At 38.2% G+C, this 101,103-nt stretch overlaps 3 protein-coding genes across 3 annotated transcripts; all 3 read right to left on the bottom strand.

Moving 5' to 3' along the window:
- Positions 1 to 17,082: 17,082 nt before the first annotated feature.
- On the bottom strand, positions 17,083 to 43,213 carry LOC139721836 (uncharacterized). The gene is made up of 16 exons (XM_071633157.1): positions 43,141 to 43,213; positions 41,835 to 42,047; positions 33,162 to 33,277; positions 32,385 to 32,607; positions 31,561 to 31,692; positions 28,074 to 28,190; positions 27,339 to 27,510; positions 26,686 to 26,757; positions 25,564 to 25,635; positions 24,839 to 24,910; positions 23,870 to 23,941; positions 22,860 to 22,934; positions 21,255 to 21,329; positions 20,101 to 20,172; positions 19,647 to 19,724; positions 17,083 to 18,193 (listed from the first exon to the last, which is right to left on the bottom strand). The coding sequence occupies exons 1-16, from the start codon at positions 43,211 to 43,213 to the stop codon at positions 17,083 to 17,085; spliced, it is 2,745 nt and encodes a 914-aa protein (XP_071489258.1).
- Positions 43,214 to 43,774: 561 nt separating this feature from the next.
- Positions 43,775 to 67,546, bottom strand: LOC139721825 (acid ceramidase-like). The gene is made up of 8 exons (XM_071633148.1): positions 67,466 to 67,546; positions 66,386 to 66,492; positions 57,527 to 57,671; positions 53,611 to 53,747; positions 51,833 to 51,967; positions 49,762 to 49,885; positions 48,269 to 48,325; positions 43,775 to 47,237 (listed from the first exon to the last, which is right to left on the bottom strand). Exons 1-8 carry the CDS (start codon positions 67,544 to 67,546, stop codon positions 47,148 to 47,150), a joined length of 876 nt encoding a protein of 291 aa, XP_071489249.1. The 3' UTR covers positions 43,775 to 47,147.
- A 57-nt stretch (positions 67,547 to 67,603) lies between these two features.
- Positions 67,604 to 81,685, bottom strand: LOC139721813 (cleavage and polyadenylation specificity factor subunit 3-like). The gene is made up of 10 exons (XM_071633139.1): positions 81,587 to 81,685; positions 77,651 to 77,714; positions 76,939 to 77,036; positions 75,684 to 75,812; positions 74,116 to 74,293; positions 73,070 to 73,159; positions 72,284 to 72,434; positions 71,541 to 71,668; positions 68,658 to 68,864; positions 67,604 to 67,816 (listed from the first exon to the last, which is right to left on the bottom strand). The coding sequence occupies exons 1-10, from the start codon at positions 81,655 to 81,657 to the stop codon at positions 67,604 to 67,606; spliced, it is 1,329 nt and encodes a 442-aa protein (XP_071489240.1). The 5' UTR covers positions 81,658 to 81,685.
- Between the last annotated feature and the right edge of the window lie 19,418 nt (positions 81,686 to 101,103).

Genomic DNA, 101,103 nt, shown 5'->3' with positions numbered 1-101,103 from the left:
TAAATGTATGACGTGCGTATATATCCGACCACGAAACAACTGCAAATTAAAATGACCACTGTCAAAACTTCAACAGTAAAGCAATTCAAGGATTTCGTGAATTAAGTAGAAAAAAAAAGATAAGACATGTAAAATTGGTCTGAGTAAACATTTGATATACTACTGTATATCAAACTTCAGCTTTTATTTTAAGCTTAGGTCCTTTTAGTGTCAACGTCCATCGAAACAACTAAAACGACAGCTTCTGTTGCTAACTTTCCATTTTTATTTGATTCATCTAAAGCTAGAAGAGATCTCCTTTACGTACACGAAGAAGTAACATGGAAATAAGCTATAGATACAATGTCATTAACATCGAGGTCATAATTAATTAATAAATCATTAGCGTAAGTGAGTGTACTGCCTACGTTACCTTTACATGCTAGAATGATTTTGACGTGCCGCTACCTTGATATCCACATTATATTTTCATGACAATTACTGGAACAGTGAGCACACAAACTATCGTATGCTTTCTAGTAGCCCCCCCCCCCCTCTCTCTCTCTCTCTCTCTCTCTCTCTCTCTCTCTCTCTCTCTCCCTCTCTCTCTCTCCCGGAGGAGGAGGAGGAGGAGGTGGAATGAGGTACAATGTATATAGGTTCTTGATATTCTTTCCAGTTTATATTTCTGAATATTTTCTGTTGCATTTTCCCTTTACACCTTGTGGTAAAGGAAAACGAATATTTTTTTTTCTCTCTTTCTCTGCATTTTCAAACATTTTCGGTCTCACAATCTCGTGTCGCTACTCATATGTCTCGTAGGGATGGCGCTGTGTTGCTAAGTGTACTTACTTCAAAACTCGATAGACCAGTGTCGATTTTTGTATCCACTTCTCCTTCGCCATGGTTGACATGGCAATGTATTCTCAGTCTTATTCTATAAATTCGCCTCACCCATTCACAAGCAATGTGTCCAAAACGAATTCTTATTTCTACAAACATACTAGATGTAACAGAAACCCCTTTCCCCTTGTTAGATGCGATTGTAAAAGATTAAGAAATATCAAAACCTTAAAGAACTTGGAAGATTTTACGCAAAGAGTAAAAAAAAAAAATTGACACACAATTCTAAAGATTAAAATGCTTTCATAACACAATGGTATTGATCACAATAACACGCTATCGGCATCACCTCACAAGCCTGTTTTTGACTAGCGCAGAGCTTACAAAATTAGCATTCTTAAAAGATACATAATAAAGATCTACAAAGATAATTTACACAGAATTATATTATTCAAAGTGAATTTAGCTGAGAGGTAATTCCCATCAAATTATTTGCTAAAGTATAGGTAATTTCAATTAATAATGTAAGGATTACCGTTCTGTATATTGACACATAGAGACCGGTGATTTATTGATCTCATGACAAAGCAAATATTACTTTTAAATAGGGGCATATTCTTAATAAACTGTTTAATTTTAGCTTTATAGAAAACTAACTGCTTGTGTTTAAAAAGTGTGTATTATCAAGATTCGTGTCAAGATGACATTGTTTCGTGTAGATTACATGACTCATTATTGTGACTTTTTGTAGCTCAGTGTTTCCTGAAACAGAGTGGAACTTTAAATCTTTTAACTATCCTATCTTTGCTCAAAATCATTTAGATATACGTGAACTAATATAATGTTCTCCTTTACCTTCGCTATACACTAAAAGGACACGAGTTACTGCGCGTGTCATATATTATTCAATGAACCATTAATCTGAATGGGTGATCGATTTTTTTGCTGCATCCCTCATAATATTATATTCTTCAACGCCGTCCCAATTGCCTCTATGAAAGCAAAATGTCACGTGTGCATCCCACGTGAGTACTTCATTATGTCTGTGTATGTTTTGATCATTTTCGAGATGGCGATTACGAAAGCAGTTTTGCTGACAGTCTTAAAAAAAAAAAAAAAAAAAACGCGCACTCGAGGTTCCATGCTATCATAAAGCCCACTTCCTGGCTCAACCACTCACACCAAACGCACCGCGTGTTCATCACATGATAACGGCATTAGGATATTCTTGTTTTCATCTATAAATTTTGTACCTGGATGCTTAGTGTCCTTGATCTAAACGGTCTTTTAGCAACGAACGATTTTCTCTACCCTGGTGTATGCATGGGTACGGTGTACTTGGTTCATGACTGTCCTCTCGGTTGCTTGACTCTGAGGGAATGGAATGGAAACTATAGAATGAGAGCACAGTATCCGGAGTTGCATTAGGTTGAGCGTCACTGTGATGAAAGTTATGGGGCACTCTATTTCAAATAATTTGAAGTGATTAAGGGGCTGATGATGATGATGATGATAATGATAATGATAATAGTAATAATAATGATGATAATAATTATCATTGTTGTTGTTATTATCAACATCATTATTATTATTACTATTATTATCGTTATAATCATTATCAAGACTATTATTATGACAAAATGCTTATATTGATTATCATTGTTTCCATTATTCATACCTATAATCTTTTTGAATTGTTATTGTCATTATCAACAAAATCGTCAACATTTTCATATTTCTTGCGCGACAATTGTCTATGAGTGGACTGATCGTAAAGAAAATGAGACAAAACATAATATACAGAGCATACAGTTAAAGATGAATATATGTTATAAAATGGGTTTGAGGATCTCTGCAATCTGATTGGTCAATAATGTCACGCATTGATTTTTACTGATCCATAAATCACTGAGCCAGGCGTCCGGTAAAATACGAACGTATTGCTCAAGTCTTGTATGGTGTTGTAGGTGTACCGGACGCATAATGGGGAAAATAGTTGTATTTCATGAATTTACCGGCCCATTTTATAATACAAATGATGCACGGGCCTATTTCGTGGATCAGTGAGAAACGGATGCTCTCGTTTAACTTAGGAACATCCTAAAATCCACTCGCTGCTCTCGTTGGTTTGAACAGTTCCAAAGTTAAACTGGCGCATCCATATTCTCACCGATCCCCTCTGTCATGTGCATCATTTTGTATACTGTCTCGAAAAGGTTCAGTAATACATGTATCAACAATCGATTTCAATGTATTTTACCGGAAAGGTCAGTGATCATCACCAGTAGAGCGTGGATTTTCTCATCAGCCCTAATGGGTTACGTCTGTGCGGTTTCGTCCATCTTCAAACGGTCAAGCAAATGTATAGGCCTGTTATACTGAACAGCCGAACTCCTCATCCCGTCGCTCCATCCTCTGTTATTTGCAAATTCATGTCACGTCACTCGTCACGTCAAACACTCTAATGGTACACGGTCTTGTCAACAAGACAGGCAATATGAAACTCTGTCCACCAGCAGGACAAACTATGAAAACTTTACTGAATAACGGCAACTAGAAATTCGTTCATCATCAAAGTACTGGGGGACAAACAAAACAAACAAACAAAAAACGTGTCTATGATACGTGGAAACAACAGGTACAATGACATCATCAACCAAGATGACTTCAGGAAGTATGGTCTGCAGTCGCTTTGCGTTTGGAGTAAAGGCAGTGCTTGATGATGCTTGAAAACAAACGAACAAACAAACAAACAAACAAACAAAGGTACTATTTAAATGCATAACCAGTGGAGTAGCGCATTGCGGTGGTTAAAATAATGACGTCACGACATGGATCAGTCCAACCTTGAGAGGAGATCGTGTTTTTCACGTGATGGCTTCCGAAAGTCTAAATGTTAATCACTCGGCTTCAAATCTGTGCAGGATCATGTGATATGAATATGACCGATGATCGATTGCTTTATCGATTAACAGCTGGAAAGGTAGATATGATATGTAGGTAAGAAGATAAATGAGCAACATATAGACATAGATAGAAAACACGTACCTTTATGAATTCTTACATATACAGCATCAGAGATATGCGTATATGATTTTGAATATTGGTAGGTAGATAGATGTTTGAGTGTATTCTCCTTTGTAAGTATTGAGTAATATTACGTCACGTAATATAACTCCCATTTTCATGGACACACGAGAACTATTTTTCAATTGGTCATTCTTTACTTTTGATAAATTCAAATCTGAAAATAGATGAAGCGTACACAGTAACTGGCACCTTTTTTCTATACACAGATCTACCGAAGATGTGGAACAACAACGTTTTTTCCCTGCTTGTCGTAGAGGGCAGTATGGTGTGTGAATGTAGGTGCGGGTGGGATGGAAGAAAAAAGTAAGAAAGTGCATTGAATATAGTGCCGTGTGTAAGAGCAAGAACGAGCTTAGTTTCCTCCGCTCTGTGACGAGAGTCAATCCTCTCACGCCAATGAACTGTCACTATAATTGTGGGCGGAGCTTCACCGACTGGGGGCTGCTTCCCTGATGACGATTCGCTGGCAAGACTTCACTTCTTTCGCGACAAAGGGATAGACCCTACACCGCAGAAGCAGAACGAAACATTTGGCGAGCATTTATAGCAAGAAGAGACGATTGACTGTATTTGTGGTGTAATCCCTGAGGATTCCGAGGTAGGTAGAAAACACTGGCACAATCCCAATCCAAAGCTTGAAATTTTCGTGAAACTTTGTGTAGTAATGGCAGATTAATATTCACTTACGTCGCTTTTCCACATGAAAGCACTCCGTTATCAGACGATGATAACCATTGTTTATCCACTTTCCCCTCGATATGTCGTTATATTCTCCAGCAAGTCAGCTTAGAGATTGTAAATGTCTTCCTAAAAGAGATAAGGCATTAAAAAGTATAGGACATTTGCTGTCATTTGAGATCTAATTTTACTATTTCTTTTTTCTCATTATGATTATTTAACCATCTTTATCAATTTTCGAACTCATAAATAAACTAATAAATGTAAAGTTAATCTGTAAATAGGAACAGAGATGTAAATTCTGTCACATAAGTTATGTTATGATACGGTGTATATATATATATATATATATATATATATGAACTTCATCAATGTCTTAAAAGTGAGGAAAGGGATTATTGTTACAATGATACTTCCAATTTCTTCTCTTTCATTAATCTACAGAGCTTTTCGGCATATAGAGCATACTCAAAAGTTGTAAAACGAAAACATACAATAGTTCGTAGAAAGTCTCAAAATCAAGTAATAAAGTATATTAGTGTATTCGTTTTTATTAAAAGATTTGACGCATTGCATAAGAATATTGCTTTATTGCTTAGATAGGCTGACTATTGTTGTTGTTTTTATTTCCGTCTTCAGATAAAGAATACACACATTACAAGTTGCATATACATTGCATAATGCGTACAGAAGAAACGGGGGATTAACTGTTCAGTCATATTTACAAAATATGGCTGTTCTTCCACAGGGTCCCGAATTTACAATACAATACAATACAAAAATGATACACTGTATACACAAAACATATTAAGAAAAATAATGAAAATCATATACCGAACTGACAGTCAATAATGATAAGAGATAGGTAGAGAAAAGCAAAGCAAGGAAAAGAAAAGAAGAGGAGAACAAACCTACAAAAGAAAAACCAAGACTCAACTATGATAGTATGTTTCAATTTTGAATTTGTATAAATTGGAAGTTGAAAAAGAAATGAATTGTGTCCCAAAGCGTTGAGAAATGACGAAAATTCAATTTGAACTATTGGTATTAATTTTGATTGCTTAAGGCATTCTGTTGTAATGTGGCGTATGTTTAGAGAGAAGAACTGTCGCTTGCTTGCGTTTAAATCGCATATTTCTGTTTTAATAGCCAACCCGGATAACCAACCAGAATAGTATACCGTGTAAGTCCCTTCAAAAGTCCGCCAGATTTTAGATATATCTACGACTTTAATCTTGGCAATGCAGCATTACAATGGGGAGACTTGACTGCATCATCTTCTGTACGTGTCATTGATTTGGTTGTGACTTTGTCATTCTTTCTTACTCTCTTACTTCTGCACTCTGATGACGTCAATCGCAATCCTTTGTTCTCCCCTCCTGTTGCCTAGAAACGAACATTGCGAGCGAAGATGTATGTCGGGTCATCTTTACCATTTACTGCGACGGAGGGATATCATTTTTTGATGATTCTCGGAGCATTGTTCTTGATATCAGGTATTCATGGCATCATCTATACATCTTTCATAACTTACTAATGAAGTCATATTCTATGCTTTGTGTGTGTGTGTGTGTGTGTGTGTGTGTGTGTGTTTTTGTGTGTGTGGTTGTATGTGGGTATGTGTGTGCGCTCGCGCGTGTGTGTAAATGTTTACTTATCACACCGCTGATTGACGATCCTGTTTCTTTCATTTGAAAACTAATTTCAAATGCATGACATATTGAGATCACAGGTTTCAATACGCTTGCGTTCCGTACAACGCGATCAATACAAAAACTATTCATTGTTGTAAGCTGCAACATAGACTGAGTTTACAACAACTCTCTATGATAACTCTCTTTATAATACTCTATCATGTCTCCTAGCTGGATATTATGTATTATTTCATATTGTAATAATATGTCTTCCACCTGGATATCATATATATTTTCTTTTTCATCCAGAGATCCAGAGAAAATGAATTGAAATTGAAATGGAAATTGATATAATACCGCTCAGGTTCACAACGACATGTAGCCTATATGATCAATGTTCAGTTGTATAAAATCTGGGAGCAAAGCAAAGTCAAGCAAGTATTTCCAGTTTTTGTTCCACATTTCTTTTTTTTTCTCTCCATGATTCATCGTTTCAGATTTTTTTTTTCAAATTTGCACATGCTTTATTTTCTATTTCCATTTTCCCTCTTGACAAAGCACATCATTGTTTTCGGTTGCCATAGCAAAGAATGTATAACGAGAGTGCCAAACCATTTCTGTATTCTCTTTAGTAACATTTATTTGATCGGTTTATTGTTTTGTTGACCCCATCATATTTCTCCCATTACGACCATAGCTCAACTCTCATGTATATAGACCTCGTGTTTTACCAAGACAAACTGTTGTACATTCCGGTGAAGTTTTGTCTAATTAATATTTTGTATAATTTTCGTATTGTATAATTACACTTTTTATCTATTTGTGAGATACAATGTATATGAAAATACTTTGAAATTGAAATCATGATGCCTTTATTGATTGTGTGTCCGCTTCCAGAATGTTGTCGCACGGGCACTCACTGGCCGACCGTAGCTCGCGACTGCAGCACGGTGCAGGTGAACGGGACTGAAGTGAGGCTAGTGCCAAAACGTCTGCGAAGAACTTATGGAGACTGGCATACTTGTGGTCCGATTGATTTCATCGTATGCCGCTCCCCTGGTATTGAACTTATACATCAGTGACACTTTTTTCTCTCCTCTCTCTCATACACACACACACACACACACACACACACACACACACACATATATATATATATATATATATATATATATATAATTATTATTATATTTTTATGCATTATATTCATATTGTATGTTTACGTCAATTTGTTGGGTTAAACAAAAACTGTAAAATATCATAACTTTTGAACTAATCTATTGTCAAATTTTTAGATCACTGATTTATACTACTAATGTCTCTAATTTCACTGAATTTCACTGAAAGCAAATATGAACAACATAATTCAGTCTACATTCAGATCAAGCTTCTGATCTTGTAAGGGTAGCTATATGGGGTCATCCCACGAGAATGAAGCCCACGAGTCATACTGTCTGTGAGTTCGACACTAGGCAAATAAGGCCCATGAGTTCGACACTAGGTAAATACAGCCCACGAGTTCGACAATACAACACAGGCTTGATTTGTCGGTCTCGTGGGCCTTCTTTGCTTCATATCGAACTCATGGGCTGAATGGCTCGTGGGCTGTATAACTCATGGGCTGTACGACTCGTGGGTGTCGGTCTCGTGACGTGCTTTATCCGCTGCAGATTGCTCAGATAACGCGTGTCCAGAGGGGAGCTGGTGTATGGATACCTTGGACGACTACTCCTGTCAGCAATGCCGACCTGGGGACGAACATGAGGGTTGCCCAACGAATGAGGATGGTACTCATTTCCTTTCCTTTTAGGGTGGGCTATATGGGGTCTGTTTTTCAGTGATGTTTGATCTTCGATTCAAGTACAATTTCACGCACATACAAGTAGCATGTTGACTTTATTGAAGAGAGATTTCTTCTTTTTTTATGAAACAGAGAAAATGGTAGCGGTTTAGTCAAACACAGGACCTAAAACAAGAAAGCTCTACTGTAGAAAAGTAAATTTTTGCATATTACTGTACTTCACAGAAATATTGAAGTGTTGCTGCTCTGCTGGCAACACGTTTTAAGTGTTTGTCCTTGTTGTGTGTTTAATTTCCACTTTTTATTTCCTGTTTAATGTGACCTTGAATTGTTTTTATTGATGAATTTTTATTGCCTAAATACATCAATTGTTCTGAGGGAACGGCGTTTGTGAAATTTGTGATTATCTCGTGCTTCTGCTCGTTACTTAATGAGTGTTTTGAGAAGTGTAATATTCAAAAAAAAGTTTAATGAAGTGTCTGCATTTTGGTTGGACGCTAGATTAGTTTTAGCAAATCTCTTGTATGTTATATTGCCAAATTGCATATTTGTTATGACCGTCTTGTGATTTGTGACTCTATTTTTCGTTTAATGTTTTATGTATTTATGTGTAAGAACTGAAAATAAAATGGAATGTAGTTATGCTCTTTAGAAATTACGTGAAGATTTGTTAACCTATAAAATTATGGACAATAAGCGCGATATGAAAAAAAAATCCACTTTCACGTATTCATGACACCAACTGAACGCATTGACCAATAGTGTTGTAAATAAGACAATTACAAGTTGAGATTAACAGATTTTAAGTTAGTGAATATAACAAATTATAGATAAAATGTATATTTCCAATGATCATATGACGTCGAATTCGACATAATGACGCGGGGGAGAACAGCGGAAGAGTTACGAGATGATGATGTCATCTTAGCTAATTTGCATAATGTCGTCGTGGCAGATGTCAGAGAAAACGGATGAAACTTTCAATTTTCCCTTTAAAAAAAAAATCAAAATTGTTAAAGGAAATTGCTACCAGTTTGTTTGTATGACTTTGCCTCATCAATAATCTGGTCCGATAAGACAACCTGAATTATATATTAATATATACATATCTATATATATACATATATATATATGTATGTATACATATATGTATATATATATATATATATATATATATATATATATATATATATATTGCTTTTTAATCGTTATGTAATCTCCACAAAGACTGTCCTTGGCTCTAATGCTCAGGCGAGAAAACAAGGACACGTATCGAAACGAGTGAAGAGGCGTTGCCAAGAACAAGGAAACGCAATTATGGCGACTTTAAAAGTCCTTCAAAGCCACTATGATTATGGGGCCTTGTCGTTGTAAAACAGACGCCTTGGCATAGAGCTTTAACAAGTTGCCTTCTCCATGAATGTAAAAATACCCGTATGGAGAGATCATCAGATCATGGTAAAAAGTGGCAATTATAATAATTATGATAATGGCGAAAATAACAACAGCAACAAACATTCACACACACATGCACATGCACACACACACACATACACATACATATACACATACACATTGTATTTATGACTTTAAAAAAGCATCAACTGACTTATTGTTTCCTAATTGATATCATGGAAAGAACAGCCTAATACTTTGCAATAGATTACCAAAAACTAGCCCTTACTATACTGGAACGATACTCATGTTATTCATTGTTTTTTTCCCTAACATCTGTTACCTATAAAGGATGATTTGTGTTTTCACTTGTATAGGCCTAAGCGCCATACCACAACCAAGTTCGTCGACAAAGAAGACACAACATGTAGGTTTTATGTGCCGAAACAAAAAACAGACCTCAGATTTCGTGTTTAAAAAAATGTTTCCTTGTTGATAAACATAAAACACACACACACACACACAAATAAAGTTAAAATTCAATTTAGACAGGAAATTTGTCTGCTGTATTGAAAGCCTGCCCTTCACGTAATTCATGTGATGTGATACAACCATGCGTGCATGCGTCCTCATCAACAAATTGTTTTTTTTAACCTTTCGTTGTCATGGCAACAGAACTGCAATCGTGACCATGAGATGAGTGGTATTGCTATACACAAAGTTACCTTGTCGGTTCACTGGTCGTTCCGCTGCTCATTTATTAGTAATTGGTTCGGTCACAGTGAATGCGCAAAATGCGGGTAATTTCTTGCAAAAGAGACGATAAGATCGACAGAGTGGTTTTTGATCGGCTATGGTAAAATCTCGAATCGTTACTGGATAGATGTCGTAGGCTCTTTTTTTATTTGTATGTTTGATTCATTTTCATGATTACAAACAATGCAAATTACACAATGATTATCAATACAATGTATAAGGAACAAAAAATATTGATAACAAAAAAAATAAGATCATCAATAAGACATAAAACGCGTATTATTTTGTTCAATAAACAAATCATTGTGGTTTAGTTACCAGTATAATATCTTGCAGGTTCTACCCTAACAAATACAGTCTATGTTTAATCTTTACTGGGTTTTACGAGTCAAATTTTCTATTTCTCAAAGTGAAGATGGAGTTTACCTCGTTTCTTAGCCACACAGATTTAACACCCATGGTGTTAAATCTATAAACACCGATGCTTTTACTTTGTGTCTTTACGCTTGACACCAACCCTTCTGGGTTCAGTTCTAGATCCGATGCCACAGCCAGAGGAGGTAGCAGTCACATGGAAGATCGTATATGGATGGATCACTGAGATGAATAGCTTACCCATAAACACCACCAGCCCGACTACGTACGGCTATACCCCGGAGCTCAACTCCAACACAACGATCCATGAGAAAGGTTCATGTGGTTTTACACAGTGGCGGATCGGGGGGGGGGGGGGGGGGAGGGGGACAACGGGCGCGCCCCCTTTTTTTGATAAAAGAAAAGAAATAAAAAGAAAAATGGGGAGGGGCGTGCGCACCCCTTTAATTTTGTAAAGGCGCACCCCCCCCCCCTTTACTTAATTTCTGGATCCCCCCTGCATTATACTTCATTAAAAGTGGCCACTTTTAAGTACTTTAAAAAAAAAAGTTGATTGGATATCCATCTTGTGTACTCAGGTGCGTTTACTACAGTAATCACTATAGTAGATATAATCGTAATAAAATGTATGGACATGTTGACCAGTTGAGGAGAAAGAAATATGCAAAGCGGCGCAAGCTTTTGAGAAAATAAGTTTCACGAGATTAAGAATCTGAAATCATAGGGCCAATCATTGTACAAAAAAGAAAGTAATAAGACAGCAAAGTAAGATTGTATTTCCAAGTTATGGGAAAACTCGTAAAAATATGTCAGAGATCACATTCAAAGCTGTATCTTCAACAGTGGAGTCATGAATAATAAATTATGTTAAAAGTGATGAAAATTGCGTTAATTGTCATCTTGGCTCGTCATGCCATTTTCTTTGACTCTTCAAGCTCACATGCCTCTTACCAGAACGCCTTTTGCTTCCCACCTGTAAAATTCTTGTTATCGCAAGGATTAATTTGAGGGACCGACAATGTCGAAAATTATTTCGCCGCTAGTGGGCGCCACGAGAAATAATTATAATGAAATGAACGTTTTTCATTGGCTAATTCTGTGTGAGTTCTCAGTAGCTTGGGGGACTAACTTCATTGTGAGTAAGCCATTATACGGGATATCAAGTTCAGATTAATCCACGTATAAACGAGTCAAAGTACTTTGTCTTGTAATCTCTCGTCTTGACATTCTAGTGTTAATTCTTCTTTGTGAAACATATTTATTCTCGTCAGACGTTTGCTGGGCAAATTTCGCACAGGCTTTACGTTTCCCAAATAAGTTGTCATAACAACCTATATGAATGATCGCCTGCCTGCCATGATATATTACACAAATATGTTTTACAATATATAATAAGTGAAGCAAAGATTGTTTTAGCAAGGAAATATTTTTGAAAGCAATCACATGGAGTTCCCTACAGTGGAAGCCATGACATTTGCTGTTCCTATTTCATGTAGACCCATAAACTCTACATAATAATTTACAACAGACATGTAAGTGCTCTACACTACAATAACAGCCTGCAAGAATTAATCACCGGATTTCAAAGTAAGTCTCCAAATTGCTCCATCTTTTCAGACCCCGTTTGTGACACGATGCCGCGTGGGAAGGCGTCCACGGTCTGCCTGTCGAGAAACATGATGGTGATGCTCCCTACCGACCGCGAACTCATCCTCGGCATGCTCCACGACCTGAAAGCCTGGTGTGGCGACGACGACTACGTGTGGCTGGACTGCTCTCAGGGGGCCGGGAGCGGGGGCTGGCAATGTCCCGGACATTCGGGGAACCATGTCAATGAAGTGTATGGCGCTAAACCCGGTATGCTTCACGTGTAGCGCCCGATGAAATTAGGTTGAAAGAACCTGTCATAGTATCATTTTGTGGACACTTATCCTCAGGTTATCGGAGTTATTTGCGTGCAAATTCATCATCTGCTTTTGCAAAGTCTTTTTGGCGAATCCCTTCGCGAAAACCTAAGTCTGAACCAATCCAAATTGTATTCATCGGTTCTTGTCATGCAGGACGAGGATATAGACACATTTTAAAGGCATGCAGGACCAGGATGAAGACACGTTTTAAAGGGATAGTGTGTCCGTCTCGGGTTGTGAATAAAATTTGTATATAATACGCAGCTTCCGCAGTGCTTAGGCTGAATGTATACCTGAATACTTCGATAAAAGGACTAGTGAGCTGACACTTTGATTATTGCGTATTTTCCACTGCCCATTTGCCAGTTTGAATGTGTTCAATGGATCGTATCACCTTTATCCATGATTTCTATCATTTCAAATTTTGATATTATGTTGTAGCTTAGATAAAACTCCAAAGTAAGTGTAGTGTTTATATTTGGAATAAAATTTGAACGGAAGGGTATACCTCGTCCTCTGTATAAAATATCTAGAAAAGGATTTCAAACATTCATCATAATGTTTACCTTGTGTCAAGTCATGAATGCATTTTCACTGTATTATATAATATATCATGTAAGTGGACTAACCACAACATAATAAATTTCATGGTCAGACTTTTTCATTTTTCCAGACCATTTTATAATCTGTGCTATAATTCTTCCTCGTAAACCAGATTTTTGTCACGTTGCAAAAGCATGCTCGTAATAGAAATGAATTGTTATTTTCCCCCTTTTTCTCATCGTGCACGGCAAAAGACTGGAGGAACGTGGACCATCTTCTTTCTCCGGGATGTCTGGCGGTCATGCAGACAGACACAAAAGAGAAATTCTTCTCCCTGAGTTGCACGAACGACACTGCTCGCACATATTGCACGCCGTCATCAGACAATGACCATGATGACTAGAAGTACGGTAGAGCACGATCCGGGATTTACAAGTTACGAGTATACTATTACTGGAGTATACTACTGTTGAATGGTCATATTTACAATACAATGTTCCTGGGCAAGTATGGGTGTAAAGCACTGAGTTAGAATCTTACCCACCAAATCCTGGGTAATTATTGTAAAAAAAAAAATGATATCAAATTGGCAACTTTGAATTTTACTGTGCATCTACAAGATTGTACGCCTACAGGAGAAATATTACATGGAACTATAATACATTCTATCTGCATAATAAAACAGAGAGACATTTTCAAAGAATTGCCACTAGGAAGCAAAACTTTTCATTCTTGGAAACTTTGTTGCCAATTCAATATAACAAACAGCTGAAAAATTCGGCAAATCAGAAGCTATTTGAAAAATCTCTAACTGACACAAGCAAGAATGCTGAACAGAAAAAGGAGTGAAATGAAACGTAAGCACCATTCGTTATGAAATGGCTGAGACATCCAAAAACAAAGAGGTCCTACAAAAAGATGGGTCTCAATGGTTTTTTTAGGACCACTTTTGTTTTGAGATGGAGACTATAAGCCCGAAAACCGACTGACCGAGCAGTGACGAGATATTTATCATTCTAGAAGTGAGGGATTAACAAACAATAATGCACGTGTCAGCACGTCAGCTTTCTCCTTAGCCCGATACAAAGGCTTGGTGTGGGATTTATTGGTGAGTATAGAAAGCAGAACAGACTGGGAGGGGGTAAGGGGGTAAATGGGCCACGAAAAGTACCGAGTCAAGAAAAGGAAGTGTTATGTTTGACGAAAAAGAAAGAAGGAATGAAATAAATGAAATGAAATGAAATGAAATGAAGTGTAAAAAGAGTTTGTTTGGGTCCGAACCGTCACTAAAGGAAAACGTCTTGATTTCAACATAATTTACATTGTCTATAGTTACTTCTGTCTTCACAATGCTTTAATTTCTTGTGAGACCTAGATACAATGACCGACTACAAGCAGTTGTTTGTGGGCCCCTCCGTTTTCATGATTGGACATAAAGCTTTGTGGCACCTGGGGTGACAAAATCAAGCATTCGAATATTTCCTAGTTTATCATGTCTCCAGAATTACGAGATGAGCGCAATGACGTCATCTTACGTTTGCAGCGTATTTTGAAACAATGACTTTTGTGCATGGATGATAAAGATGTACTTCAACATCGATTGATGTAGGGGTGATAGATAAAATGCATTCTACGGCTTCTGAAAGAGTTTGTTATTATGTCATGTTAATAATCCTGATACAAGGTTGAAACACGAAATGTTCGTCCATCATATTATAATGTGCTCTTTCAAGAAAGCGCTATGTAGATCGACAATAAAGGGCGAGTAGTTTAAGATTTACTTCTGCGATATGTGATTGTTACGTGATATAACTTTTATGACGAGGCAATTTCAAAAGAGAAGAATGAAAACATTGTTGTAGACACTGTCAATGCATTACGTTTCCATTTAATAGTGACTGATGTCAAAATCGTTTCCAGTTGGATACACTGACATTTTGAATCAAATCGCACGAAAACAGGTAATTATTTGTCACTTTGATACCCCATCTTACATCTATACATGACGCATTCATATGGGTGATACACGTTTGTTCATTCCATATTGTTTCTGTAACCCACAAGTTGGTTTGGGTCACAAGCTTGATGGAATACATCGATTCATTGTACTGATTAAGAACGCATCTATCTATCTGTCTATCTGAATTATCTACTTATATCGAAAACATGTTAATGCTGCGTGTATATTGACATTGTTCTTAGAATAGAATCACTAAATCACCAACAATATGGCTATCAACCTATAACGGAAGCAACAACTACCCCATTTTGTCGTAAGCAAAGTTTCTCAAAATTAACCGAAAAGATGAAAAATAAAATTTTCTCACGTGACAGTCTCATTGGTTTAGTGGTTTGCACGATTAACTTGCCATAAGGCGTCTTGAGGTGCAAATCTCGTTCACAGTAAGGCCTACGTGTGCTCGTATAAATCCACACATGTGGGAATCCCCCTTCTCTCTAAATTCTTTAGATTGAGATGCGAGACCAATCGAAAATCTCAATCTAATACATTTAGAAGTCAATATTTTCTCAATCTAATTTTGGATGGGTCCCTCACGACAATCTTATATTGATCTAAAATAAAGAGGAATTTAGAGAAAGCGTTGTACTCAGATGTGTACAGAGGAGGAGTCATGCGATGTACGAAAGTGTTTCCTTAAATTATGACCTAAACTACATTGTAAGAGACAAGGGGTGCCTAGGTCTTGTAATGTTGACGCAATTAACAGCTGCTTCGAAATTTTTGATGTTAAACAGCAAGAACGGATGCACACCATGTTCACGATTTCGTTTGTTTGTTTGTTTGTTTGTTGTTGTTGTTTTTTTTTTTTTTGGGGGGGGGGTGGGGTATAAATAAGATGTAGCCTGCTCCAATATTCTTCATTCGGGATGACGTAAAATTAGAGAAGCTTTGATTAATACCCAGACGAATGGTTTCAAAGCATACATGGAACGGTAGACGATTCTATTCAACTCTTGACCGTTTACCGCCCCCCCCCCATCATTATATGCATGCAAGGTCTGAAAAAAAAATGATAATAAAATCCCTCAAGAGTCATTTGGCTACTTCTTGAGTGTTGGTGGTGGCATAATAATGGTGATGATGTCGCTAAACGCAGATGGTGAGAGAACACGATGAGCGAGGTTTATTCACTCAATTTTTGGTCGTTTAACTGTATTATTTACTATTTACTTGCATCCAGACTACTTTCTTGGGTCCGTTTTGCCTGGATTTGTCCCCCTGTTCAAGTAAGATAACACACAAAGGCGTAAATTAATTTAACAGATTCGTTAATCCTTTGCGTAATGTCACAACATAATCTAGACAGCTTCTAGAGTGCGAAGAACCTTTATTATGTCATGATTTATGTAAACTTGATATATTCATCTCGATTTAAACACCTTCAGCTTTCTTCAACTAAAACTTAAATTTCGTGATATTAACTCATAATCATGATTGATGTCAGTCACATTAACACAATATAGTAACACCAGTTGGTGTGGTCTCATATTGAAGCTGGACGGGTGTTATACCATTGACAATAACACCAGCAACATCAAATCAACACCATGCGGTATCATTACTGAATTAACACCAGCGCAGTGTCAAATTAACACCACGAAGTGCCAGGTGAACACTTTTCAACACCATCACAACATACTTTCTACACCTGTGGGTGTGGTCCGCTATTACCACTTGATCGGTGTTAGATTTAACACCCATGGTGTTAAATCTAACACCGATGTTTTTGGAGTGTAAACTGCTTTGTGATGGGGGAGAAAACGATAGATTCCCAGTGAATTCATTCTGACCCCGAAAACTTACATCCTTTATGTTCTATACAAAAGGGGAGCGTATTCTCGAATGACACGAGGTTATAGTTTGTTTTGTTTTGGTATTTTTTCGCCTTTAAAAATTCTATGGTGCATTACCGTAAAAATTTCAGACACGAGCTCGGAAACATTATCCTTCAATCATGGATAATTTTGTGACATTTGCAAAAGGGATATATAAGATCTTTAAGACAACCGGCGTTTCATACGCCGTACCTGACCTTGTGATCGAATCAAAGAGTTTGAACTAGAGAGTGGACTGGTTACCTGACTCAGAGGATCCACCGATGGAGGACTTCAGTTTATCCGCGTATCTGTCAACCAGTGTGTAGAGGAAAGGGTTGATAGCCGAGTTGATGGGGAGAACGAAAGCAACCAGCCAGGCGTACAGGTTGGGCGACACGTAGACATCATTGGCCTGGACAGCGATCCCCAGGATGATGATGGGCATCCAGCAAAAGAAATCGGTTGCCACGATGAGGGAGAGCTTGATGGCCATTTTGACCTCATTGGAGGAGTACTTCTTGCGGCCGATGGTGGACGAGGCACGGCGGACTTTGATGAATACGGCGATGTACACGGCGACGGTAACGGTGAAGCAGATGAGATTAACGCCGAGAAAGATCGCAGTGGAGAACTGCCAAGTCGACGCCGACGAGGCGGCGATGATCTTGCTCTGCTTAATGCCGATACTAGTGAGGGTCTCGTTGTCGAGTGTCGACATGAAGTCGGTGTTTTTCCTGATAAGTGGAAGCCCGACACAGACGTCGCTGAGATCGTAGGCATCCGGGTCGAGAACGGAGAGAAGAACGGACGTGAAGCTGAGGATCAGGGCCAGCAACCAAACAGCGGCCGTCAGCACGTGGGATGACCGGACCGTCAGTCGCTTCTTGGTGTAGGGGAAAACGATGCAGATGAAGCGGTCGACGCTGATGACGGTGATGAGGAAGACGGACGTCTCGCAGCTCAGGAAGGAGAGGAAGCCAGCGAAGCGACACGTGCCGCTCGTTCGCCACTCGTGGGACCGATCCTCCCAGAAGTAGGACTCACCGATGTAGACATCACTGGCAGCCAGGATAAGCATATACAGACCCATGATGAAGTCGGATACGGCGAGGTTAGAAATGAGGATGGACTGGACGTGGGAGATGGTGCTGGTGTGTCTGATGCGCAGCCGAGAGACGATCACGATCGTGTTGCCGACCAAGGCAGCGAATCCGAGAAGCCACATAAAGAACTTGATGGCGGCGTTGTGCAGGAATGTCATGCGGCAGGTGAAAAGGGGTTCAGGAGGCTCCCGCTCAATGCATTCGACCCCCGAGGGGGCGATGCAGCACAGTCGAGGGTCGTACACAAATCTGGAGACCACGAAGATGACGCAGAACAATGTATTTTGAAATGCAAACACACACACATACACACACGCACACCCAACTAGAAAAGTACGAATGATGGTTAAGGCTGTATATTCTAAAAAGATAGAAATAGGTTATTTTGTCTTTGATGATTCCTGGATTGTTGCTCCATGATTTGGGGAAAATTCGTTCACCAATTATCAACTCATGATATCATGTCATTTATAAATCTCTAAGTTGATGTTAAAGGGTGTGTACAGTTCTGGGCCCTGTTGCACAAAACCATTACCGCTGGACTTACCGCTTTTTTCTAGCGGTAAGTCTTCAAATTAGCGGTAAATTTTATAATCCTTGATGCTGATTGGCTGTGATGCCTAATTTTGACGGTAATTACCATTGAAATTCAACGGTAAATGTTATGCAATCGGCCCCTGGTCGAAATGAGGATTTAGCTTTTAACATCTTGCGAGATATTCAGAAACCACTCAATGAGATGTTAAAGAGCATGCAATTCTAAGGGGTATCAAAAGTTTATTTGATGAAATCGGTTTTGAGGTGGCCGAGATATCCAAAAACAAGGTGAAACACAGATATCCTAGTAGAGTTGTGGCCTGTATAGACTTTTATTATCATCACTTTTTTTTTGGATATCTCAGCTATTTGAAAACCAATTTTCATCAAATAAGCATTGAATCCTTCTTATTACATGCCCTTTCATATTTCGTAAGAGGTTTCTCATTATCTCACTTAGGAATGTAAAAAAACATGAATCATCACCTCAACCAGTACTGTACAGCCCCTTTAACCCCCTTACCTACTAAATTAATATCCTACGCGTCAAATATGATATTAACTTGTTGTCATATCTTGTATCTGTATATATATATATATATATATGTATTATATATAATGTACTTTCACCACGTTATATTTGATAGTATCAATCTGGTGTCATCGAGTCCATGTCCTTGAGAAAAGATTTCTGTCTAAGATGGTGAGAGATGTAAAATGTTAAATGGAGCTGTAGCTCCATGGATGTAACAAGGCGATTTGATTTTAAGCGCGTTCATAAGATTGGTATATAAAATAATGATAATAATAATGATATTGATAATAATAACAATTATGATAATGATAATAATAATATTATTAATAACAATAATAACAATGATATTAATAATAATAAGGATAATAATAATAATAATAATAATGATAGGCCCTGCCATTATCATTTCCCCAGCGTTGCCAGGTACCCATTTATACACCTGGGTCGAGAGGGACATACAAGATAGTGGGTAAAAACGTCTTGTCCAAGGAAGTAAGCGCTTGGCGGGTATCGAACTCGGGTCTTATCTATTATGCCACTGCGCCCCCATATGTATATGATATATGATTATCCATATGATATATGATATGCAAAATCATATAATATATACTTTTGTTTGTGTGTACTTACAATGATTGAAGGCTATCAAGACCATCATATATTTCTGGGTACAGACGAAGTGGAGTACGTGGGCGAAGAAGCAGATATCTATGTTGGGATGAATGGTGAGAGATAGGTTCAAAATCATTTTATCGCCAACTTTCCCGTTTTGGCAGATTTATTCAAATGTTCGATAACCCCTCTTCGTCATTTTCTTCATGTCTGTTGTTAACTGTTTGTCTGTTTACAACATGAACATTTTATTTATGCAAATATAAGATCTTAATTTGCATTGAATCTTATTTCAGATACACGAATAGAAGCTTCTTGGCCAGCTGTGAAAACACGTAAATACCTCTGTTGAATATGAACAATTACATTTTTTTCAGAAAGCGGAAAATGGATTGAAATCATCTGAAAAACCATCCTTTTTTCTTGGGGGGGGGGGGGGGTCAAGAACTTTAGAAAGAATACAAAAACTTACAAGTCAGTGAGCCTCGACAGATTCTGAAATGTTCCCGGCACGATAGTAGACAAAGGATTATCTTCGAAGCTCCTGTTTGATATTAAGGAACAAAAGACAATGTAAAAGATCTTCAGTTTATGACTTTTTCAAGGACAAAGCAGCATTTGCAATTCACACAGATGCAAGGAGTACCGCAGGATCATGCATAAAACCAAGGCGCATACAATGTTCAACACCTGTTTTGGAAGGAACGAAAACGTCATGTTAGGCTTTTCTTTATATTTTGAAAATATTTACACCACATGGAATGAAAAGCAGCTGACAACAGTAATTGGACTCATTAGAAAAAGGCAAAAAATCCGCTACGAATAGATCTGAATTCGCCAGCATTGCCTTCATTGTCGATGTGACAGTTATTTCATTGCTTTATCTTTCCCTTGCTTATCGCACCATGTTAACGATATCATTAGTTACATTCAGGCGGTGGCCTTTAACCTCGAGGATAAGCTCTATGGGGCGCCAAGTGTCGCACGGTCGATTTCGTTACAAAATCGAACGTGCGACACTTGGCGCCCCATAGAGCTTATCGTCGAAGTTAGCTCATCCTCGAGGATATAAGTAAAATTTACAAAGATGTGAATTAGATGGATAAATTCATTCTTAGCGTGTATCTTACGGTGTATCTTAGCGTGTAAGATAAACAAGTCAGTTGACATGAAAATAACATTTAGGATTCCCGCATATATAATTCCTTGTCGTTCCAATTACACATCATGGTAGCAGCTTCATCTATGCCACTCCAGAAGTGCTGTCTGATGATTGATATACTGATTACATCAAGCTCTGTAACCACTGTAGGCGTATTTTCTAAGGCAATTTTACTTACCTTAATTCCAGATTGAATGTATCATTTCTCTTTGTTATTTTGCTGGGAAATTGCGTCCTGTTTTGTTGCGAATGGTGATAGACGTGCAAAATAAATGGAAATGAAATACGTGAATGAAGGATATTTATTTGATAACGGTTTAAACGCGTTGAGGTTTTTTCAGCTGTTGGAAGGCGATTATTTCTTTCAACCAGACGCATACACCGTAAAAAAGAAAAAAGATGTGAAGAATGAAAGGGAGAAAGAGACTGTGTATAGGGAAAAAAGACACTTTGAATTTACTTACACGAGCAAAAGTTTCTCTCTTATTCCGTCAAATAGTGAGCTGTTGATAGACGTGATGTTGTTAGCCGGCAAAACTCTGATATTTTTTATGAGGGATAGAAGAGAAACCGGTTACTCTCAACAAGATCCTTGCAACTTTAAATTGGCAGATAGTCGCAATACAAAGAACATATTGGCGGAATTTACACAGCAAGGAAGTTCAAATCTAGTCCATATAGATTACCACCTTGTAATGTGCGATTGCGTAAATGCACACGACACATCGTGTACATCGCGTTAAATTATTACAGCCAAGTAATGAATGTCATAATTACTCTGGATGAAACATGGCAAATTAGTGCTCTGGCTTGAGTGAAACAGTTTTCAGTTGTGGTAAAGATGTGATAAACCTTATTGTTTCAGATTCGTCCAGAAGGTGCATAAGAACAGGTATGAGAACGGGAGATCACCCATTCTGTCCAATCGTAATTTGAAAGTTTGTGGTAAATGTTCGAAATCAACGACGGTACATTACACATAAGTCAAGTTTACATTTCAATTGCAATCATGGTAATGGAGTGAGCATAAACGATATAACTTGGTAATGAAGCATGGGCCCCTTTGTATATCTTTCACAGACAGCTTAATGTTTCTTTCTCAGAACAGACCTGGATGAACATTGACTTTGAAATACATTGTATGCTTCTCACCCTACCTTCACAACCAGGCCCGTAACTAGGACTTTTTTTTGGGGGGGGGGGGGTTCAGAATTAGAAAAAGTGGACCACTTCCGGGTTTAATCAAGTGAGAGGCAAAAAGAGGAATAACCAAAAATAAGATCCCCGTGCAATTTGTCCTTTCTCGTGCCACTTCCTGGTTACGAAAAGGCTTCATCTTTTCTTGTGCCACTACAAGCCCGCTTTCACTTTTTTATTTCAAGGGGGAGGGGGGGGGGGGGTCCGCGAAACCTCCTGAAACCACCACCCCCCCCCCCCCCCCCCCCCCTTTACGGGCCTGCACAACGAACCGTAATAACAATTGCTGTACCAATATTGATAAACATTCTGTTCCACTTTTATTTTTTCTATGTTTTATTGACTGATCTGTGCAATCATGGTTTGATTACTGTGTCTTTTTTGCGTTGCGGGCAACGGTTTGATAACTTTCCTTTTCAGTTCAGTTCAGTTCAGTTCAGTTTTTATTTCTGCATTTCAAAATCAATACAAATCCACAAATCAACAAAATACTTACATAGTCATTTACACAGCTAATATTCGTAACGTTTGGATCTTACATACATTTTCTTTTTTCTTTTCTTTTTTCAAGAACGAATATCATATGAAAGGAAGCAATAGGAAATGATAAAAATGAAATGCAGGGGACCATCATCATAAGCTAAGCTTGACGAGGAAGATGGCCCCAGGTAAAGAGATACATAAAGAAAATCTTGCCACTCACTGAGTGGGGGGTAATTGTGCAAAGGGCACAACGAAGAGATACATAAAGAAAATCTTGCCACTCACTGAGTGGGAAGTAATTGTGCGAAGGGCGTGCTTTTTTGAGCGTGCTTTTTGAGCATTGCACTGAGAACGGAAAGTTTTAAACAAGCATTATGATATATACTTACAGGCGTTCCAGCGACTGTCCCAAATCGGCAAAAGTGCCCGGTCTAATGGCTGATAAACTATTGTTTTCCATGCCTCTAAATGGCGGTATAAGAAAAGACGAGATAAGACACAAATAAGGCAAATTGTGAGATGGTTTTACGCAACGGTATAAGGGAAATCATAATTGTCATATAGTATATTATTTGATTCTATTGACCCTTGGCATGTTAAATGTGCACCAATATCGTATAGGTGAAAATGCTACTCAGTTTCTAAAATTTCGATTCTTTTTCGTTTCAATACTCGACAAAATCAATATCACCACTGCTAGATTCTCTGCCTATAATACGTATATGTATATATATATATATATATATATATATATATATATATTATATATATATATATATATATATACAGTATATATAGGGGATATATACTTAATACAGACATAAAATGCGCTATTTTTGATAGTATGTATTCACATTCCTGAAGGAACAGGATACCATTGATGATAATCATGATCCCAAAGTTAATATGAAAAATAGGTATGATTATTTTCTCCCAATTATGTAATCATATACACTTGGTGAATCTATCCTTCTACGAAGAGTGCTCGATATCCTCAAGGGAAGAGCTTTAGACAGAAGTATTGGAACAAGTTCACGCGGTTGACTGCAGGTTCATCCGTATTTATTGCAATAAATACGGATGAACCTGCAGTCAACCGCGTGAACTTGTTCTAATACGTATATATATACAATGTGTGTGTGTGTGTCTATATTAATATATAATGTATACTGTATATCTATTCACCACATTATGCACAATGCTAGTTTCATGTTACGCTAAAAGGACCATCTCATAGCGATTGAATGAAGTGAGGCAAAGACGAGACATCTAAAAGAAACATAGAAAACGGACTCCCGCAATATCGTATAGGTGTCTGAATGCCATTTGAAAACTCTGAATGTTTCGCATTTACATCCTCCTTTTAGCTTTTTCCAGTAAAAATGCGAAATGTCCTTACATAAAGAATAGGTTGTGCAGATTCAGAAAACATCCGTCGTCAAGTCGTGCAATTTTGTTCAAACCAAGATATCTGTATAGAGAGTATTAGAAGAGATACGGCATGGTTAAAAGGGGTGCTGTTCTCTATTCCGAAGGTTCGTTATTCCGAAGGGTCGTTATTCCGAAACACACACATTCCCTATACCTAGAGGTTCGTAATCCGAAAATGAAAAAGGGTCCGTTAATCCGAACATTTGTGGCGTTATTCCGAAGGTTCGTTATTCCGAAGAATCGTTAATCCGAAAATGAATTTCGGAACAATGAACCTTCGGAATAACGAATCTTCGGACTAAAGAGCCTCGGAATAACGAACCTTCGGAATAACGAGCTGTAACCGGTTAAAAGTTGTGTTTCACAGACGCTTATCGACTATTGTCAAAATATAGAGAGGTAGAAGAGTGAAAAACTATAATATAACTATATATAACTATATAATTGGACATGTCCACTTCGAGGTTACATTCTTACGCGTTATCCTTAATCATTCACCAGAAAAAATTTCGGAGGCGTATCTCTCTAGGTGTATTTTATCTAGACATATTCTTCGCCGCCCTGTAAGGAAAATTTTTTTGGTCTTTGTGAACCAAGCAACTGCAAAGATTTACACAACATAATGATATCGAAGTCACATGACTTTTATAACATGGCAACTTAGAGGTGCGCACAGGACGCTACATAAAAAGGAATAATTTAAAATAAATGACGTTTTCTTTCTCCCTTTTACATTGCCTATAAATATAATGAGGGGTTAAGTAAATTCCATTGCTTTCATCGAAAAATAACTTCTACATCAAGGGGTCATGAATGTATATGTGATTGAAGTCAGGAGCAAAATATAATTCAAACAAGAAAATGTTTGCAAAAGAAATATGACAACAGAGAGAGAGAGAGGGAGAGAGAGAGAGGCAAATCGAAGAGTAATACTTACAAAAGACGCAGGTTGTACAAGTGAAGGAACGCTCCCCGCTCTAGATAAGTAAGGCTGTTATTATCGGCGATGCTATTAATTGAAATGAAACAAAAGGAATACACCAGTATACCATGATTCGGCTTTCTAGTATGTGTTAACCTCGTTTAACTGAGTATTTCCCTAAATGGGCAGGAGAGAAAGATAGGGGGGGGGGGGGGGAGAGAAAGGGAGACAGACAGACAGACAGACAGAGAGGACATGCACATTGTGAAAAAAAAAGTGAAATACTTTCAGCTGTTGAGATATATGTACAACTGTGATGGACTGAGTGCATTATGAAATGATTTCTTCTGTGTAATTATCTCCTTTTCTGGCTCTTTCTATCGCTCTACACATCTCTTTGGTAACTCCTTGATGTATACGTATAAAGTTTATTCTGTGACCTATGATGTTCCTTTGTTCCTTCCTATTTCTGATGCTAGACTTTGTAAAAAACAAACAAACAAACAAACAAACCGATTGATGCGGAACACAAACATGTCATATGTGGAACATAATCATAAAACGCTACGCAGGAAATCAAGCGATTCGGTTTGTACTTTGCCTTCCTTGACGAATTTGTGCTGTGCGTGTCAGGGTATACTATAGGTTTTCTTTTTTTCTCTTTTTTTCCCTTCATTTTGGCTAGCAAAGACCCCTTCAGCTCCAGAGCACCTTAAATTTCGACTGATCGGTTAACTTACATTTTCACCACTCGATCCAATCCGTCGAACATTCCCGGTGGAAAACGAGTCAAGTTAGCAGATGAGATATCGCTGTGTGAGAAGTTTGGATAAGAAAATCACAGAGTGGTATAAAACCTTAGAATGAGCTCTCTCGGCAGGTGATTCATGTACAGGTCCCCTGTGTGTGATTATGAACGTAAAGATTATGTCGCTGCAGAGAAAATTTGTCGATAGGCTGAAAGCCAGCTTAATGATTATCATCAATACGTACAATATACTACCTATGACATTGATAATGATAACGACACTGTCTTATGATAATATTGATAATACATGTACTATACACCAATGAGATCTTGAGAACACCAACAATTAATGGTGGGTTGAATAGTAATACTACACACTAATCATCGTATAAAGGATAATGACCAAGATATGGTATTATATTTCGGGATGACTAAAATCAACTCTGGTGACACCATCAACATGTTTACATACCATCTCTTTTTCATTTTCTGGTGATGATGATTATTGAAAAGCTTAAAGACATTTCATTTCGAACTGAATTATACTGTCGTTTGGATAATCAAACAACATGGGGAACTGTAGGCTGAACCGTACCTTTCATGTGTATGAGGCAGTTTTTTTTAATGATTGTATCTTTTGGGGTTAACATGTCTTACTCCGCAAATCGAAGAACAAAAAAGTAAAAAGAAACCTGCAAAATGTTGTGTTTATAGTTCAATCATCGCTGTTCTCCAGAACTTTCTAATTCATTCACACTCTTTTTTTTTTTATCTCCGAGATGAGAGAATCTTGCTGTCACGCAGTTATTGTCATGTGAGAATCTGCAGTGATAATAATATAAAGTGCACTCCCGTTATAACGAATCTGTTTGGAACGAAACCCTCGTTGCAACAAAGCAAAATTTTGTAGGCCCCAAATTATTGTCTATGATAATAAATTTAGGCTTAAAGCTATGTATGCTTTATTTTTTTTTCGGATTTAATGAAATTTCGATGTGTCCAAAGAAAACTGCCGGTCCCGAGGACTTCGTTATGACGGCAGTCACTTGTAATGTTTACATTCGAACACCGGCAATGTATATTTTGTACGGCAGAAACTCGTTGGGAAACTTACATTGTGTGAACGTTCCTAAGTCCAACAAACACTCCAGGGTGAAGCTCGTTGATTGGTGCTCCTTTTAGATTCCTGACAGTTATAACGAGAGATTAACGAGATGAGAGAAGGACCACGGGACGTTTATTTAATTGTCGGTTTTTAGAATATATCAACGAGCAAATATACTTTCTTTCACTGTGTAAACATATAGGTTAAGATGCAACATCAAATAAGATAGATAGCCTTGCAAAGTCAATATTATAAACAAGAAATACAGCAACAACCTACAGAAATATTTACATATCTCTGGAAGATCAGATGGTAATGATTTACACGTGAATAATAACTCAAATAATTATGTTATATTTCTATCGGTTAATAAATACACATAATTTATTTAGATCTGGATAATTGCTTAATGTACAGGACATTCTATTGGCAGTTATAGTGTCCTTCGTACTGGTTTGATTGGAAACTACAAATGCTGGATACCGGGAAAGGGGAGGGGGTTTCTCTTTGGTATGATAACATAAATATGTGTAATACGGTAACAAAATCTAATGCTGGACATTTTCAATGAGAAATTCACCATGTTTTGCAGTAGCACATACTTTGAGACGTTAACACTTTGAGATGGAAAACTGTGATTTTCACGTAATATAATATCTCACAAGAGGATTGCTTTCCTGGAAGTGTTTCTGGTGTAATCTTCGTCCCAGCCGGTGGTACAGTTTACCCAGAAAGGGAGCCAGTCCGCGCCGCTGCACTGCGGTTGCTCCGGTCCGAACCGCCCAGTGAAGACGGACTCCCCGCATGAGCAACCCAAAGGACATTTAAGGGTAGCTTACAGAAAAAAAAAAACGAGACACGAAAAGAAAAAATAAACAAACACGAACACATTGGTCAGTAAATTGATGACAGGAAAATTCGACTGATAGAAGAAATGATCGTTGAATAGGTGTCTGTGATTTCTACACTTCGTTCTTTCCAATGCGTATATTATGCATATTTTGTTATAAGACGTGTGGGCGCAGTGATGAACATACTAATATAAGCGTACATTTGTGTTATTTTTCATGCAATTTTGAATTAGAATTCAACATAAAAAATTTCGCTTTTCTAGCATAATAAGAGAACGCTTTGACATGCCTCCTTCAGAAAGCGGGGGAAATAACATGATAATAATAATGATAATAATAACAATGATAATAATAATATCACTCAAGGGAACGTGTACTTATCATGAAAAACGAAATTCGTATTGTGGAATTATCTTTATATTTTCTTTGTATCGTTATAGGCCTACATATACGTGACGTCATGAACTGCAGTATTCTTCTTATCCAGAAATGGCGGCACCGAATCTACATATAATTATACTCGGGTTTATTTCCCCTTTAACTTACTGCACATCACTTCGTCATCGCCGGACGGACAATCCGTCCATCCATCACACAGCCGAGCGTCCGGGATACAAAAATCACTGTATCCTCTGCAGGTATATGCGTCCGCTCCGCATCTTCCTGTTATATGAAAATTACGACACTTCTAGTCAAAGTATGATAGAGATGTCGATTGTTGGCGATGAAAATAACTATAAGGATGGCAGCAGTACAAGATTTATGATAATAGGGAGCTTTGTTTTGCGACGCGAACGTTTAGACGACGATTCGATGGGTTGGCCGTTCTCTTCTCTCCCTGCGTCGTGTTGCGAAGTATAGCTATAGATCAGTGGTCAGATTACTAGTATGCGAGGACGCAGCCTATGAAAAGTAAAAATGGCGCCCCAATGATATGATCATTGCATAAAGTAGCTCTCTGCGTCGTGAATTGAGCGGATGCAGAAATGGCCCAGAACTAAACTCAGACGACGGGAGATAATAAGTGGAGCGATTTTGAGAACACGTTTGAATTTCCTCTGAAAGTCCGTGCCGCGAAAATCTAAAATTCCCTTTGACTTAATGTTGGCGACAGAATATAATGCTTATCATAACATTATGAACAATGACGATGACGATAATATTGACTATGTTGACGATAAAATGACGATTAGTTTAACATTATGATGACGGTCAAGTTACAATGATGATCTTGTGCGAGCAAGCTGCGAAATCTTATGGAGAAACATAGGCATTTACTAAATAAATGTGAATACAATGTAGACCTAAAAAAAGGATTAAAAGATTATGTAAAGCAGTACGCTGACACTAGCCCACATTCCAACACAAAAATGCACTCGCAACAGGCCTTGATAACTCATGACTTTATAATAAAACTGTGCGTAAATACTGGATCATGATCTTTCGGTACATAACTTTTCAAGTTCAGGTCAACATTATTATACGTTCACTACAATGTTAAAATATTGTGTCCTACCAAACTGATTTTTGGTCCAAAAAAAAAAAAAATATAGATATATATATATACTACACACTCAGCAAAAAAAGTAAGTTCCTCCTAGCATTTGTGGATATATCTCAAAAAGTATTCAACCGATTTTCATAATTCAAACGGAAATGGATAAAGAATTTTATTACTCATAACATGAGTGGCAAAACATTGCCACCAGATATCATTATTGGTGTGAAAAAATGCATTTTATGTCAAAATGCATGGAAACAAAAGTTGCACTTTAGTGATTTGTAATGACTTTTACACAAATAATTAGACAATCACTCATGATTCTGAACATTTAAGCATGGGTTATTGCATATTTCTCTATCTCTTTCTTTTCATGAGCATATAGTGAAGTATTTGATAATTGATATGTCCACCACCCGCAATGACCAGCCGTCATCTCCTCCTCATACTGTTAACTAAAGTTTGTTCTTGGCGCTGCTCAATGTTGGCCCATGCTCTCTGCAAGATGCGCTGAAATTCTTGCAGTGAAGCGTCATCTTTCAACTTCTTGCTCGCTTTCCACTTAATGATATCCCAAAGATTCTCTACTGGATTACAGTCAGGGGATCTTGCAGGCCACTCCATACGTTCGATGCCATTTCCCTCAGCAAACTAATCTACAACTTGAGGGCATGATGCAAAATGCCCACAGGCACATTAATGTGATCAACCTAAATTGGAATTACAAATCACATGGCTTCTACCAATATTTTCATATTGAGAAGGCCTATTGTTCAAAAAGTATGCATAACATCTGTTTAATAGGGAAGCACATTGTACCTGAAGAAATTCCTGAGAACTACACAATTTAAAAAGATCATTAACTTACATAGGAAATGTATACAATACGCTTCCTATGGCCTAAAGTGCAACTTTTTTCCCATGCATTTTGACATAAAATGCGATTTTTTAAACCAATAATGATATCTGGTGGCAATGATATGCCATTCATGTTATGAGTAATTAAATTCCCTATCCATTCCCGTTCGAATTATGAACATCCGTAAAATACTTTTTGAGATATATCCAAAAATGTTAGGGGGGAACTTACTTTTTTTGCTGAGTGTGTATATATATATATATATATATATATATATATATATATATATATGTAATGTATATATAGGCCTACATATTCATTTAATATATCATAAGTAATACTAATATACGCCGACCTTTTTAAATGTATGAAACTGAGAGCGATTATAATCATTCTAACGACAACATGCTAAATTGACAACATAATTCATCAACAATACATTTGGGATATTTCACTTTAGGATTTCATCTATATACACTTTTCCTTTTGCTTCACCATAATAGCCTACTTTGGAATGTATACAGATTGACTCAAGAGGACCAGAAATCATGCACTGCAAAAACATCGGTGTTAGATTTAACACCATTTGTGTTAAATCTAACACCAATCAAGTGTCAATAGAGGTCCACACCCACAGGTGTTGAAAGTAATGTTGTGATGGTATTGAAAAGTGTTCACCTGGCACTTCGTGGTGTAAATATGACACTGGTTGTGACTGGTAAATATGAAACTGGTGATATTTTTGACACTGCGCGGGTGTTAATGTCAGTGGTATAACACCCGTCTAGCTTCAATATGAGATCACGACAACTGCTGTTACTATTGTGTAAATGTGTTCACACCTTTTTTTTTCAAAAATCAATTACTTCATCGGAAAATTCTTGATTGTCTTGTTGAAGTTCAAAGTCAACAAGAAAAATATAGTAACTAAGAAACTATAAAGAAAAACAATTTTATTTTTTAAATGACACCCGGAGGTGTTAATTTAACACCATCAATGAGCACCGGAAATTTAACACCAGCTCGGTGTTTAATATTTAACACCAGACTTTTTGAAGTGTGTGCATTTATCAACCTGTAATTTTTTTGCGTTTGTTGACCATACTGTTTGATAGTCAAACAAAATTAATTACATCCCACAAAAAGAAACCTAACTCCGATATCCTGTGACATTCCCGCGAATGTTAAAGAAGTGCTGGTAAGCGGTTGGTGTGCACAGTACATCACTGTATATGGTTGAAGTCATACCATTAATGAGTTAACTCGTTTAAGGACGAAAATAAATTAGGCCAAAGAGCATTTTTACGACATTAGCTCTTAGGGACAATAATGTAACGGCAACGCAGTCCTCAAAAGTTATTGCATAGCGAACAGAAATCTAACAGAAACTGACAGAAGAGTAAATTTGAATAAACCTCAGCCTATGTTACAAAGAGAAATCTCCACTACAATTGAAAAACAAAAGTAAAATTGTTCCCAAAAAAGAACAGCTGCGATTAACAATAGGATGAAATGTGCATTATCTCACATTTTGTTCCGCATTCATATTAGTATTCTCATCGTAGATATCTTTCTTAAATGTTTTACCGTGAATCGGAAAAAAAAACAAACAAACGAATAAGAAAAAAGAATCATGAAGCCGTGAAGCGTGCATAAACTTCGTAAAGTCTTACCAGTGGCGCAGTTCTTTTCGTCCGAGTGGTCTGCGCAGTCAAACACGCCGTCACATTGTGCCTCGACGTTGACGAACTGCGGGCCGGACTCACATGGGAGCATACCAGTGAGATTAGCCGTGATGGATGAATCTGCTCAAGAGGGGAAAAATGTTGAAAATATGCAGCTTTTTAATATACATGTGTTGCCTTGTAATGCGGCTACTGATATCTACACTCATTCACAATTTATTGGATCAACAGGTTTCATTGCAGAGACTTAGCAGGGCACACCCCAAGTATTACCTTTGCTTATGATGATGATTTAACTTGATTTAATCTAAGAGAAGACTGCTCATGAAGGAGCCTATCATACCTCCTTACACTGTTAAAAAAAAAGAATATGTAATTTGTGAATTACAAAACAACAACAGCAACAACTATGACGGTGAACCCATGCCCACGCAACGCCTATGGTGGGCCAGTGAAGCCAAAAACGTGTGCAACCATGGCCTCACCACACGACTATACAATGGATTATGGTTTGAGCCAATCAGTGGCCGCCACCAATCTATCCGTCCCGCCCAGATTTTATAGGCCGCTGTTACTCATGGTTCCCTTCTTGGTCCCATTTCAAACAAGAAGTTGATACTAAAGCAACTCTTGTTAGAGTGGCAAATGACATGGTAACGATAAGAATTGATCGGCTGTTGCTATGGGAATTTACGGCTCATCACTCGTCTTGCAAGACTTGTTATCCTAACGTATTTTATGAAGTGGGCCCTGTAGTCGAGATCGTGTATAACCTCATACTAAGTTTCATGTCAAAGTCATGGTGCTCATACCGTTGGCGAACGCCTCGACGATATCCAACTCGAAGCCAGCTGTATTTTGGGTGATGGTGTCGCTGCAAAATCGTATGGTGGTCACCCCGCTGGGAAGTACGAATGCCATTGGGCTTGAGCGGAGGTAGGCAAAGAACGACCCCTGGAGGAGCGGCGAGGTGTGATTGACGGAGAGGGTGTCCCATGGCGATTCCAGTGAGACCTTTCGAACTGACATGACAGCCTGTTACAACAATTCGTGCTTAGGAGTTTAATTTCAAAGACTTCGTGACCTCCAAGTCAGAATTATTGGGCCTAACATATTATCTACATAATGGAAATGGAAACATAGCAGGTCTGCTGTAGCCAAAGTGGTGCATATTTGAATGATTGGGCCCTTTCAGACTTCAAATGCTCACACTGGTACTGCAAATAATAATAATGGTTATTATTTATCAATTTATACGGTGTACTACAACTATAACTCTAGCATTTTTATTGCTACTATTACCACCACTATACCATGCACACCACCACTACCATAAGCACTACAACTGCTACGATCGATAATCATTGTGCACTCTTGAGAGTTACTGGCGATTCATAATAACAGACTTCGCAAAGCCTTTTGATGTGGCATCAATCATGTCAATGATGAAAATTTTCCCTTCTTTTACCAGGTTTTCTGTTTCCTCTTCCCCTTCTCTTTCTTTCTTCCCCCCTTTCCCCGTTAATGAACACCATAGTTTTATCTATTTCATTGTGTAAGAAGCAGAAAGTCGCAAATGAAGAACTCACCTGCGACCCCTCTGGGACCACTACTGTCCACTCCTCCAGGCTGTTGGCAGGGTAGGGGTCCGGAAACCCCGGAGAGGTGATGACTCGTGCTGCAGAAGCCACGCATCCATGGAGTTCTAGAGACAGAATTTCGGGATTCGACGGCAAACAGAAAAAGTCAAAGCTTCCTGATACTGACTGATTTTATTTTATTTCTGAATTTCTTTTTCATACATAAATGAAATACAGAGTAAATTGAACGAACTAATTGAGCTCAGTATAATTTGAATCTTACAGTTAAAACAGATAAATGATTAATTGAAATATCCAACATTTTTCTGACATAATGCAAAATGAAAACAAACAGCCATTGTCTTATGCATATATACTCATGCAAACATAGGATCCAGTGTATCTGTCATTCAGAAGACAAATCAAGCAACTCTGGATGTAACAGAAATACAGGAGACCATCATCATCAGCAAACGTTTGACGAGTATATAATGGCCTCAGAAATCATTGTCTAAACAAATACGACATAGTAAAAATATGATATTCAAGTCTCCACTCACTGAGTGGGGATAAAGAGAGAGAGGGAAAAATTAGGAGCAAAAAAAAAAAAAGAAGAAGAAGAAGAAAAAAGTGCAGCGGCGCATTGTGCAAAATGTGAAGTGTGTGCGTGGAAATGAGTTGTGAATATGTGTTAGTGTTCATATTTGTTGTGTACGTTCACTTCGGAGCTCTTACTTTAACTATAGCTGTGAAAAACACCAACAACACATAATGGCAACATGCTCTAGTATTCGGACACATATTGAGTTCACTATCTTTAAGCTGTCTTTTAATTGTTTAAGGTTATCGGGTAAAAAATTCTAAACATCAGGGCGGCCATGATGTTTTAAGGATTTCTTTTTTGTTGTCATGTAATATCATAATTCTTCTGCAATCAACAATAAGTGAACTCAATATCTTGCCTAGACAGGGGCATGCTTATCTATACACGAGAGGCGCGATTAGATTTCCTATATTGAGGTACTTTTAAGACAATTAAATTGGCAAACGATTATACAAAGGAGGCAATACCAAACGTATCTTATTATGTATAAATTGATAAATGATATAATTATGGTGCCAGTGTATTTAAAAGAAATAATCGTTTTTTGTAATGTCACTTTGCGAACTATAGATATGCACTCTCTTGCCCACTAAAAACCAATACACCTCATACGGAATATCATAAGAAATCTTTGCATTATCAAGGGTCAAACTTTTTGGAACGACTTACCTCATATAAATAGTACGCAAATTTTGTCATCTTTCCCAATACATGTATTTAAAAAGTAGAGTAGAATTTTATCTCTCGAGTTTTTAGCCTGATGGTGATTTTTTGTTAGGATAAATAGAGTGCAATATGTTTATTTCTGTGACACCGGGAACTGACACACCATTTATTTTGTTGTTGCTGTTGTTGTTGTTGTTGTTGTTGTTGTTGTATTTGTTTTTTTAACTCGCGTACTATGTTTCTCTTGGTTTCTGTCTTTCTTTCTCCTGCTGTATTCCTTTTCATAGTATAATTTTGTTACATATCTTCTTTTTTTTTTTGCTATCTGGTTGACATGTGTACGTTTGTTTTGATTGTAACGTTGTGTATTTGAATATATGTTTTTGTATCTTTTTATTGTGCAGGGCCTCTTGGTAGAGCATTTTTTTTAACTGAAAGGGCTACCCTGTTGAAATAAACGGAAATAAATAAATGAATAAATAAATAAATAAATGAATAGATAAACAAATAGATATACAAGTAAGCAAAGAATAATGTTAAGTTTCTATCAGATTGCTGTCAGCATACATAGAAACATCCCCTATTTTGGAAATTATCGCCGGGAGGGGTGGGCGGATGGGTTCTTTAAGAGAAAGTGATATGTTAGCTCTGATAAAATAAGACAAGGGAGCTCCCATACTGTATCTCTAGAAATGATCACACTGGTGACTTGTAGGCCTTCCATAAGAGGCGCTTGGGTGAAACTGGAAATTGATTTTATGAAGTGAAAGCATGTTGCTTTAAAATTGAAGGAATAATCTTTATTTCCCATTGCGTAAGTTTACATGGTAACTTTTAATGTCAACCAATAAAGGCAATACATCATTTTATTTCAGTGTTGCAAATATCATATCCGTCACCATTAAGCTGCGATTAAGAAAAGTTTGACACTTCCCTTCCACATGTTACACAATTATTTTCCCTCTTCTTTTCTGTCCAAGATATAAACAGCAGGACTCAAGGACATGAGATGTAACACAATCACCTTTCTTACCAATGTACTGGTATGCGAGGCCCTCTTTCTGCGAAAACATTTCAAGCCGCCAGTCACCAGAACGTTATTTTGACACCGACTAAAATGGGGCTCTGTCTGTCACTCTATCATAGTGACAGAATTATGAATAGAGGATTTGTTACCTGTGAAATAGCTAAATGTAACCCATTCAACCTTGTAATACGCAGCTTTTGCAGCTTTTTGTATTATACACTTTCAGACATAATATACCGCGTATGGTTATATAACATAGGTGTAATACTAATGGTTCTACTTTCCTCATGATATTTAATCATCATTATGAAATTCTAATTGACCAGTTTGCTTGTATATTGAAATGATATACATATACATTTATAAAGAAACACTTTTCCTAACAATTGAAGCCTTCTCCGATGCTTGCCAAACAAACCCAATTTAACAACCAATGCATGCAGACAACATTCCGAGAATATATCGAAATACATTTAGCATGTATGATAACAGGAGGATAAATTTGTGGCTAGGTCCTATAAAACGAAAAAATATGTATGAATTACAATTATTCAATTATTATATAACTTGAAGTGAACTTCAATTAACAACCCCTTTTTTTATCTAAGCCACACAAAAAAAAAGAGAAAAAAGTAACGAGATTATCATCTTAGTTGGAGCATGGGTGGGAAAAATTATCATGCTGGCCAAGCATCGCATCGGAGTTCCTTCAAGAAGCGAAATTTAATGAAATTCTCTTACCTATTGCGATGCTCCACGACGCAAGGAAGACAGAGATTGATATTAGCCCAGTCCTGGTCATCTTCAATCAAACTCGGACGAGATATGGTTGAAGGAGAAATTCTATGATCATCTCCAACGCGCTGCTCCCTTACAGTCCTAAAACGTTTCATTCACAGCATTTGAATTGAGCTTAGATTTAGATAGGTGTGAAGGAGCACACTTGGCGGGTGGATCAGAACCCCGGTCGTCTTCCCACAGACACAGACACACACACACGCGCGTGCACTCACACACACACACGCACACACACACACACACATACACACACAAAAAAAACCCACACCACCCAACAACAACAACAACAACAACAACTACTAACAACAAAAGTTATTACACAAACACCATGAAACAAACAAGTAGATTCCCCAAGCTACACCAGACAGCCTATACCGAACACATTATGCTGGTATCTTACGTTATACGTTCATAAAATGCCATCTGCATGATCCTCTACATTCACTTTAAACGAGGAACTAATGGAAAAGGCAAAAGTATTTAGGCCTTATGATTTTTTACCCATCTCCAAATGAAGATAAAGAGGAAAAACATGAACTGAAAGAAAAACTGAAAATTCTCATACATTCTTCCAACTGCTCGAAAACAGGGAGTGTCTTTCGTTTTCGGAGTGGGGAAATCAGTCGTAGAATCTAAAGCCATATCATCATGTTTCTTTATATACTTTCCCCGATGTTTTTTTTTCGTTGCTGTTGTTGTTGACCCCCCCCCCCGACTGAGCAAATGTTCAAGATCAGTGTACACAACCAACATACACACACACACACACTTCCCATTCGTTTCCAAGTATAAGCTTTGACTATTAGATTCCAGTAATATATAGAATGACAGATTTTTTTTTTAATCAAAATTTGACCTTTATTAGGGAAGCAATAGAAATAACAATTTTCACGTTTTTAAAATACTGATATTGGTAACGACCACATTCTAAATCTATAATGACAACCTACTCGCCTGTCGGGTCATACATCGGCATACATGCAGATTTATATTATATATATACATATATATATATATATATATATATATATATATATATATATATATATTTTTTTTTTTTTTTTTTTTTTTAAGATTTTCCGGTGTCAACATAGAATCAGAGTAAATGATTCGATCTTTGGAACAAATATTTTGGTCTTGCACTGATTTCAAACTGATCTTTTGGGTAGGGGCGGGTTGTATTTATACCTGACAAAATAATGAACCAAAAATATATCACTAATACATTGTATTTTTGTGCCAAATCAAAGCATCTACTGAGAGAGAAGAGATTGTTAGTTAACAACGCTATCATCTCGGCTAATTACATTGCATGGGGTATGGTTGCAACGAATAATCACATCAAACATGTGGAACTCAAAGAGTTCTGTGACTCTTGTTCGATATTAATGAAAGCTCTAAAGAAACAGTTTGTGTGATTTTAAAGTCCCGGTAAAGCCCCGGTCACACAGCACTCCACGTATAAATCACGTACAAAAAGTTATGAAAATCTGGTGGACGTGGTCGTAAGTGGTGTTTTTTTTTTGTTGTTGTTGTCAATTTTGGTTTGGCCGTGCTTTGTATGGGGTATGGCCGTTGGCGGCTGTTCCACTGCTGAAGCACTGCCTAAGCACGGCTAACCACGTCCAGCCATGTGTGTGTACGCGGAAAAATCCATTTGTCAGCGATAAGCCGCTAAACACACGCTATTTCCAGAGATACCAACGCGTAACACGCGTCAGATGACCGTGCTCTGCCCGTGACAGACTGCTAAACTTTCGCGTCTTTACCGCGTCTCCCCAAGTTTTAATCACCGCCGAAACACGGATTACCACCAGTGTTTCACGTGTGTTGCACGTCTTTACCACGTGTGCCGCCCGTGGTTGTCCGCGGAATAAAATTTGGAGCAGTTCAAAACTTTTTACCGCGTCCGACGCCGTTCAGATTTTCCCCGCGTTTTGCCACGTCTATAAATCGACCGTAGCTCGTCTTGAACTCGACATCAACGCGAACAACATCGTCTGCTTCACGAGCGACCACGTTTTGACGTGTTTTGGTCGTAATTAAGCCGTAAAGCGCTGTGTGACCGGGGTTTAAGGGAACTATGCAGTGCAAGTGCAGGTCGACTTATAGGGATTCTTAGTATCCTGACAATCACTTATCTACAGAAAGAATAACTCAATGCGTGCTATGTATTTGACAATACTTATATTACTTTTCTTCAGATTACCTGGATACGCCCACCAAAATCCCCTTCCCCACCAAGTTTCTGTCTGTAACATCTTCTGTCAATCATTGCACAGAGGATAATTTTTCATTTGTATCGATTTATTATATATACTGTATACATATATATATATATATATATATATATATATATATATATATATATATATATTATACAAGTATATAATATAGTGATACTTGTAGTCCGCGTGTTGGTACCAGTATAGAAAAGGCGAAGAAATAGAGTGGTAATGCATTTGAGAGTCCAACAATGCTATTTATTCAGACCAAATTTTCGACGAATGTATTCGTCGAAAATTTGGTCTGAATAAATAGCACTGTTGGACTGCCAAATGCATTACCACTCTATTTCTTAGTATATTTCAAACAAATGTATGTTTTAAACAAATATTTATTATGGTATAATGGTTATTTATTGAATGTTTTAACAATTGTGCATTTTTTTAACTGTTTGTGTTGGGTTTTTTTTAATGATTTTTCTTCTTTGGTTCCATTAACCCCTTTTATGGTATTTTAAACTCAGTTTTTTTTATTTTTGGTGTGTCATTACAGTAATTTCTATTACACAGTTTTTTTTAAAATAATACATTCTGTCTATGCCGAATTCAGAATACATTTTAAGTCAGTCTTCATGGTCTAAAGTATCTTTTAAAGCTTGTATTGTTTTGTGTGTATGTGTTATACTTGTATACGATTTTTTTTGTAATGAAGTCTATTGTAATCCAATGTTTCTATCATGTATATGTACACAGGGCTCCCCTGGAAAGCAGTTGTGAAACTGAGGGGACTACCCTGTTTAAATATGACGGAATAAATAAATATAATATATATATATATATATATATATATATATATATATATATATATGTTGATAAGGTAGTCCACGTGTTGGCAAGATAAAAAGATAAGTAACAAAGCTGCAACAAAGTTCATGCTGTATTCACCAACGGTTTATTTCTTCACACAAATTTTCGGGCGTCTCGCCGCCCTTTCTCAAGTGTTGATACTGAGAGAACAGTAACAAAATAAACCGTTGGTGAATACAGCATGAACTTTGTTGCAGCTTTGTTACTTATATATATATATATATATATATATATATATATATATATATATATAATGTTGAATTCATTCTATAAGTTATGATTTACAATGTGTATTTTATGTATTCTGTTTCATCGTACTACAATTTGTATCTACTCCATGACTGAATTTCTCTTTTCTATTTCCTGGTGGAGGACACTGGTAAGGATAAAAGGAGAGGAGGGTGAGGCTGTGGAGAAGATGGAGGGGGAGGAGGGGATGGAGAAAATGAAGAGGAAAGAGAAAAAGGGGGAAAAGGAGCAAAATGAGGATGGACTAAAAGAGCATTTAAGGGTGCAGAAGAAGGATATGCATTCTAAATTATGATTGTGAGTGCTAGCAATTACATGTGAATAATATGTTTTGTGTTGTAAGCCGGGTTAATGATGACGCTGACGATGACAGTCTCCATGAGTTGAAATTGCAATGATTTATTGAGCAAATCAAATAGACAGTCTAAACTCCGCACTATCCTCAGCTACATGTCGAATACAGAGTGAATAACAGATACAGGCCTATCAACTATTCAACATAGCAGAGCTCATAGAGAATACATTTGTATGTCCATTCTCTCTCAAGTGAAAGTGAAGAATCAAGAATCAATCAAATCTGCGTCATTATATTCACATGAAAAATAAAAGTTGCGTTGTGCCCATGCCAACCACACGCACACTGCGCCATTGGCATGGACACAACGCGCCTCAACGCATTGACGCAACAATAACATACCGCATATTTCCATTTACCACAAACTTCCCCGCGATTATATAACACAACCATGTGTTATATAATCCCAATTACATCGTATTATTTTCATACCATTACACACAATAATACATAACGAAAAATTCCCCGCTCTTCACATCAAATCATTACACTTTACAGCAATTCCACACTGAGCGGATTAACAGTAGATAATTACAAAAATATGTTTCAGGAAAGCGTGTGTTCCCCGCTTTTCCAGTCAAATATACAAACGCGGAAATACTACAAAATCGAACATTATTTTTGAAATCTGCCAAAAGCTGAAACTCTTGAACCTTCCAAATTTACAGTAAATCATACAAATTCAGATACATGGCATAAAGGTTCGGGCCAAGAGAATAAGACATCAATACGTCATCTTCAGTTCCGCTTCAATGTAAAGCTCAGTTGTTCCACATTGTCAGTTATGTACAGATTCTCCGAGAAAATGGTCTATATAAGCCCAGAATAACGTCAAACGTGCCGCAACAGAACATGTTCTGCGTCGTATATAAAACCATACATTAATGTCTGTATCAATTAAGATTTATATCTAGGCACAACATACATAGACAGGTCTCTTAATACACTATGCAAATTGTACATACAACACGACAACTTCCCCGCGATTATATCATACGACCCGTATGATGATAATCTATTTTCTGAGAGTAATATTTCTCAATTACTCAATATAACACATATCAGGAAATGCAACAGTTAAAACAAGGTGAAGTCACGGAATGTTAGAATTCACTAATAACAAATATGAGCTTCCCCGCTTTAGCAAGCGAATGATAAAGATAACTTCCCCGCTTTATGTGTCATATCGTCACAGTCGACAATTTGCTCATTGACAAAACTTCACACAAATTAAGGGATCATTCAAAGCATGAATTTTTGACCAACTATTCTCATTATCAAAAGTTTCTGACTCACTGAACAACCACTAATATTGTCAGAATGCCATGTTGTTCAGCTGCCAACAAAACAATTAAAACAATAGCTATTATAGTTCCTTCGTTTTTCCACGTAATAGTGATTTCAAATACTTTCATATCACTATTCCAATATCTCATTAAAAACTTCTTATCGATCACATATCAATTAAAACTACCATATTATATTGATAATCATTTCTCGCATTGATATTGCATCTCTTAAATGCGCATAGTTCCTAAGTCCATTGCTACTTGAGATGGTACACAAGTTTCAGCTGCAGTCATGAACGTATACACTGTGAGCGAATCAACTCACAACAAATTCCATGAACGGACGAATTTCTAACCTGCAGCAACCAAGCTTTCATGAAAATTCGGTCTCCAATTGGACTCCCAGGGCCCCCATACCGTTCCTTGAACATGACATCCATGCTTCCACATGTTACAGTTAGATATGCATGCCTCCCTTGTTGTTACATTATTGACAACAATGTCACCATGAGAAATATTCTCCCCTTTTGGAATCGACCGCTCCTTTGGCGCTAAGTGAGTGCTCAGTGGCTGCACTTTTGCATGCTTTTGAACATCCTGACCTTCATGTGATAATTCGGGACCCCTCTCGGTACCCTCTCCCACAGGTTTTGCAATTAGAAGCACCCCAGCATCTAAATCCTTTGCATCAACCTGTTCATCACATGACTCACGTCCATGTCCCCCAGCATCAATTTCTGCACCACCCTCATCTACATCAACGCAACCCAGAATCTGCGATCCCCCATCCAAAATATCCTTCTTCTCCTGTCCAGCTGTATCTGAGGAAAGATCTAGCTGCTGAGCAACCGGGTCAGTGAACACTCCTTGTGTTCCAGCATCAGCACTCCCAGTTTTCAGCCCATCTCCCTCTAGCATACAGTCTTCACGGAGAACTAACAGTGCTTCTCTCCTAAGCACTTCAAATCGGCCTCCCCTATTTCTCATGTGCAAACGCCTTAACAAAATTCGTTCTCTCTCATCCCGTGTTCCACTGACAAACTGATTTGACAGAGCTTCATCCCTAAGCTGCCTCAGAGCCGCAGCTTCCTTCTCATCGTCTGCAGCATCTACCAATTTGGCATAAAGACGCATGAGAGCCCTACTGAAGTCTGCCAAGTCTTCACTATCATGTTGAACACGATTATAGAACAAGCATCGCAAATAGTGAGAATTCTCTCGACTAAAACACAGACGGAGAGCTTTTACAATCTCTGTGAAACTCCTCCGCTTCTCGTCAGACAGACAATAGAGAATCTCCTCTCTTGCTGACCCCGTAAGGTTGCTCACCAAAACCCAAGCCTTCTCCTCATCATTGAAATGGAAAGGTTCAATAATAAAATTGAATCCTTCCATCCAGTTAGAAAAAGGTGTTTCAGTGCCATCTTCACAATACCCACTAAACTTTTCAATCTGAGCATGGCCTAGAGCGAGATTTACACACAACCCTATTGCCTGTCGATATGATGACGAAGAGCAATTATCATCCTTATAAACAAACTGTTCACACATGACTAATTACGCAGTTAAACTGACCAATTAAGACACATCATTTTCAAAAATGAAACGTAATGCCTAAATGGCATCATAGGTCAAAATCTGCCTGAAGTCCAATCGGTTTAAACGAAAGTTATCAAATACTTGTTCAGTGCGTGAGATGCCAGCTCCAACCGTCACATCCTGATCGATGTCCTGCTGCTCCTGTGGTACACTCGCGCTGATAGACATCTACGGCAAACTCTCGATGCACCATTTGCTCCAGTCTTCAATCTGCTACCGACGAGCCTGATCATCTTGAAGTTGCCTCACAGAGTAGCGTTGCTCTACCAGGGCTGATCAACGTACACCATCAAGATCACTCCTGCATACTCCTGTCCGCTACCAAAGTGTCGTCAAAACAGCAGGTCTCCTCGGAGCGAAACGTGGATCGTTCTTCCGTCATACTCGAGGCTGTTATTCGTTGATCAGGGTTCTTCAACTCGATTAACCGTCAGAACGTCGCAATCCGCCAGGCTGTCATCATCCCACTCCTGACACCATTTGTTGTAAGCCGGGTTAATGATGACGCTGACGATGACAGTCTCCATGAGTTGAAATTGCAATGATTTATTGAGCAAATCAAATAGACAGTCTAAACTCCGCACTATCCTCAGCTACATGTCGAATACAGAGTGAATAACAGATACAGGCCTATCAACTATTCAACATAGCAGAGCTCATAGAGAATACATTTGTATGTCCATTCTCTCTCAAGTGAAAGTGAAGAATCAAGAATCAATCAAATCTGCGTCATTATATTCACATGAAAAATAAAAGTTGCGTTGTGCCCATGCCAACCACACGCACACTGCGCCATTGGCATGGACACAACGCGCCATTGGCATGGACACAACGCGCCTCAACGCATTCACGCAACAATAACATACCGCATATTTCCATTTACCACATTTGTGACATAAAAACAAGACAACCTACAGAATTACTTGTAATTCAGACATGTCTGTGTGAAGTAATTGATTTTAAACAGTTTATTCACTCAATTCAAAAATTAGTGAGGGCATTTTGACAAAAATCATTCAAAATTCTCTGAGACATTAATATGCAACAACTACTAATTTGGCTCTTTTTCTAATGTACAATTATAAAAAGTTATCATTTTTCTCATACAAATAGTCACAATGTGTTTCCCTTCAGTACATGGCTTGAAAACTGGCTAGTACTTCATCACATACATTGCACATCTCTATTAAAACCATATGTCTCACCTAGGTATAAAAATTTGTTCATTTACACTGGCATCACATTTACATATAATGTAATTACCAAGTAAAAAAAAAAAAACAAACCTGCATAGTGAGTTAAACCTTGTTCATGATAAGTTGTATTTTTCACAATTATTTTGCAAAAGATGCATTACCGTAAGGTTAATCCAAATGTACATGTACGCCTTTCTGAGCTGTGAAAACGAGAACATGCTTTATAGAGAAAAAGTAAAGAAACAAACCAACAAACTGACACTGTGATCTCTAACTACCTATATCAATGCTCGACACAGGTCACCCTAGATTCTAATCCTGTACTACAAGTACGTCCGCCATATGAACAAACGATGTGTCCATGTGAAACTTCTGCACTACAAAGTCAAACATTTGCTAAAAATCTCAGGCCATCCTATACTACCCGTATTTCAAATTCTAATTGCTGCACGTTTCTTATTCTCCATATTGTTGTAGTAGCTTTACAACACGTGACATTACTTTCACACTTGCCTCGTATCAAAATGCTTTATTGCCAGGAACCAGTTCTTTTTTTTCTTCAAAATATACAGATGCCATGACTAATCACAAGGCCTGTCATACAAAAATATACACAATTTCAACAGAGAATTTACATGATTAAAACTTCTGTGACTAAGAAGAAACGTCTGTGTGCATGAAAATGCATAGCAGCATAAAACAATTAATGAATTTGAATAAGCAACATGAATTTTTCTGTGATTGTGATTACTAAGTTTTGTCCAGTGCCACTACACTAATCATCTGGTGTTACATTTACAAGGTGAAACACATATTTAGATACATAACAGCAATTGTCTGCAGCAAAGTTGTCTCAACTAGCAAACAAGTGGCACTACGCGGGATTGCCTAAAGAATGGAATCGGTCAAAGCTAACAAACTTTCTGCCAATATCAGAAGGCACAGAGGGTGTCTGAATATTGAGTAAACATGAATGTGGCTCTCTGAAACAGCTCTGTGCACGCAAAACTAATTCACAAATTACATAGAGCGAGAAGCAGCAAAGGGTTACATCTCTACACACTCTGATCAGCTTTAACCCCTTCATCAGCAACTCAACTGAAAGTGTGGCACTTTATTTCTATAATAAGAGGAAGCTTCAAATGTTTACAAAAACACTTCAAGAAGTCATATATCACTTCTGCAGTGGAATGTATCAAATCTATACAAATATCACAGATTAGAAAAATGATAAATCAAACATTCAAATATAAAGACATTATGCCATCTAATCTTTCTGCAACTATTATCAAGATCTCACAGAATAACAAACAAGCAAACAATGACCTAACTGCAACTTAAATCCATGCAATCTTAGTCATATTGGCTCTAGTCATACACTGGATTGTTTACATTAATGTGAATTCCAATTTCATTTGCTAATTGGAAGCCAAATTTGTTTTTAAATGGAATGTCTTCAGAGTCATAAAATACACAGTGTCTGATTACCATAACGCTACCATACCTTCCACAAACAAACAGGGAAAAAAACGCAACTAAAGAAGAAAACATGCCATCTGAGTCATATGCTCATGTCACGTTCTTCATCGTTTGTGTTAACACTGATTCTATTTTTACTCATGATGGCTTCTCATACACTTTCTTATCAGAAGCCAACTGTGTCTTTCATGTTCTAAACAGAATACCTGCTAAGCTTGGAAGTCGTGCCTACACACAGTATCAGGTTACACTCCCAACCCCCTTAATAACACAAACAAACAGAAACATGTCTAACCAAAACCAACACATGTGACAAAACAGACTACTATCATGGTTTATCCTTTCAAATTGACATATGACGGGCCTTTATCGGTTTTATGCTTATTTTTGCTTTCTGATTTGTTGTACGCCACATTTCACAAGATACATGATATATGAAAATGACATCAACCAAATACAACTTGCTGTCAGTTTGTTTTACTTATTTGTGTAAATCTAGAAGGCACAAAATAAGTAAAATCCTCTGTAATGAGTTGCTCAAGATACCTTAAAATTTCAAGGCCTAAATGCTTATTCCATTCTACAGTAAAATGTTCCCTGAAAATATCACAATCTTAAAACAGCTGCCATGCAATCTTAGAAAGACAGTTGAAGATAAGGTGTTGAATTTACTCAAACTGATCAGAAAGATTCACTGTATTCTAACTACCATACAAGTACTCATGCAATCACAAAATTCTATGCTCTCTAGACAGAACGCTAAATACTCTCTTAGGCAACAGATCAATATCTCTAACGCTTGTTGAGGGAACGACAGTAATTGTCAATGCACTGCACTTTTTCCTTGCTTGGCACAGTGATCCTTTATGTAAAAGACCAGTTACTGTACATTGTATGTGTGAATTGCACCACACTGCACATGCTACTGAAACAGCCCGTAAGTTTTCAGGCTTTTCGCTTGTTGTTGTGATGGTTGCAATCACTTTGTAAGTAGTCATCATAGAGGGACTATTATGTAATAAGGCCTAGGAGTCAATGTAAATGAATCTGACATCTTCATGTACAGCTGTATAGAAAGCTTACATTTCCTGTAAAATCTACACATTCTTGCAAATTCATATCTTAAAATGTTAAATTATGAAGACATAGCAGATTTCAGTACTGTAAAAATTGCAATATCATTACAGCTTATGCAATAACTATCAAATTTCCAAGTTATTGGAGACAGACAGATCAAACTGATGTCTTTTCACTTAGTAGCATCATTATATGTCAAGTTTGAATGATAACATTTGACCAAGAAAATTTTAACACACTATTTTATGAACTGCCTTTCATATGAAGCATTTCCAATTGAACAATATTGAAAGATTTTTCTTTTGTTTTTCTTTTGCATTTATCTTCACAAGTTTATGGTAGCATAATTGGAGATGATTTTTATTTTTGCAACAATTTTTATACCTATAAACAGAGACACAATTTTGAGACACTTTTTCTCGCATCACACACAAGTTATCAATTTCATCTATCAATCAATCATATCTATTGCTGCTTCTGCTTTACATTCCCTTGCAAAGCATGTTGTGATTCCTTGTGTTCTATGTTATCCAAGGGGCCGGAAGAAAGATGGAAACAACGAGGTTACCATGGGAAACACGGCTGAGGACAGTAGCGGATGTAGGTGTCCAGCGTTCCGTCCCGGACGTGCATGAGTGCCGTGTATGTGGTCAGCTTGAGAGGAAAACAAATGTGAAAACTTGAGAAGTATTTCAGACAACTAATTTCTCAATCACAAGAACACCAAAAAAAATAAAGACATACAAGCACATTAGAATCTGAAAGAGTACTTAGTTTTAACATGTATACACAAGGTATACTACAATGTAGCTAAAGCTTGTTTAAAGTACTCCCTGTAATTTCAATGTCAATTCCAGTTTGTTTCAGCAAGTCTTGTTTTGAAGAATATTATGTACAAACAAAAATACAACAATAACTTTAGATTTTGCTAAAATTAGTCTTTCTATGACATACCACATTCTACAAACAAATTCAGTAATCATTTAATAGGAAAAAAACAAAACAAAACAAAACACAGTGAACTGTGGAGTGGGGAAGGCTGATCTGGCTTAGATCTCTTTGAGAATCAATGTAATGAATTGTGTAAAGCTTTTATCACTGATCTCTGTGTACGTACACACACAACCAAAGAATCTCAACTGGAGCTCAACCACTACTGATGAGCATATCGTCGCTGGGGCGACAAGACCTCGTATCTACAAAATGTCAAATGTTCAGGAGAGCCAAAAAACATGGCGGCCAAAGCACTATAGCAAATGGGATAGCCTTTCCTTTGACATGCCATGGTGGCTTCATTTTTGGAGTAAGACAGTTAGGATTTGGTCAGGACATCACTTTCACATCACTCATCCATTATATGACCATTAATCTACAAAAGTCATTTCCACCAACATTTCACATACAAGGTCTTGTCACCCCAGCAACGATATGCTTCAATGCACATATTTGCTGACAGCCGCTATTCATGGTTTCCTAACGTATCCCAGTGGGCAGTGACTGAAGATTGATTCCATAGGATCACTTATGTTTCCCTACGCTACTTGATCTTTAAAGTCTCATAAACAGTCACTGAGTTACATATTCTCCACTTCTTCACATATCTGGAAACCTACACCCATCTCCTACATTCCACATTGGGTGGCAATTGGTACGGAAGTCAAGGGCATTTTCTGACTGATTCTTACCAGGTTTCTGACTGGTTTGGTGGACAGCACATTGTAGATTCCTTTGAATCCAACATTCTGAAGAGTGGGGAAAAACAAAAGATTACGATCTTTACATTAAAAATGTGTATACTTCAAGTACAAATCTTGTAAGGAAGTAGCGAATGAATATTCATGTGTGTGCATGTATTCATACTCTTTGTCTCAACTTATATTTTCATGAAAGTGGCCATCAATAAAGCGAAATGAACACAAAAGAATCACATTTATGTCAAAACCTGTCCATAGCTTTGATTTCAAAAGCAGAATGAAACACACAAAAAAATTCTGAAATCCCTTTAGTAATGATTTCAAGTACTCATGGTACCCATTCCCACACACTTAAATTCATGACTTCAAATTTGAGTGTAAATTTCAAAACTTTCATAGTATGGTCAATCCCACTTAATCAATAAAATTGCATTTGTTTCAGACTTAAATTGGCACAAATGCTACATTTATAATCTGACACTCAGAACAAATTTCCGACAGCTTTTCATAAAATCATGATATAAAATCAAATTCTCCTCAAATTAGACACTTTAATCTTCATAAAGACAGCCCTAGCTACATGACAGTGATGGTTGGTAAAAACATGACTGATTTCTGATATCTAACAGAAATTAAGTTACTTTTTCTTGGTTAATGTAATCAAAACTCTGAGGTTTTTTTTTTTTTCATGAACATTCTTTCTTCATCTGTACTCAAAAATATAACAATATACTAAGTTTAAGATTCAGCTAAAAATCAGCGAAGGGATATTGGCAGCACTTATTAAAAGGTAACTAGTCTGTATTTTGACAGCAAATTCATTTGTGCTACAGGAATACCAGTACTGTATCTGCCATATAAAAGTGAGTGTAATTTTTCATGACAGGGGGGCATTTCATGAAAGAACTTGTCGGATAAAATATCTGACAAGTCAATCATATCCGACAAGTTTTGAGAAATTTTTTAGTCTGATTGGCTGATTTCTCTGAACTTGTCAGATATAATTGACTTGTCGGACATTTTATCCGACAAGTTCCTTCATGAAATGCCCCCCTGGACTTCCTGACAATTTTGTGAGTGGATGAATCCACAGTAGTAAACAGAGAAATGTATGCATCGACATAACATTCAAGTGAGGCTCAGAGTCAATATGTTTGCATGTTCTTAAATTTGTGAATAGCACCGACCTTGTGAAATTTGCGACAATAAAAACCTCACGAAAATATGGTATATACAGTAGCAAAAGTGAAGAAAAACCACAAAGGAATAACTACCTAGTGTAGCAGTTACATCCCAACAATATACCTGCATTGATATTTATTACAAATATGAAATAATATCAAATAAGACATGAAAGACATTCATGCCCTTCTATTTTTTGCTTTTTCATGTTGCTTGAAATATGCTAAAATATTAACAAAATTCCACTTTTACAATGAATTTTAGAATTTTAGAATTTTAGAATTTTTGACAATCTCTCTCACCGTCTGCGTCATCTTGTCCATACACTTGGTGGCCGGAGTCCTCCTGTCGTCAAAGAACGGTGGACTCTCCCAGTTGTCGTAGTTGGTCTCCACGAGGTACCAGGTCCCGTTGGACGGATTCATCCTGATCACGAGTCATTAGTCAATTGAGAGAAAAAAAAAAGATTTTAGAGCTTCGGCTGATTCATTTGGGCAGAAGACGTCATTTTTTGTTAATGTAGCATTTGTAATTTACACACTGCAAGTTGTAGCTGATCAAGGTGGAATTTGGGAAGGGCCTACATGTTGTATTTCAGAAATGCGGTACACATGGTGAAGAGCAGACCAAATGGGATTATTAGACCATAGACCAAATGGAGTTAGACCAAATGAGGTTAGACCAAATGGAGTTAGATGAAATGAGGTTAGACCGAATGGGGTTAGACCAAATGGTATTACACCAAATGTCAATAGACCACACGAGATTAGACCAATGGGATTAGATGAAATGGGATTAGATGACATGGGATTAGACTAATAAGCCAGTTCGGAGTTAGCTCATGGGCACATTGGTCCGAATGACCTTTTTATGCCTCCGCCAACGAAGTGGCCGGAGGCATTATGTTTTCGGGTCGTCCGTCCGTCCGTCCGTACGTACGTACGTCCGTCCGTCCCGTTTTGTTTTTGTCGATATCTCAAGAACCGTGTGGTGGTTTTACATCAAACTTAGTATGAGGGTATATCCTGGGAGGATAATACTTTGTTTGGATTTTAGGGTCACGAGGTCAAAGGTCAAAGCTCACAGGTTATTTTGTGAAAAAAAAGGTTGAAAATTCATGTTTTTCTCCATATCTCGCAAATGGTTCAAGGTATCTTCATGGAACTTAGTATATATGCTTGTTCCAATGGGCAGTGATTATCTAGGGAAGTTGGGGGTCATGGTTCAAAGGTCAGGGGGTCAAAGGTCAAGGTCAACTCCTCAAAATATTACTACTTTCCTTATATTTATGCAATGCCTGAAGGTTTTTTTTTTTTTTACTTGATGTATGCATGCATTACCCGATATATATTCTGTGGAAGTTTCTTGCCAAAAGGTCAAAGGTCAAAAGGTCAAAGGTCAAGTGAAAGTGTTGAATTGCACTTTTTCCTCCATATCTCAAAAGTAACTCAAGGTATCATCATGAAACTTACACATTTATGCATGTTCAACCTAACAGTGATTCTCTTTGGAACTGTGAGGTCAAAGGTCAAAGGCCAGGTTTAGATAATGCTATTTTCCCATTTGATACTGAAATTATACTTTTTCTCAATTCCATGAAAATTACTCAATGCATAAACTTATAAAAGGGTCAAAAGTCAAGTAAAAATCATCAGTTCCCCAAATACCTGCACTCTGACATTTTAATCATTCATCCAATTGAACCTAGTTCTAGGAAAGTGAACATTCAGCACATTTGTGGCAAACCTGTCATTTTAATATTTTGCCAATTGTGTGAAACTGTCATCACACATTGTCAAGACATTGTACTATAGACCTATTAGGAGAACCATGCATTATGGCGGAGGCATATCGGTCGCCGTAGCGATATATCTAGTTTTTTTCTCAGTCGGTTAGGGGCACTTCACTCATTTTAGAGCGACATAATGCGTAAGCTTTGCGCAACAATTTATGGAATTCACTGATCCTGTTCAAACAAAGAATGAACTTGCATAGACCAGATGACCAGAATGATCCGTCAGTTAACACTTGGAAAAGCATCCATTTCATTATTTTGCATTGAATGTATTAACAATCTCTTTCTATTGATATTGCCAAATACCACTTTTGCTGTCAGGTGGATGGTGAATGTGCTGGCAAGCAGCATTTATAAGGATTACATGAATAATCATTACATTACAGATGCTTATCCCAGTGAATTTAAAGACCAAAATGCCTGTTGGTACGAATGACCTTTCTTCTGCTCATTCGCAAAGTGGAACTGCGAACTGGCTTATTAAGATGAGAATCAGAAAGGCTTGACTATAACAAAAAGCACATATGAAGTTCCAAAAATGCTGGGACTCATGACACATCCATTAAGCTCTAACTTACAGCTTGACATTGTCCGCCTTGGTGCCGATGGATCTGGTGATGATAGCGCCCTCTCCAGTTGAATTCCCTCCCAGGATGATGTAGCCCGGCGCGAGCAGCTTCACGGACGTCAGGTAGGCGAGAGTGGAGTGGTAGCTGAAGAGAGGAGAAGGGACACTTATTTCAGGTGGGACGTTATTTCAATCAACATTTGATAGTCACATTGCTCATCACCATCATCCTCCTCTCAGATTATTTACTATTTTTGTTGCCATGACAACTTGCATTGTTTCTTTTTTTTATGACATCATTCGTGCATATACTTTATATTGTATTTAAAAAAATGCCCTTATCAGACGAATGAAAGACAAATCAACAACTTGTACCGCTTTGAATCATGTTCTCTTTTTCTTTTTTTGATGATGGAAATAAATAAACTATTGAATTGAACTGAATTGAATCACTCACCCCCTGCTCTATTTTTGGGCCCATAAGACGGTTTCTATGATCCATAATGAAAATACTTGGTTCCAAAAAAATATGAAAGCAATTCTAAATTTAGGTCTTAATCATCTCTGTGATGTGTTTTTACTGTCTCTATGAGTCTCCTCTATCAACACTGTTAGTCCGTGAATTACAGTTTCTAAATACATGAGTTCTGTGTTTCTGAGTACATGTACATGAGTGCTTGGGTAAACAATTGAGTTGAGAGGAATGAACATTAAGACCAAGGAGACTACAATCACATGGGCATTGTCTTTAGTTTTAAAGGCATAGTTTATCATTTGCAGATTAAAAAAAAAACAAACACCAGCATTAGTGCTCTAAAATAGTCCTAAAATGTGAGTTAGGGATAGAAACAACTACTGCAAAAATTTGAATTAGTAAAATTGATATTAAGTATTGTTAGATATACAAAATGTGAACAATAGTTATAAAAAAAAATGTTTCTAGACTAAACCATATACAGTTATATCTTATTGAGAAAAATACTGATATTTCTTTATATTTTAGGCTTTATTGTTGAAATTTTAAATGGTAGAAAGTTTTGTGGTACAACAGACCTATGCATATGCATCAAATATGATATCTTGAACATTTTTAAGTCACTGCTCCCAAAGATAAACAGGACCTTTAATCTACTTGAAGGGAGTAGCATGTACTTGTGCATATACTAATTTCCTCTGTATCATAAAAATAATATATATGTAACATCCCAACATTTTGCTCTTTCTCTATGAAAGCCACAGTGCAGATTTCAAATTCAAAGCTGTTCTTCAGAATACAGCTATATCATCAACTATCTCTGAAACATCATAACTGTGATTGATATCTATGTAGCTCCTCTTTCAACAGATACACAGTACATTGAGATGTCATCCCTGTCACAGCAATGGAGTCACAATATGCCCAAATTACCAGGTAGTGACAGAGCAAACATGCCAAAAAAATGCTGATTTTCTTTAAAATCTTGCTTCCTGAGAGATTTAACTCAACTACCGGTATTCATCTGGGGAAAGGAGGCATTCTGACATAATTTGCATAATGCATCTGGTGAAAACTACGAAATATCAAAACATTATCTTCCGTAAAGCACCTCTTTTATAATACACGCAGTTGTTTGTCCCATTTCATGACATAAGCTCCTGAGACAATTGCTCCCACAAAATATCTGCACACTAAGCCAAACATAAATTCTAACCACAAAGATAACCCTTGGAGAAAACAAAACTGTAGCAATTGTCGCAGAAGCAAATGTCGTGTCACCGTCCCTCCAGGATAAATTCAAAACCTCTTACTCTGTGGCCTTGATGATGGCATCACGAAGGACGAAACCCATCCACTGACCGTCGCGCTGACCGAGGACCCACTCAATGATGCCGATGAACCCGCCATCCAGCTGGAAGCGCTCGTTCATTGAGAGGCCCAAAATGCCCTGGAAGATATTAAGAGCGGCAAAAGATTACTACATAATGTAAAGCACATCATTGATTTAAAGCTTGCAAAAGAAGTACAGCGGACTCCCATGACAATGAACACAGTCTTGTATTGTTTATTTGTTCGGTTATAATAAAATTTTGATATGTAAGAAAAGATAACTGCAAGCCCCAAGGAGTCTGTTAAAACAGAAGTTCACTGTATGAGTAATGATTTGTATTTCATAAACCATGCCAGGCGGCTCGCAGTTGGCTGTTGGTATGGATCAACAATGATGACTGTTAACACTCTATAGTGGACTACTATATTTGACTAGTACGCATTGTCAGCAATTCAATGTAAAAAATAAAAATGTAATCTTTGCTTCGCGTATGTAGTTTCCATTTCTTGCATGATAAAACCAATGAAATATATTGAATACCAGGATGGAATTCTGGATCAAAGACAGAGATTATTTGGAAAACATCTATTCTTGCTAGCAAGGGATAAAAATTTACTTGCATGGACGATCAAGTCAACACTAATTTGTATTGATGTCAAACAAACACTTTTGTACAGTACAAGTCATGCCTACATCATCTTTATTGTCGTTGCTGCCTTTTTGTGCTATCTAAAACACTGCTGAATTAAGATAACAACAGTCACAATAGGCCTTGATGTACATTGCAAATCCTTGCGACATACAAAACGTAACTATTACTCAAGAAACTGAAACTACTTGTTGAGAAGAAACATGACAGTTTACATTGATATTCTGTTTAACAACTCAGGGACCCTTGCAAAGTGCAGATGATTATGCCACGGTAACTGTATAAAGGACTCATCATGTGACAGCAAATGAGCGCAAAGCTTTCAACTCGTACCCTGCATGATATCTTTTAAGGGTTTTAAAACGGGAAGTGTGATCACGCTCTACCGTCATGATATCCAGCCATTGCCATAAAGCAATATACTAATAATACTCACAATTTAGCTCTGATGACTAAATGTGTTTTCACAGTTTTTTAATGCAACAATTTCTCACTCATAAATCACCTCCACAACGAAGCTTCCGAAGATCAGCTCCTTAAAGGAGAAGTCCGGACGATTTTGAAAAAAATCAACCAAAATCTACATAAATAAAGGACCATAATGACTAAGTTTCATTGAAAAAGACCCTCCCAACTCGCCACAATCGATTTTTTAGCATCACTAATTTTGAATCGTAACCGTTCGATTTCTGTACGCCGGCGAGAAAGATCACGTGACAGCGTGACGTTTCCTCCTCACATTGCTTTTTGCTTGGAGCGTCAGCTGGCTCGGGGGAGCCCTGCTTGAGCAACGGTGATACGGGCCAAGCAAGCGGTAGTAGCGTACCGCTCAACAGTCTCTGACCACACAGCGGATGCACGCGGCATGATCTATTGCTTCATTAAAAAAATGCCCATGTGTCAAGTGTTAGGGTGTTGTCAATACTTCAACTTTACTAGTAAGTCTTCAAATTGAAGAAATATTTCGATTTTAAATTGATATCTATCCACGATACTACCTTTACATGATCCTGAATGCTACAACACGCAGCCCGATTACGCTGTGTGTATTGGGCTGCTGGTCGTAGTTACCGGTGCGGCGCGGCGGCGGTACCAAGCTGGCGCTGGCGTTTCTTCCTCGGTTCAAGTTACATGTATACTGTCGTATTTTATCACCGTCAGACACACTTTTCAACAGTCTCGGACAACAAAAGAGGCAATAATTCTGACATTGACAGACTGATTTCAGATTGTTCACACTCAGAAGTCGAAAAAACGATCGCGGATTGTGATAGCACTTGGCAGCAGCAGACGTAAATGTATGCCTGCACAGCCCGACAACAGCTAATGCATTGTAAGTGATGGGGTGGACACTAATAAGTACGGCAGTATTATAATACATACATATTTCAATTTAAACGAAAATGTTATAGCATTGCAACTATTTTACATTAATCTTTGGAGATTTTATATAGATATATAACGAAGATTATTTGAATAAAGGAATACAGCGTTTGGCAACAGCACTCCTAAATCGGTGTACGGTCTCCTGCAGTAGCGCCGACAAGGCACACCTATGCAGGCATGCAGATACCGCCCGCAGTCAGCAGTGCAATGGGAGATCGATGCGTAGCTGGGCTTCGCTCGCGGTGCTCTCAGCTGAGGAAACTGCGCCCGATACGTCACGCGCAATGCATCCTGGGACAGATAGTACGAAGAGCAGCTCGCGACGGATTCGAACATGAAGAATTACCTTATTTTAAAAAAAAAATTATAGTAAATGTATCTGATGGTCTTTTCTCGTCGGGAAAAGGGTAATAGGTTCATGAAATATTGTTCTTTACACACGAAACGGCTGATAATCGTCCGGACTTCCCCTTTAAGGAAGTATCTTAACCTACAGATCTACTTAGTTCTGCCGAAGTCTTGAGATGATAGAGTATCGATTATACATGTGATGGCTCGGAATACAATGCAATATCTCTTTTGGAACAATGTACCAAGTTCCTACACCCATGACAGGAGTGGTGAGAAAGTGTACCACACAAGGCACTATGTAATAGTGGGATGCTACAGCCTGATACAGTATCATTCTCAAGTAAATGAATGAATTGTGTGATCTTCTTTTCTGATAGACTGGTCAAAGTGTGGAACTGTTTCACAGGATTTTCCCCCTCCAATGGCACAAGTCTGTGGGTGCGTTTATCAACTCACTTCTGGTGTGAAATTAAGGTTTTCAAACAACTTTCAAGGAGTTTTGGGCAGTTGATAAACACAAAGCTGTTTTGATTATGGGGTAGGAAACGCCTGTCTGAACACACAAAGAAAGTGCGAGCACAAATGGTGTGAGCCAGAAATGCATTTTTGTAGAATTGATAAACACAAAGTTGTTTTAAAACATGTTTATAGCTTGGACCTGCCAACACTAACCACTGTCAACTTCACATCTCTGCTCCTTGGTCAAACTGCAAAATGGAGCTGCACAGTGACAAGGCCTCCCAATCGACTCACAAATGAGTTAATAAATGCAACAACTCGAGAAAAGCAATCTGCAAGGCATTTGGAAACTCACTTCAATAGTGGGTACTGAAATGCCTTTCAAACACGGGAAAGTTAATAAACGTAGCCAACTACTCATGACAGAGTATCAAATCATTATCATGATATCCAATTCCACGTACATGGCATGAGCATTCACTGACCTCTGAAAACTTGAAGTGTTTGTCATCCAGAAGCTGACAAACATGGTAGGAACACAGGAAATATCAAGCAACTACTCTCATCTCTGACTAATCAACTCAGTTATAACAACTGGCAGCTGCATAGCATTTTTCCACAGTGGCATGATTCATGATGTGTATTTAGATGAAATTTTAGCATGGGCCATTTTTATACCCAACATGATATAGTCCAACAATTTGTTTCAGAATGGACAGCCGCTAAACATAGGCCTTCATGTACTGCCTTGGACACTTCTGCAAAACACTGAATTTCTTGGGCACCGTTTCCGAATCCCAGGGCGGGTGTTAATCAGGGATAACCCCACGAGACTGACACCCACGAGTCATACAGCCCAGGAGTTCGACATTGAAAATGGGTCCATGAGTCATACAGCTCATGAGTTCAACAGATACAACACAGGGCTTAATGTGTTGGTCTTGTGGGCTTTGTTAGCTTAGTGTCAAATTCATGGGCTGTATGACTAGTGGGCTGTTTGGCTCATGGGTGTCGGTCTCATGACGTGCACTCGTTCATCACCCCTACCTACCGGTTTCATGCCCGTGATGACCCCGACGTAGCCAGCAAAGTGCACCCCTTTGGCCACCGTCTTGCCCCCTTGCTGGTAGTCCACATTGGTGATGAGGGGCCTCAGTCTCTCTGTCAGGGCCCAGGTCTTGTTCTTCGTATCCCACCTGATAGATGAAGATATAATAATGGAAACACATTCTCATAAAGGAAAAATTCATCTCCTGGAGACAATTACACATTGCTCTCACCAAAAAACAGTTCATGACAAGAGATCACTGCCCTTGTGTTTTTTTCTTCATTCTTATTTTTATTTTTATTTTTTATTTTTATTTATTTATTTATTCTTTTTTCTTTTTTTTTTGGGGGGGGGGGGGTGTTAACTAATCATCTAGGTAATGACTATGAGCACAAGACCATCAGAAAGAAATCCAGCAATATATAGATGGTACCTGATTGGGGGGGGGGGGGCACAAAATACTACTTCCACATGTAGTCAATGGACTTACAGCCTCCATTGAATACTACTCCAGAACCTGAGGTAAGAACAATCTGCCTTTTTTTCTTGGGGGTGGAATGAAAAATGACAAGTAATTACTGTAAACGTGGAAATTTTCGCGGTACATTAATTTTCGCGGATTTCGCGCTACGCTCGGCTAGCGCGAATTCAAAAACGCGCGAATATATCTTCACAATTTTCTACGCACATTTTGAACGGGATGAATTGTGTGCGCTTCATCGATGATACTGCTACGTAGTACAATGTACAGGCATGTTTACGCTACTAGTACTGTGCGAAGAGACGATACCCTAGATTGCTGTGTACTGTAGCATGCATGTGTGCACCGCACGCATCGATGCTACAGTCCCCCGTGACTACGGTACTAGAGTCACAGCTGTACTACGTATTTGAGTGCTTGTACTCGCAGTCGAGCCGCTCGCTACGTCGCTTGTCGTACGCTGGCATAGCAAGCTATGTAGCAGAGGCTTTGGATGAAAGCAGTGAATGTGTACTACAGTAAAGTAACCTGCTGCGGAGCGCGAATTTAAGAACCCGCGAATACGTTTTCGAGCCGCTCAGCGCGAAAAATTAATCGCGCGAAAATATTGATGTTTACAGTATTTGGGTATAACCATGAGTATGTGACCAACAGAAAGAAATCTAGCATTACATAGATGAAAACTGATAATTGGGGGGGGGGGCACAGGATACTCCATTGAAGTGAAATTTTAAAGGACTTACAGCCTCCATTAAACGGTATTTCAGAATCAGAGGTAAGAACAATCTGTGTAATTCCAACAGCATGCTGGAACAAAAAACAATAATAATCATCTGTTCCAAAATATTCAGTCAAGGTACCTTCAGTATGCTTCGTTTCGACTTGAAATTTCTGTGGTAGCTTTAAGTTGCCTTGGTAAGCATTTATAATGTATGTAACCACCATACACAAGGTACAGCTTTTGCATGCTGCCCTCATTGGCAGAGTACAAATTGTATGACTTGTCTCTTACATATATCTACTTTTATGAATCTGCTTCCTCAAGTCATATAACAACTATCATCATCTTTACATTTGGTAACATTTGCCATTTGACACACATACATGTATGTTGTTGTTTCATAAGGGAGCATAAGAAAATGTTCCCCCGTGAGCATGGGCAAACAAGACGGATGTTGCATTGCTTTATGGCTCAACTATAAATAACATATTAAATATGACTGTTCAAAGGTCTGCCAATATGTACATTGCATCTTTCATGGGAAATAAAAAGTCTAATAATATGTGTCAGTTCTTGCTTCTTTCATTTAAGATAATTTAGCATTGGCAAGAGATGAACAGTCATTACATTTCTCTTTATAGCGCGAGTTGATATATTGTCAACTGGTGCAGGTTTTATGTGAGAAATATGGCACTGCCATATACTGTAAACTATATTTTGATACACATAGTTACATGTAATTGCTGCCAATGCCATGATAAAGCATGCATCACAAGTCATCAACTTGGTTTTGATTTCTTGTCGGACATGTCTAAAATAATCACCGTGTAAACTGAGATGACAGATACGTGCAGATGGTTGATATGATAATGATATCTGCCATAATTGATACAGACATGTCAAGCTTGTCTTAGTTTTAGTTCTGTCAGAGCTGGACATGTCTTTATGAAGAGCAATGCCATACCATGTTCATCAAGTTGGATGTAGTACAAAAAATGGTTTATGTTTTTAAATTTTCATGAAGAGGTGATACCACAAGATGCCATAATGCAAACTTAACCCATCGAGGACGGTTTAATTCTGCTACAACACGCATTTCCCAAAGATGCTTGCCCGAGTATACTTGGGACTCATACTCAATGGGTTAAAGGTGATCACGTACTGATATCGCAAATCTCCTTTAGACCTCCAAACGGATCTGCACTAAATTTGCTTAAAAAAAATTATGTGATTTCTAATGGGTTAAGTTATGATATCATATCTCAGCACATTATTTGCTACATACGCAATTATCCTGATGAAGCCACATATATTAGAGGCTACTCATTGTACAAATGTTACACAATGGTGACAAATGTCTGAAAGCTAGCTACTAGAAAACAGGCTCTCAAAACTAATCTACTGAAAAAGACACTTTTGAGTGCACTTAATGCAAGTACATGGCAGAACTAAGCAGAACAAGGCTACAAAATGATGAAAGAAGTAGGTTTTTGGTTTCATTCTAATATCAAGTAAAACCCTCTTTCATTGGTAATTTCGTATATATCACAGTATCATATATAACATGATAGAGAAATGCATTAATTTCCAATTGATAATTACTAAAATTCAAAATTTTTTGGGGCCTCCCCCTTCATCAGGGATGAAAATGCAGTTTTTGTTAGCAATCAATGCATTTCTCAATCGTGTCATTCTTTCTACTACTATTGAAAGATCAAAAGGTGAGAGATGAAATGATCCATTCAACGAGGTACAGCCAAGTTGAATGAATCAATAATTTCATCTTTCACCGCATAAAATATTGCACAAATATGAATATAAAAATATTCCATTGCACAAATGAAAAACATTTACTATTTGTTTTATATTTAACACTTAATAATGCACCCTTGTCATTTGATGTTTTACAAATTTTGAAACAAGAAAGAATGTGCGAGATTTGAGATTGAGAGAGTGCTGAGCGCACGCTATACACTTGTGTACTGTCCACTTAATGTGATGATCATATGCGCAGTGCAAATGCAAGTGTTTTACGTATGTAGTGTGCTGGGCTCTCGGCGAGTGTGTAATGCAGCAAATTACATGGATCCAAGATTGGACTGTAAATGGAGCCACAATTACACGAGTGATGATGTAATAGTAAAATGGGACAAAATGATCGATGTGAAACAATCAATCAAATGACAAGGATCTATTTAAGTGTTATAAAATCATAAATATGTACGTATACTGGTATATGTTGATATGTACACAACAGACACAAATTGAGAGTACAATTTGTACTTTTAAACATGGCAAGATGGTATTGATACAATATAGTTTTGTTGCTTTTAAAGTATATTTTCTTGCTTGATGCATTGTGTGACTTTATTGGCAAATATGGTGAAAAAAAGAAATCACTATGTATAATGTATGTACAAATTGTAGCAATGAGAGATTATATACCAACATGTTGAAAGTCATGTTTAAAGCTGTGAGGTTTTAGTCCAGGCGCAGGGACCCTGAAAAAATGACTTTGTTCAACCCATCCCGCAGAAAAGGTTTGACTGCATGGGGTGGTCGGCTGGAACCTCTAAAACACCCCTAGGTAGTATGTGATTCCAAATTGTGGTATCAATGAAATTTTACAGGCCACTTTAGTTGCGACAAGACCTTATTCTTCAAGAAGAAGTCTGTGCACGCTAAGACTACTACACGTACCACTAGCGCTGCTACATGCGCCAATACCAGTGGTGCGTGTAGTAGTCTTAGTCCATACAGACTTTTTTTGCGACAAACAAGGGTTTTTGCCTGCAAACTAACTTTTCATACCAACCTGGGGTCGGTGTAGTGTAGTTTCTAGACGTTTTTATTTTGTCTTCATTTTTCCCACCTGAAGCAAGCCGAGTGAGCGCTCATACCCAGTGATTGCGACGCCCGAACTGTTTTTGTCGCAATCACTTTGTATACACCCTCACTCGGATTAGCGCAATACAGGGGCTTTTGCAGAATTCACAAGCTGCAACTCAGAGATATAAAGACGAAATAAAAAAGACTAGAAATCAAGACTAGGGTCGGTGACGCTTGTCGCTACTGGGGCACTGAAAATGACAAAATTATCACAGTTTTTGCATGTATTTCACCAAGAATTCATCAAAACGCCTTAAAACTACATGGGCATGTTGCAAGAGATGTCAGCAATACAATGGGATACATTGTAAGGTATAATATTGTGCATGGTTACCATGGTAACCGGATGCTTACAGGTGATTGGTAACCCCCCCCCAAAAAAAAAAAAAAAAAATCTGGAATTTAGACAGGTTGTTTGTTTGTGTGTTTGTTTGTTTGTTTGGGGTTTTTTGTCTTTCGTGCACATCACCCATTGTAGATCGGATATTAAAGTACCTACCTTAACACTGTAAAATTAGCCTGGATAAAAGGGAAAAGACGCTCAAGATTTTTCCCCGTAATTCTCTCCTTAACATTAATTCATACTGCACGTTTTGATAAAAATTTACATATTATGATTTTTCATTTTATTCTATTTTTTTTTTACAATAGCTAACGAACACAAAAATTATGCTTAATTCTTTGATGGATAATCCAGTACACGTGTATATTCCTTCTTTAGAAAGGAATTTTTCTGCATTCTTGGATAAACTTCCTTTAAGAACGTGAACAATCAAATGCTTTCCTCTGCTCTTTTCCAGAATTGTTTTGAATAACCATCACTCTGTAAATACTCAAAAGAGCTAACCTTAGAATATAATTGGCTTTGCTCTCTGTATTCACCTATCTTTTTAAGGGAAATTTGTGTCCATACATTAATAAAAACTACATTTGCCTATACAAATTTGTGTTGAAAGTACGACGGATGCAACTTTTTCATGCATTTTACTATTTAAAAAAAAATGATATCTTTCTTTCAGAGGCCGTTTATTATGCCTTTGTTTACAAATTTTGCTGTAACTTGAGAATGCTTCAATATATTCTTCACATATAGTGGTACACTTATGCAGAAGGAAGGAAATGCTTATTGAGCTTTTTGAAATTATGGGCCTTAGTTTTTGAGTTGACAGCTGAATCCTGATTGGATAATACTGGTTGCCATGGCAACAGGAAAATACTTCTTTTACGATAATCAATAAAAAACTTTTTTTTTAATTGTATCTAAAAAAAAAAAAATCAAAGTTTGCAGCAGTAGGAGGCATTTTGGGGGTTACCAATCACCTGTAGGCATCCGGTTACCATGGTAACCATGCACAATATTATAACTTACAATGAATCCCAATGTATTGCTGACATCTCTAGCAACATATACATATACAGTTCTATGCAGTTTTGATGAATTCTTTATGAAATAAAGGCAAAAATTGTGATAATTTTGTCATTTTCAGTGCCCCAATAGCGACAAGCGTCACCGACCCTAGTCTTAATTTCTAGCCGTTTTTATTTCGTCTTTATTTCTCTGAGTTGCAGCTTGTATATTGTGGAGAGCCCGCTGTATTGCGCTAAGCCGAGTGAGTGCACATTCCCAGTGATTGCGATTTGGGCATCACAATCACTGGATATGCGCTCTCACTCGGCTAGCTTCAACTCGGAGAAATAAAGACGAAATAAAAACGGCTAGAAACTACACTACACCCACCACAGCTTGGCGTGAAAAGTTAGTTTGCAGGCAAAACCCCTTGTTTGTCGAAGAAAAAGTATGTGTGCGCTAAGACTACTACACGAAGCACTGGCACTGGCGCCTGTAACAGTGCTAGTGGCGCGTGTAATAGTTTTGGTGTGCGCAGACTCTATTACGTTTGTTCCAACAAATAATGATGAAAAGTGGCCAGTAAAATTCTACTGACACCACAATTTGGAATCACATACTACCTGGGGATGTTCATGGAGGTCCCATCTACCACCCTGTCTGGTCAAACCTTTTCTGCGGGGTGGGTTGAACAAACTCCTTAATTAAGCCCCTTACAGGAATTAGCGCCTTCACCATTTAACTTGGTCATGTCTTTTTATGATATCAAATATGAGTGCTTTTAAATCTTGGTTATTTCCAAGTTATATTTCTTAAACCTATATTCCATTAAAAGAGGCACATTTTCACTAAAAAGGTAGACATGACCATTTATATCACTATTGTAGAAAACTATGATTACAGGATGCTATTTTTAATTTGCACAAAACCAATCACAATGTGTAAGATGGTGTGACTGCCAGAGACTCCAACCCCAAACACCTTCTGATCGGGAGATTCTCCCGCCTGAAGCCCCTAGCAAACGGGAGACTCCGAGTTGATGTGTGCGAAGTACGAAGTTCCTAGGATTCTAGATTCTCTCTGGTGCTATCTAAGGCTTTTTTTTTTCAACATACAGTAGCCAGTCAGGCACAGGCGCAGAAAACTGCGCCTGTCGAAAAGCGCCGATTTCTGCTATCATGAATATTATAATGACAATGCCCATCATGCCACGCGATGCTCGTAGTGTAAAAGGCATGGAGAAAATTTAGGTGATGAAGACACCTAATCGATATTAATTTCGTACGAAAATTCTAACCTTGACACTTTTCTGATATTTCCTCTGTAGTAAGCCAAATACCTAATCTTGCATAATAATCATTTCTAGGGGAATAAAACCTTGACATCTGGCGTAATTCTGGTCGGAATACATAATTAGGTAAATGTTTTTTGAATGACCACCGGTTTGCCCTCTTTTTAGCCTTGTGCAACAGGTGTTGGCTAGTGTAACAGAAATGTACTCCTTCCTATCAGACCTTCCTCTCTCCCTTCTCCTCTCTCATCCCCTCTCGTGGCTTCTTTCCCTTTCTCTCCCCCAGCACAGCCACCTTCCATCTCTCAACGCATCATCTCTTTCCCCCTCTCTCTTCTCTGTGGTACTCTCCCCGGCAGGTTGGGTTCTTATCTCTGTTGAGTAAACATAGGGCAGCAGTTTAAAACAAGGAAAGTGTTGTGAAAGTGCGGCCAGGCTCTCTGTGGGGCCTACCTCGTACCTCCCTGGTCTTGAACTGACCATGGGCAAAGCACAGAGGCAGGGGCTATGCGATAGGTATTGCAGTTTTAGATTAGATTCCAGAGAGACAGAGTTATACAAGAGAGCACATAATAAACATGAGTTATCAGAGTTAATTGCAGATGATTCTGCAAAGGAAGCAGAACAGCGTAACATCGTAACAGCAAGGTAATCCCAATGACTCCTACTTCATTCTCAATCTCACTAGCCTATTTCTTGATTTATAAATGAGCTATGGTCAGTGTGGAGAGACCTATATAGCGCATGGTGTTTGTTGGTGAGAGCGTATGGCTCTGGATGTGCCTGATGCATGCTGTATTTCGATATAATTATGGTGATACAGTGCAGTATACACATACATACTATCGTGTTTTGGCAATTTGTCTTGCATACAGTACTTTATTTTAAATAGTGCACTGCAAATCAGTAAAAAGCAGTAACGGGCGCCTGGTACACAGACGATATCAATGGAACCGACTGTTCGCGAAAACTACGAGAATCGATTGTAGCGGGCACACTTGCTCGGCGCTCGGGCGGATAACCCCAAAGTAGCAGTTTTCTGCGCCTGGCGGGAGGCGCAGTTTTCTGCGCCTGTGCCTGACTGGTAGCAATAAGTAAGAAATCCTTTCCAACGGGAGACATAGAGCCAGGGCGGGAGAAATTAAATCTCAAACGGGAGAACGGGAGATTTTGTAAAAATGGGTTTTCGGCGGGAGATCTCCCGTCGAAAACGGGAGAGTTGGAGTCTCTGGACTGCATTGATGAATTTAACAACTGCACATAATTATTATCTTGTCACTCTTTTGAAACTATTATCGCGGTGCACATAGATCTAACATACCAATATCATGGGCACAAAGAGGTCATTGACCCACATGATCCTGATTGGCCATAGCTATCAATATGGCAGAAATTAATTTGATTTACACCATGTAGTTATGACCATTTTCTTCTGTAAATATCATGTTTATATTTTTATTTGTTATACGGCATGATAATGATTTTTAGTCTTCACCTGTGCTTATTCTTTCCTTAATCAGTTATGGATCAAATAACTCAATAAGATTTGACTGTGTTCCAATTTTGCACACCTTTCATAACCTCCTTATATGTCTCAAAACATATACCATATGTTAACTTTTGAGATGAAAAGCAAATATCTGGTACCACATGCACTATATCCTTCACTGTGGATGCATTTTTTGCACATTTTATGAGTTGACTCACATTTGCAAAATGAACAAGGTGTCAACAGATTCCTGCATGTGACATGTATATATCTTCTCCATGTTGGGAAATTACTGATTTCACTCTTTGAAAAGAAATAATGCTTAAAATTTCTTTTTCAACAGATGTGGGTTTCAATGACAAGATTTAAATAATCAATACAAAAATAGTCTTACAAGTCCTCATTTGCAAAAGATTATATCGGAAGAATATATGCCATAAACAGTGAGAGAGTACATTGTCTAAACTATCATGTGAAAGAAAATTTTGCGAGGAATGGCATTTACTTCCAAACAGACCTGACAGTGATGACATACGAGAAGCACAAAAACAACAATAACAAGGAAGGGGGAGGGGTGTAAGTAAACATATCAGTTTATCTAAATTCTTGAAAGTAAACACAATAAAAACCTTATTGTCCTTACCCAAGGAAAAGTCCAAAGTCCAGATTCCTTGCTTGGAACAGATCCCCTGTATAGAGAACAAAATGAGGATAATTTTTATAGATTTGATGAACTTTAAGAAGTACAAACACAAGTTACATACTTTTATACTATATTCCCAATACCTCGACTTCTGGTACTGAAATGCAACCAAAATTACAGATCTGAGGTACACCAGGGACTTCTTTATATAAAAGCTGCTTAAACCACTAAAATTACCTATTTTTTATTTTTTTTATATCTCATTACATCAGGGATGAAAGCAAAAGAATGCAAAAGGAATGGGACCTGCCAAATTAAAGTATTTATATCAGGTATCTTGCTGCATCTGATCTCATTATAACGAGGTTCCACTGTGAATGGTTGGTTTCTTTTTTTTAAATCATGGATGATTGCTAATTTTAATTTTAAAAAAATTTGGTATCAAAATCAATTTCTTATGTATTTCATTGTTTTATGAATTTCTTACGTATTTCTTTGTTTTTTCGACCTTTGTTGTATCATTTTTTTTTCAGCAAAATTTATGACAGAACCTATTTCAAGCATAATTATGCTAAAATTAATCAGTTTCAGCCTATGAAAGTGAAAATAATCATATCTTTATGAATAAGAAGAGAAAACTCCATTTGCATAGACTTTATACACAAAATCACGTTTTTTGAGCCATTTTCGGTCTGACAGGCATGTATAAAACATTATGCAGCGTCGTAACGGTATGCGCGATATTTAGCGAAAATAGTGTCAAAAGATGCGCGAGACTTGAAAGTAAAAAGTCAGTGAACGGCGCGGTCAAAAAATTTCGCACAGCGGAGTAGTCGCGAAAAAATGTCGAGGGGGGGTTGATTCAACCCCCCCGGCCTTTTTAGGGTTAAGGTTAGGAAAAGAAAGAAAGAAAGAAGAAGAAGAAGAAAAGGAAACATATATAAAAAGTACCGACATTGACTGCCAAGATTTGAATCCACGACCTTAAAATGCATCTACCCAGATACAGAAACTAAACCACAGAGCCATTTCCCCACACTGTTGGTCCCTTCTTGAACTTTTTTTAGAATCCCGACTCACAATCTGGGGAGGCGTGAGGGCCCGCATGAATTCCTGATACCGAAATTCATTGTGGACCCAGAGACTGACTTTGAATTCCATGACTTGAACAGAGATTTGAACCCTAAAAGTTATGATGCATCTGTTCAGATACACAGACTAAACCACAGAGCCATCCCGCCCCCTTTTGGTCCCTTCTCGAACTCTTTTCGGATCTTGACTCACTATCTGAGGGGGCTTGAGCGCTCGGATGAATTCCGACGTCTGCTCATAGTCGGTGTGGGCAGAGAAGGAGATGTAGTCGACCGACATCTTGAGGGGGAGCTTCTGACCGCTGAGGGAGGTGATCTCCTCTGGGGATGACATCACATGCTATAAATAGACAAGACGGAGGACAAACTGATCATTTCTACAGCAAAGTTACCCTAAGACTGAATGAGTCAAGCTGTGTGAAGACAAAGTTGGGACATCTATCCACAATTACAAGGTACCACTTTATTGGGTAGTCCACTTTAATCGACAAACAAACTGAACAAACCATTCTGAAGCATATTTTATTTTTACGTGATTGTGTAGACATTTCAGAATAAAGAGGTAGAAATTTCCAAAATAAACATCATTACATTATACTCGAAACTTTCCTTGAAAAGTCTGTAAAATGGGTTTATTACATATTTGGAAGAAACTGCGAGGTGCTGAGAACCGACAGAGTGCATAGGTTTACTTTTTGCCAGAACATGTCCCTGCAAGTTGACACAATTATGCATGCCATTCCCAAACCCTTGCACCCACACAACACACACTACTGGATCTACACACACAGTGACACACTAAACACCACACATGTCTGTGGCTGTAGTGACATAGCATGCTGTGTTTGTGATACAGATGGGAGCATAATACTACGAGTATACATATTAGTTGTGACATGAATGAAACATGCTCTCAAGTTCATCGAGTACTCCACTTTACCTGGTAAAAAATGCTCTCCAAGACACTCACTGTAACAGAGGACATTGTTTCATGAGTAAAGACATTTGCTACCGAAACATATGGCAAGCAGGAACATTCGCCTACTTTCATTTTTGAGCTAGTTTCTGGTTGTGCGAAATGTTCCAAAAAAATTCAACATCACAAAATTTCCACTCTTACGGTACCTGATTAGGCACAGACTACTTTACATCAAACATAGTACAACTGTTGAAAAGTTAACCTTAGCCATGGTGCCCTCCACGCTGTAGCCAGCGATGATCAGGCCATTTCGGCGGTCGTTGCACCACATCTCGAAGAGCTCCCTTGACAGTCCGGACTGCATCATTCCAGGGCTTGCCATGACAACGGAGGGGCCGACATCGTCAAAGTGGTCCATGCCTCGAAGGTTTGAGATATGCTTAAAGACGAACGGGTTACTGATGTTGATCTGTGTGGAGGAAAGATATGAGACAGAATTGTCCACATGTTGAGTATCATATTCCATCCCCTTCCCCATTTCTGCATACAGCATACATTTTGTGGTACTTTTGTCTGTTAAGTGGCGGTGAGTTGGCTCAGTCGGTAGCGCGTCTGCCTCACTATCACGCGGCACGGGTTCGAACCCAAGTCTGGACTGAGCAATGTTGTGTGTAAGCATACCGTCCCCTCTAACAAGAGGCAAAACACTCTGTCCCTCGGATAGGACATAAAATGGAGGTCCCGTGTATGAGAGAGTAACAACTCATGCACGTAAAAGATCCCGCTTCATTCATTCATCGCAAAGAGCAGGGTGTTTAAAAGGACTGTACAGTACTGGTTGAGGTAGGGATTCATGTTTTGAACATTCCTAAGTGAGATAATGAAAAGCCTCTTATGAAATATGAAAGAGCATGTAATTTTAAGAAGGATTCAACGTTTATTTGATGAAAATTGGTTTTCAAATGGCTGAGATATCCAAAAAAGTGCTAATAATAAAAGGCGACATGCCCCAACTTTATTAGTATCTCTTTGTTTCACCTTGTTTTTGGATATCTCAGCAATTTCAAAACCGATTTTCATCGAATAAACTTTTGATACCCCTTAGAACCGCATGCTCTTTGACATCTCATAGAGTGGTTTCTGAATATCTAACAAAACGTTAAAAGCTAAATCTTCACCTCAACCAGAACTGTACACACCCTTTAACCACGTGAAGTGGTCCACCTCACATCCAACTGGACCCCATGGAAGACCAGCTTAACGTAGCTGAATATGGGCTATCCAGTCATCTTCTCAGATGGAAATTAACAAACAAAAGAATTTAAGAGTCACCAATAAATACTTGCAAAACCTTCTTAATGCACTGCATGTTGATGGCCATTTACAAATCATTAAAGGAGATATATTTCCCACTCACAAAAATGGAACTTTTGGGTCAGAACACCACACTTTAACTCTTTGGGTTTCACACTCGCACATCCAACTTTTAGTCGATGGCTTGTCAACTGTACATACTGTGAAACATGATATTTTCGCGGCATGAAATATTCACAAGTTCGAGCAGACAGCCTTTCTCACAGCATGAAAGTTTCGCAAAGTGCTGCTGGCATTCAATGCATATCGTGTAGTCAAGAACTTTCACATGCATTTTAATTTTGCAAATCTTGGCTCTCGCGAAATTTGTAAATTTAAAATGCATGTGAACATTCCTCGTTTTACAGTAACTTGCTTAAATGCACAACTGTTGACAGACTGATAGAAACATTGCAATAGCCACACTACTACACTTTAGGCCAAAAAAAAAAAATTGTTGCATTGGCGTAACCCGCCCGACCCTAAAAATTCCGCCGACCCCATGTTTTTTTATTATTTTTTTTGCTATCGATATCAAATATCTTGTTGATTGCGATCGCGATCGCACAAACCCGGAAGTGGAAACGGCTCTGGGGATATCGGATGTACGAGGGAGAGATCTAGCACCTCGCATAAGCCTTCCTTGATCAGTACGTCATCTGTTTCCAACACGGACACGTACTCTAACAAGATTTATTCAGTGTATACGTAGCATTCAGACTGCGATGTATTGTGCACAGTTTTGCCATAGGTTTCTTGTGTGGAGAACTTACACGAATCTGTATATGTGGGACTGTAATAGAGATCGCCGTGTGCGATGAAAAGATCGTACATATGGGTCAATTTGCATCTATCTTATCTAAGTCAAAATAGTAAAATATGAAGTGAAAACATTCAGGATAGGGATTTCAACATCTTTAAATTCTGTGAAGGGGTATAATTCCAGTAATATCGGCCTCATAAATGATTTGTAGAATTGATGAACACAGCACATTCGGTGCAGCAGTTGTAACTGTTTACTGAGCTGAGCACGAGTTTTACACGTAAAATGCAGGTAGCAAAAAAAAAAAAAAAAAAAAAAAAAGAATCCGCCCGACCGACCCTATTTGAAAATCTCATGTTAGGCCAATGCAACATTTTTTTTTTTTTTGGCCTTAGTGTCAGAGTCATAGCTTTATAATAATATTCATATCACAACAAAGACTGCAATATCCTCTACAACACTGCTGGACTGTATTTCCAGCATTGATGCTTCTATGAAAAGTGATATGGATTTTAAAAACAAAAACCCTTTCCAAAAAAGCACATGCGTCGCCATCTCAGCATAATATCATGCATAGGCAGAATACACTATGACACACACACAAATTTATATTGTAAAACAAGGAATCTTCGCATGCATATTAATTTCGTGAATTTCGCCAGCGGCAACATTCGCGAAATTAAAATGCACGTGAAAGTTCTTGCCAACACAAAACACATTGGATGCCAGTGGTAAGTCACAAAAATTTCATGCTGCAAGAAAGGCCGTAGGCTTCAATTCGCGAAATTTTCATGCCGCGAATATAACGTGTTTTACAGTACTGGGAAGTATCCATTTATATCAACTGCCCAAGAGTGAGATTCTGTTGCCCTGTAAAAGTGGGTATGTGGCTCCCGGAAGTGACCAGTGGTCTCCCCTCTCTCTCTCTTCTTTTTTCCTTCCTCTCTCTCCTCTCCTTCCCACTCTCTCATCTCTTCTAACTCTCTTCTCTTTCCATCTCTCCCTCTTTCCTTCTCTTTCTTCTCTTACCTGTCTCCTAATCTTCTCGTTCATGGCGTCGATGTAAGTCTGGTAGACGGCCATGCACTTCTTGGCCAGGGACGAGGCGTAGTAGATCGGAATGTCATGAAGCTCGGGGTGGTTGGACCAGTACTCATCTGTGTAACCATGGCAACAAGAAGCAATCAATGTTACACAGTAATGTTTATTGATGACAACAGAATAAACTTTAATATGCAGTCTTAATCCCCATTCTTAATGATGGAATTGTTTGTTCTGCAATTCATTCAGTGTCCACTATCAAAACAAAAGAGTCCACGCAAACAGAAAATAACTAATTAAATGCATAATTAAATACACACATAAATAAATTAATAAACAAATACACAGATGAATAGATCAATAGATCAATGACGAATAAATAAACAAACAAACAAACAAATAAATGAATGAATAAAATATAAGTAAGTAAATAATACAGCATCAAACTTTGGAAACTAACACTTAATAGCCCGAATTCACGAAAATGTTTTAAATTAGACCACAGACTAAAATAAGCATGAAATAGGTGTACCTTTCCCATGCACGTATCAATAAAGCTTTTGTTACTGGACATCTGCTTGGCGTATGCAATCTGCCAATCATATTTACACAGACAAAATTTGTATAAACCATGGTCTGAATTAAAACCACCTCTATAAATTTGGGCCAAAGTGTTAACCATTTTTTTTTATTATTCCTTTAAGTATGAGGGAAAAAGAAATTGGACAAACCTAGAATGAGAAGGAGCTCCTGAGCTCTACCGAGAGCAAAGACAGGAATGAGACAGCGCCCTCCCCTGTTGACGATGTCGTGCACCGTTGCCGTGAATCGCGCCTCCCGCTCCTCCCGCTTCTCGTGGATGTGGGTGCCGTACGTTGACTCCTGTTTGAAGAAAAGAGATGCATAGGAATTCGGCGAGAGAACTACATCATATTAAATGGCAATGAATGGAATACGAGGGGAATATTGCACAAATCAAAGATGATTGCAATATTGGCAGTAACGAGTGCAATATCTATATCACATTGGATGGCTATGGATGGATACCAGGGAATATTGCACAAGTTATGGCAAATATTGCATGAATCAAAGATGAGTGCAATATTCACCTTGACAAGTGCAACATTTCCTGGTATTCAATGAATGAAATCCATCCTATATGATTATTATTATTATCCATAATCATTATCTAGAATATGGAAAAAAGTACCCTACTTCTACCAGACTTTGAAGTCAACTCTGCACTGAAGAAGGAGTGACTCGCACTTGCTGCCTATGTAAAAGATGTTTGCGCGCTGGTGAATAGTCACAAGAGTGTGCGCACTTGCAAGCATTTGCGCACTTAGCAAAGCACCTACACAAGAGATGAGACACAACGCTGCTTATTATTGCTGTGATATACAACTATACGATAATTTTGGGAACTGGATTTCTAACTTCACTGTAAGCGAAACTTTATTATAACCACGTCCGTTTTAAGAGCAGTACACTGTACGTACTACTCTCTGCTATCTTACCGTGATGAGAATGTCGGGTTTGATGTTCGGAATCTCGGCCTGCATGAGATGGCGGTCCTCCTGTCGGGAGAAGTCTCCAGTGTACAAAATCTGGGAAGAAACACGGAGAAAGGTAACAGGTGAAATTACAGGCATTAAACCAAAATATCATGTCCACAATAAACATCTTTTACACTCTCTTCTAAGAGTATAATTTTGAACATATCACTGAAAATTAAAGGTAGATTTTTGTATATACACATTGCTTTGACTTGATACAACAATATGTATGGCAAAGATGATGTTATTTCTCTCCCCACCCCTCCCCCTACATCTAAGGGAGGTAAGTAAGCTGTGCTTTCACTTCCCTAGAAAATAAACAAAATATGGTAGTCTCAAGGAAATTACATCAGATATGATTTGTTCGTTAGCACGAAAAGAGCAATCAGCAACTAGTGTTCTACATGCACATGGTAGCTATTCTACAATAGAGGAAATGGCTGGAATGGCTCTTTTGTTTACACACCCGACTCAGTAAACGGCATGCCAAGTTCGCACATTTTGCTTAAATGCACAGACCCGCCCCAACCGATCGATAAATCACTAAATGTGACAGTACAATGACAGCTTCACTTGCTACTCTGTTCCTCTGGTATGTATGTAGCTTGCATTGTGTGGTGACTGAATTTCAAGCAGTCTTCCCTACTGGATTTTTTTTTTTTTTTTTTTGGGGGGGGAGGGGGTAAATTCCAAGGTTCTATCATAGTTTAGTGTGCAAAAGTCATGCATGTACTATAATATAGTGGCTGGTCATATGGAAAAAAAAATAATCACATATTTGTCATGACATACGTCATAGCAAATCCAGGCATTTTACCTACAACTTTGCACATTGCATGTCCAGCATAACAAAATTTATGAATAGTCACATGGATTTGAAAAATAATACATCTTCCCAAAGCATGCCTATATTGTGGTATCAGAATAATGTGGCACACAGGGCATTTCCATTGTGGCACATAACGAGTAGGATAGTGGAAGCTGTTATGTAACGTGTCTTCATGTACCTTGACACCAGCGATCTCAATGAGGAACATGCAGGCTCCGAGCACGTGACCAGCATGGTAGCAGGAAAAACGGATCCCATTCACGTCCACCTCCTGGTGGAAGTTGACCGTCTCGATGCGGTCCATGCTGGCCTGAAGGTCGGCATCGGTGTAGAGCATCCGCTCAGCCGAGATGTTGCTGTGAATAAATGAAGAGACGATCAGTCAGAAAGAGGAAGATATAACACATTTGAAAAGGCTGAAATAATTTTGTAATCAGGCAGACTCTTATATAATTCTACTTGTGGGCTACTGTACAACCAGCAATTTTAGCAGGCATGAAATTTTTGCAAATTTCGCACGGTGTCACGAGTCACAAAATTAAAAGGCACGTGAACAGTCTTCTCTACATTATGACTTGAACGTCAGTGGAAATTGGCAAAAATTTCATGACGCTAAAAAGGTTGTTTGCTAAAATTCATGAAAACTTCATCCCGCAAATGGTTCTACAGTATGAAGAGATAAAACAGGTGCAAAGAACTTCGTATTTTAGAAGCAATATTTGTTCTTGTTGCTGCTGATTTTTTTTCAGGCAGCCTTTTTTTTCTTCTGCAAAATCAAAGAGAGATGGTATCTCTGGATATGTCATTATTTTTTGCTGATACAAGACAGAAGATATGAAGAGTTTGTTCGCAAAAACCGATAAGTCCATATTTGCCAAATGGAGATATTTGCAATTAAAGGTCAAGAAAAATACAGAGAATAATAAGAAAACTTTTGCTTCTTTTGACCATAACTTCAAAAATGTACCTTTATATGTAGTGACCAATATATCATTTAAAAGGTATTATTTTGTACTTTATGACAGGAGACCGTACTTCAAAATCTGTAAAAATGGACTTATCGGTTTTTGCGAACAAACTCTTCATATATGCAAACAGCAGGAACTGGAGTAAAGATAATCCCTACTGTGATCTTTTATCATTACCTCCGCCAAGGGAGGAGGTTATGTTTTCTTCAGTGTTTGTTTCTTGGTTTGTCCGTGTGCAAAATAACTCAAAAAATTGTGAGCGGCTTTGGATGAAACTTAATGAAAGGTTGAGGATGGCACAAGTAACAAATTATCAAATTTTGGTAGTGATCTGGCAATCTTTGTGGATTTTATGTAGGGTTTACGATATCTTGGCTGGTAGGGTCAATGAACTTGGGAGTTCAAGCTGCACATTTTTTAGGTTTTCATATGCACACTTAAGTGCGTGCTCTAGTTTCTAGGTACGCCGCCCAGATGGAAGTTGGAAGATGATGACGTAACAAAAGGCTTGTAATTGGATACTGGGAAATCGGGCAATTTTCAGCATGCATACGTATGGGTGGAAATCACCGATCTCTTTGGAAGAACAAGATCAGTGGTGTAAATGAGCTGCTCGGTGGAGGTCTGCGCTCTCAGAGTGCTTCTCTAGTTGATGTTTAATTAGATTATATTTCAAATATTTAAACAGACATAACAGAAAGAATGAAATCACAAATACACAAACAAACACAGACACGAATAAAATCAGCTAAAGCTAAAAATTGACTTTGCAACTAACCTGACTTTTACATAGTCAGAGAGGTTCCAGCGATAGATGGCCTTGGTAGCGTGGGTCATGAAGACACGCCCCCGGAACGTGGTCGTCTTCAGAAAGTACGGCAACCCTCCGCAGTGATCCAAATGGAAACTGTGAACCAACCAACAGGCATCCAAGTGAAAATGACAAACCCTACAACCATCTGCAAGAACTACATGTAGAGTATGCTTCTTCATGTTAGTGAACTTGTGCATCATAGCATCTTTGCTCATTGGTTGACTCCACTACAGATTCTTTGACTCTGTGTGTAACATTTCAAAAGATCAATAATAAAGGTAAATCAGTACACAATTCATTACAGGGATTCTCAAATATGTATAAGCTGTTAGTTTTGAGAGGGTTTAATCTGCGCAAATTTTGTGAAATCACTGTTCGACCGCGAATCTAATAAAAGCGAAAATGTCACCATAATGTACTTGTGTAATAGTGCACTTACAATAGCCTCGGCGTCAATTCGCAAAAACAACATCTTGCGAAAACATCCCTGAGCACTTTATTCATAATATGTTTAGTATCAAAGGCGATATTTCTGTGCAACTTACTTTTTGCGCTTGGCGGGGTAAGAAGCATTTGGCGTGTTTTTAATTCCGCGGAATCACGACTTCAGCTATTGGAACATGTGGGAATCAAAAATATTAGCGTGCTTTTATTTTCGTGCTAGTTTCTGTTTGCGCGAAATACACGAAAATATCAACGCAGCGAAAATTTCCTCGTTTACAGTATATAAAAATAGCAGCTTATACAGCATCCAAGTCAGACCAGTCCTCCCAATCCATGGCATCTAGATGCCAGCTGCGGGTAAATACACATAGGTTAAAGGGATGGTACAGTATTGGTGGAGATGAAAATTGGTCTTTTAACTTTCTGCGAGATACCAATTAAACACTTATGAAATAGTACAGAGCATACCGTTTTAGAGAAATTCAACATTTATTGATGAAAATCGGGTTTGGAATAACTGAAACATCCAAAAACAAAGTGAAACAAAGCAATCGTAATAAAGTGTGGGTCCCACACTTTATCAGAATTGCTCTTTTTTGGATATCTCAGCCATTTCAAAACCAATTTTCATCAAATAAACGTTGATTTCCACATAGAATTACATGCTCTTTCATATTTCATAAGAGGTTTCTCAATATCTCACCAAAAAATGTTAGAAACCTGAAATTAGGTCTCAACCAAAACAATACGATCCCTTTAAAAGGATTGTACTCACTGGCTGACAAGGAGAAGATCAACCTCTTCCGGGTCGATGAGGTCAAAGTATGGAAGAGAGTCCATCCCATCTCGGCCTGGATGAATGCCGCAGTCGAGCTGAAGAATTAGAGCCATTTTTGTTTGTTTGTTTTTTATTCATATGCACACAGACATTACACAATGTGTCTACTTGCATAATTAGGTACGCAATGGGACATCAATGATAGATTTCTCAGAAAAGGCACATCAGTTTTCGTACATGAAAATGCAAGGTCAACCCCCCCCCCCCCCAAAAAGAAAAAAAAAAAAGAGCTAAAATGGGTAGAAATACCAAACACCAACAAAATATTACCAGGAAAAATAAACACATTCTTCTGCCAATTTTTTTTTTCTTTTTACGTATTACAAGTTTGCTGTGACATTCGGCAATGGCAATTCTCCATGCAAAGGAATCATTCTTTTTTTTCTCTCTCTCTCTATCTCTTTCTCTATTTTTGGGGGGTATCTGTTACTATCATTGTTACAATTTGTATGTGACAACCCCATTGCCAATGTGAAATGAGAACAGCCAATTATTTCGGCTTATTGAACATATATGACACTTTTAACTTATCCATTTCAAAGGGGAATTTGAGAGGAAAGCTCTTTGAAACCACAGCACAATCTTGTGCCTATCACAACATTTTACAGAAACGTATCACACAGGAATCATTTCTGGAGCAAATGCTTACCATGATCTTCTTGCCCTTGAATTCCAGCATGATGCAAGACCGCCCAACCTCCTGCCCAGCCCCCCTGCAGAAAAAGGGAAGAAAATATAGACCAGCCAAAGTCAAAACAAAAACATTTAAGCGGAGGAAGTATTAGAACAAATCTAATGGATTTTGACAACATAAAGGGGTGTATAGAACTATTAGAAGTAGATTAAAAGTAGATTGAGAAAGTCGCCATTACAGAAGCAGGATATACCTACTCTCCTACCCATCTAAGTACTGGAAAAAAAGCACACACCCTGGAAAAGTGTGAACCGAGAAAATCTTTCTAAGCCGTGCTGACTGTACCATGAATGGGGCAAAAAACAGGATGTAAAACACCACAGAAAGAAAAATAAAGCAGGATTATCAGATTAAGCATGAAATTGAGCATGATCTATTAACACATTATATCCATTACTAGTACCAATTTTCAAAGCAGCAGCGTCATCATCCTTTCAAAAGTTCCTAGAGTTGTAAGTGAAGAGTATATATAAAGGATTTTAAAGAAATGAAAAAGACTGTTTTATACTGTTCTCAGAAAAATCTTGAGTGTTCTAGAAAACTGCTTACATTACAACATAATTTCCCATTTATTTTATGCAACGCTGCATACTGGCACGGGTCTGACGGCCCCTGACCAGTAAAAATAACTGTCTGACCACTAACTTTGTTTTAGGAATGGACCAGTATAAAAAATGGAAAACACTGGGACAGGGATCTACCTACTGGTCCAACAGACTGGTCGGACCAGTAGAAAAAATGGGTTGGTGTGCTGCCCTGTTTGAATTATGACCCAAAACTTTACAATAATGTGGAAAAAGAATTGCTCTCTCAGAAAATAAATAAAGCTCAAGATAGCTTAGGGTGACCCGTTTCACCTATTTTGAGTCCTTATGTAAAATCAAGGCAGATTCTATGTGACTTCTTTGTGGTTTTGTGAAGCATCGATGGTTACATGAAATAATGTTCATTTGGGTACTACGTACCAAGTCCTGAATAATATGCCATAAATTTATATTTATATGTCTAGAGAGTCTATTTTCTTTTCTTTCTTTCAAACAGGGACAATTTTGCAAGTGGTTAAATTTGTGATCGGGAGCCAAGCAATGAATGGAAATGCAAATTATAGAGTCTGGTGCTAGCTTGCTTGGGCATCGAGGGTTGTTCTCGAATAGCACCTAACTGGCAAAATTTGCAAAAAAAAAAATTAATCTAAGCCTCATGAAATGTGAGACTCTGGTACCTAGATTCTATGTTTTGCATGCATGCACACAGTACACGGTAGTCGTCAGTAGTAATGTCTAGTATAAATTAAATTTGATTATTGTTAGACTCTAGTCTAGTGTGTAGTAAATTTACGGTCGTACATCATCTTTACAATAGCCTACATATTGTACACGCATTTAACACTCGTACTAGATAGCCCATCCAACACCAACACTGGTACTTGTAGAACCCCGTATGAGCAGTATGATGACACTCTTGAATTGAGTACTGTGTATGGTGACGAACCAACGCAACAACTGTTACAGTCGACAGTGAACAAATTAATCAGGAGATCTAACGTTAAACACTAACGATACAGGACAGCAGAGCTGCCAACTAGTACTGATTTTCAGTAATTTCTACTGAAATTGGACAAGAATACTGAAGGTTACAAGCAAATTACTGATTTTAGAAATCATTGTCTGTGATAAATTCTATAACACTGTTAAGGATTACTGATTTTCACTCAAAAAAGGTGCAAATTACTGATTTTCAGCCATCATAGTACTGAAAGGCTTTTACAAAAGTTGGCAGCTCTGGGACAGAATGTGAGCTATTAATACGTGAGCTGCAACAGGATTTGACCGAAAAGATCAGTCTGTATCAGCTGGTCCGCGGAGACTGCATCTGGCTTCACGGATCCCCGGAGGAGAGCGATAAAGTCAAATAATAATAATAATTATAATAATAATAACAATAATAATGATAATAATAATAATAATAAAAAAAGATGCCTCCGGACAGACGGATCTTTCTGTCCGACTGTTACAAAGTATGGTTGGGTCTTCATCACACCGACCACCTAACGTTTTTCTATCCATAGAAACGTGAAAAATCATACAATTTGCCTGAAATTTTACTCACGTGTGGAGAAAATACTCCGGATTCACAAGTGTGCACTGAAAATGCGATCTGAGGTACACGCTCTAGATGGCGGCTTCGAACGCGTGAGATGTCATTTTTTTCCGCACTCAGTTGCCCTGAACATTTAAATCGACCACCCTGACAATACGTACAATAAAGCGCACTTAAATGCATTTTTTTCGACAAGCTGCTGTTTTTTTCAAGCCATCATTTTTTCCCCAACAATATTTGAATACATTTTGAATCCTTCTACATTACTTTTGAAGGACTGTTTGATGAATTTGAATTGATTTTCATTAGGAAACTTTTCATCGTAACTGAAATAAATTAGATGAGTCGGTTTGTTTTTTCACATTCATTTCTCGTTTCTGCTTCAACTCGTACGGTCGTAGCGGGTGTCAAATTAATTATGTCATGTTTACGTGTAACGTGTGTAACGTAATGTGTGCACGATTGTACAAGCGGCGGAGTTTGAGAGAGCGGCATAATGACAATTTTGTGGTCAAAACCGTCAAATTTATTACGGAAGGATACTCTACATCTAAGAACGAGTCAGCAAAGGTAGGCCTAGCAAATGTAGTTTTTCTACACGATAGATCTTATTCGATTTTGCTAACTTTCGGTAATTTAGTCTAGATACCTAGACTAGAGGAAATACGTATTTGTTTTCGCCTCATTTTACTCGGTTGACCGAAAGATCGGTCTGTATCTGTCCGTCGGGGAATGTTCCGCGGAGACTGCGTCTGGCTTCACGGATCCCCTCCGTATACAGACCGAAGTCAATGATTGCGGCTCCTGTGTGGAGCAGTCGCGCACAGATCAAACGTTACGATAAACCAAATTTCAGACAGCTTTTTTACATTCAAACAAGTATGACATGACATGACACATTATGCAGCAATATTTGGGATAAATTTCTCACATTGTGCCATCGAAATACTCACATAACCTCGGTTATAATGCAGAAATTTTATCGATATCGCAACATCGCCGTTCGCGAGCAGTAAGTCGCCATTTTGAATCTGTAACAATTGCTAAGCCAATCACATGCGAGGTACGTGTTTTAGTAAAACAAACACGTAGAAACTACCTCGCATGTGATTGGCTAATAGATTCATAGTGTATGTTTCTGCAGTTTGAATGTGACGACGCGACAGGCTGTGTTTTACGTTGAAAATTCTCCTACAATGTTGGATTATTCATTAATCTGGTGAGTGTAACGTATTCATAAAAAAATAAATTCACCATACAAGCTTAAATTTGCCGACCTAGGGCCGTGAATTAGACGCAATCGAGAAGGGTGAGGTACCTCACCCAATTTTCCATAGAGACAGTGGTTAAGAACATCCACACAGCAATGGGTACTGCAACCTTCCGTCTGTCTACGGGGGACAGCGTTAATGGCAAAATATAAAAGAGTCCTCCGGACAGACGGATCTTTCTGTCTATTTACTCGGTAGCGTAGCCCAGTGAAGAATCGAACACCATTGCGCATAGTCTCCATGCGTACATTTTCTTTCTGTTCGCGCAATGCCATTATAGAGCGCGGTCGGTTTTCTTCTAGACACGGTCGGTGTGTTGAACACCTAGACACCTCTACCATACGTTGCATACAACATAAAAGGATCTAGTTAGCTAGGACTAACACATGACAGAATATGTGGGACTGTACACAATCTACACTTTGGAATTATCGATTTTGTGCGCTTTCATGACATAAAGCTTCAAAATAAGTAAAACAACTTTGCTTCCGTTTGAAAATAACGAACACGCTTCACTTACAGGGGCCGAACGATGAGACGATCGCTCTCTTCTTCAGGAATTTGGGCATCAGGTTTACGTTTCGCGGCCATTTCTCTGCAACACTACTACACATTCAAGTCATGCACATGAGTGTTCATGATCCACCAATATGCATGCATCGTATTGTAATCGTGATAGGTCCACCGAACTAAAACATGTTTTAGTTCGGTGGATAGGTCCCACCGGTGAATGCTTTGTCGCCCTCTACTTCGAAAGGAGCAACAGTTTCTTGGATCCAGACGCGTTTTATGCTATAGCCTCCATAAATCAACGTCACCATTATATTAGTATAATGAGCATAAAAGTGAGAATGAGAACTTAAAGGGATAGTACAGTATTGGTGGAGATGATAATTGGGCTTTGAACTTTTTGCGAGATACCAAGAAAACACTTATGATATGGTACAGAGCATACCATTTTAAGAGGAATTCAAAGTTTATTTGATGAAAATCGGGTTTGGAATGACTGAAACATCCAAAAACAAAGTAAAACAAAGCGATCGTAATAAAGTGTGGGTCCCACACTTTATAAGAATAAGCTCTTTTTTGGATATCTCAGCCATTTCAAAACCAATTCTCATCAAATAAATGTTGAATTCCTCATAGAATTACATGCTCTTTCATGTTTCATAAGAGGTTTCTCATTATCTCACAAAAAAAATGTTAGAAATCTGAAATTAGGTCTCAACCAAAACTATACGATCCCTTTAAGCCACTAAATTAAAGCCAGTATTCGAGGCACCGTAACGCCCTTCTAATTCTCACCCGACGATTAAGTTACAGGTCTAGAGTAAGGACAACGTCTCATACTATAATCCTGCCCCAAAACATAGGATCTCAGTGTCTGCAATCACTTCCAAAAGTCAAAACCTCCTTCGATCACTTATTCGTTTTCTTAGAATTTATGACTTCTTCAGAATAGAAAAAAACCCAACCACACAAACACAAAACAAAACCGAAAAACAATGACAAGAACGAGGTAGAAATATGTCGCAAAGTTATCATTCAAATATTACATTTTTTAAGCACAAACATAATTTCATGAGGTGGGAATGAAAGAAATAAAGACAAATAACATTTTGTGTGTGAACTCTAAAATTAAAGGAAATTGTGTTAACGGGTTAAGTAAGACTAATCCCGTTTTTGAAGCTAGGCTTTAAAATCAAGACAAGATTTGTAGAGGAGAGAAGGATTATATTTGTGTTGTTGTATTTACACTGTTCGCCTCTCCTGTAAAGGGATAGTACAGTATTGGTGGAGATACAGTGAGAATTGTTGTTGTTGTTTTAAAGAAGAAAGAGAAAGAGAGGGGCCCTATACATCAATAATAATTTGCCCCGACAATACTAATGTAAAACAAATAATTCTTAGAGATATTAAACAAGAATATTAAGTATACCATGATGTCTCCACGAAGGAACTCATATCGTCTCCACGAGGGAGCTCATATAAAAAATACAACTATTGATTATTATTAAAGTAATATTATCCGAAACCAAAAAATAATCACCAAAGTAACATCATGTCTCCTCAAGGGAGCTCATAAATCGTCTCCACGAAGGAGCTCATAATAGGCGTCTCCACAAAGGAGCTCATACAGTCTCCAAGAGCATGGGCGTCACCAGGGGGGGGGGTGCGTTGGGTGCGAACGCACCCCCCCCCCCCCCCCTTCAGATCCTTAAAAAAAAAAAAAATCAGTCTTCACCAGGGACACACACAAAAAAATAAATAAATAAATAAATAAATAAATCGTCGGCAAAAACAATTCGCACCCCTGGTTCTGGCAGCACTGATTTTATACATATCTATTAGTATACAGTGTTTACTATCTATCGACCGTACTGTATACATCCGTACGATACGGAGCACTTCTACACGTTTGCATGCTTGCTACTTACAAGTATGTAGGGTCTATGTACGTTACTTCTGACCAATCCATATTGCCAGCCCAAGAGCGAGCCTTAGCCTCATTAAGAAAAAAAATGGAGGGGCAAGCATATTTTAGTTTTGCCCCCCCCCCCCATAATTAATGATTCCCGAAATGAGAAGATTTTCTTGCTTTTGAAAGAAAACAAAAATGTTGCCCCCATAAAAATATTGGAAGGCAAGCGCACCATTTGCCCCACCCCACATAATCATAATTCCCGCGATGAAAAGATGTTCTTGCTTTTTTGTTAGAATTCAAGAAATCTGTCCAATTATTACACCCAAAAGCAGTGGCGTATAACTACGGAGGGGGGGGGGGGATGCGCCCCCTCCCAATCCGCTGGTAAAAAAAAAAAGATTTACCGAAATAGTAGTTCAAGTGTTAGTAAACTGCTTTTGAATGAAAGGGTGATCCAGAAATAAGATATTTTTCTATGATTTCTTTTAACCATGATTAAATAGGTATATAGTGTGAAACATTGTTCAAAAAGCCCGGACCCGACAAAAGATTGTGATTCCTGGTTGGCATTCTGCATATAAGCAGGATGTGCGCAGTGTACTCAGTACATCCGAACGAAGAGTCGCTACAGTGTTCCGCAATTTGATGTAGCATGTACACCTTTGTACCTTACGCTTCGTTATATCAAAGCTAGATCATTGATTTTGCAGTGTTGCTTTACATACTAGTCTATATAAAAATGCCTTGCATTGGCAATAAAAAGACTTGACCTGGGCTAATTCCTAACTTTTCCATGTATATAATACACACACACAAACAAACACGCACAATTAGTTTAGGGGATGCTCTAAAGTGCAGATTTTGGACATCCTTTCCCCGCTTGGTCACTTCGACGCCACCTCGCTGGTCATACCTCCCCCAGTCATGAACATAAACCCACACCCTTGACTACCAGTGGCGGATCCAGGGGGAGGGGCGCACCGGGCGTCCCCCCCCCCCCCCCCCTTTAATTTCCAAAGCGAAAAAAAAAAATAGCTGCAAACGGCAGTTTTTGGACAGTAAAATGTCAACATTTTCAAGCTCGCTCGCTCCTCTCGCTCGCATTTAATCTTTACGCCATTCTTCTGATGTTGCTGCCAGTAATTGCCTGCAGTTGCGCCCGGTGCGCCCCCCCCCCCCTTAATTTTCCAAAGTGAAAAAAGGTGGCTAAGAACGGCAGTTTTTGGACTGTAAAATGTAAAATTTTCAAGCTCGCTCTCTTCGCTCGCTCGCATTTAATTGTTAAGGCCGTGTCACACCAGCCTTGCGTACGACTTGCAAAGAACAATTTTGACTACCCGGAGGTCCCCGTAGATATCCGCACATGACAGTACCTAGCATGTATCTCAAAAGTAGTCGCCCAGAGGTGCGCACGCATATTTTTTTTTTTTTACCCGCAACCGTGTTTAGGCCCTGTCACACCTTTCCGGGCAAGCTACTAGGGCTTGTTACGTGTAGGGATTTTCTAGCATACCGGACATTCCTGAGGGCGGAAAAGGATTTGTGCGAGTCAGCGCATGTGTCTTACTTGCTGACGCGTTATACTTGCGAGTATACTGTGTGACCTTTGTACCAGTTGCGTGGGGGCTGACAACTTAGTGAAGGAATTCCTCTAATGGAATGGCTGAAATCTCACAGAATTTCACTATCTTGGCTGCATACGGGACTGCGAAGTAGCTGCGTGGGAATTGCCTGGGAAGTACTGCCGCTAAGGGTCTCCTACTGGCGTTCTGCGTGGACCTCTGCGGGCATTCCCGCGACTCACCCGGAAAAAGTATTGGTCATGCTCAAAACTTGGCTGCGGTTAAATCGGACTTGCGTGAGCACCTCCGGGCAACTACGCGCTAGATACTGTCAGGTGCGGACCAACTGCGGAGAGCTCATTGGAGTAAATTTGTTTCCCCGCAAGTCAAGCCGCAGAAGTTCCCCCGTACGGTATGACAAGGCATGAATGAAAATTGCAAACATTCTTGTTCGCCCGCTGAAAATCTTCTACGTGCTGGAAACTACCTCCTCGCCACAAGCCCGCGTTATGGTGTGACACGGCCTTTATGCAATTCACCTGATGTTGCTGCCAGTAATTGCCAGCGGTTCCGCCCGGTGCCCCTCTCCCCTTAATTTCCAAAGCGAAAAAATATGGCTAAGAACGGCAGTTTTTGGACTGTAAAATGTAAAATGTAATCATTATGCTCTCCTGATATTGCTGCCAGTATTTGCAAGCAGTTGCGCCCGATGCGATCCCTTAAATTCTAAAGCGAAGAAATATAGCTACAAACGGCAGTTCGTTTGTTTTTTACTGTAAAATGTCAAAATTTTCAAGCTCGCTCGCTCACTAGCTCGCATTTAATTGTTACGCAATTCTCCTGATGTTGCTGCCAGTAATTGCCGGCAGTTGCGCCCGGTGCGCCCCCCCCCCCCTCCTTCATTTCCAAAGCAAAAAAAATATGGCTACAAATGGCAGTTTTTGGACTGTAAAATGTCAAAATTTTCAAGCTCGCTCGCTCGCTCACTCGCATTTAATTGTTATGCAATTCTCTGATGTTGCTGCCAGTAATTACCGGCAGTTGCGCCCGTTGCGCCCCCACCCCTCCTTTATTTCCAAAGCGAAAAAATATGGCTCCAAATGCAGTTTGGGGACTGTAAAATGTCAAAATTTCCAAGCTCGCTCTCTTTGCTCGCTCGCATTTAATTGTTATGCCATTCACCTGATGTTGCTGCCAGTAATTGCCAGCAGTTGCGCCACCGTTCCCCCCCCCCCTTAATTTACAAAGCAAAAAAATATGGCTACAAACGGCTGTTTTGGGACTGTAAAATGTCAAAATTTTCAAGCTCGCTCGCTCCCCTCGCTCGCATGTACTCGTTATGCAATTCTCATGATATCGCCGCCAGTAATTTGTCGTTTCACACCGTCATTCCATAATCCATTTATAATAGGGGGTACAACCCCCTCCGGCACTTCCACACCCTCCCCCCACCCTTGCTCGCTCCCTCGCATTCTAACCCCCCCCCCCCCCCCCCCCCCAAGATGAAATCCTAGCTACGCCGGTGCCCTTTCCCTCAAAAAACAGTAAAAGTCTAGGGATTGAGAGCTTCCTATATTCCAAATGTCTGTCCAAAAAATCTCGGAAACATTTAGTGTCAAAACGCACCCCCCTTGAAAAAAAGCTGGTGACGCCCCTGAAGAGGGATCTCAAATAATAAAATGCAACTATCAAATATTAATTATTATCAAAGTAATATTATCTAACACCCCAAAAAATGATCACCATGTCTCAATAAAGAGAATCATTATGAAGGTGACAATATCTACTATAATTGTGTTTATGAATACCTCACATTCTTTGCGCAAATTCGACTAACTATATTATAATACACGCGAGCGTGTATCGCACACTAACTCACCCACGCACGCACACGCACACACACACACACACACACTCACACATACACACACACACACACACACACACACACATACACACACACACACACACACCCAACCACGCACACACATAATAATATCAAGGGTCACCCCAAATGATATACACTGTAGTATTTAAAATGAAGCACGCACACAGTTATTTGCATTATAGACAGAATAAAGAACATTACTATAACTAAATCATTATTTCAAAGGAAATACAAGATGATTAAAAAAAGTATACAGTGTATATACAGAGCTCTAGGCATCATAACAATGATTCGGGGCAAAACCAGAGGCGTGTTATAGAGCAAAGCATGTTTTGCAGCAAAACAATAGAGAAATTATTGTGCCCCCCCCCCCCATTTTTTAGCTAAAAAATGCAGAAAGAAATCAAAAGAAAAAAATGAAATGAAACCCGGAAATGGCACCAGAAATAATAGTTGCGCCCCCCCCCCCTCCACCCTTACAGAATTCCTGGATCAGCCCCTGTTCCTCAGCCTTTGAATTGCCGCCTACAACAGTCTAACTTAAAGGACAAGTTCACCTTCATAAACATAAGGATTGAGAGATTGTAACAATATTAGTAGAACACATCATTGAAAGTTTGAGGAAAATCGGACAATCCGTTCAAAAGTTATGAATTTTTGAAGTTTTTGTGCAGTAACCGCTGGATGAGAAGACTACTGCAGTGTATGAATAACTCAGATGTCACATGCGTACAACAATATAAGGAAAATATAAAGAGAATTTCACAAAATTTCATCTTTTGAAAAAAGGTACACATTCCCTTGACTCGTTACCGACATATGTTATGGGTAATATCATTCCCCCTGCCTCTAGAAAGAGACAAGTCAAGTGGTCTTTTATTATGCGAAAAAAGTGAAAATATGTTGAATTTTCTTTACATTTTCTTTATACTGTTGTACGCATATGTTGTTGTTGTTGTTTTGTGTTTAGTGGCGTTTTCCATTCTCTTTAGAATATTTACGTCTTAGAATTATGTCTCACAAGCTGCAGTAGTCTCCTCATCCAGCGGTTCCAACACAAAAATTTTAAAAATTCATAACTTTTGCATCGATTGTCCAATTTTCCTCAAACTTTCACTGATGTGTTCTACTTATATTGCTGCATTTTCTCAATCCTTATGTTTATGAAGGTGAACTTGTCCTTTAAATAGCTAATTGGCGTCATCATAGTAATCAGCAGCAGCTGCTAGTTCTGATGATTTTTAAGAACAAAGGACTTATATCACCATAAGTGTAATAACAGTGCCATAGAGATAAAAAGATATTTTTTAAATGATAAAGCTTTACATTACAAGATTTATATATCATAAAATTTATTAGGTCTGATAACAGTTGATTATTGTAAAGACGTGAATAAAAATAATGTATCAATATATCAATCTTTGTCAGCTGACAGGTTGATGTGTTGTGTTTTGTTTTTGAGTGGTGTGGTGTGGTGTGGACCGTGTACGGTGGTGTGTGTTTGTGTTGTGTACAGTGTTGAATGTGTTGTGTTGTGTTGTGTTGTTGTGTTGTGTTGTGTTGTGTTGTGTTGTGTTGTGTTGTGTTGTGTTGTGTTGTGTTGTGTTGTGTTGTGTTGTGTTGTGTTGTGTTGTGTTGTGTTGTGTTGTGTATTGTTATGTGATGTTATGTAATATTATGTTATGTTATGTTATATGTTATGTTATGTTATGTTATGTTGTGTTATATGTTATGTTATGTTATGTTGTGTTATGTTATGTTATGTTATGTTATGTTATGTTATGTTATGTTATGTTATGTTATGTTATGTTATGTTATGTTATGTTATGTTATGTTATATTATGTTATGTTATGTTATGTTATGTTGTGTTATGTTCTCTTATGTTATGTCATGCTATGCTTTATTGTGTTTGTGTTTATGTTTGTGTTTGTGTGATTCTTCTTGCTGTACAGAGAGTCTTGGCAGGACCAACTGGGTAGACTCACTCACACCAAACACTGAATGTATTAAGCCAGTTCGGAGTTATACCTCGATCATGCTGGGGCACATTGCCCAGCACATTGGTACGGCTTACCTTTCTATTTTCTCAGTCGGCAATGGGCACTTCACTCGTTTTCAGAGTATAACACAATTCATACCTTTACATAACAACTTCTGGGATTAATCAATCCCGTTCAAACAAGCAAAAAATAAAAAAGGAATATCTTGGGTAGACCAGATGACCATCAAGAATGATACGTCAATTAACACTTGGGAAAGCATCCATTTTATTTTCATTATTTTGCATTGAATGTATTGACAATGATCTCTTTTTATCGATATTGCCAAATACCACACTTGCTGTCAGGTGGATGTGCTGACAAACAGCATTTATAAGGATTGTCATGAATAATAATTGCATCAAAGAATAACCGATGTTTATTTCAGTTAGTTTAAAAACGACTATGCCAGTTGGTCCGAATTCCTTTTTTTTTTCGGGGAACTGCGAACTGGCTTTATCTCACTGCAACGAAATAAAAACTCAGGTCCCACAGCTTTCATCAAAATATCTTATAATACTTTATTGTTTGGTTTTGATGAAATATCAATACAATGGAAGAAAATTGACGACCCCCAGAACTAGGTTATATATATATCAATTGATATCCTACCTTGATTACATACACCCTTGTACATTTCATAATAACAAGACTGCCATACGCATTAACCCATACTGGAACAGAATACATGGAATAAGCAGCACAACATAAAATTTGTTAAATCTGGAAAATTGCCGTTACTTGAAGCAAACTACTAGATAAGTATAATTAGAATCATTGAGCATACGTATAAATACGTATCATTTGCATACGTATATTGACATATCATTTACATGCGTAATACACTAATAGACGAGTATCATAATAAAGAATTTTGATCATCGAAATACCATGCCCAAAAAGAAGCAGTATTGAAGCTGTTTACGCAAATAAAATAGAAGGTTACTGAGGTTCAAAGTTATCTTTCTATTTTCATGCAGCCACAGTCCAATTTCCGATGAAAAAATGTTGTGAATGGTCATTATGTTCACAAAATATTACGCAAAGAAAAGATATGGTAAATTCGTTTTACTTTGAATCACTCCTTCGTTGATTCTACAATAAAGACAAATATTATACAGAAGGAAGGGAAATATTGGTGGCATGACAACTTTACATGCCACACATTCTGACGAGAAAACAAATCAGAGATATTAAACAAGAATATTAAGTATACCATGATGTCTCCACGAAGGAACTCATATCGTCTCCACGAGGGAGCTCATATAAAAAATACAACTATTGATTATTATTAAAGTAATATTATCCGAAACCAAAAAATAATCACCAAAGTAACATCATGTCTCCTCAAGGGAGCTCATAAATCGTCTCCACGAGGGAGCTCATAATAGGCGTCTCCACAAAGGAGCTCATACAGTCTCCAAGAGCATGGGCGTCACCAGGGGGGGGGGGGGGGGGGGTGCGTTGGGTGCGAACGCACCCCCCCCCCCTTCAGATCCTTAAAAAAAAAAAAAAAAATCAGTCTTCACCAGGGACACACACACACAAAAAAAAATAAATAAATAAATAAATAAATCGTCGGCAAAAACAATTCGCACCCCTGGTTCTGGCAGCACTGATTTTATACATATCTATTAGTATACAGTGTTTACTATCTATCGACCGTACTGTATACATCCGTACGATACGGAGCACTTCTACACGTTTGCATGCTTGCTACTTACAAGTATGTAGGGTCTATGTACGTTACTTCTGACCAATCCATATTGCCAGCCCAAGAGCGAGCCTTAGCCTCATTAAGAAAAAAAAATGGAGGGGCAAGCATATTTTAGTTTTGCCCCCCCCCCCCCATAATTAATGATTCCCGAAATGAGAAGATTTTCTTGCTTTTGAAAGAAAACAAAAATGTTGCCCCCATAAAAATATTGGAAGGCAAGCGCACCATTTGCCCCACCCCACATAATCATAATTCCCGCGATGAAAAGATGTTCTTGCTTTTTTGTTAGAATTCAAGAAATCTGTCCAATTATTACACCCAAAAGCAGTGGCGTATAACTACGGAGGGGGGGGGGGGGATGCGCCCCCTCCCAATCCGCTGGTAAAAAAAAAAAGATTTACCGAAATAGTAGTTCAAGTGTTAGTAAACTGCTTTTGAATGAAAGGGTGATCCAGAAATAAGATATTTTTCTATGATTTCTTTTAACCATGATTAAATAGGTATATAGTGTGAAACATTGTTCAAAAAGCCCGGACCCGACAAAAGATTGTGATTCCTGGTTGGCATTCTGCATATAAGCAGGATGTGCGCAGTGTACTCAGTACATCCGAACGAAGAGTCGCTACAGTGTTCCGCAATTTGATGTAGCATGTACACCTTTGTACCTTACGCTTCGTTATATCAAAGCTAGATCATTGATTTTGCAGTGTTGCTTTACATACTAGTCTATATAAAAATGCCTTGCATTGGCAATAAAAAGACTTGACCTGGGCTAATTCCTAACTTTTCCATGTATATAATACACACACACAAACAAACACGCACAATTAGTTTAGGGGATGCTCTAAAGTGCAGATTTTGGACATCCTTTCCCCGCTTGGTCACTTCGACGCCACCTCGCTGGTCATACCTCCCCCAGTCATGAACATAAACCCACACCCTTGACTACCAGTGGCGGATCCAGGGGGAGGGGCGCACCGGGCGTCCCCCCCCCCCCCCTTTAATTTCCAAAGCGAAAAAAAAAATAGCTGCAAACGGCAGTTTTTGGACAGTAAAATGTCAACATTTTCAAGCTCGCTCGCTCCTCTCGCTCGCATTTAATCTTTACGCCATTCTTCTGATGTTGCTGCCAGTAATTGCCTGCAGTTGCGCCCGGTGCGCCCCCCCCCCCCCCTTAATTTTCCAAAGTGAAAAAAGGTGGCTAAGAACGGCAGTTTTTGGACTGTAAAATGTAAAATTTTCAAGCTCGCTCTCTTCGCTCGCTCGCATTTAATTGTTAAGGCCGTGTCACACCAGCCTTGCGTACGACTTGCAAAGAACAATTTTGACTACCCGGAGGTCCCCGTAGATATCCGCACATGACAGTACCTAGCATGTATCTCAAAAGTAGTCGCCCAGAGGTGCGCACGCATATTTTTTTTTTTTACCCGCAACCGTGTTTAGGCCCTGTCACACCTTTCCGGGCAAGCTACTAGGGCTTGTTACGTGTAGGGATTTTCTAGCATACCGGACATTCCTGAGGGCGGAAAAGGATTTGTGCGAGTCAGCGCATGTGTCTTACTTGCTGACGCGTTATACTTGCGAGTATACTGTGTGACCTTTGTACCAGTTGCGTGGGGGCTGACAACTTAGTGAAGGAATTCCTCTAATGGAATGGCTGAAATCTCACAGAATTTCACTATCTTGGCTGCATACGGGACTGCGAAGTAGCTGCGTGGGAATTGCCTGGGAAGTACTGCCGCTAAGGGTCTCCTACTGGCGTTCTGCGTGGACCTCTGCGGGCATTCCCGCGACTCACCCGGAAAAAGTATTGGTCATGCTCAAAACTTGGCTGCGGTTAAATCGGACTTGCGTGAGCACCTCCGGGCAACTACGCGCTAGATACTGTCAGGTGCGGACCAACTGCGGAGAGCTCATTGGAGTAAATTTGTTTCCCCGCAAGTCAAGCCGCAGAAGTTCCCCCGTACGGTATGACAAGGCATGAATGAAAATTGCAAACATTCTTGTTCGCCCGCTGAAAATCTTCTACGTGCTGGAAACTACCTCCTCGCCACAAGCCCGCGTTATGGTGTGACACGGCCTTTATGCAATTCACCTGATGTTGCTGCCAGTAATTGCCAGCGGTTCCGCCCGGTGCCCCTCTCCCCTTAATTTCCAAAGCGAAAAAATATGGCTAAGAACGGCAGTTTTTGGACTGTAAAATGTAAAATGTAATCATTATGCTCTCCTGATATTGCTGCCAGTATTTGCAAGCAGTTGCGCCCGATGCGATCCCTTAAATTCTAAAGCGAAGAAATATAGCTACAAACGGCAGTTCGTTTGTTTTTTACTGTAAAATGTCAAAATTTTCAAGCTCGCTCGCTCACTAGCTCGCATTTAATTGTTACGCAATTCTCCTGATGTTGCTGCCAGTAATTGCCGGCAATTGCGCCCGGTGCGCCCCCCCCCCCTCCTTCATTTCCAAAGCAAAAAAAATATGGCTACAAATGGCAGTTTTTGGACTGTAAAATGTCAAAATTTTCAAGCTCGCTCGCTCGCTCACTCGCATTTAATTGTTATGCAATTCTCTGATGTTGCTGCCAGTAATTACCGGCAGTTGCGCCCGTTGCGCCCCCACCCCTCCTTTATTTCCAAAGCGAAAAAATATGGCTCCAAATGCAGTTTGGGGACTGTAAAATGTCAAAATTTCCAAGCTCGCTCTCTTTGCTCGCTCGCATTTAATTGTTATGCCATTCACCTGATGTTGCTGCCAGTAATTGCCAGCAGTTGCGCCACCGTTCCCCCCCCCCTTAATTTACAAAGCAAAAAAATATGGCTACAAACGGCTGTTTTGGGACTGTAAAATGTCAAAATTTTCAAGCTCGCTCGCATGTACTCGTTATGCAATTCTCATGATATCGCCGCCAGTAATTTGTCGTTTCACACCGTCATTCCATAATCCATTTATAATAGGGGGTACAACCCCCTCCGGCACTTCCACACCCTCCCCCCACCCTTGCTCGCTCCCTCGCATTCTAACCCCCCCCCCCCCCCCCCAAGATGAAATCCTAGCTACGCCGGTGCCCTTTCCCTCAAAAAACAGTAAAAGTCTAGGGATTGAGAGCTTCCTATATTCCAAATGTCTGTCCAAAAAATCTCGGAAACATTTAGTGTCAAAACGCACCCCCCTTGAAAAAAAGCTGGTGACGCCCCTGAAGAGGGATCTCAAATAATAAAATGCAACTATCAAATATTAATTATTATCAAAGTAATATTATCTAACACCCCAAAAAATGATCACCATGTCTCAATAAAGAGAATCATTATGAAGGTGACAATATCTACTATAATTGTGTTTATGAATACCTCACATTCTTTGCGCAAATTCGACTAACTATATTATAATACACGCGAGCGTGTATCGCACACTAACTCACCCACGCACGCACACGCACACACACACACACACACACATACACACACACACACACACACCCAACCACGCACACACATAATAATATCAAGGGTCACCCCAAATGATATACACTGTAGTATTTAAAATGAAGCACGCACACAGTTATTTGCATTATAAGTATACATGCAACATCAGTGCAGGTAAGCCGTATTTTATACTTGTAGGATAACTAGTGTCATATCAGCAGAAACAAAACGGCATGAAATAAACGTAGGCCCTATCAGATTTTGCCATTAGATAGCGATGTAAAGTCATTTTTAAAAGTCGACAATATTTAGCCACTAAATGCTATTCCAATAATATAAAATGATTATTGATGCATTGGACATATTGTTTTTTTATATAGAGAAACTTTGCAGTTTACTGGGAGATTTGTTAATGACATCATTACCATGCCAATTTCAGTGTTTTGTTAGGGTTTTTTTTTTTTTTTTTTTGGGTTGTTGTTTTTTTTTTTTGGCAGCGACACCGATTTGATAACCACTGTCATTCTAGTCTCCGGATTTACTTTCGGTGTTTGTTTGTTTGTTTTTTTCAACAATCTCGAACATGGTTTGGAATGTCATTTTAAGATGAAACGTCTGTCTTCACTCTTATTATTGTTCGGCATTGTTCTCTTTTCTGTGTACACGTCATTACTCAGTCCCTTTTTTAAAAAGTCATCGTCGCTAAATGGCAACTTTCATCCAGTGCACTAACTGAATACTGTACTCACAAAAAGGATTGTAAATGCATTATTCGGAGTCTATCTTGCCTGACCAGTTTTGACATACTTTTCTCGGGGAGGGGGGTGGGGGGGGGGGGGGGGGGGGCAGGGAGAGCGATGATTAGGTTTAGTTTTTCGGAAATGTACCTTGGTCATGAGTCGATAGGTATGTGTTTTTTGTGGTGTTTGTCTTGTTCTTGTCTACTGTTTGTCTTTTGCTCTCTTGTAATTCTCCGGTATTTACGTTTTCTTTCTTATTTCTACTTCTACCACTTTTTCTGTTCCTTCCTCCTCCTTCTCGTCCTCTTACATTCTTTTATGCTCTCTCTTATCTCATCCTCCTGGGGTCTCTGCCATGCATGCTCGAACGCACACTGGCGCTCGATGGCACCGAGTACGTCCTATTTCTTTCTGACTCCTAGATGATGCGAGTCGAAGACTTTGCCTTTCATTCATTAAACAGTGATGAGTTCTTTGAAATGTTCAGTAATAACACGGAAACACAGGCAAATAATGACCCCTCTAGTAAAGATTATCAGTTACCTTTTAATTTTTATGAGGATAGTGTTAATTTTTGTCAGAATAACAATGAACAATATCCAAGTTCAGAATATTTCACTATTAACAATATCAAATCTTTCGTTGAAGGTAATGATTGTGACAATAATCTGTCTTTAATGCATCTGAATATAAGGAGTTTGAATCATAATTTTGATAATTTTCGCTTATTCATGGATGGCACTCATGGATCCTTTTTTAATGTAATGGGTCTTAGTGAAACATGGACCACTCAGGGTTCTACTTCTATGTTCTCACTCCCAGGTTATGATTTCATACATAATAGTAGAAATCAGAGAATGGGCGGAGGCGTTGCCTTATATGTAAAACAAAATCTGGATTATGTTAGTCATGATGAATTGAACTGTATGAGTGAAATTGTTGAATCACTTGTTATTGAAATTAAGGTCCCTTATTCAAAGAATATAATTGTGTCAGTATTATATAGGCCTCCTAATTCAAATATCTATGATTTCTTTGATTACGTACAATCCTTATTATCAAACCCAACTTTTAATAATAAAGATTGTTTTATTATGGGAGATTTTAATGTTGATTTGTCAAAGTTTCAGACTTTAAACAATGCCCAAAATTTTCTGGATATAATGACTTCCTCGTCTTTTTTACCGCTTATAACAAAACCAACTCGTGTTACCAATCACTCTTTGTGGACTGGACTGATGTTTATGATAAAGAGGATCCAACTGAATCTTATGATTTGTTTATGCAAAGGTTAATTTCCATTTTGGATAAACATGTTCCCATTGTTAGAAAAAAATGTAACAATTACAAAAGATATCCTAGGCTGCCTTGGATCTCTAAATCTTTGTTGCGATCGATTAACCGTAAGAATAATTTGTATTATGTTGATAAACTTAAACGCACTCAGCAATCTCATTATAAATATACTTCATATAAGAATGTTCTCACGCAAGTAATACGATGCGAGAAACGTAAATATTTTATTAATCAGTTATTTTTGTTTAAACATGATATTCAAAATACGTGGAAAATTATTAATACAGCTATTAATAAAAATACGGAGAAACCGCGTATTACCACAATCAAACATAACAATTTGATTATCGATGATGCTACATCCATTTCAAATATTTTTAATCAGTATTTTTCACAAATTGGCAATAATCTTGCTCACAATGTTCCGGATAGTCAAAATAATTTTTTTGATTTTTTACAAACTCGTAATCCTAACTCACTGTTTTTTGTTCCTTTAGAGAGAAATGAGTTGTTAGATATTGTTCAGAATTTGAAAAACAAGAAAAGTGCCGGGCATGACAGTATTGATAATGTTCTTTTGAAAAATATTATCAATTTTATTGTTGATCCATTAGTACACGTCTTTAATTTGTCTTTGTGTAACGGAGTTGTCCCTGAGGATATGAAAATTTCTAAAGTAATTCCTATTTATAAAAAAGGGGATAGGGAAGATGTTTGCAATTATCGACCTATATCTTTGTTGACTTCTATTTCGAAATTACTTGAAAAAGTTGTTCATTTTAGATTATTGAAGTTTTTGGATATTCATAAAATAATTTCTGATTATCAGTTTGGTTTCCGGCAAAACCACAACACCTCCCACGCAATACTTACCTTTTTAGATAAAGTTTCAAAAGCTATCGATCAATTTCATCATACAATCGGCGTTTTCCTGGACTACTCCAAGGCCTTTGATACCATTGACCACAATATACTTTTTTATAAATTATCATATTATGGTATCCGAGGAAAGGCCTTGGAGTGGTTTAGAAGTTACCTTTCTAACCGTAAGCAATTTGTTTATGTTAATGGGCGTACATCTGTCATGCAAAATGTTAATTGTGGAGTGCCTCAAGGAAGTTTGCTTGGACCTCTTTTATTCATCCTTTACATTAACGACATGCGATACATGCCGAATTCATCAAGTATTCTTTCCTTTCTATTATTTGCTGATGATTCTAATGTTTTTTTGTCACATTCTGATCCTAATATGCTAATTGATGTTTTAAATGTTGAATTGGATAAATTACTTCAATGGATAAGAGCAAATAAATTGTCCATAAATATTAAAAAAACTAAATGTATGATTTTTAGTAACTCTTTAGAAAATGTACCTATAGAATAAAGAACATTACTATAACTAAATCATTATCTCAAAGGAAATACAAGATGATTAAAAAAAGTATACAGTGTATATACAGAGCTCTAGGCATCATAACAATGATTCGGGGCAAAACCAGAGGCGTGTTATAGAGCAAAGCATGTTTTGCAGCAAAACAATAGAGAAATTATTGTGCCCCCCCCCCATTTTTTAGCTAAAAAATGCAGAAAGAAATCAAAAGAAAAAAATGAAATGAAACCCGGAAATGGCACCAGAAATAATAGTTGCGCCCCCCCCCCTCCACCCTTACAGAATTCCTGGATCAGCCCCTGTTCCTCAGCCTTTGAATTGCCGCCTACAACAGTCTAACTTAAAGGACAAGTTCACCTTCATAAACATAAGGATTGAGAGATTGTAACAATATTAGTAGAACACATCATTGAAAGTTTGAGGAAAATCGGACAATCCGTTCAAAAGTTATGAATTTTTGAAGTTTTTGTGCAGTAACCGCTGGATGAGAAGACTACTGCAGTGTATGAATAACTCAGATGTCACATGCGTACAACAATATAAGGAAAATATAAAGAGAATTTCACAAAATTTCATCTTTTGAAAAAAGGTACACATTCCCTTGACTCGTTACCGACATATGTTATGGGTAATATCATTCCCCCTGCCTCTAGAAAGAGACAAGTCAAGTGGTCTTTTATTATGCGAAAAAAGTGAAAATATGTTGAATTTTCTTTACATTTTCTTTATACTGTTGTACGCATATGTTGTTGTTGTTGTTTTGTGTTTAGTGGCGTTTTCCATTCTCTTTAGAATATTTACGTCTTAGAATTATGTCTCACAAGCTGCAGTAGTCTCCTCATCCAGCGGTTCCAACACAAAAATTTTAAAAATTCATAACTTTTGCATCGATTGTCCAATTTTCCTCAAACTTTCACTGATGTGTTCTACTTATATTGCTGCATTTTCTCAATCCTTATGTTTATGAAGGTGAACTTGTCCTTTAAATAGCTAATTGGCGTCATCATAGTAATCAGCAGCAGCTGCTAGTTCTGATGATTTTTAAGAACAAAGGACTTATATCACCATAAGTGTAATAACAGTGCCATAGAGATAAAAAGATATTTTTTAAATGATAAAGCTTTACATTACAAGATTTATATATCATAAAATTTATTAGGTCTGATAACAGTTGATTATTGTAAAGACGTGAATAAAAATAATGTATCAATATATCAATCTTTGTCAGCTGACAGGTTGATGTGTTGTGTTTTGTTTTTGAGTGGTGTGGTGTGGTGTGGACCGTGTACGGTGGTGTGTGTTTGTGTTGTGTACAGTGTTGAATGTGTTGTGTTGTGTTGTGTTGTTGTGTTGTGTTGTGTTGTGTTGTGTTGTGTTGTGTTGTGTTGTGTTGTGTTGTGTTGTGTTGTGTTGTGTTGTGTATTGTTATGTGATGTTATGTAATATTATGTTATGTTATGTTATATGTTATGTTATGTTATGTTATGTTGTGTTATATGTTATGTTATGTTATGTTGTGTTATGTTATGTTATGTTATGTTATGTTATGTTATGTTATGTTATGTTATGTTATGTTATGTTATATTATGTTATGTTATGTTATGTTATGTTGTGTTATGTTCTCTTATGTTATGTCATGCTATGCTTTATTGTGTTTGTGTTTATGTTTGTGTTTGTGTGATTCTTCTTGCTGTACAGAGAGTCTTGGCAGGACCAACTGGGTAGACTCACTCACACCAAACACTGAATGTATTAAGCCAGTTCGGAGTTATACCTCGATCATGCTGGGGCACATTGCCCAGCACATTGGTACGGCTTACCTTTCTATTTTCTCAGTCGGCAATGGGCACTTCACTCGTTTTCAGAGTATAACACAATTCATACCTTTACATAACAACTTCTGGGATTAATCAATCCCGTTCAAACAAGCAAAAAATAAAAAAGGAATATCTTGGGTAGACCAGATGACCATCAAGAATGATACGTCAATTAACACTTGGGAAAGCATCCATTTTATTTTCATTATTTTGCATTGAATGTATTGACAATGATCTCTTTTTATCGATATTGCCAAATACCACACTTGCTGTCAGGTGGATGTGCTGACAAACAGCATTTATAAGGATTGTCATGAATAATAATTGCATCAAAGAATAACCGATGTTTATTTCAGTTAGTTTAAAAACGACTATGCCAGTTGGTCCGAATTCCTTTTTTTTTCGGGGAACTGCGAACTGGCTTTATCTCACTGCAACGAAATAAAAACTCAGGTCCCACAGCTTTCATCAAAATATCTTATAATACTTTATTGTTTGGTTTTGATGAAATATCAATACAATGGAAGAAAATTGACGACCCCCAGAACTAGGTTATATATATATATCAATTGATATCCTACCTTGATTACATACACCCTTGTACATTTCATAATAACAAGACTGCCATACGCATTAACCCATACTGGAACAGAATACATGGAATAAGCAGCACAACATAAAATTTGTTAAATCTGGAAAATTGCCGTTACTTGAAGCAAACTACTAGATAAGTATAATTAGAATCATTGAGCATACGTATAAATACGTATCATTTGCATACGTATATTGACATATCATTTACATGCGTAATACACTAATAGACGAGTATCATAATAAAGAATTTTGATCATCGAAATACCATGCCCAAAAAGAAGCAGTATTGAAGCTGTTTACGCAAATAAAATAGAAGGTTACTGAGGTTCAAAGTTATCTTTCTATTTTCATGCAGCCACAGTCCAATTTCCGATGAAAAAATGTTGTGAATGGTCATTATGTTCACAAAATATTACGCAAAGAAAAGATATGGTAAATTCGTTTTACTTTGAATCACTCCTTCGTTGATTCTACAATAAAGACAAATATTATACAGAAGGAAGGGAAATATTGGTGGCATGACAACTTTACATGCCACACATTCTGACGAGAAAACAAATCACCAACCCCAACGGTATCAGACATAAAAGCAACAAGAAAACTCAAGCGCCATCGTCCCCAGCCTCGATCCATCTGTACTCCAACGTGGGCCGAACAGGCCACACCCACTTTGCACAAATGCATATTCATGACACAAAACTTCTGTCAAACACTACGGTTTTTTTTATAACTCTACACGACTAGCCGGATTCCAACATATGGGGAAAACTTTTCCAACATTCTTAAAATGTCTTAACAAGAATCTCCAGTGAATTAGAATATATACGATATGAAAGATGATTAATCAATATGTGACGTATGCTGCCCTACTTTGGCAAAAGGAAGCAAGTGACATACCATCCGAATTTGAGTTATTGATGTTTTCATAATTCACATAATGAGCTCTTCTTCCAGGCCAAATTTCATGCAGAAACACTCATCCTACTAAGAGATATGTTAGATAAGACATCATGAAAGTCCATTGACGTCAGTGTAAATGACAGACACATTTTACTCTTTTACGAGAAATGTCACTTTTGTCACTTGCTTCCTTTTGCCAAAGTAGGGCAGTATGTATCTAGGCCTAAACACAAGACTTCTTTAGCATG

Source organism: Diadema antillarum, unplaced genomic scaffold (assembly GCF_040938485.1).
Source record: "Diadema antillarum isolate AM-2024a unplaced genomic scaffold, OU_Dant_1.0 scf00000014, whole genome shotgun sequence".
Taxonomy (NCBI): Eukaryota; Metazoa; Echinodermata; class Echinoidea; order Diadematoida; family Diadematidae; genus Diadema; species Diadema antillarum.
Note: the sequence above shows the minus strand (reverse complement) of the source record. Positions and strands in the feature narration are given on the sequence as shown.

What these genes read in the sequence shown, in the direction of transcription:
- LOC139721836 (XM_071633157.1), bottom strand. Translation starts at nt 43,213, where the DNA reads ATGACGGAAGAACGATCCACGTTTCGCTCCGAGGAGACCTGCTGTTTT. An exon ending in CTGCACAACCTATTCTTTAT is followed by an intron (nt 22,935 to 23,869) that starts GTAAGGACATTT and finishes ACCGCCATTTAG; the next exon opens with AGGCATGGAAAACAATAGTT. An exon ending in CTGTCGAGGCTCACTGACTT is followed by an intron (nt 19,725 to 20,100) that starts GTAAGTTTTTGT and finishes ATCCCAACATAG; the next exon opens with ATATCTGCTTCTTCGCCCAC.
- LOC139721825 (XM_071633148.1), bottom strand. Translation starts at nt 67,546, where the DNA reads ATGGAATTCAAAGTCAGTCTCTGGGTCCACAATGAATTTCGGTATCAG. An exon ending in CCCTCACGCCTCCCCAGATT is followed by an intron (nt 66,493 to 67,465) that starts GTGAGTCGGGAT and finishes ATGTAACTTGTG; the next exon opens with TTTGTACTTCTTAAAGTTCA. An exon ending in TGGACAAGATGACGCAGACG is followed by an intron (nt 48,326 to 49,761) that starts GTGAGAGAGATT and finishes CCCACTCTTCAG; the next exon opens with AATGTTGGATTCAAAGGAAT.
- LOC139721813 (XM_071633139.1), bottom strand. Translation starts at nt 81,657, where the DNA reads ATGGCCGCGAAACGTAAACCTGATGCCCAAATTCCTGAAGAAGAGAGC. An exon ending in TCTGACTATGTAAAAGTCAG is followed by an intron (nt 74,294 to 75,683) that starts GTTAGTTGCAAA and finishes ATTTATTCACAG; the next exon opens with CAACATCTCGGCTGAGCGGA. An exon ending in TGGAGGGCACCATGGCTAAG is followed by an intron (nt 67,817 to 68,657) that starts GTTAACTTTTCA and finishes GTCTATTTATAG; the next exon opens with CATGTGATGTCATCCCCAGA.